Below are 142453 nucleotides of genomic sequence, written 5' to 3'. Positions count from 1 at the left end.
ACAGTTCTGTACATCTTAAAATCAGTTTCAAGTACAAGGCCTGCATTTTCAGCCCTCCGGCCTCTTTGCAACTCACTCACTTCCTCAATCTGTCTCACCACAGACATCTCTCACACTGAGGACTCAATTGAGTTTAAAAGGATAAGGGAGACCACGATCTTCCCTGCCTCTCTCCTCAAAAAGCACCTTCCTCCTCTCTTCCTCAGAAGCGACTGCCTGACACAGAAGAATTCCATTGTGGGAGACTGAGGATGTACAGAGTGACTCTCGAGACGGGACTGTGAGCACCCAGAGATTAGACTCATTTATAGAATTAAGGGCCCTGGGTCTTCTCAGACCCACACTTGAGTCAAAACAGAACCAGTTCCCTGCACAGAGCCCGAGGCCCCATATCCAGAACAAGCTTCTGTGTTCACAGTGGCCTCCTCTTCCTCACTGCTCTCTCTCCCAATCCAGCTAACCCTCTATACATACACACACGAAAAAAAAAAAAAAAACACCTTCCCTTTGAGGTGACAGTACAGCCAACAGCTCCATCTCAACAGCAGGTCATGTCTGATACTTGACCCGATGGTCCAAATGGCAGAGGGATAGTCCATGAGTCTGGGAAATGCACTGGGCATCTGCTATAGATTAAGAGCTAGTCAAAAAAAAAAAAAAAACCTCACTGTGCATCCCACCCCAACTTATCCCCAGCCAGGTGTTGAGGCTGCAGGACTTGTGGGAAAAGAATGTAAAGTTGGAGTGGCAGACTACTTTAAGTTTTATTTATTGTGGAAGACTGTGGCCATGTTTGATAGCACTGAAGAAATAATTCAGCACAGAGCAGTACAAGACGGTCATCGGGAAGGAAGAGAAGTGGATGTGAGTTTTGGATGTGCCAGGTGCGGGGAATCAAATTTGGAAGGAATATTTAGAAGTCAGGGGGGACAGCTGGGAAGAATGAAGAGGTATGTGGAATAGGTGAGGAACATTTGGGGGCAAGGCAAATCCACTGGCTTCACAGGCCCCCTACTCTTGCATAGTAATAACACTTATTACATCCTTCTGAAGTACACCACTCTGCTTTGAGCACTGGCATTTACCTCGGTGGGCAAGCAGGGAGTAGAGAACACTGAGGATTTAAAGGCAGTAGCTAAGTCTACACCAGAGAGTGAAGGCAATACCCTCGGTGTCAATGAGGGAGGGAAACCATGGTTAGTGAGCACAGGAGAGAACAAAGTTGACCACACTCTCAGCTGCCAGGAGATGATCGAGGTGGTCCGAAGTGCCCAGATGGTCCCCAACGGCACGCCGTGGGCACAAGAGCAAGGAGTGGAGATCTAATGGTGGTCCTGGGGGCTGAGAAGGAAAAGGAAACAAATGCAAACGATGCAGTTTCTCTCAAAGACACATTCTTCCACCACCTCCAACTCAACTGATTCCACATTTAAAAAAATCCAACCAAAAAAAAAAAAAAAAAAAAAACCTTAAATGACAAAGAACCCACACAGACATCCTGGCTTTGCCACTTTTTGCCTTCCCCTGACACTGGATCTCCACAAACCCACATCAAGGTAGGGTGGGGTGGGGTGGGGAGGTGAGGAATAGGTGAGGAACATTTAGGGGCAGGGCAAGCATCATCTCCTTGGTTATTAGTAATAGTTGATTAAATATTCTCTCAGAAGACAGCCCTGTTTTGAGCATTGGTAGCTGCCTCAGTGGCAAGGAAGGAGTAGGTAGCACTGGGGATTTAAGGCAGGATTTAAGTCAACCACAGAGGTAAAAGGCTATAGGAATGGGAATTAATGATGCACGGGAATCATTGTTGCTGGTTGCAGGGCACAACAGAGTTGAATTCACTCACCTGTCGAGAGGCATGAAGGGTCCTAGTGCCCACATTGCACCCAACAGCGCTCCAAAGGAAGAGAGCAGGAGTGGAGAACGTCTGATGGGGCTCCTGGGGGCTGAGAAGGAAAGGGGAGGAAAGGAAAGAAAAGAAACAATGCAGTTTCTCTAAAGCACACATTCCTCCACCACCCTAAATCAACTTATTCAAAAGCACAAGAGGACAGCTACAGACACCCAGGCTTCGCCACACTTCCCTCTCCCTGGATCCCCAGACATCCAGGCCAGGCAAGGCCAAGACACACACAACAAGAGATTTCCAGGGCCACTGCTCACCGAACAGGGATGTGGGAAAGCCTGCAGTGCCCAGGACTTTACCTGTTTTCTAAGGTCCCTACCAAGACTCAGGAGGCTACAACACTCCAGAGACAAATAGGGGTAGACTGACATATACACACCATTTTAGTCTTAACATGGACCTCCCTCTCCCCTGAGAACATCCCTTTACAGCTATGGAAAGGTCTTTTCTGTGAGAACTATACAGATGTGTAAGGCATTTGCGATGCCAGAACTGCTCACTATGCTCTACCCTGCTTTTGCATTGGGCCCCTCTCTACCCCTAGAGATCTCTCCCCATGTTGCCCCAGGTATCAGACCTGTACAACTGATTTTTCTGACTTCAAAAGATACCCCACACTTCTGTATAAAGTCAGTTTCTAGACTTTCAGTTCGTACTAGAAACTGATACAATGCCTGCATTTTCAGCCCTCCTGCCTCTTTGCAAGTCACTCACTTTATCACCACACATCTCTCTCACATTGAAGACTTCTTAATTGAGTTTGAAAGGATAAAGGAGACCATGATCTTCCCTGCCCCTCTCCTCAAAAAGCACCTACCTCCTCTCTTCCCCAGAAGCGACTGTCGGACACAGAAGAGTCCCTTCGTGGGAGACCAAGGGTGTACAGAGAGTGACTCTGGTGACAAGACTGTGAGCACCCAGAGATTAGACCTGTCTATAGGATTAAGGGCCCCTGGTCTTCTCAGACCCACAGTCAAAGAGCCAGTTTCCCACACAGAGCCCCAGTCCCCATTTCCAGAAGCAGCTTCTGTGTCCACAGTAGTCTCCTCTTCCTTACTGCTCTCTCCCTGAAGCCAGCTAACCCTAACCCCCTCCACTCAAATCCAGAGATGCACACACCAAAAATTAAAAAAAAACCAACATCATCACCTTCCCTTTTATGTAGCATTAGAGTTCATGGCTCCATCTCAATGACAGGGCAGGTCTGAGATTTGAACTGATGGTCCCAATGGCAGAGGAGTGATCCTCAACACTGTGAAATGCATTGGGCATCCACTGTAGAGTGATTAACATCTAGTTAAAAAAAAAAAAATTATCACCTTGGTCAGCCCACCTCAACCTGTGCACTGCCAGGTGTGGAAACTGCAGAACTTTATGAAGAGAATAAAAGGCTGGGGTGATGGGTCAGTTTGTTTTTGTTTTTTAATTAAGGGAACAGTGGGCATGTTTGAAAGCATTGAGGAAGGAAGTAATTCAAACAGGGAGTAATAGAAGAGGGTCATTGGGAAGGGAAGTGGATGTGAGTGTTTTCAATGTGTGAGCTAAAGGGAATCAAGGTTGATGGAATGACTTGGAAGTCAGACAGGTGTGATGTCTGGAAAGAACAAGGATGGGTGTGGAATAGGTGAGGAAGATTTGGGAATAGGGCACATCCAGTGGCTTCAAGAGCACCACCCACTTAGTAATAATAATACTTGTTAAGTAATTTTTCAGAAGAGAGCTCTATTTTAAGCATTGTCAGTTCCCTCAGGGGCAAGGAGGGAGTAGGGAGCAATGGGGATTTAAGGCAGGAGTTAAGTCTAGAACAGAGGTTAAAGGCAATAGGAATGGGCATCACTGATGGAGAAGAATCATTGTTGCTGATTGCAGGTAACAAAGTTGAATTCACTCACCTCCTGAGGGGGTCGAGAGATCCTAGTGCTCAGAATGCCCCCCAGCAGCTCTCCGTGGCATGCGAGCAGGAGTGGAGAACATCTGATGGTGCTCCTGGAGGCTGAGAAGGAAAGGCAAACAATGCAGTTTCTCTCAAGGATGCATTCCTCCACCACCTCCAAATCAACTTATTAAGATATGAAGACAGCCAGACACCCTGGCTCCTCCACTCTTCCCTCCCCCTGGATCCCCACAAATCCAGGCCAGGAAAGGCCAAGACACAAACAAGAGGTTTCCAGGGCAACTGCTGACTGAACAGGGATGTGAGAAAGCCTGCAGTACCCAGGACCCTGTCTGCTTTCTATGTTCCCTATGAAAAATAAATAAAAAAACACTCAGGAGGCTAAAAGGACTACAGAGAAGAATTGGGGTATTCAGATAGACAGTCTTAGTCTTGACACTGACCTCCCTCTCCCCTGAGAACATCCCTTTACAGCTACAGAAAGGTCCCTTCTGTGGAAGCTACAGTTGTGTAAGGCATATGCAAGGACTGCTCAGCCTTAATCTTGCACTGGACCCCTCTCTACATCTAGAGATTCCTCCACCCAAACCTGTACACCTGGTATTCCTGACTTCAAGGATACCCTACATCTCTGTATATTGTAAAGTCAGTTTCTAGTACAATGCCTTCATTTTCATTCCTCCAGCCTCTATGCAACTCACTTCCTTAATCTCACACACTAAAGAGTCCCCATAATTCAGTTTCTCTGGAGAATATGAAATCGATGTTAACCTTCCCTGCCTCTTTCCTCACAAAACCACCTCCCACTTCTCTTCCTTAGAAGCAACTGCCAGACACAGAAGAGTCTTTTCATGGGAGACTGAGTATGTACAGAGTGACTCTGGAGACAGGACTGTGAGCACCCAGAGATTAGACCCGTCTATAGAATTAAGGGCCCCGGGTCTTCTCAGACCCAGTCAGGTCAAACAGATCCAGTTCCCTGCACAGAGCCCCAACCCCCATTTCCAGAGCAAACTTCTGTGTCCACAGTGGCCTCCTCTTCCTCACTGCTCTCCCCCAACCCAGCTAACCCTAACCCTCTCCATTCAAAAAACAGACACATGGGAAAAAACCCACACACAACACCTTCCCTTTGAGATAATGGTGCAACCAACAGCTCCATCTCAACAGCAGGGCAGGTCTGATATTTGACCCGATGGTCCTAACAGCAGAGGGATGGTCCACGATGCTGGGAAATGCACTGGGCATCTGCTGTAGAGAGAGTAAGAGCCAGTCAAATATCCCTTCGGTCATCCCACCCTAATGTATCCGTGGCCAGGTATTGAGGCTGCAGGACTTGTGGGAAGAGAATTTAAGCTGGGGTGGTGGGCCAGTTTTTTTTTTTTAAAAAAAAGGGAAAACTGTGGCCATGTTTGAAAGCCCAGAGGAAGTAGTTCAGCACAGGAGTGGTAAAAGATGGTCAATAGAAAGGGAAGAAAAATGGATGCAAGTTTTGGATGTGCAAAGCAAAGGGAAATCAAAGTTGGAAGGAATATTGAGAAGTAAGGTGTAACAGCTGGAAAGAATGAGGATGGATACGGAATAGATGGGGAACATTTGGGGACAGGGCAAATCCAGTGGCTTCAGAGGGATTGGACTCAGATATTCACAATGCCATTTAATAGTTCTGAAGTACAGAACCCTGTTTTGAGCACTGGCACTTGTCTCAGTGGGCAAGGAGGGAGTGGGGAAACACTGGGGATTTAAGGCAGGAGTTAAGTTTAGAACAGAGAGTGAAGGCAGTATGCTGAGTTTCAATGAGGGAAGGGAACAACAGTTGCTAAGCACAGGAGAGAACAAAGTTGAATTCACTCTCACCTTCCATAAGAGGATCGAGGTGGTCCGAGTGCCCAGATTGTCCCTAACAGCACTCAGTGGCACAAGAGCAGGAATAGAGAAGATCTGGTGTTGGTCCTGGGGCTGAGAAGTAAAGGGGAGCAAATGCAAACCATGGACTCTCTCAAGGACACATTCCTCCACCACCCCCAAAAGTCAACAGGTTGTATAAAAAAAAAAAACCCACACATGATGAGACCCACACAGACAGCCTGGCTTCTTCACTTCTCCCTTCCCCACTCTCCACACCCATATCAAAGAAGACCTGGACAAAAACACTACAACAGGTCTCCAGGGCAACTACTGACTGAACAGCAGTGGGAAGGCCTGTAGTGCCCAGGACTTTATCTGCTTTCTATGCTCCCCACCAAAAAAAAACTAAGGTAGGAGGCCACAATACTCTGGAGAAGAACGGGGTGGACAGACACACACACACACACACACACACACACACACACACACACACTTTTAATCTAGGCAGACACTCACCTCCCTCACCCCTGGAAACAAATCCTTAAAGATACACACAAGTTCCCTTCTGTGGAAGTTACAGACCATCAGGGCAGTTCCAAAGAGGACTGTTCACTATGTTCTACTCTACTCTTGCACTGTACCTCTCTCTACCCGTAGTATCAGACCTGTAAGGCTGGTATTCCTGATTTAAATATATCCCACACTTCCACCTATGGGAAAGTTGCATTTTCAGCTCTCCAGCCTCTATGCAACTTACTCATTGCACCTCATGCTGTTTTTCACGACTGACATTCAACTCACACTCGATTCCCCATAATTCAGTTTCCCAGAAGAGCAAGTGGACAAAGACCTTCCTTGCCTCTCTAACAAAGCATCTGCCTCCTCTTTACCCCAAAAGCAACTGTCTGATGCAGAAGAGCCCCTTCGTGGGAGACCGAGGATGTAGAGTGACTCTGGAGACAGGACTGTGAGCACCCAGAGATTAGACCCACCTATAGAATTAAGGGCCCTTGGTCTTCTCAGACCCACAGTCAAGTCAAACAGAACCAGTACTCTGCACAGAGCCCCAGCCCCCCATTCCAGAAGCAGCTTCTGTGTCCACAGTGGCCTCTTCTTCCTCACTGCTCTCCACACCAAGCCAGCTAACCCTAAACCCCTCCACTCAGATGCAGAGGTGTGTGTGCGCAAACACACACACACACACACACACACACACACACACACACGCAACACCTTCCCTTTAGAGCATTAGAGCCCACAACTCCAACTCAGTGGCACTGCAGGGCAGGTCTAAGGTTTGAACCAACGGTCCCAGGGGCAGCGGAATGGTCCTCAAGGCTGGAAAATTCATTGGACATCTGCTGTAGAGAGATTAACATCTAGTTTAAAAAAAACAATTATTCTCACCTTGGTCATCCCACCCCAACCTGTACACTGTCAGGTGTGGAGACTGTAGAACTTCATGAAAAGAATATAAAACTGGGGTGGTGTGGCAGCTTGTTGGGTTTTTTTTTTTTAATTAGTGGAACTGTGGGCACGCTTGAAAGCACTGAGGAATTCAACAGGAGGGAATAGTAGAAAATGGTCATTGGAAAGGGAAGACAGGTGGATGTGAGTGTTCAGAATGTGTGACCTAAAGGGGATCACAGTTGATAGATCTGAGAGTCAGGCAGGTGTGATATCTGGAAAGAATGAGGATGGATATAGGATAGGTAAAGAAGATGTGGGGACAGGGCAAATCCGGTGGCATCAGGAGCACCACCCCCTTTTGTTACTAGTACTAATCTTTAATACTTTATAAGAAGAGAGCACTATTTTGAGCATGGGCAGTTGCCTCAGTGGCAAAAAGGCAGTATTGGGGATTTAAGGCAGGAGTTAAGTCTAGAACAGAAGTTAAAGGCAATAGGAGTGGGCATCAATGATGGAGAAGAATCATTGTTGCCAGTCTCAGGCAACAAAGTTGAATTCACTCACCTGCTGAGAGGGTCGAGGGATCCTAGTGCCCACAATGTCCCCAACAGCACTTCATGGCAAAAGAGCAGGAGTGAAGAATATCTGGTGGTGCTCCTGGGAGCTGAGAAGGAAAGGGGAGGAAATACAAACCATGTAAGTTTAAAGGACACATTCCTCCACCACCCCCAAATCAACTTACTTTTCACAATACATGAGGGCAGCTAGAGGCAACCCTGGCTTCTCCACACTTCCCTCCCCCAAGATCCCCATACATCCAGGCCAGGAAAAGCCAGGACACAAACAAGAGGTTTCCTGGGCAACTGCTGATGGAACAGGGATGTGGGAAAGCCTGCAGTACCCAGGACCTTATCTGCTTTCTATGGTCTCTACCAAAACTCAGAAGGCTACAGGACACCAGAGAAGAGCAGGGGTAGGGAGACAGACACACAGTCATAGTCTTGACACTGACCTCCCTCTCCCTTAAGAGCATCTCCTTACAGCTACAGAAAGGCTCCTTCTGTGGAAGCTACAGATATCTAAGACATTTGTGATTCAAGGACTGCTCACTATGTTCGAACCCTACTCTTGCACTAGACCCCTCTTTACCTCTAGAGATCCCTCAGGTATCAGACCTGTACAACCGGTATTCCTAATTTCAAGACACTCCACACTTCTGCATAAAGCCCATTTCTAGTATAATGTCTGCATTTTCAGCCCTCCAGCCTCTATGTAACTCACTCACTTCTTCAATCTCACCAGACATCTCAATGAAAAGTCTCCTCAATTGAGTTTAAGAGGATAAAGGAGACCATGATCTTCCCTGCCTCTCCTCAAAAAGCACCTTCCTCCTCTCTTCCCCAGAAATGATTGCCAGACACAGAACAGTCCCTTGGTGTGAGACTGAGGATGTACAGAGTGACTCTGGAGACAGGACTGTGAGCACCCAGAGATTAGACCTATGTATAGAATTAAGGGCCCTGGGTCTTCTCAGACTCACAGTCAAGTCAAACAGAATCAGTGCCCTGTACAGAGCCCCAGCCCCCATTTCCAGAAGCGGTTTCTGTGTTCAGTGGCCTTTTCTTCCTCACTGCTCGCCCCACTGAGCCAGCTAACCCTAACACCCTCCACCCACACAAAACCCCAACACCTTCCCTTTGATGTAACAGTAGATCTAAACAGCTCCATCTCAATGGCAGGGCAGGTGTGAAATTTGAACCAACGGTCCAAACAGCAGAGGGATGATCCTCAAGGCCGGGAAATGAATTGGCTCTAGAAAGCTTAATATCTAGTTTAAGGAAAAAAAAAAAAAAAAAAAAAACACCTCACCTTGTTCATACCACCCCAACCTGCGCACTGCCAGGTGTGAAGAATATAAAGCTAGAGTGGTGGGCCAGTTTTTTTTTTTTTAAAAAAAAAGGGGGGACTGTGGGTGTGCTTGAAAGGAATGAGGAAGGAAGTAAACAGAGGGAGTAGAAGAGGGTCATTGGGAAGGGAAGATAAGTGGATGCGAATGTTTATGATGTGTGAGCTAAAGGGAATAAAGGTTGACAGAACATTTTGGAAGTCAGGCAGGTATGATGTCTGGAAAGAATTAAGATGGATGTGGAATAGATGAGGAAGATTTGGGGACAGGGCACATCCAGTGGCTTCAAGAGCACCACCGGCTTGGTTATTAATAATAATATTTATTAAATAGTTTCTCAGAAGAGAGCCCTATTTTGAGCATTGGCAGTTGTCTCAGCAGCAAGGAGGGAGTAGGGAGAAATTGGAATTTAAGGCAGGAGTTAAGTCTAGAAGTGATGTTAAAGGCAATAAGAGTAGGCATCAGTGATGGAGTGGTATCATTGTTGTTGATTGCAAGTGACAAGAAAGTTGAATTCACTCACCTGACGAGAGGGTTGAGGGATCCTGGTACCCAGATTGGCCCCAACAGTTCTCCATGGCGTGGGAGCCAAAGTGGAGAAGAGCTGATGGTGCTTCTGGGGGCTGAGAAGGAAAGGGGAGGAAATGCAAACAAACAATGCAGTCTCTCTCAAGGACACATTTCTCCACCACCCCCAAGTCAAGTTATTTTTCAAGACATGAGGACAGCCACAGGCACCCTGGCTTCTCCACACATTCCACCCCCTGGATCCCCATACATCCAGGCCAGGACAAAAAACAAGAGGTTTCATGGGCAACTACTGACTTGAACAGGGATGTGGGAAAGCCCACAGTACCCAGGACCTTTATTTGCTTTCTGTGGTCCATAAAAACAAACAAAAAAACCCACCCTCAGGAGGCTAAAGGACTCTAGAGAGGAATTGGGGTAGGGAGAGACAGGCAGTCTTAGTCTTAACATTGACCTCCCTCGAGAATATCTCCTTACAGCTACAGCAAGCTCCCTTCCGTGGAACCTAAAGACGTCTAAGGCATTTGTGATTCAAGGACTGCTCACTATGCTCTAACCCTACTCTTGTACTAGACCCCTCTCTACTTCTAGAGATCCCTCCTCATGTTGCCTCATGTATCAAACCTGTACAACTGGTATTCCTGACTTAAAGACACCCCACACTTCCATATATTGTAAAGTTAGTTTCTAGCATAAAGCCCGCATTTTCAGCCTTCCAGCCTCTAATTCACTCACTTCATCTGTCTCATCACAGAACTCTCTCAACAAAGACTCCTCAATTGAGTTTAAGAGGATTAAAGGAGACCTTGATCTTCCCTGCCTCTCTCCTCAAGAAGTACCTTCCTCCTCTCTTCCCCAGAGGCGACCGCCAGACACAGAAGAGTCCCTTCATGTGAGACTGAGGATGTGCAGAGTGACTCTGGAGACAGGACTGTGAGCACCCAGAGATTAGACCCATCTATAGAATTAAGGGCCCTGGGTCTGCTCAGACCCACAGCCCAGTCAAACAGAACCAGTTCCCTGCACAGAGCCCCAGCCCCCATTTCCAGAAGCAGCTTCTGTCTCCACAGTAGCCTTCTCTACCTCACTGCTCTCCCTGCTGAGCCAGCTAACCCTAGCCCCTTACACACACACACCCCCAAAAAAAAAACCCTTAACACCTTCCCTTTGATGTAGGAGTAGATCCAACAGCTCCATCTCAATGGCAGGGCAGGAGTGAGACTTGAACTGATGGTCCAAAGAGCAGAGGGATGATCCTCAAGGCCAGGAAATGCATCGAGCATGTGCTGTAGAAAGCTTAATATCTAATTTAAAAAAAAAAAAATTTTCTCACCTTGGTCATCCCTCCCCAACCTGTACACTGCCAGGTATGAAGACTGCAGAACTTTATGAAAAGAATATCAAGCTGAAGTGGTGGGCCAGTTTTTTTTTTTTAATTAGGGGAAACTGTGGGCATGTTTGACAGCATTGAGGAAGGAAGTAATTCAACTCAGAGGGAGTAGTGGAAGAGGGTCATTAAGAAGGGAGGACAAGTGGATGCGATTGTTCGGAATGTGTGAGCTAAAGGGAATCAAGGTTGATGGAATGATTTGGAAGTCAGGCAGGTATGATGTCTGGGAAGAAAGAGGGTGGATGTAAGTAGGTGAAGATTTGGGGAGAGGGCACATCCACTGACTTCAAGAGCACCATCTGCTTAATTATTAATAGTATTTATTAAGTAGTTTCTCAAAAGAGCCCTATTTTGAGTATTGGCAGTTGTCTCAGTGGCAAGGAGGGAGTAGGGAACATTGGGGATTTAAGGCAGGTGTTAAGTCTAGAAAAGATGTTGAAGGCAACAGGAATAGGCATCAGTGATGGAGAGCAATCTTTGTTGATCACAAGTGACAAAGTTGAATTCACTCACCTGCCGAGAGGGTCGAGGGATCCTAGTGCCCAGATTGGCCCCAACAGCTCTCCATGGTGTGGGAGCAGAAGTGGAGAAGAGCTGATGATGCTCCTGGGGGCTGAGAAGGAAAGGGGAGGAAATGCAAACAATGCAGTTTCTCTCAAGGACACATTTCTCCACCACCCCCAAGTCAACTTGTTAGACATGAGGACAGCCAAACACCCTGGCTTCTCCACACATTCCTCCCCCTGGATCCCCACACATCCAGGCCAGAAAAGGCCTGGAGACAAACAAGAGGTTTCATGGGCAACTGCTGAACAGGGATGTGGGAAAGCCTGTAGCACTCAGGACCCTATCTGCATTCTACGGTCCCTACCAGAACTCAGGAGGCTACAGGACTCCAGAGAAGAATTGCAGTAGGCAGAGACAGGCAGATACTCTTAGTCTTCATTTGACCTCCCTCTCCCCTGAACATCCCCTTACAGCTACAGATGTATAAGTCATTTGGGATGAGAGGACTGCTCACTAGATTCTACACCTTACTCTTACACTGGACATCTCTCTACCCCTAGAAACCCCTGCCCGTGTATCAGACCTGTACAAACTGATATTCCTTACTTCAAGTTACTCCCCAGTTCTGTATATTGTAATGTCAGTTTCTAGTGCAATGCCTGCATTTTCAGCCCACCAGCCTCTATGCACTTCACTCACTTCCTCAATCTCTCACCACAGAAGAGACACACTAAAGAGTCCCCAGTATTCTTCAGAGAAACTGAATTATAAGTCGACAGTAACCTTCCCTCTTTCCTCACAAAGCACCTCCCACCTCTCTTCCCCACAAGCGACTGTCAGACACAGAAAAATCCCTTCATGGGACACTGAGGATGTACAGAGTGGTTCTGGAGACAGGACAGTGAGCACCCAGAGATTAGACCCATCTACAGAATTAAGGGCCCTGGGTCTTCTCAGACCCACAGTCAACTCAAGCAGAACCAGTTCCCTGCACAGAACCCCAACCCCCATTTCCAGAAGCAGCTTCTATGTCCACAGTGGCCTCCTCTTCCTCACTGCTCTCTCCCCCCCGAGTTAATCCTACCCCCCCCCCCCCACACACACACACACACACACACGAAAACTCCTTCCCTTTGAGATGATACAGCCATCAGCTCCATCTCAACAGCAGGGCAGGTCTGATATTTGACCCAACAGTCCAAACCGCAGAGGGATGGTCCACGAGGCTGGGAAATGCACTGAGCATCTACTGTTGAGAGAGTAAGAACTAGTCAAAATTCTCCCTTCACTCATCCTATCCCAACCTATCTGTGGGCAGGTGTTAAGGCTGCAGGACTTGTGGAAAAGGAATAAAGCTGGTGGGCCAGTTTTTTTTTTTTTTTAAAAAAAAGGGGGAAAAAAAAAACTGTGGCCATGTTTGAAAGTGCTGAGGAAGTAATTCAGTAGAGAAGGAGTGGTAGAAGATAATCATCAGGAGGAGAAGAAAAAAGTGGATGTGCATTTCAGATGTAGAAAGCAAGGGGGAAATCAAAGTTGGAAGGACTATTTGGAAGTCAGCTGTGAGCTGGGAAGAATGGGGATCGATATGGAATAGGTGAGAAACATTTGAGGACAAGGCAAATGCAGTGGCTTCAGAGTCACTGGTCTCTTGGATACTAACAATAGCATTTATTAATTATTTCTGAAGTACAAACCTTGTTTTCAGCACTGGCACTTGCCTCAGTGGGCAAGGAGGGAGTAGGGAACACTGGGGATTTAAGACAGGAATTTAGTCTAGAGCACAGAATGAAGACAATACCCTGGGTGTCAATGAGGGAGGGGAGCCACGGTTGCTGAGCACAGGAAACAAAGTTGAATTCACTCTCACCTGCCGTGAGATGGTCGAGGTGGTCCTAGTGCCCAGATTGTCCCCAACAGCACGCCATAGCACAAGAACAGGAGGGGAGAAGATCTGATGGATATTCCTGGGGACTGAGAAGGAAATGGGAAGAAATGTAAACAATGCAGTTGCTCTCAAGGACACATTTCACCACTCCCAAATCAGCCTACTGTACAAAAGAAAAAAAAAACCAAAAAAAACCCACCTCCCATAGAAAGCTACAATACTCTAGAGAAGAATGCAGCAGACACATACACACACTTATAATCTAGTCTAGACACTCACCTTCCTCACCCCCAGGAGCCACCTGATATACACAAGGTCCCTTCTGTGGAAGGTGCAGGGCAGTTTCAAAGAGGACTGTTCAGTATGTTCTACCCTACTCTTGCACTGTACCCCTCTACCCTCAGTATCAGACCTGGAAGGCTGGTATTCCTGAATTAATTATACCCCAAACTTTTGTATAATGGAATGTCAGTTTCTAGTACAACGCCTGCATTTTCAGTCTCCTCCCTCTATGCAACTTATTCATTACACCTAATGCTGTCTTTCACCCCTGACATTCATTTCACAAAATTCCCCATAATTCAGTTTCCCGGAAAATAAGCCTGTTGTTGGGTACGGACTGTCTATCTGTAGCTGAATTGTACTTTCCAAGTGCTTAGTACAGTGCTCTACACATAGTAAGAGCTCAATAAGATTGAATGAAGTGAACAAAGACCTTCCCTGCCTCTCTCCTCACAAAGCATATCCCTCCTCTCTTCCCCAAAAGCAACTGATGCAGAAGAGTCCCTTCGTGGGAGACTGAGGATGTATAGAGTGACTCTGGAGACAGGACTGTGAGCACCCAGAGATTAGACCCATCTATAGAATTAAGGGCCCTGGGTCGTCTCAGACCCACAGTCAAGCAGAACCAGTTCCCTGCACAGAGCCCCAGTCCCCATTTCCAGAAGCAGCTTCTGCATCCAGTGGCCTCTCCTTCCTCACTGTTCTCTACACCAAGCCAGCTAACCCTAACCCCTTCCACTCAGATGCAGAGGCACACACACACACACACAAAAAAAAAAAAAAAAAAAAAACACACCCACACCAAACAAAACCTTCCCTTCCCTTTATAGCATTAGATCCCATGGCTCCATCTCAGTGGCAGGGCAGGTCTAAGATTTGAATCGATGGTCCCAATGGCAGAGGGATGATCTTCAAGGTCAGGAAATGCATTGGGCATCCACTGTAGAGATATTAACATCTAGTTTAAAAGAAAAAAAAAAAAGGTTCTCACCTTGATCATCTCACCCCAACCTATGCCCTACCAGCTGTGGAGACTGCAGAACTTTATGAAAAGAATATAAAGTTAGGGTGGTGACCACTTTGGGTTGGTTTCCCCCCCCCCCCCCCCTCAAGTTAGTGGAACTCTGGGCATGTTTGAAAGCACCGAGGAAGGAAGTAATTCAGAAGTAGTAGCAGAGGAGGATCATTGGTAAGGGAAGACAAGTGGATGTGAGTTTAAAGTGTGTGAAAGTGAATCAAGGTTGATGGAATGATTTGGAAGACAGGCAAGTGTGATGTCTCAGAAGAATGAGGATGCATGTGGAATAGGTGAGGAAGATTTGGGGACAGGGCAAATCTAGTGGCTTCAGAAGCACCATCCACTTGGTTATCAGTAATAGTCTAATGCTATTTAAGAAGAGAGCCCTATTTTGAGCATGAGCAGTTGTCAGTGGCAAGGAGGCAATATTGTGGATTTAAGGCAGAAGTCTAGAACAGAGGTTAAAGGCAATAGGAGTGGGCAATTGATGAATGATGGACAGGAATCATTGTTGCTGATCTCAGGTGACAAAGTTGAATTCACTCACCTGCTGAGGGTTGAGGGGTCCTACTGCCCACATAGTTCCCAACAGTGCATCGTGGCAAGAGATCAGGAGTGGAGAATATCTGGTGGTGCTCCTGGGAGCTGAGAAGGAAAGGGGAGGAAATACAAACAAAGTAAGTTCAAAGGACACATTCCTCCCCCACCCTCAAATCAGCTTACTGTTCACATGAGGACAGTCACCAAAACCCTGGCTTTTCCACACTTCTTTCCTCCTGGATCCCCACACATCCAGGCCAGGACACCAACAAAAGATTTCCAGGGCAACTGCTGACTGAACAGGGATTTGAGAAAGCCTGCAGTACCCAGGACCTTATCTGCTTTCTATGGTACCTACCAAAACTCAGGCGGCTACAGAACTCCAGAAAGGAATGCAGGTAGGCAGACAGCCTTAGTCTTGACACACTGACTTCCCTCTCCCCTGAGAACATTCCCTTACAGTGACAGAGAAGTCCCTTCTGTCAAAGCTACAGATGTTTAAGGCACGTGTGATTCAAGGACTGCTCACTATGCCCTAACCCTACTCTTTAACTAGACCCCTCTGTACCTCTAGAGATCCCTCATGTTGCCTCAGGTATCAGACCCGTACAATTGGTATTCCCGACTTCAAAAGACAGCCCACAGTTCTGTATATTGTAAAGTAAGTTTCTAGTATAATGCCTGCATTCTCAGTATTCCAGCCTCTATACAACTCACTCACTTCTACCTCTCACCCCAGGCATCTCACACTAAAGACTCCATAAGTGAGTTTAAGAGGATAAAGGAAACCATGACATCCCCTCATAAAGAATCTCCCTCCTCTCTTCTCCAAAAGCAGCTGTCTGATGCAGAAGAGCCTCTTTGTGGGAGACTGAGGATATACAGAGTGACTGGAGACTGGACTGTGAGCACCCAGAGATTAGACCCATCTATAGAATTAAGGGCCCTGGATCTTCTCACACCCACAGTCAAGCAGAACCAGTTCCCTGTATAGAGCCCCAGTCCCCATTTCCAGAAGCAGCTTCTGCATACACAGTGGCCTCTTCTTCCTCACTGCTCTCTACACCAAGCCAGCTAACCCTAACTCCCTCCACTCAGATGCAGAAGCACACACAAAAAAAAATAAAATAAAATAACAAAGCACCAACACCTTCCCTTTAAGGTAGCAGGACATACCACGATTCCATCACAATGGCAGGACAGGTCTGAAATAAACCCATGATCCAGAATGGCAGATATGGTCCTTGAGGCTGGGAAGTGCATTGGGCATCTGCTGTAGAGAGAGTGTAATAAAGCAGTAAGTTCTCATGGTCATCCCACCCCAACTTGTACACTACCAGGTGTGTTTGCTGTGAGACTTGTAGAAAGAGTTAAAAAAAAAAAAGCCAGAGGCCCTCCTCCCCAGCTGAATATAAAGATTAGGGGAATTTTGGGTGTTTTTTGAAAGCATTGAAGAAATAGTTTGGCACACAGAGAGAGTGGTATTAGATGGTCATCAGGAAGTGAAGGAAAGAATGTGATAGTGAAGCAAGGGGAAGTCGAAGTTTTGGGTGGTGGACTGATTCTGAAATCACAGTTAAAGCAGTTGGAAAGAATGAGGATGATCTGGAGTAGGTGAGGAAGGACAAGCCTAGTGGCTTCAGGGGTCAGTGGACTCTTTGGTGATAGTAATAGTATTTAAACACAAGCCGTCACCTCAGTGAAAAGGAGGGAGTATGGAAGACTGGATTTAGGGCACAAGTATAGAACAGAGAGTGCAGGCAATAGGCACGGGAATCAGTGGAGGGGAACCATTGTTGTTGAGCACAGGAGAGTGCAAAGTTGAGTTCTCTCACCTGCTGTGAGATTGAGGTGGTCCTAGTACTGGAATTCCCCCCACAGCATTCTGTGGTATAAAAGAACAGGAGTGGGGAAGATTTGAGGGTGCTCCTGGGGGCTGAAAAGGAAAGGGGACAAAACAGACAGTTCATTTTCTTCTAAAGGAGGAATTTACCCCACCATCCCCAAGTCAGCCTATATTTTTCAAAACATGAGGGACAGCTACAGACACTCTGGTTTCTCTGATCTCCACCCATTCAGGCCAAGATACAAAGGATAAGGAAGTCTGCAGAGCATCTGCTGATTGAACAGAGAGATGTGGGAAGGCCTGCAATACCCAGGATGCTATCTGCTTTCTATGATCCCTAGCAAAACTCAGGTAGGAGGGTATAGGACTCCAGAGAATAATGATAATCATGGTACTTGTTAAATGCTTACTATGTGTCAAACACTGGGGTAGTTACAAGGTAATCAGGCTGGACACAGTACCGGTCCCATATAGAGTTCAAATAATCCCCATTTTACAGGTGAGATAACTGAGGCCCAGTGAAGAAGTGAAGTGACTTGCCCAAGGACTCAAAGCAGATGCGGCAGAGCCAGGATTAGAACCTATGATGGGTGGCAAAAAAAAAAAAAAAGTCTTGGTCTTGACATTTACCTCCCAGTTCCCCTGTAACCAACCCTTTAAAATGAGATGGAAAGGTTCCCTCTGTGGGAGCTCCAAATGGGCAAGGTAGTTCTAATGAGAGGACTGCTCACTATGGTCTACCCTACTCTTTAACTGGATCCCTCTGGCCCTTATCTCAAACTAAGAGTCACCTTAATTCGGTTTCTCAGAAGAGGATGAGGTAGATCATGAGCTTCCCTGCCTGCCCTCACAAAGCACCTCCCTCCTCTCTTTCCTTGAGGAGAAACACAGAAGAGCCCCTTCTTGGGAGACTGAGGATTTACACAGTGACTTTGGAGACAGGACTGTGGGCATGCAGAGGTTAGACCCAGCTATGGAGTTAAAGGCCCTGGGTCAATTCACCTTCAAACTCAAGTCAAACACAACCAGTTCCCTGTGGGGGGGGGGGGGGGGGGGGGGGGGGGGAAAGAGAGAGAGAGAGAGAGAGAGAGAGAGAGAGAGAGAGATATGTACACACACACACACACACACACACACACACACACTCTGACCTCCTCTTCCTCACTACTTTTCCCCACCCCAGCTAACATTAACCCCCTCTATTCTATACATACACACACAAAAAGTTTAAGGAAAAAAAAAAAAAAAAAACTGGAAAACAGACCAGGACCTTCCCTTTGAGGTAGCAGGATAGCCTACAGCTCCATCCAACAGCAGAGCAGGTTTGAGGATTGACCTGGTAGTCCAGATGGTAGAGAATTGGTCTACAAGGCCAGGAAATGCATCAGGCAGCCTCCATAGAAACAGTAATAGCCTCTGTCATCCCACCCTAACCTGTGCATTACCAGGAGTTGAGTCCTCTGGCATCACAGTCTGATGAAGGTTTGGGTTTCTCACCATGACTTCTGTCCAGAAAAGGACCACATCTCAAGTTGCCAGACACTAAATGTGTTCTAGACAATCACTGGAAAGAAGGTTAGTGGTTTTAGACAACTGCCTTTTTGTGTCACAGTTTTCCCCACATCCCACTGACCCCTACACTATAAGAGAAGAGGGCTATGCAAACAGACATTCATTGTAACAATCAATGCAAAACTATGTTTTACTAATACTTAACAACCCCCTCCAAAATCTGTTAGTCCAGGAGGGACATTTACTCCTGAGAGATCCGACCCCAATTCAACCGAATTCAGTTTGGAGTACAATGCTTGTGTTCTATGCATTGGTGACAACATAATCTTAAAATTCTGCTTTTCAGAGAGAAATAGAGCACACATTGATCGTCTTCCTACTTGATCCCACACACAGACTCCTAGAAGCCACCGCTGGCAGGCCCAGACTGGTTCTTTCTCTGGATGTGGAAGATGTGCAGGGTGATGCTGCAAACAGGACTGTGGGCACAGGGAGGTTAGACCCATCTATAGAATTAAGGGCCCTGGGTCTTCTCAGTCCCCCAGACCAGGCAGAACTAGTTCCCTGCACAAAACCCCAGGCCCAGTTTCCAGAACCAGCCTCCATGGTGGCAAGCCTCCTCCTTCCTAACCTTCCCTAGAAGTTAACCCTATTATTCTCACAAACACACACACAAGAAGTCCTTCCCTTGGTGGTTGCAACATCATCCCCAGTTCAATCTCACTGGTGGGCAAGTCTGAGGATTGACTTGAATGTGCCTACACTGGAAGGGGATGGTCCTCAAGGCCAAGGTGATGTATGGAGCAGCATCTGTTTGGAAATAGATAGCTAGTCAGATTCTTCACTTAGTCATCCTACCCCAAGTTATGCGCAGGACTTTTCTGTGACTGAGCCAGCAAGACATGGAGTTAAAAGGGGTTGTGGTGGAAGGGAAAAACTATTTGGTATTTAATCAGCAGTAAGACCTCCTCCAGGCGTTTGGGACATCACTCTGATGTAGTGTAGTTGTTACTGGAGCTTCTCAACTGGTCCTGGTTCAAATCTGTTTGGGGATGAGGAACCTGGTCTTGATTGACATACCTGGATTTGTGAATTTGAAGGGCTGGTTTCCCCATCCTAACCCCTGAGGTCCTCATCTGTCACTCAACACCTCAGTCTCCAGAACACTCAGTTCTTTCAGCTAGGGGTGAGAAGAAAGGAAGGAAAGAGTTTTCTTCAAAACACTCTCCCCCCACCCCCATCCCAAATGCTGGTCAGTGCAGTTTAGTTAACAAACCCTCAACTCTGTTAGTACTTAGCCACACCCACTTCATACCTCAGCAAAATGGAACCAAGTGTCTGCAGTTTGACTAGCTGAATTCATTCAATCATATTTATTGAGCACTTACTGTGTACAGAGTACTATACTAAGCGCTTAGGAAATATAAGTTGGCAATATATAGAGATGGTCACTACCAAACAACAGGCTAGGTAGAGAAGTAAAGTAGGGTGGAGTTTAGGTCAGTGACAGCAAAGCAAGAGTGTAGAGTAGGGTGGGAAGGGCAGAATTAAAAGTGTGACTATATTCTGACATCTGTAGAAAGGTGAGCAGAAGGGCTGTAATTGAAACAGGTAGAAGGAATCCAGAGATTAGAGTCAGGGTATTGTGATTGGATAGGAATAAGTGGGAAGAAGTGAACATGGTCTGGAAAGGAAATTCAGCTTACCTATACTCACCTGAAAGCAGTTTAGAAAGTTTGGAGGTGAATGGAAGTCAGCTGCAGGAGTGGTATGTAAAGGAAAGGTTCATAAGGATCATTAATAGGATGGCTAGAGATAATTGAGTTGGTTGCAACAAAGAAAGGGGTGGGGAAGGGAAGAAAGGAAAAGAAAGAAAAAAAACGCTTAAATTACTTAACTGCAGAGATTGGCCAGCAACAGCCAAGAGATGCACAGGCTTTGGGTCATTGATAACTCTGAAAGCCAACACAGATAATGAGTCAGGCTAAAACAATATAGCCACACCTTAACAAGTGAGTCACCATAACCTCTTAGCCCCAACCCAAAACATCCCCCTGCCCCTCTGTATACTACATCTCCACACTAGTACCCCAATCCCCCACCCAGGATCAACATTACAAAACCCCCCTAAAGCAACATCACTTCTCCCCCCTTCTCTAGTATAGCCCTCACTTACAAAATCTAAAGAACACAGGGGAGCATTCTGATGTGCAAAGGAGACTGAAAAAACCCACTCTAAAGCAAGTAAAGTCCCTGGAGGCTTATATGGAGCACGGGGGGCGGGGCCCAGGAGCCTCACATCCCCTGAGTCAGAGCACCTGGAGAGATCAGCTGGCTGGGGGAGGGATATCAATGGAGGAGGGGATGATGGTGGTCAAGAAGGGGTCAGAGCCAAGGAATAAGGGTACCTGGGAGTGAGGAGCATCAGGTGTGTGGGGCAGGGGCTAGCAAGCCTCACTGGAGGAGGGCCCAGATGCTTCATCGGGGGAGGGGCGACAATGGGGGGTAAAGTCTAGTAGCTGCCCCAGGATCACCCCAGATGAGTCCATTTTCCTCAAAAACACTCATCACATAGGATCAACTGGCCGACAGTCGATGGTTTTACAAAGGGCTTGAGGAAGCCGGATCCGTGTTCAATCCACTAGGCCATGCTACTTCCCTCAGTTCTGCACTCTATCCACAATGCCACATTGCCTGGCCACACAGATTAGCCCAAACTGGTATCACTCTTTTCATGGCCAACTATCTGCCCAGGACCTCAGAGGGTTAAGTTTTTCCCAACATTCCAAGTCGATGAAAGGCTGGTGACGTTGTGGGGCCCCCTTGGCCATCAGAACCCTTAACTCCTTTCCAGAATGGTAGTGGGAGAAGAAGGAGATCAGGAGAGAAGGCCGGGAGAGTTGGGTTTCCTGCTCCGCTCCATCTTCCCCACAGTACAAAAACCTCATAGTTCCTTTTCTGCCCAAAGCCCAAATAAATCAGATGATTTCATGTTCCAAATTTTGTCAGCTTTACAAGAATACTTGGGAATCTGAAAGATACCACACAGACCTTTTTTATGCATCTATGCATTTATTGCTAGTCAATTTATCTTTTTATTGCCTTATTCTTATGATTGTGTGAGCAGAATAATATTTATTATTTTTACTTCTGCAGCATGTACGTGGGTTAAAAAGAATTAAATATAAAGCCAGAGCTGTCAATTCAGTCTGCCTAAAAACAGTTGGCTTCATTAGAAAATTGATTCTGAAAATGTTCTCACTTTAATGTATTGCTTATTAACCTAAATAGTAATTATTATTATTGGGGTATTCAGTGCTTACTATGGGCCAAGCACTTATTTTGTGCAAAATAACATCTAAACACAGTGTATAAAAATAGAGGTATCCCCCTTTTCCATCTTAAAGTTCCTTCAGACGACCCAACCCCTATTCCTGCTTTACTCTGAAAGGATTTGATGTTCTGTCTTACGTATTTTATTCAGGAGCGCATTGGCTTCTCTGTTGTAAAATTGGAGATGGAGAAAATGAAGCTAAAACCCCAAAACTGAATACTTAGCTTGGGGAAGAAGATATTTTGGCAAAGACATTTCCACTTAAAACCTACCCCCAATCTTTTCTATTTGATTCTAAGCCACGAGACTTTCTCATTAGTTCTCCAATTGCTTAAACCTGGGCATGAACACAGGGCTTTCCATTCTTGTGATTCAGGAAAATGGGAGTTCAAGACAACTCCTTTTGTGAATAAAATATACCCAACTCCTAGGGTGGGGCTTAGAGAAGGAGACATTGTTAGTTTTTGATGCTGGGAAATGATGTTAGTTTTTTTACTGATCTTTTTTAGGATTGTGATGTCTCACATTGTAATGGTTTGTTTTGGTTTTCCCTTCCCCTTACTAATTTTGGAAATCCTTATTTAGATATTATGGATGTGTTTGTGTTCTTGGTAAACACTTAATAAACTAGATTGATCTTTGGCAAGGGCTGTACTATCTATAACAAATAAAACCTGAAATAACTGCTGTTCCAGATCATTTTTCTGAAACTGTAATTGCATTTTTTTTCTCCTGGCTGGTGAAATGGGTTTCCCAATAATGGTTTATTGTTCTGTTTTATTTCCACAGTCTATACATAGCAGGGTTGTTTCCCTTCTCCGGACAGACCTACAGCCTCCAGTAGCAATTCTTTACCAACACTTGTTTGTAATCCTAATAACCATGATATTTAGGAAACAAAGTGGAAACATTTTTCTTTAAATTAGAGTATTCATTCATTCATTCATTCAATCATGTTTCTTGAGGGCTTACTGTGTGCAGAGCACTGTACTGAGCACTTATAATGATGGCATTTGTTAAGCACATACTATGTGCGAAGCACTGTTCTAAGCACTGGGGGGGATACAAGGAGATCAGGTTGTCCCACGTGGGGCTCACAGATGAGGTCACTGAGACTCAGAGAAGTCTAAGTGACTTACCCAAGGTCATGCAGCAGACATGTGGTAGAGTGGGATTAGAACCCATGACCTCTGTCTCTCAAGCCCGGGCTCGTATTAAAACTCCCAACTTTGTATTTTTCCCTAAAATACAAAGGAGACCTTGTGGCAAGGAAAAAAAGGAACAGTTGTATTGCATATTAGAAGTTGTTTCGAGTGGAAGGGAGAAAATGTATTAAATAATATTGAGCAGACCTCTGGCTTCTCTAAGAGGCTACTGTTATTCCTTTTAGAGATGAGAGAACTATTGATTTGATCCAGCCCTCTTCTTTCATGGACATGGCATTTTGACGTACAGATCCAATAGTGGCATTTTTTGACTGTATTCCAGACCTCCTTTCCCTAAGGATACCAGAGCAGTGGGAATATTTTTCAAGAATATTGAGGTAGAGGAGGGCAGGAAAGTCAATTCTACTTCTTTCCTGTCCTTTCCATTGTGAATTCATTTCTAACTGGTCTCTCCTCCTGCACCAGTTCAGGGCCCTGATGTTGTCCATGCCCCATTCAATGTTCAGGTTCTCTAGACTGTAAGCTCATTGTGGACAGGGAATACATCTGTTTATTGTTGTACTGTCCTCTCCCAAGAGCTTAGTACAGTGCCCTGCACACTGTAAGCACTCAAGAAAAATGACTGAGTGACTGACATGAATAAGAGCACCTGGGTGGGGAGGGGGCAGAGATCCGATACCTGGGGAGGGGCCGCTTCATGGGAAAAAGGGATGACCGTGGAGGCAGGGTGTATGAGTAAGTGCTTCGTATGGTGCTTTGCACAGGGTAGGCACTCAATAAATAATAATAATAACAATAATGATGGCATTTATTAAGTGCTTACTATGTGCAAAGCACTGTTCTAAGCGCTGGGGAATTACAAGGTTATCAAGTTGTCCCACAAGGGCTCACAGTCTAAATCCCCATTTTACAGATGAGGGAACTGAGGCACAGAGAAGTGAAGTGGCTTGTGCAAAGTCACACAGCTGACAATTGGCGGAGCTGAGATTTAAACCCATGACCTCTGACTCCAAAGCCCGTGCTCTTTCCACTGAGCCACGCTGCTTCTCATAAATAAATCCGATTGAATGAATAAATTCATTCTAGACTGTAAACTCTCTAGACTGTGAGTTCGTTATTGGCAGGGACTATGTCTGTTTGTTGCACTCTCCTAAGCACTGAATACAGAGCTTTGCACACAGTAAGTGATCAATAAATCTGATTGAATGAATGAATCTCCCTGGGGTGATCCCAGGTGAGCCCAGTTTCTCAAAAACCATTCTCACATGGGGCTAATTGTCTGACATTTGAGCATTTTACGGTGTGGGGGTGGGTGTTACAAAGTGAGTATTCCCTTTCCCAGTCAGTCAAGTGCATTTATTGACAGCGTACTGTGTGCAGAGTACTATACTAAGTGCTTGGGAGAGTACAGTGCAAGAATAAAGAGACACATTCACTGCCCACAACAAACTGACAGTGTAGTGTTCAATCCATCTTGCCTGTATTTGTCCCAGTGTTTAGTGCAGTGCCTGGCACATAGTAAGTTGAAGCAGCATGGCATAGTGGATAGAGCACGGGCCTGGGAGTCAGAAGGTCATGGGTTGTAATCCTGACTCCGCCACTTGTCTGCTGTGTGACCTTGGGCAAGTCACTTAACTTCTCTATGCCTCAGTTACTTCATCTGTAAAATGAAGATTGAGACTGTGAGCCCCATGAGGGACAGGACTGCTTTTGGAAATCTGTGTCCAACCTGATTTGCTTGTATCCACCACAGTGCTTAGTATGGTGTCTGGCACATAGTAAGTGCATAACAAATACCATCATTATTATTATTATTAATAACATATGCCACAATTATTAGAGGGGAGAGAGAGACATTAATAGAAATAAATTTCCACTGACACTTTGCATCTATCTCAACCCTCCAAATGAGCAGGGAGTGGGATGCGGCAAGGGGCGAGCTGGACCAAGAAAAGGGAGCAGGAGGAGTTGGAGGAGAGAAGAGCATTCATTTATTTATTCAGTCATATTTAAGTGCTTACTGTGTGCAGAGCGTTGTACTCAGCACTTGGGAGAGGACAATAAAACAATAAACAGACATATTCCCTGCCCACAAAGAGCTGACAGTTGCTGCACTGTACTTTCCAAGCACATAGTACAGTGCTGTGCACACAGTAAGCACTCACTAAATATGATCGAATTAATTAATTAATTAATTACTAGAGGGAGCAGAGCTTAGTGGGGAGGATGGGGGTCTTGCTCCCCTCTCCGGAGAACCCTCCACCCCTCCTGAAGCCCAAGCTATACCTGGGCTCCAGGCCTGCTCCCCTCCCTACTTCTCCCCCAATAAAGGAAGAAAACTGCATCCCTATCAGATGCCCTGATGTTTCCCAGAGGATCCGCTTCCAGACGGGAAGAAGGGGGAAAACCTGGTGGGTCTCTGTGGCCAATTTCCCCTGGAGGAGGGAAGCCCCCCCTCGGTTCTGGACCCGCTCTCCCTTTTGCGGGGCTGAGAAAGGGGCAGTGGCTCCTGCTGGGGCTGGGGAAAAGACGAAAGTGCTCGGCGTGGTGACAGAGGGATGCAGGGGATACAGGAGAGTTAATCAATCAATCGATCATATTTATTGAGCTCTCACTGTGTGCAGAGCACTGCACTAAGCATTTGGGAGAGCCCATGTTAATTATCTGGAGAAGCACCGTGACTTAGTGGATGGAGCACGGGCCTGGGAGTCAGAAAGTCATGGGTTCTAATGGCAGCTCTGCCACATGTCTGCTTTGTGACCTTGGCCAAGTCACTTCACTTCTCTGTGTCTCAGTTACCTCATCTGTAAAATGGGGATTAAGAGTGTGAGCCCTACAGGGGACTGGACTATATCCAACCTGACCAGTGTTTAGAACAGTGCTTGGCACATAGCAAACACATAACAAGTACTATAATATTAATAATTATGGTATTTGTTAAGCAATTACTATGTGCCAGGCACTGTACTAAACTCTGGGGTGGATACAAGCATATTGGGTTGGACACAACTCCTATCCCATATGGGGCTCACAATCTCAATCCCCATTTTACAGATGATGTAACTGAGGCCCAGAGAAGTGAAGTGACTTGCCCAGGGTCACACAGCAGACAAGTGACAGAGCCGGGACTAGAACCCAAGACTTTCTGACCCCCTGGGCCCGTGCTCTGTCTACTTCACTATGCCACTTCTCAGATAAGCCATCCAATCTCGTGCCTCTCACCCACTCACTTTGGGAGCTCATCAGCTGCCATTTCTATTCATCAATCAATAGTATTTACCAAGCACTTACTATGTACAGAACACCATAACAAGCAGTTGGGAGAGTACACCACAGCAGAGATGGTAGATGTGTTCACTGCCCACAAGGAAAAGCAGTTAGAAGCATTCGTTCAGTCGTATTTATTTAGCACTTACTGTGTGCAGAGCACTGTACTAAGCGCTTGGGAAGTACAAGTTGGCAACATATAGAGATGGTCCCTACCCAACAGAGGGCTCACAGTCCAGAAGGGGGTTATAGTCTAGTTGATAGAGGTCGGACCTGGGAGTACAAAGGACCTGGATTCTAATCCCTGCTGCACCATTTGTCTGCTGGGTGACTGTGGGCAAGTCACTTCACTTGTCTGGGCCTCAGTTACCTCATCCCTAAAATGGGGATTGGTACTGTGAGCCCCATGTGGGACAGGGACTGTGTCTATCCTGATTAGCTTGTATTTCTTCAGAGAAGCAGCAAGGCCTAGTGGCAAGAGCACAGGTTTGGGAATCAGAGGTCATGGGTTCTAATGCCGGCTCTGCCCCTTCTATGCTGTGTGACCCTGGGCAAGTCACTTCACTTCTCTGGGCCTCAGTTACCTCATATGTAAAATGGGAATTTGAGATTGTGAGACTCACTTGGGACAGGGACTGTGTCCAACCCAATTTGCTCGTATCCACCCCAGCGATTAGTACAGTGCCTGGCACATAATAAGTGCTTAATAAATACCATAATTATAATTATTATTAGTCCCCACCCCTGAACTTATTACAGTGCCTGGCACATAGTAAGTGCTTAATAAATATCACAATTATTATTATTATTACAATATCAACAACAAATACCATTTTTTTACAAAATGAGCTTCCAGTCTAAAGGAGACTCTAGACTCATCTCTATGCTGATGATTCCCAAATCTCTCTCTCCAGCCTTGACCTCTCACCCCTGACACTTCTCATTGCCTTCTGCCTCTGAGTCATCTCCACCTGGATGTCCTCCCGTCACCCAAAACGCAACAATCCCAAAACTGAATGCCTCATCGTCCCTTGCAATTTTCTCATCTCCGTTCTCCCGAGCCCACAACCTTGGCATTATCCATTCACCACTCTCCTTTGACCTGCATATTCAGTCAGTCACTTAATCTGGTTGATTCTATCTCTGAGCCACCTCCAGAATTTACTCCTTCTTCTCCATCCAGGCTAAAACCACACTGGGTATTAAGACACTTAAGACTTCCCCCACCAACTACTGCATCATCATTCTCCTCATCATTCTCAGACCTCCCTACCTCTCCCCTCTCCAGTTTATAGTCCACACCGTTGCCCGAATCATTTTTCTAAAACAAGATTTTGTGCACATCTCCCCACTCCTCCATTTGCTCATCCGATGGCTGCCCATCCATCTCCCCATCAAGCAGAAACTCCTCACTGTCAGACTCAGGGCACTCAATCACCTCTTTCCCCCTTTCCACATGACCTAGTGGAGAGAGCACAGGCCAGGGAGGCCCAGAACTTGAGTTCTAATCCCAACTCTGCCATTCACCTGCTCCGTGACCTTGGGCAAATCACACAACTGTGCCTCAGTTTCCTCAGACCTGTTTTTCCACCTACTTAGACTATGAGACCCACGTGAACCGGGACTGTGCCTCATCTGAATTTACCTATCTCTCCCAGCACTTGGCTCGGTGGCCAGCCCATACTACAGCCTTAATCCGGCCATTATCATTTATTATTATTATCTCCCTTTGTTCTTCTAACACTGTCTCTCGTTCTCATCTCTCCTGCCTTCTATCCCTCATTCGCAACCTCCCTCCTGCCTGGAACACTCCCCTTACATAGCCGACAGTCCAGCATTCTCCTCATCTCCAAAGCCCTAGTGAAATCACGTCTCTTCCAGGAAGCCTTCCCTGAGTAAGCCTTCATCCCCATACCCTATTTTCCCTCCCTACCACTTCACCCTTTCACCTAGTCCCTCCCACTAAACACTTTGGAACTTACCCCACCCCCACAGAACTTAGGTAAACAGCCTGACGTGGTGGACAGAACATAAGTATTATTATTATCTCTGTCACGCAGCCTCTGTCTTGTTCTCGGCTTTGCTCTTCTTCTGCCACCCCCTCCCTCTGTCTCTAACACTATCCCTATACAACTGGCACTGAAGCCAACCCGGTTAACTTGTGCTTGGCACCTCATAAGCACTTAATAAATATTACCACTATCATTTCTAGGTTATGCACTTAATAAATATCATGATTACTGTTATTTAATTACTAATAATGTATTTCCAGGTTACGCTTTAATTTGTTACGTTTCAAGTTGTAATTTCAAAAAATGGCCGTAGGATGCCAAGGATTGATGACTGATTAATTGACTGACTGATTGACTGACTGATTGAGAGGCTCCGGCCCCTCGGGGGCAGGGACCGGGCTGACCTGGGAGCTGGGGTCGCCGGGCTCGCGTGCCCTCCGGGGGTCGGGACGAAAGTTGGACAGCTGGCTGCTGGCGGCGGGCACCGGGCGGGAGAAACAGGCTGCGGTTATAAAGGGGGTCGGCCAGCAGAGGGCGCCGCGGGGCGGGCGGAACCTCCTCGATGGCCTCCGAACCGTCCTTGGCCCGGGCCGAAAGCCTTCCCCCCTGAGGGTGACCCCCGCCTCCGCGGCGCTGCCCGGACGGAAGCCCCCCCCCCCCCACCCCGCCGTGGGCGGCCAATCAGTCAATCAATCAACTGCATTTATTGAGCACTTTCTGTGGACAGAGCACTACATCAAGCACTTGAGAGAGTACGATGTAACAGACTTGGAAGATATGTTCCCTGCCCATAAAGCGTTTACAGTCTAGTGGGGGAGAAGCAATATGGCCTAGTGGAAAGAGCACGGGCCTGGGAATCAGAAGACCTGGGTTCTAATTCTGACTCTACCTTGTGTCTGCTGTGTCACCTTGGGTAAAACACTTCTCTGTGCCTCAGTTCCCTCATCTGGAAAATGGGGATTGAGGCTGTGAGCCCTATGTGGGGCAGGAACTGTGTCCAACCCGATTACCTTCTATCTACCCCTGTGCTTAGTACAGTGCCTGGCACGTAGTAAGTGCTTAACAAATACCACAATTATTATTATTATTGAGTAAAAGATGCAAATCCAAATGCAGAGACTGAATCAACATTTTACAGGTGAAGAAACTGAGGCACAGAGAAGTTAAGTGACTCATCCAAGGTCACACAGCAGGCAAGAAGCAGAGCTGGGACGAGAACCCAGGTCCTCTGCCTCCCAGGACTGGACTCTTCCTCCTCGGTCACACTGCCCAAACTAAAGTTTAAGAAATGATATAAATGCACCCTTCCCAAAAATCACACCCCTTCTGATCTGTTCAGGAGGCTCAGAGTCTGAGAGGCTTGGTCCCTCTGTCCACTGGAGGGGGCTGATGGAAAAGATCCAGGAAGAAACTCTTCTAGTGATCATTGCCTGAGCTAACAGGAAGCTCTTCAAACCTGTTGAGTCTCAAGTACGGCCCAGTTTTTCATGACCTAAGGGTAGAGTCAAACTAAGGGGAAAATGAGGAAACCAAAACCATCTTCACTTTTCCCTGAGCCCAGTGCATGTGAGAATCAGGTCCTGAGGTTCATGGCGTGAAGCTTGGACCCCCTTTTTCTGGTACTCCTGTTTTTATTCTTTTGGGGGACTGAGCCATGAAGACCCAAGGGAGCAGATACAAATCCAAGGTTTGTGGCAGGAAGCCAGTCCCACCCCCTTACTGGCAGCTATATTTTCATTTTACTTCCCGGCACCTGGGCCACGAAGACCCAGTGGGGAAGACTCAAATTTGGGGGTTAAGGCTTGAGACCTGCCCCCCCGCCCCACGCTTTGTCAAAGCCCATAGTTTTATTGTTCTTTCCCTATGACTGAGCCATGAAGACCCAAATGCAAAGACTTAAATCAGGGGTCATAGCATGAAGTCAGCTCAACATTTTGCTGGCACACTTATTTTTGTCACTCTCCTGGCACCTGGACCGTGAAGACCCTAAAGGGGAGTCTAATCTGGGGTTCACAGTTTGAAGGCAGTCCCCCATTCGCCAGCACCCATATTTTTGTTGTTCTTTCCAGTGGCTGGGCCATGAGGCTCCAAAAAGGGAGTTTAATCTGGGGTTAGGGTTAGTGTTAGGTCACACAGCAGGCAAGGAACGGAGCTGGGTTTAGAACGCAGGTCCTCTGATTCGCAGTGTTAGGGTTAGAGTTAGGTTTAGGGTTATGGGATACGTAGATAAGTGTTGTGGTGGTGAGAGTGGGGCGAATAAAGGGTGCAAATCCAAGTACAAGGCTTAGGGTTGGAGATAATTCACACAACAGGGAAGGGACAGAACTGGGATCCAAATCCAGCTGGGCCCCGCATCTGGCTGTCCAACATGCACCCAGGCGTGGGTTTTGCGGTCCGCAGGGGTCCGCTTCCAGTCCCGAGGACAAGGTGCAGGTATGCGAGGCCTCCCGCTGGGGCGAGGCCGCCAGATGGCAATAGAGAGACAGATTCAGGCCGTCTTCGCCCCAGGACCCCGATCATCCTCGTCATGACTGAACCCCATAAACCTCACATTGACCAAAATTCCAGACTTAATTCCAATTCGCCCCGGCCCCTAGACCCCAACCTTTGACCCAATCCCCAGCTCAGTTCTCAGACCAAATCCTGCAAGGAGTCAGGCTGTCCGGAGGGTTGATGAAAGGGGGAATCGGGAGGGGGGTTCCCTCTAATAATAATAATTATTATTATTATGGTGTTTGTTAAGCGCTTACTATGTGCCAAACACTGTTCTAAGCGCTACGGTAGATTTCCCCGTGGGGCTCACAGTCTTAATCCCCATTTTACAGGTGGGGTAAGTGAGGCACAGAGAAGTGAAGTTACTTGCCCAAGGTCACAGAGCAGACAAGTGGCGAGGCCAGGATTAGAACCCATGACCTCTGACTCCCAAGCCCGTGCTCCTGCCACTAGGCCATGCTGCTTCTAGACTGTAAGCTCGTTGTGGGCATGAACGTGTCTTTTAGTTGTCATATGGCACTCCCCCAAGCTCTTATTATACTGCTTTGCACACAGTAAGCGCTCAATAAATATGATTGAATGATTGAATGAGTTGGGTGCATCCCCCTGTACGCTTAGTGGAGTTGGATTTCTCCCACCGTTATCTTCCTGGCAAACCGTCCCTCACCCCCCATCTCTGCGGTCGAGTGCCCGTGATGACCCCAGGAGCTGTGATCCGGCCAAATTTCCTAGCTCTCTATCAGCACTATCCCTCCTACTGTTCCACATTTTCCTGCCACTCCCCCGAACTTGCACTGCTCCCTCCTTCCGACCTCACCTTCTCTCTGTATCTCGCGCCTGTCTGCGTCCAGCTGCCGATCTCGTATTTCCCCGCTCTCCCCTGGCCCTTCACATCCTGCAGACCACAGCTCTTTCGGTATTCAAAGCTCTCGTGAGATCACATCTCCTCTCGTCCCTGGTTAATTTCCATCTCCGTCGCTTATCTCCCCCACTGCTGTCTCTCCAGCGCTCTGCACCGCTTCACAACTTCCTGTGGCACTTAACACGCCTTGTACGCCTTGTAAATACTCTTAGGTTAGCACTAACACATGGACCTAATCGTTCCCTTGTTCCTCCGACCGGTTCTCTTAATGTCTTCACACACACACACACACACACACACACACACACACGTAAGCACTAACTAGTTTACTCTCCTAAGAGCTTAGCACAGTGTTCTGCACACAATTAAGTGCTCATTCAATACAACTGGTTGATCAGTTGGTCAGCGGTGGAGGGGTTTCCGGGCCGTAGCAGGCGGAGGACACCAAGTCAGGCACCTAAACGGGCCCCTTCCCCATCGCTTCTGTGTGGGCTGTGGCCCGCCTGGGGGGGGGCGGGGGTGGAATGGGACAGACGCCTCCAAAAACCAGGTGATGAGGGGTCGAAAGGAGACAAGGAGGGACGAAAGGAGAAAGGGCAGAGGGCGAGGAGAGGAAGGGAGAGAAGGAGAGTAGGAAGAGGAGATGGGAGCCGGGGAGAAGGGGCCGGACGGGAGGGAGGAGGGCGTGGGAAGGGCGAAGAAGGGGTCGGGAGGGGCAGGGGAGGGACGACTGAGGAGCAAGATGAGAGGGGGACGGGGAGCAGAGAAAGCGAAGGGCGGGGGGGGGTGGGACGGGGAGGGAGGGGGAAAAGGGCAAAGGTTTGGGAGTGGAGTAAGGGAAAGGGCGGTGAGGAGTACGAGGTGGAAGAAGTCTGGAGCTAGGAGCAAAATCGTAGCGTCCCGGGGCACTGCCTGCCGGGCAGAGCTGGTACCCAGGGCAGCGAAGCAGCCGGACACATGGACAGGTGGCACAGAGGAACCTGTGAGATGTTTAATCAGTGTAAAAAAAGGGTTGTCTGTTTGTTTTCAGTGCAGCGTCCTGCCTGGGAGCGGGGACGCTCCCCCTCCTCCCGCCCCCTCCTTTCCCCCCGAAAAACTAGAAAACCTTGGCGACCCGACCCCCCGACCCTCTCCCCGCGAACAAGGCACCGGGAACGGCGGCCGCCTGCGTGGGAGCCCCGCGGGGCGACGAGGCGGGCGCGGACACGCGGGGGCTGCGGGGGTCACGCGGAGCCCGTAGGGAGGGGGAAGGTCCGTCCGTCTCCCACCGGGGCTCACGTTTCCTCCGGGCCCCGGTACCCCGCGCCCCGCACAGGGTCCCCCGCTTCGCAGGGAGGGGCGGCCCCGCTTGGGGCCGGGGCCGCAGGGAGGGGCGCGGGTGGGTAAGGGCTGCGGGGGCCACAGGGCCCTTCCCCGCCCACCCCGGGGGCCGGGACGGGGGGGGCCTGGGCGGCGGGGGGCGCGAGGCGGGGGCCGGGTCCGTCCTCCTCACGCCCACTGGTCCTCAGCGTCTGCGGGGAGGGCGCAGCGGCAGCGGCGGCCTCGGACCAGGACCCTGGGCCCGGCGGGAGGAGGCCCCGCAGCCCGCGGGCGACCAGAGCGCGCGGCGGCCGCGAGTGCGGGGGCAGGTGGCTATAGACGCTCGGGGGTCCGCGCAGGGCGGCCGGGGGGTCGTGGCAGGCGGCCGGGGGATCGTGGCAGGCGGCCGGGGGATCGTGGCAGGCGGCCGGGAGGTCGTGGAGGGCCGCCGCGGGGTCGTGGAGGGCCGCCATGGGGTCGGGGGTGACAGAGGTCGGGGGTTCCGGGGTCCGGGTGGGGCTCCTGGGTTCGGGCCGTGGAAGCTGAGAAGAGAAACAGACACGTGTGGGATGAGAGCGGGGCGTTGCGTCGAGCCCCGACTCCGTCGAGGGCAGGGCCGACTCCAACCCCCTAAACGGTCCGGCTCCGACCCCACCCCTACAGCCAGCATGTACGTATACTTGCTAACCCCTACCTGCAATCCCCACTAGCCGGGAAGCTCCTTCGGAGCAGAGACGGGGTCCACTAACTCTACAGGGGAAGCAGCGTGGCTCAGTGGAAAGAGCACCGGCTTCGGAGTCAGAGGTCATGGGTTCAAACCCCAGCTCCGGCAAATGTCAGCTGTGTGACTTTGGGCAAGCCACTTAACTTCTCTGGGCCTCAGTTACGTCATCTGTAAAATGGGGATGAAGACTGTGAGCCTCCCCGTGGGACAACCTGATCACCCTGTAACCTCCCCAGCGCTTAGAACAGTGCTCTGCACATAGTAAGCGCTTAATAAATGCTATCATTCTTATGATTATTATTATTGTCCTCTCCCAGGTGCTCCATATATATCACCGATTGATTGAGGGGTAGGGGTCCCGGTCCACCTTCCATGTCCCCAGCTCTGTGTGAGTGTGTGTGTATGTGTGCGCGTCCCGTCTGTCCACGGGGCAGGCAGTCCATCGAGGACAGGAATTGTACCTATCCTGCCCCTCCCGGACCCACCCCACCTGCACTCCAAGCGTTGAGCTCTGCTCGCTACAAACTAACTCGACCCCAGAAACCCCCCGGGGGAGGGGCTGGGCTGGAAAACATTGGAACTCACCGGTGGCAGCGGCCTGAGCCAGCCGGTGCCCGGAGTCCGACCGAGGTGCCAGTGAGGTAGGGGCGTAGGCAAGGGCAGGGCAGACCATCGCTCGACACAGCCGGAGGCTGGGACTGTGGCTCCAGGGTCGAGGAAGCCAGCTCCTCCAGGGCCTGGGGGCTGCTGGGGACAGAGCCCTCCCTGCAGGGGCAGGGGCCCCGGGCTCGCGGGGCTTTGGGGCAGGGGAAGCGTCTGGAGACGTGGCAAAGGGCACCCAGCAGGTGCCTCCCCGGGCTGGGCCTCGCACCGGGGTGGAGGGTGATTTTTGGTGGCGGGTCTTTGAGGGAGCGTGGGCGGGTCCGGTGTCCTCCGTGCCGGGCGGCAGGGACTGGAGCCGCAGTGGGCCGAGGCCGGGGACTCGGACGTCGGGCCCGGCCTGCGGGCGCCCGGGGGCCTGTGAGGGGCCGCAGCTTCACTGCTGCTTCCTTGAGGCGAGAGCACGGCCTGGTGGGGTGGAGTGGGCCTTGGTGGGGAGCCTGAGGGAGGGTAGGGGTGGGGTAATTCTGGGAGCAGAGCAGAAGGTTCCTCTTCCTCCTCTTCTTCCTCCTCCTCGCCCTCTTCCTCTTCCTCCTCCTCATCCTCCGCATCCGGTTCCACGTCCGAGTCCTCCAGATCAGAAACTTGGAGCCCTGGCCTCCCCTCAGCATCCTGGAGTGGGTCCTCGCTGGCTCCTGGGACACAGTCACACCAGGGTCAAAGTTCACAGTTGCACCAGGGTCTAAAGTCCCAGCAAGGCTGATCCAGGCCTGTTCACTCCAACCCCACCCTGGATTTAACCAGAAATCCCTGGGACTCACTGCTGGGTGCCCACCAGCTAACTGCTGTCCACTAGTTCCATGCCAATTGCCGGCTGGGCCGCTCCACCACCAAGCCTGAGTGGGCCAAGCCTCCCCAACATGACTGCTCCTGCCTCCCACCGCCTCGGGCAGGGCAGGTATCTTCTTCAGCTTCGGGCTCCACCAATGCTCTCTGCCCCCAAGGCAGATGTCTGTTAATTGTTATATCGTACTCTCCCAAGCGCATAATGCACTTCTCAGCACTCGGTAAATGCTCGATAAATACGACTGACTGACACCAAAAAACCCCGCCGCCCCCCACAGTACCTCCTTTAGCTTCCACCTCCACTGACAGCCCCCGACCCCCAGACCCCGGCAGGTACCTTCTTCAGCTTCCAGCTCCACCAACACCCCCAGCTCCTGACACTTTTTGCCGTGAGCCTTGGACTTCATGTGCTTAGTCAGATTCCCTGCAAGGAAGCCAGACAGAGGATGGACCCGTGAGGACCGGGGCTTCTCGGGGACGCCAACAGCTTGCGGCCAGGTGGGTCAGCCCCTCGGCCCCTCCGCCCCGGGGGAGGAGACCTCTGTGGAGGCTTCTCGGCCCCTCTGGGATGACTCTTCAGGAGGTGGGGCAGACTTGGGGAAGGGTAAATGAGGGCAGTGGGCACCCAGAATGGCTGACCCCCTGCCCTGCCCATTCAGAGGGATCATCACACAGAAGGGGCCAGCAAAGTCCCCACAGTTGAGCCAGCAGCACTGGGTTCAGGGCCCAGAAGACCTAGGAGACCCTGGCCCCTCTTTCCAGGACTCAGCAACAGAGTCCTCACTCCTCCACCCCCCCTCACCCAAGGGGCAGCCACAGCAGGGAGTCGATCTGAGGCCTCAGCCACCAAGTGCTAGGAAAGTCATTATTGTGGTATTTAACTGCTTCCTATGTGCCAAGCACTGTGCTAAATTCTAGGGTAGATACAGGATAATCAGATCCATCACAGAACCTGTCCCACACACGTCTCACCAGTTTACAGGGAAGAGAGGAGAGGTATGTAATCTTCATTTGACAGGTGAAGAACCTTAGACACAGAGACGTTAAGTGACATCCAAGGGCACCCAGCAGGTGAGTGGTGGATCCAGAATTAGAACCCAGGCCTCCTGACTCCCAGTCCTGTGTTCCTTCTGCTAGTCCATGTTGCTTCTCAACCCTCCTCTCCCCTCCCCTCTCTGCCCCTTCACCACCTTTCTACGGCAACGGGCTCCCACGTCTACCCCATCACCCCTGTCTCCTCACTCTCCTCCCCTTTGATCTCAGGCAGTGTTCTCCAGTCCCCCGCCTGCACACTTCCTAAACACAGCTTGGAGGAGGGTGGAGGTTAGGGCTGGGGCCGGGGTGTACAGGATGCTGGTGTCTGTTTCTGCTGGAGAAGAATCCCCTTGCAGTCCCCTCCTTTTTGGCTTTGTGGGGCTCCCTTCACAAGGAGGACTCCCGGTAGTGCATGGTGCCCGACTCCCATATCTGTCCTCTGCCCCCAGTGGGAGTGGACCACCAGGGCCCCAGTGGCTGGAACAGATCCCCAGGCCCTGGTCAGCTGCCCAACTCTAGCTGCTGCCCGAACCCAGGGTGACCCTCCCCCTGGGGTAGAAGGAAGTGGTGGGGGGGACCCCTCGGAGTGACACTGCTTGGCAAGGCCCAGGACGGGTCACAGAGCCACAGCATTTGGCAAATCCTCGGGCAGGGCCTGACTGAACAGCCCTCCTGACAAGGGGAGGGGGTGGAGTAATGAGCCTGCAGGAGCTGGGGATCAGGGGTCAGAGAGCCAGGTCTGTCCCGAGGGAGGAGGTGGTAACAGAGGGGAGCTGTGTAGAAGACCTGAACGAGAAAGAGAGAAAGAAAGAGAGAGCACAAGGACAAGGACAAGGACAAGGACAAGAGCACAGCACAAGGCCTGGCAAAGGCTTTGGGCAGAGCAGAGCCTGCCTGACTCCAGAGCACAGGGTCCAATAGGGAGGGGGAAGCTGTGCTGCAGGGGTGGAATAAGGACAGTCTGTTCATTCCAACTGGCACTGGTGCCATGTGGACATCCCTGGCCATCCAGACTCTCCAATTCAACCCCGTCCACCTTTACCTCAACCGGCCACCCCATCCGTCCCTGCTAAACCGTTCAGTTCCGACCTTCCCATCTAACTGGCCCACCCTAGCCAGCCACACTGACCATTCCGCTCTAACCTTCCCAACCGACTGCCCCCCACTCCCGACCAGCCACCCTGACCATTCCACTCCACCCTTCCCATTCGACCGGCCCACCCTGACCGACCCTGACCATTCAGCTCCAGCCTTCCCATCTGCCCGGCCCACACTGACAGTCTAGTTCAATCCCGACCATCCCCACCACACACACACACAAACACACACCATTAGTCCCAACCTAATGATCCCACCCCAAGCTTTCAGTCCCGACCGTTCCATCCAGATCCTTCCACCCCGTCCTGACTGCCCCACGCCGGCTCAACCTGCCCCCAACTGCTCCAACCTTACTAACCATCCTTCTCTGACAGCAGGTCTACTTCAACCGTCCTGCCCTGACAGCAGTCATGATTTGATTTCCTACTAGACTCCACCACTAGCCTGAGTATGAGATATTTTGTCTGTTATCCCTGGTGGAGGAGAGCTAGGGGTCTGCATCCCAGCCCCTTGTCCAGGAAGGATCACACACCCGTACCAGGGGAAACCCCACAATGAGCACGACTCCTGGCCCAGTGGGCCCCCGACTGCCTGTCCAGAGGGAGGGCCTGATAGAACTACAGCCACCAGTAGGGGTCCTGTGCCTTCTTCCTTGGGTGATGCTGAGGGAAGCAGCAGGGAGGCAGGGGGAAAAGCGGGTAGGCATGGGGACATGGAGAGTCCTGAGGCTGGACAGGGAGGGCACCTGCCATCAGGAAAAAATGGTGTGTTGGGGGAGGACGGGGCTGTTAGCAGGGTGCTTTTCCAGAAGCGAGACTTCCTCTGGCAGGAAAAAGAATCATCTGAAGTTCCGGGTGGTGGCAGGTGGAGAGATGCAGGCAGAAAGGGACAGATGGGCAGGCCAAGAAAGAGCAAAGGCTGTGAAGGGGGTCTCCTGGATCCTCCCCCAAGCTCCCGGGCCAAGGGGGACTAAACCCCTGGCTGATGACAATGGCACTGTGGCCAGCTGAGATCACTGGAGAACTAACTGACCTGAAGCAGGTTTTTGTTTTTTTAATGTGACAGGTGCATGGAAATCCTTGGGTGGGTGCTAGGAGGGGAGGGAGGGAGGAAGAGGGGAGGAGGATGGGAGAGGCAAGGTTTAGAAAGACGGGGTAAGGTGGCAGGGAGGAAGGATGGAGGAAGAGAGATGGACAGAAAGGATGAGGTGGAGAGTACGGAGAGGGAATGGACCTCGTGTGTGGAAGAAGACAAGACATTGGGGGAGGAGGGGAATGGCACATTGCTGAGGGAGGAGGAGGAGGACAGGGCATTGGGGGAAGAAGCAGATGGGGAATTGGGGGGAAAGGTAGGCAGGGTGGTAGGGGAAGAGAGGGACAGAGCATTAGGGGAGGAGGGGGAGAGAACCCTGGGGAGGAGAAGGACAGGCCATTGGGGTTGGAGGGAAAGGGCAGTGGAGAAAGAGGGAGACAGGGCATTAGGGGGAAGGGGGCGGGATGTTTGGGGTGAAGGGGATGGGGCATTGCGGGGAAAGGGTGTTGTGAGGAAAGGGGACGGAGAGTTGGGAGAAAGGGTTGGAGTGTTGGGGGGAACGGGGGACAGGTGTTGGTGGAGAGGCAGTAGATAAGGCATTGGTGGGATAAGGTGAGGGCCAGGGTGGGAGCCAGGGCCAGTGTTAGGGAGGGATGGGGCGGGGGGTGGGGGGTCATAGCACTGGGAGAGGAAGGAGACATGCAGGAGGAAGTGAGGAGATGAAGAGGAAGTTGAGAAGGAGGGGGGCAGGGGGTTAAGAAGCATCTTCCAGTGGAGCCATGAGCCGGGCCCCTCCGCCTGCCCAACTGGCTCTTACCTTTGGTTTTAAAGGCAAAGTTACAGTGGTCGCAGACAAAGGGCCGGGCATCACTGTGGCTGTGGATGTGTTTCCTCAGCATGCTGGGCTTCTTGCAGCGCACGCCACACTCCTCACACACATACTTCCCTCGGCCGCGCCCGCGGACGTACACATAGTCCTCGTTTGATTTGTACCTACGAGTGACAGCGGTCGGGGTAAAAGAGAGGAAGGATCCACTGCCAAGAATCCCCCATGTCCCCAGTTTCAATCTGCATGTCGGGTCCCCGGGCCACCAGGCTGGTGGCCACCATTTGCAGGTCCAAAGTTGCTGCCAACAGGGGCCCACGGGGGCCAACGGCCCCCAGCCCCTGCGGGGGAGAAAAAAAGCATTAAACTCTCCACGTGGGGGACAGTCGGGCTGGTCCCTGGGGTTGCCAGCTGTGAAGGCCATGGGACTGGTGCCACTGGGTCCAACTGTTGAGCTGGTGGGCCAATCCCTGGGATTGCCAGCTATGGGGGCGGCGGAGGCCAGAGCCCCTGGGATTGGCAGCTGTAGGGGCAGTGGAGGTCAGTGCCTCTGAGTCCACCTGTGAGAATAGTGGTGGCAATTGGGTCCAGCTGTGAGAGCGAAGCCAGGGAAGGTCTGGCAGAAAGGTGACAACGCGGTAGCACAGAAGGCCACCCTGGACTGGGATGTTCTGGGGTCCTGGACCTTCTCCACATGCCCCCCCCCCCCAAATCAAACAGCCCCCTCAGCACTACCACTGTCCCTTCAGCGCCGCCGCCACTCCCTAATTCTACAGTCTCCCTCACTTCAGTCCCCGCCCCCTCTGCCTACACCACCACTCTCCCCAGCACCACACCACAAATACTATCTCCCTCGCACTTAGAACAGTGCTTCACACATAGTAAGCGCTTAACAAATGCCATCGTTATTATTATCATTATTATGGCTCCCCCCTGGCTCTGCCATGGCCTCTTTGGGCACCACTAGTCTTCCCAGCACACTCCTTCCTGCCCACCCCGCCGTGACTGGCAGATCAGACAAAAACCATAGACTAGGTTTCTGTGTCCAGGCTGTTCCCGAGAGACTGTGGGGCTTGGGAGTCAGATGAGATGTGGGGACCACGGAGGGCTGGCCCACATCCTCCGTATGCCTACAGAGTCACCACACCCTCATCACCAATCCCATCATCCACCTCCACCTCTGGGGATGGGTTTAGGTGGGTAGGGATAGAGGCTGGCAACTGGGGCACAGGGGTGGGACTGGAGGCTGGGGGAAGGGGCGGGGAGCTGGTGTCTGTGGGAAGGGGTTGGGAGCTGGTGCCTGGGGAGAAGGGTGTGATGCTAATTCTGTAGTACTCTCCCAAGTGCTTAGTACAGTGCTCTGCCCATAGTAAGCACTCAATAAAGATAACCGATTGAGTGATGGATCGGGAGCTGGTGGCTGAGGGAGCATTTGGGAGCTGGATGGTGCGGGGTGGGGGGTGTTGGGCTGGAGACTGGCAGTTGGGGGAGAACAGGCGCTTGGGCTCCTCTACTCTATGCCCTATTCCTACTGTACTTTCATGTCTGTCTTTCCCTATAAATTATAAACTCCTTGTGGGTAGGAATCACATCTACCAATTCCGTTGCATTGGACTTTCCCAAGCACTTAGCAAGGGGCAGTGGTGAACAAACAGCGGTCCAACCCCACCCCTAGTTCTTGGCCCAGATCCCCCGAGAGGCCAGGGCCCCAGTTCTGGGGCCCGCGCATGGCCACCCACCAACAGGCAAACACCCGCCCGCACACAGCAGCTTTTCCAGGTGGCAGACGCTATCCGTCTCCCCGGGCCTACCCCTCGGTATAATTGACCTGCCCTGTTTCTGTGTGGCTGAACGGGCTGCGGGCTGAGGACGGTGGCTGGCTGGAGGGGCCCGGAGGTGCAGCATCAGGGGATCCCTGGTAAGGAACTTGACAGAACCTAAACAGACCTCACGGTGCCCACCCCGTGCACCCCCGGACCCTCTTTCCCAGGGTACCTTGGTGCCTCGGTGTCTCTCCCTCTACACGCTCCAGGGGGTGGGCCATTTCATACTCTCTTCCCGGCTATTCTTGGCCCCCGGGGCTGGGGCGTTTGGCTTTCCCGCTCCAATCCACTCCACACCCCGACATCCTCTTTGGAGCAGTGCCGAATTCTCCGAGAGACCCCGGTCAGCACTTTGCCCATACTTTCCCTCCCAGAGCCAGGCTGGGTCAGCAGGTGACTGACTGCCCCCTGAGGGACACCAGCCAACAGCCCCCTTAGCTCCCCGTCATGTCCCTCAAGGCTTGGCCACTAGATGCTTGGTCCATTATCACTAACTTCTTTACAAGCCAATCACTCTTCCAGCCCCTTGCCCAGCTCCAGACCAAGGTGCTGCCCACCTTGGGACTGGCCACAGAGCCAGAGATCACGTCCCACCGTTGCCCCAGTCACCCCCAGGGGTTGTCACGGAGTGAGTCCCTCAGTCGCCGGTGTCTCTGCAACCCCTCACGGGGCCGTGGAAATCCCGAGCAAACTGCAACCCAGCTGGAAGTCCAATTTCCCATATAAAAAGATAATAAAGCCCAACAATTACTCCTAGAATTAGGTGCTCAAAATTCCAACCCCTTTACATATGTATGCACACTTAGGGCCGGGCTACACAGAGAGTGCTCTCCTTCATTGTTCGAAGATGCCACTGCTGGCGAAGCTTACCTCGGGGCGTGGGTGTGTAACTCCAGCTGTGACCTGCTGCTTCCCGGCCCCCACCAGAATAGGAAACCGTACAATGGATGGGATAGGGATAGTGAGATTCTCGAGTGATCAGACGGGGAGGTCGGTGACGGACCATACGTGAGGTTGACGACAGACCAGACGTGAGGTCAGCAATGGACCGGGCAGAGGGGTAGGTGGCGGACCAGACTGAGGGCTCAGCGACAGACCGGATAGAGGGGTCAGCGATGGGCCGGGAAGAGAGGCTGATGATAGGCCGGGCAGCTGGGGGATCGGTGATGGATCAGACAGTGGGTTCACCTACGTTCTGGACAGTGGTGTCAGCAATGGACTGAGCCCCTATTTCCGATCTCCACTTCTCCCCACGGGTGGCAGACGGCTGGTTTCAGGGGCAGTGATGGAGGCCCAGGGGTGAAAGCCGAGAAGGCTGGCCCCTTGACACTTGTCACACTCGAACCCAAAGCCGATGGGCTCTCTGCTCACCGACGGCGGCAGGTAGACTGACACGTTTGCCTCGAACTATTTCGGGGTGGGGGTAAAGACAGCGTTCGGGAGAAACTGCCAACGCGGCGGAGACAGACCGATTCCGGGGGAGGCCGAGGCGAGGGGAGGCCGCGGCAGGGGAGGCCGGGACGAGAGAAACCGAGGCGGAGGGAGGCCAGAGAAATTCCCCGGTCCGCTGCCTGGGTGCAGAGACCCCGGCAGGTGCCCGGTCCTCCGGTCGGACCCAGGCACTTGGCGGGGCTGAGCGGGACCCCGAGCCCGGACAGGGCGCCGGGAACCACGGCCCAAAGCGCCCCCTGACGTCCGACCCGATGCCCACCCGCTCCTCGGGAATGAGAACAGCGACGCCGCCTAGCGGGCAACGGGCGTGTCGCAGCCGCCCGAGAAAGCCAGGAGGAAGGGTCAAGGGTCAAGGGTCCAGGGTCCAGGGTCCGGGGTCCGGGACGCCCCGACGCTTCTGGCCCGCGGACGCTCTGCGCTCTCCAGGACGCGTGCCGGGGCAGAGCCGGGGGAGCGCGGTAGTCGGGAGGAGGACACCGAGAAGGGAAACGGAGCACGGGGAGAGACAGCGGGGGATCTGAGGAGGGGTCCGGGAGGAAGGGGCAGGTGGGGCGGAGGGAGCGGGGAGAGAAGCGAAGTGGGAGAGGGAGAAGGGAAGCTAAGGGAAGCGGGGGAAAAGGAGGGCGTAGGAGCCGCTGGAAGGGTTGGGGAGCCACACGGCGCCTAGGTGGGCGGGAGAGAAGACCGGGCTGCTCGGACCCTCAAGGCCGCACCAGCTAAGAACGGCAGGTGATGTCAGCAACCGCCGGAGGGGGCGGTGGCGCGGACACCGTCTGCCCCTTCGCGGGATGGGCCTGGCGGGGGAAATCTGGGGTTCGGTCGAGGGGCAACTGCAGAAAGAGACGCTCTTCCGGTCTGGGGCAAAACGTCATGGATGACGTCATCACATGACGCTAGGTTCCCACAGGGTGGTCTGAGAGCAGTGTAATGTAATGCCCTCATATGGATGGCACATGCAGGGAAGGGTGCCTCTGCAGTCCACAGTGGGCCCACTACTCCACTCTGCCGGGTCAGGACTGCACGCACCCCCTCCCATCCCCCCCCCCCCACCAGCTCCCCCTTCCACCCACACCACGGGCAGCCACCAGAGAGACCGGTCATACCTCCAGACTCAGAAGGATGGTCAGAGACCTATCTGGGCCAGCTCCCGATCTGTGGCCCGCTGCAAGGGAGGGAGCCCAAGACCACAGGGTTCAGCCAGCACAGCTGGGCAGCGGTCCACAGTGAGGGTCGGTGAGAGAAAGCACCAGGGCCAGGCCAGGTCCCGACCCTATGGCCGGCCCCTCTGCCAACACCGGCAAACTCAGGTGGGTTGTCGCGGGCCGCCGCAGCTGACCTTCGGTCCCCATTTTTGGTGGCCGGCGTGTTCGTCTGTTTACATCTGATTCTGAATTGAGCCACTTATCCCACACAGTTGTGCCACAGTCTTGACAGCCACCAAACTTGTTGTACTCTACGCTTTTATGTCATCTTTGATGTTGTTTTGAATTCCTATTATTTCACCTTTCCTAGCCCGTCTGTCGCCAAACCCTTCCCCAGTTTATTTTCAGAATGTGAGCCCCTGGAGGGCGAGGGACCAGGTCTAACTCATCTATGTATTTTTCCTGCTGCTTAACACACTACTTTTTGCACAGTAAGTGCTTAATAAATACCACCACTGCCACTACTACTTCTACTACTACTAGTAGTGTACCCATGATCTCCTTCATGCTCCCTAAATTTTTAGAAAACTTTGGTCTCTGCCTATCTGCACAATTAGAATGGAGGCTCCTGGAGGGCAGGGACCACGTGTCTTGACACCAGAGAATTCTCTCCAGCCTTTAGTATAGTGCTTCATGGGCAGTAGGTACTCATTAGGTGTCCAGCCACTGATCGGCTGACTGATTTGGCTCCAGTGGACAATACCCCTCTCCTGCAGCAAGGGCTGCTGAGCGCCTGCTGTGGGAGGACAGGAACCCTAGGAGCAACGGCTGACCCAGTTGGAGGCGGGGTATCCTCCAGGCCAATGTGTTTTTACTCCCTGCTGAGGACCGGGTTGGCAGGCCCAAGAAAACCTGGCCTTGGCAGGGCCTGGTTGAGCCTGTCTCAGCGTGGAACAAGCTTCAATAGCAGGAACAGAGCCTGCTGGGAAAGGAGGCTCCCAACCACAGTGGAATCAAAAATGGGCACTCCAATTTCCCCCAGACTGCCCCAGACTACCCATTCAGCATCAGCGTGCCACCTAAACCTTTGTGCACTCACAATTTCCCGAAGTGCTTCTGTCTGACCTCCTTACACACCAACTCTCATACCTATCACCTTTTTCTTGTTTCTCCTGACTGTAATCGATCTCAATGTCCATCTCCCACACCAGACACTAAACTCTTTTAGGGCAAGAATTGGGCCTACTAACTCTGTTGTACTCACTCAAGCGCTTCGTTCGGTGCTCTGCACACAGAGGACGCTCGGTATATACTATTGACTGAATGACCTCTGGACCCTACAGGAAGCCAGGGTCAGGAGTGTCTTTCAGTCTGTGGTGGAGTAATAACAATAATAATAAAAAAAAATTGACGTATTCGCGAGCTCTTACTATACACCAATCTGTGTACCAAGCACTGGAGAAGATTCAAGATAATCAAGTCCCACATGGGGCTCACAGTTTAAGTAGGAGGGAGAACAGGCGTTGACTCCCTATTATGCAGATGAGGGAACTGAGGCCCACAGAAGTTAAGTGACTCGTCCAAGGTCACACATCAGGTAAGTGGCGGAGTCAAGATTAGAACCCAGCTTCTCTCTCTGGCCCATGTCCTTTCCGCTAGGCCAAACTGAACCCTCCACCATGGCCGCCGGGGCACCAGGCCTCACCGGCACCTCCCCCAGCTGCCCCGGGCCACCATGGCTGGCCAAGGTGGGCGACAGAGACACTCACCCTCCTTCGAAGATCTTGATCCTCACGGGGTCACCACTCGTGGTGACAGACGCGACGGTGACCTCCGCCTTCCCCCTCTTCTCTTCCTCCTCCTCCTCTGTGACCCCGCCTTGCCGGGGCCCACCAGATGGTAGGTGCACCTACCCGGGGAGAGCAGAGCCACCGTGACTAAGGTAGAGGCCACGAAGCCAGAGTATCAAGGGTGGGGAGGGGTGGGGGTGGGAGAAAGCAGTTTATCAGTCGGGGGGGGGCGGTGGAGGCAGAGGAGCATTCACGGCAGGAGTTAGCCAAGGGATGGGACTCTGGGGGCCCAGGAAGGGGTGGTCCCACTCCCTGGGACCCAGGTCCTTGAAGGTAAAATTGTCCCCTCTCCCAGGGCCTAGGCGAGAAACACAGGGGACTATGCTGCCCGTGACCCTCATATGGAAGCCACACTTTCCCATTTCCGTCTTGGGGCCACAGTCCCATCAAGGAAGACCACTGGCTGGTGCCCAGAGCATGGGACTCGCAGGCCACCTGGAGCTGTGCGTTTGGGGTTCAGCTGGTGATGGGAATGGTGGGGGATGGGAGGGGGCATGGTGGGCTGAGACGAATAATCACACGACACCCTCCAGCCAACCGGGCACCAAGCCCCAGCCACTTCAAGGCTATGAGGTCGAGGCTGGGATTGGCGTCGGGGATGGAGAGGGGCAGAGGGCAGGGTGGGTTGGAGAAGGCAAAATGGGTGAGGTGAACAGGTTAGTGGGGTCAGGGCCAGGCTAAGAGTGAGAGGACCCCAGGCCCAGCTGAGCAGCAGCATGACCTAGTGGAAAGAGCACAGGTCTGGAAATCAGGACATCTGGGTTTGAATCCTGGCTCTGCCACTTGCTGACTCAGTGACCTTTGGCAAGGCCTCAGTTCCCTCATCCGTAAGACGGATACTAAATACTTCTCCCCCCGCCACCCCCTCGAACTCTGAGTCCCATGTGGGACAGAAGGTGTAACCGATCTGACAGCATGGGATCTACCCCAGCGCAGGGCACAGTATTTGGCACATAAAATACACCACAGTTATTATTAGGCCGCCCCTCTGTGTGACAAGAAGCCAGACAGAAACTAGTCTGTCTGTGGGGTGGGTGGGGAAAACCCCAGGCAAGACTGGGTACCGAGAAGTGGGATGGAAGAGGCCAAGAGGAGATTCCCTCTGGCTGGAAGCTGGTCATGATCGACTACTCACTGTACCTTGAGCTCATCTATCCCGCCGTTGACCCCTTGCCTGCGGGCTCCTTCTGGCCTGGAACTCCCTCCCCCTCCATATCTCCATAGAGAAGCAGCATGGCGTAGTGGCTAGAGCATGGGCCTGGGAGTCAGAAGGTAGTGGATTCTAATCCCGGCTCCGCCACTTGTCTGCTGTGTGACCGTGGGCAAGTCACTTCACTTCTCTGTGCCTCAGTTACCTCATCTGTAAAATGGGGATTGAGACAGTGAGCCCCATGTGGAGCAGGGACTGTGTGCAACCTGATAAACTTGTATCCACCCCAGGGCTTAGAACAGAGTTTGGCACATAGTCAGCACTTAACAAGGACCATAATAATTATTATTATTACATCTGATGGACCATCATTCTCCCCACCTTCAAAACCTTACCATATTGCACCTCCTCCAAGACCGGCTCCCTCTCCCTTCTGCGTCATAAATGCACTTGGATCTGTGACCTTCGGGCATTTGATATTCACCCTACCCTCAACCCCACAGCACTTAAGTATTATAAATTATTGATTTCTATTAGTGTCTGCCTCCCCCTCTGGACTGTAAACTCCCTGTGGTCAGGGAACATGTCTGCCTACTCTGCTGGACTGCACTCTCCCAAGCGCCTACTACAGTGCTCTGCACATAATAAGTGCTCAATAAATACCATTGGCCGATTGACTGAGCGAAGCTTTCCCCAACTAAGCCCTCATTTCTCCTGTTCCCTCTCCCTTCTGTGTCGCCTAGGCACGTGGATCTGTAATCACCAGACATCTCTTGATATGCCCCCCCCAACCCTCGGCCCCACGGCATTTATGCCCAATCGGTAATTTACTTTAATATGTCTCCCACTCTTAAACCGTAAGGAGTAGGTGGGTAGGGAACTTGTCTCCCAACTCTGCGGTGCTCTACCGTACTCTCCCAAGCGCTTAGTGTGGTGCTCGGCATATAGTAAGCGCTCAATAAATACCATTGGTTGACTGAGTGACTGATTAGTCCACAGACCAGAGAGCGGAGATAGGAGGGAGAGAGGGTGGACGTTCGCTGAACCTTTTGTTCTCTGTCTCCCCCTTTTAGACTGTGAGCCCACTGTTGGGTAGGGACTGTTTCTATATGTTGCCAACCTGTACTTCCCAAGCGCTTAGTACAGTGCTCTGCACACAGTAAGCGCTCAATAAATACGATTGATTGATTGATTGCCCTTTCCCCAGGGGAAAGGGCTGGGGCTCTGGCTGCGATTAGGGCTGCAGCTGGCCCCAGTAAACAGGGCCCCGAAGGTGGTGGGGGAGGCTGTAGGGGAAAGCGGTAAAGAGCCTTACCTCGGTCACCTTGGGTGTCGGGGAGCTGTCCGGGAGGCGCAGAGGGGCCTCTCCCTGGGGTGTGTTGGCGGTGGTGTAGAGTTCCCGGGTCCGCACCTGGCGGGAGCGCAGGAGGGCCAGCGCCGTCCTTGTGGACACCCCGGGCGGGTTGGGGCTGTACAGGCCGATGCACCAGGCGGCAGAGAGCGAGGCCCGCCGCGAGGCCCGCGGCGAGGGGCTCGGCAGAGCGCGGTCCAAGTAGCACCAGCAGACGCTCGTGGCGGTGTGCAGCCCCGGGGGCCAGGCCCTTTCCTCGGCGCCGGGGCCCGAGGGACCGGGAGGGGCCGGCGAGGCGGGGGCGGGGGCCGGGGCCGGTAGGGAGCCGGCCGGGGGCAGGGAGCCGGGCGGGCTCGGCCGTGGGGGCTCGGCTGTCCCCGAGGACTCTTGTGGGCGGAGCGGCGCCTCCCTCTCGAACGGGCCGGGGTCCGCCGGGTCGGGCGGGGGAAGGGGCGGGGGCCGGTCGGAGGCCCCTCGGCTCGGGTCCCGGCCCTCCTCCAGAGCGGCCGTTCCCGGCCGCGACCCGATGTCGCCGCCGCCGCCGCCCGGCTCGGGAGGCCCCAGCATCGCCTGGGCCCCGACCCCGGCGCCCTCCTCCTTCACTCGCTTCTGCTGCCGGGCCTCGGCGTCCAGCTCCAGGTCCAGCTCCAGGCTGCCGGCCGGCGACAGCAGGCGCTTGCTGCCCCCCACGGAGGCCGGACCGGGCTCCGGACCCAGGACGGCTCCCGGCGGCTGGGTGGCGGGGCATCTCCGCTCGGGCACCCGCAGGAACGAGGCCGGGACCGGATCCAGCCCGGGGCCGGCCACCCTCCCCGGCAGGGCCCCGCCGCCGCCACCACCGCCTGGGCCGAGGCCGGCCGCTGGGAGCCGGAGCCCAGGGCCCGGGCCGCCCAGGACCAGGCCCCGCGGCGCCCGGCTCTGGGACAGAGTGGTGTACACGACGCTCCCGTAGTTCGGCACGCTGGCCTGGGCCCGGACGGGGACGGCCAGGGGCCCCGCGAGGCCCGGGGGGATCAGTCTACCCGGCGGCCCCGGGCCCGACCCCGGGGGGCTGCCAGGCCGGCCTCCGACGTGCTGCCAGCTGGTTGCGGCCCCGGGGGGCAGCGTCCCGGCCCCCACCGGAGAGGGCGGGCTGGGTTTCCTCGGGGGCGGCGGCGGCGGCGGGGGCGGAGGCGGGGGGCTGCCGGCGTCTCCGGGCAGCCGGAGGGTAAAGGGGCCCGGGAGAGGCAGGAAGAACCCCGGAGGGAAGGGCGAGGAGCCGGGGTCGCCGGTTCCGGGCAGTAACGGGTGGGGGGCGGGCGGCGGCGCTTGGAAGGCGGCCCCGGCGTTGGGGGGCAGAAGCTGGGGCACATGGGGCAGCGGGAGGGGCCCGGGGTGCAGAAGCGGGGGCGGGGGCGGGAACAGGGCGGGGCCCAGCGGGGCCAGCGGGTAGGGGGCGGAGAGGAGGTCGGAAGCGGCCGGGGCGGAGAAGAGCCCCACCGGCGGGCCCGGCTGCGGGCCGAGGGGCCGGAAGGAGAAGAGGGGGCCCGGAGGCGGCGGGTAGGGCTCGTCGCGCGGAGGAGGAGGCGGCGGAGGAGGCGGCGGCGGCTTAGGGGCCTCGGCGTCGGGGCGGCCGCGGGGGACGGCGGCTTCGGGCTCGGGCTCGGGCGGCTGGCTCAGGGGCGCCTGGCGCACCAGGAGGCCCCTGCGCCGCTCCGGGGGCCCGGGGCCCCCCCCCGCCCGACCCCGCCGCCGACAGGCTCCCGTAGTCAAACGACTTGCTGCGCGCCTCGGCCACCCGGGACGTGTGGGCGGTGTCGGGGGTCTGCTCGGAGGCCGACCGCCGCATCTCCCGCGCGGGGGCCGGGGGCAGGGACCGCGGGGGCTGCGGGCCGGGCACGGTGAGCATGTGGGAGCCGAAGGGCTTGGGGGCGCCCTCGGGGGGCTCGTCCCGCTCGAAGGAGGCCGAGCGGCTGGAGCCGTGGGACACGCTGCTCTCCTGGCTGGGGCTACGCGGCAGGGAGCCGGACTCGAAGCTGGACTCGCCCGAGGACTGCGCCAGCTCGGCCAGGCGCAGCCGTTTCTTCTTGGGCGGCAGCTTCTCGGCGGGCAGCTGCGCCAGCGTCTGACTCCTCTGGGGCCACTGGAACTCCTCGGCCGGGCGGTCGGGCCGCTCGGGCCGCTCGGGGTCCGGGGCGGGGGGCGGGGGCGGGGGCTCGGGCGCGCGCGCCGGCCGCTCGGGCTCCTCTTCGGTCACCAGGATCTCGGGGACCTGGATGTGCGGCTGCCGGACCAGCCGGGGCTGCGGGCCGAGGCTCGCGGCCGGCCGCTCGGCGCCCTCCCCCGCGGCCGGACGCTCGGGCGCCTCGGCCTTCTCGAAGGAGCGGGTGTGCTGGATGACCGAGATCTCTTTGGCCGCGGGCCGGCGGTCCCGGCCGGGCTCCGGCGGCCCGGGCTCGGCCGGGGCGCGGGCCGGACCGGGGGCGGGGGCCGGGGCCGGGGCGGGGGCCGAGGCGGAGGGCGCGGGCCGGGCGAAGGCGCTGCCGGGCCCGATCCCCGCGGGGTGAAGCTGCGCCAGCTGGAAGCGGGGCGCGACGTGGGGGTCCTCTTCGTCGCCCAGGCTCTTCTCCTTGCGGCGCTTCCGCAGCGGGACGAGCTCCGGGGCGGCGCCCGGCCGTGGCGGTGGCCCCGACGGCCGGCCGACGGGGTCTGGGAAGCCGGGGGCGGCCGGCGGCCGGGGCGGCGGCGGCGGCAGCTCCGGGCAGTAGTATTTCTTATGGGCCTTGAAGTTGTCCTTCTTCTTGTAGCGGGCGCCGCAGACGTGGCACTGGTGGGGCAGCCCCCGCGCGCGCCCGCCCCTGCGGCTTCTGCGGGCTCCCTCGCCTCCGGCCGGCCCGCCACCGTCGCCCCCCGGCTCGCCATCGCCCCCGGGCTCGCCGCCGCCGCCGCTGCCGCCGCTGGTCCCGGGTCCTCCGCCGCTGCTCCCCGGCCCTCCTCCGCCGCCCGTTTCCTCCGGGCCCGACTCCCCGCCCGGGGGCAGCTCGAAGGCGGGCTGCCGCTTGAGCGTGCGCGGGTGGGAGAAGGAGCCGCGGCGCGGAGCGCTCGAGGCCGCGACGCGGTCGTCGAAGGAGTAACTGCCGCGGAAGGCGTGCGGGACGCTGCGGGGGCAGCCGGCCGAGGGCAGCGAGTGGCTGCGGAGGAGCGGGGCGGCCTCGGGGTGGCCGTGCGGGGGAAGCGGCGAGGGCAGCGGCGGGAGCGGCTCGGGCTTCGGGGCGGCTCGGAGGGCGCCGGGCTTCGGGGCCTCCAGGCTGCCGCGCCGGGACAGCGAGCTGCGCCGGGGCTTGACGCTGTCGATGGCGCTCGTGTCCACCACCGCCTCGTTGATGGTGATGAGCTTGGTGATGTGCTCGATCACCTGGGTGCGCGGCACCGAGAGGGGCGGCGGCGGCGGCGGCCCCAAGCCCGGTTTGTCGTCGACGGCCCCGGGGGCGGGGGCCGGACCCCCCGCCAGCCCGGCCGGCCCCCGCTGGCCCATGCGCCCGCACTTGCCAAAGATGATCTCGGCGTAGGACTTGGCGCTGGCGCTGGCGCCGGGCGGGCTGAGCTGCGGCGTCTGCTGCTGCTCGGCGCTCTCGGAGCGGGAGAAGTAGCCCGACTCCGTGCTGCCCTTGCTGCCGGGGCTCAGGAACACCACCTGCTCGTCCACGGCCTTCTTGCGCTCGCTCAGGCGCAACGCCAGCTTCTGCTTGATGGAGTGGGTGTCCTCGGGCCTGGGGGCCGCCGGCGGGGGCTCCGCGGGGACCTCCCCGCCCGGGGCGCCGCCCTCGGGGGGCTGGGCCTCGCGGGCGTGGACCTGGGGCCCGCCTCGCAGGCCCGCGGGCGGGAAGCGGGGTCCGGGCCGCGTGGCGGGGTCGGCCACCCCCGCCGCCGCCGCCGCCTCCTCCTCCGAGTCACTGCTCTCCCCCTCCGAGGGCTCCTCCAGGTCCTCCCCTCCGGCCCGCTCCGCCTCCGCGTCCAGCGGGTGCATCCCGGCGCCCGCGGCCAGCCCCGCCTTGATCCGGTGGGCGTGGGACTTGCGGTGCTTGTAGAGGTTGCTCTTGGTCTTGAAGGAGAAGCCGCAGGGGCCGCAGGGGTAGGGCCGCTCCCCGGTGTGCGAGCGGATGTGCTTCTGCAGGACGCTGGGCTTGGCGCACGGCCGGCTGCAGTACTGGCAGATGTACTTGCCGGGCTTCGGGGGCTTCTTCTCCTTGCGGGGCCCGTCCTCGGGGGCCCGGGGGCCGGCCTGCGCCGGGCGAGGCACGAAGGCCTTCGGCAGGGCCGGCGGGTCCCCGGCGGGCAGGAGCGGCGGGCGAGCAGGGAGCAGCTGGCCGTGCGGAAAGGAGCCCGAGCCCTCCGGCCTCGCCGGGTCCACCAGCGGCCAGGCCGGCCCCGCCGGGGCGCCGGGAGCCATGAACGCGGGGCCGGGCGGGGGCGGGGGCGGGGGCGGGAGCTGGGGGCCGGGCTGCTCCTGAGCCCCCTCCCGGGACAGCGGGGAGGGCCCGGGGAAGGGCCCGGGGGGCGGAGGGTTGGGCAGTGGCTGTCCTGGGGAGGCGGCAGGGCTGCCCTGGGGCAGGGCCGAGGGCGAGCCGCTGGCCGGGGCCTCGTCCCCGCCCCGGGGAAGCCGCTGTCGGGGACGTGGCTCGGACGCGGTGGCTTCGGTGCCCTGGCGGCCGGGTTCCGGCTCCATGACCGGGGCGGGCGAGCGAGCGGCTAGTCCGTGCCGGGTCCAGCCGGCCTCATGGGCGGGCCCGGGGCCGCGGGGGCGGGGGCGGCGGGCCCGGGGCCGCGGGGGCGGGGGCGGCGGGCCCGGGCGCGGGGCTTCCTGGCTGCTCGGGGCCTCACCGGGGCGCGGCGAGGACCGCCACCTCGGGGACGGCGCGGGGGCAGGTTTCCGGGCCTCGGGGTCCCGAGGTGTTCGGGGCCGGGTGGGGGACGGGCTCGGCCCCCGCCATGGCCCCACCCCCGAGAACGGACCCGGGAAAAGCTTCACAGCCACGAGGGCCCCTCAGAGGGCCCCTGGGACGGTCGCCGCTTCTCCTGGCCGGGCCTCGGGGCCATAGCGCCGGGGCCGGGGCCGGGGCCGGGGCCGGGACCGGGACCGGGACCGGGGCGGCCGGCCGTCCGTCCTGCGGGGGGCCGTCCTGGGCCGGGACTCACTGCCTCGCGGGGCCAGGACTGCGTGCGCTCCCGCCTAGGACCGCCACAGCGCACACACGGGACACGCGGGCACACACAGCAGGACACACGGGACAGGGAGAGGGAGGCAGCGTGGTGAAGCGGGGCCTGCCCCGCACTTCCAAAGCTCCCGCCTCCACCTCTGCACTCCGGTTTCTGCGGCGACCCAGGCGCAACCTGGAGGCTTCCGGGCAGGAGGGCCAGGGCGGGGAAGCAGGGAGTTAAGGGTCGGGGGATTGCAGATCAGAAAGCGGGCGGTCCGGGTTAGGTAGAGGGCCCTCCCGCCCCCTCCCCTCCCCCGCCCCAACTCCCGAGCCCGCAGCCCCGTGCGTGTGCCCGAATCGACTTACCCGTATGTCACAGCCGTGTCCTGGCTCCTCCGTGGGGTCTGGCCAGCTCTCTCTGCGGGGTGGGGGGCGGGGGCGGGGGCGGACCGGTCACTAGGGCCTGCCCCCCAGGCAGGGGCTGGGAGGGGGATACGTGCTGCTGGAAATGCCCCTCCTGGGTCCAGGAACGAGTTTGCCGAGAGCCTCCAGGGGCTTCTCCGATTCGGTTGGTGGCCTGTCCTCCCGCCCCTCCCTCACTATCCCATGCTCACACACGTGCCCCACACCCACACACAGAATGGACGTGTGGATGCTCGGAGGACGGGGTGGGGCGGGGGCGGGAAGCCACCCTGACTGACATCACCATTCACCGAGATCTCAAAGCACCTTAGATCTTGCCACTCGACGTGCCCTCTGGCTGCCGGCCTCGATCATCGCCCGCTCGGCCAGGGTAGCGCGTCCTGCAGAAACAACATTCGCATCAGGGCCTGGGGCTGGAGGGCACCGGAGCGAGAAAGGGGCGAGAAGGGGGATGGGGGTGAGAGCTGGGACGGGGAGGGCTAAGTGGCCAGAAAGCCGTCGCTGGGGGCCTTTTGCCAACTCTCGGGTCTCGTCAGCCCTAGGATGAGCTGGGCTGGGAGACTGACTCACAGAGGCGCAGAGCCCTCGCCCCCATCGAGCGGGTGACCACGGCCAGCCGCAGCAGTGGTGTCACCTGCCAGGTACGCCCGCCTACTCCTGCCCCTAAGAGGAGCCTTCCTGGGCCCTATGTCACCCACAGGGGGGGATGTGGGGGGCACTGCGGCTGCCTTCAACCTTCTCCCTCCCAACAGACGCGGGTGCTGGGCGCTGAACAGACGTGTCCGTGGGTCCAGGGTGGGGCCACCCAAGGCTTCTGAGGCCCGCACAGTCAATCAATCAATCAATCAATCAATCGTATTTATTGAGCGCTTACTATGTGCAGAGCACTGTACTAAGCGCTTGGGAAGTACGAATTGGCATCACATAGAGACAGTCCCTACCCAACAGTGGGCTCACAGTCGGGAGGGGGCGGTGGAACTTGCTCTGCTACTTTTCTTCACAGTCCCAAACCTGCGGGCCGGCCACGCGTCACCAGCCCCCTTGCCCGGAGCCGCGGTGGGAGACGACAGTTTTTACCGCAAGGGCAGAAAGGTGGCATGGGGAAAGGGGCACCAGCTGCCCGCCTGTCAGGCCAGGAGGCACAAGGACAGCCCACCGACTCCCGATTGGGTCAAAGCTGCATCCTCCCCACAGAAAAAAGCTGGTGCAGAAGGAAGTGCAAGCCGGTTTCCCCTCTCCCTTTGCTCTCGCGGAACTGTGCCCGCCAGCTGGCTGGCACTGTGCCATGCCATGCGAGCCCCGCAGCTTCCTGGGGCGGGGGGGGGGGGGGTGACAGCATATCAGGGCCACGTCCTCTCCGATACACATACACATACCCGTGTGCAGCAGAAGGGGGCCACCCAGTTCCCGCACCTCTGGTAGTCCCCAGTCCTGAAGCCTCAGATGGTGGAGTGCGCCCAGAGACTTCGCCCTAGAGCGGGGCCCGGGGAGATTTCGGCTCCCCCGCAACTCCCGCCGAAACGTTGAACCGGGTCACCCTGCTTTCCCGTGGACTCGGCCGTTGGATCGATTCCGATTCGTCTTCAACCCTCGATCCCCAATGCCTGCCCCTTCCCCCCAAGGAGTGGGAACCCAGTGAGTCCCTGAGTGCCCTCCTGGGGGTGGGGCCACATAGTGCTTGCACGGCAGACACTGTGGCACTGCCAGACTCTGCACTGGCTTTGGTTTGACACAGTCCCTGTCGCACATAGGACTCACACTCTGTGAAGGAGGAAGAACAGGTATTTGATCCCCGTTTGGCAGATGAGGAAACTGAAGCACAGAGAAGTGAAGTGATTAGCCCAAGGTTACACAGGCAGGCAAGTGGTAGAGTCGGAATTAGCATCGCCTAGTGGATACAGCCCGGGCCTGGGAGTCAGAAGGACCTGGGTTCTAATCCCAGCTCTGCCACTTATCTGCCTTGTGACCTTGGGCCAGTAACTTCACTTCTCTGTGGCTCAATGACCTCACCTGTAAAATGGGAATTAATACTATGAGCCCCATGTGGGACAGGTACTGTGTCCAACCTGATTAGTTTCTAACTACCCCAGCGCTTATTACAGTGCCTGGCACATAGTAAACGCCTAACAAATATTAGAACTCAGCGGTCTTCTGGTTCCCAGGCCCCTCTCTTTCCACTATTCATTCAATCGTATTTATTGAGTGCTTACTCTGTGCGGAGCACGGTACTAAGCGCTTGGAAAGTACAATACGGCAATAAAGAGAGACAATCCCTGCACACAACGGGCTTACAGTCTAAAGGGGGGGAGACAGACATCAAAACAAGTAAACAGGCATCAATATAAATAAATACATACATATACATATAGACATAAGTGCGGAGGGGTTGGGCGGGGGGGGAGAGCAAAGGGAGCCAGTCGAGGTGATGCGGAAGGGAAGGGGAGCTAGGAAAAAGGGGTTTAGTCTGGGGAGGCCTCCTGGAGGAGGTGCGCCTTCAGTAGGGCTTTGAAGGGGGGAAGAGTGATTGGTGGATTTGAGGAGGGAGGGCATTCCAGGTCAGAGGTAGGACGTGGGCTGGGGGTCAGCGGTGAGGTAGGCAAAACGGAGGCACAGTGAGGATAGCACCAGAGGAGCGAAGTGTGCAGGCTGAGATGTAGGAGAGAAGGGAGGTGAGGTAGGAAGGGGCAAGCTTTGAAGTCAACAGTGATGAGGGGTTTTTTTTGAAAAGGAGGTTGATAGGCAACCATTGGAGATTTTTGAGGCAGGGGGTGACATGTCCTGAACGTTTCTGTAGTAAGGTAATCCGGGCAGCGGAGTGAAGTATGGACTGAAGTGGGGAGAGGCAGGAGGTTGTGCTGTCAGAAAGGAGGCTGATACAATAATCCAGTAGGGATAGGATGAGTGACTGTACTAACATGGTAGTGGTTTGGATGGAGAGGAAAGGGCGGATCTTGGCGATGTTGTGAAGGTGAGACCGGCAGGATTTGGTGAGGGCTTGAATATGTGGGGTGAATGAGAGAGTGGAGTCAAGGATGACCCCAAGGCTTGTGAGACGGGAAGGATGATTGTGCCATCCACAGTGGTGGGAAAGTTTGGGAGAGGACAGTGTTTGGGAGGGAAGATGAGGAGCTCTGTCTTGGACATGTTGAGTTTGAGGTGGTGGGAGGACATCCCTGTTAGGCCCTGCTGCGTCTCTATTATATTATATTCTCCCAAGTGCTTAGTACCACTGATTGATGCTAATAAATCCTGTCCATTTTCCCTCAAAAATGACTTATGGCTCTTCCCCTTCCTCATCACTTACACAGCCACTATCCTGGTTCATGCACTTGTCATGCATGAACTACTCTCTGATTTCCCATCCTCCTGTCTCTCCCCAGTTCAGTCTATACTTCACTCTGCTGCCCGGATTATCTTTGTAAAGAAACGCTCTGGGCATGTCGCTCTCCTCCTCAAAAATCTCCAGTGGTTGCCCGTCAACCTTCGAATCAAGCAAAAACTTCTCTCGGCTTCAAGGTTCTACATCACCTTGCCCCCTCCTACCTCACCTCCCTTCTCTCCCTCTACAGCCCAGCCCGCAACCTTCGCTCCTCTTCCGCTAACCTCCTCACTGTGCCTCGTTCTCACCTTTCCCGCCATCAACCCCCAGCCCACGTCCTTCCCCTGGTCTGGAATGCCCTCCTTCCTCACATCCGCCAAACTAGCTCTCTTCCTCCCTTCAAAGCCCTACTGAGAGCTCACCTCCTCCAGGAGGCCTTCCCAGATCGAGCCCCCTTTTTCCTCTCCTCCCCATCCCCCCGCCCTACCTCCTTCCCTTCCCCACAGCACTTGTATATATATATATATATACACATATTTATTACTCTATTTTACTTGTACATATTTACTATTCTATTTATTTTGTTAATGATGTGCATATAGCTTTAATTCTATTTGTTCTGACAACTTTGACACCTGTCTACGTTTTGTTTTGCTGTCTGCCTCCCCCTTCTAGACTGTGAGCCCGTTGTTGGGTAGGGACCGTCTCTATATGTTGCCGACTTGTACTTCCCAACCGCTTAATACAGTGCTCTGCACACAGTAAGTGCTCAATAAATACGATTGAATGAATGAATGAATGTTGGACACAGTCCATATTCTACAAGGAGTTCACAAATTTAATCCCCATTTTACAGATGAGGTAACTGAGGCACAGAGAAGTTAAGTGACTTTCCCATGACCACACTGCAGTTCAGTGGCAGAGCCAGGATTAGAACCCAGGTTCCTGTGACTCCCAAGCCCAAACTCCATCCATTAAGCCACACTGCCACCCTCTGATATGACCCTCCGATACGGCCCTCCTATGTGACCTTCTGAAACGGCTCTCCATTAGGCCCCTTTGATACAACCTTCCAATAGGCCCCTCGGATACGACCCTCAGATAGAGCCTTCCGAGAATACAGCCTACTGTCAGGTCCCTCCAATAAGTTCCTCCTGGAAACGTTCCATTGGGTTCCAGAGATGATGAGGCAGCAGAGATCCCTTGGTCACAATAGGTCCTGCCCCATAATAATAATAATAATAATGACATTTATTAAGCGCTTACTATGTGCAAAGCACTGTTCTAAGCGCTGGGGAGTTTACAAGGTGATCAGGTTGTCCCACGCGGGGCTCACAGTCTTAATCCCCATTTTACAGATGAGGTAACTGAGGCCCAGAGAAGTTAAGTGACTTGCCCAAAGTCACACAGCCAAGTGGCGGAGCCAGGATTTGAACCCATGACCTCTGACTCCAAAGCCTGGGCTCTTTCCACTGAGCCATGCTGCTTCCCCTAGGCCCTGGGTCTTGGCCAGGGTCTCCCCAGGACCAGAACCCCTCGTAACCCAAGCAGCCAAGACCAAAGGGCAGGATCTGGGCGCTGCCTCCACCCATGACAGCAGAGGAGTTGGAGAAACAGACTGGCCGTGCCCAGACTTGCTGCCCCTGCTCTATTCCCAGCCCTGCGTGGAGCCTGCCCACCCAACTGCCCACCGGAAGACACAAACCTGAATAAGTCAATGGACAGTGCTTTATGTGGGTGGGGCTTTATATGGGCAGTGATGCCAGGCAAGTCTGACACGGCACTCGCCTGCCACCCCCATGCAAGGAATGTGGCTACCAACTCTGGTGGACTGTATGCTCCCAAGCACTTAGTACAGTGCTTGGCATACAGAAAGCACTCAATAAACACCATTGATTGACTGATTGATCTAATGACTCTTCTCCATTTTCCCTTGAGAATTGGTGGGAGAGGGAGAAAGTGGCAGGGGGGACCGAGTCACCTGGTGAGAGCCAGATCTCGGGGATCCACAGAAAGAGCAATAACTGGTTTCAGAACAGGTCGGGGATGGAGTGGACTCTGGGCTGTATGGAGCAGGGATTCCACAGGCTACATTTACACAGGGCCTGTGGGACAGGGATGGGAGCCAGATGGCTTGGGAGCTGAAGAGTTTGGATGGGAGTGAGCCTGTTAGGTGTGGTGCCAGGGATGGGGATAGGGTTTGGATTCGGTGTGGCTGTCAGAGAGCTTGGTCTGAGTGACAGCAGCTTCCAGGTCCTGGCCTTGAATGACCGCTGCATCCATACTCTGATCCTGAGTGACTGCAGTGACCACAACTTCTAGATCCTGGCTCTGAGTGGCCACAATGTTCAGTACCTGATCATGAGTGACCGCAACATCCAGCCCCTGGTCCTGAGTGACCACAGCTTCCAGAGCCTGGTTCTGAGGGACTGTAGCTTCCAGACTCTAGTCCTGAGTGGCCACTATGTCCAGTCCCTGGTCTTGACTGACCACAGCATCCCACCCTGGTCCCGAGTACAATTTATAGTCTCTGGTCCCGAGTGACCACAGCATCCAGCCCTGGTCCTAAGTGACCACAGCTTCCAGAACTTGGTGCTGAGTTACTCCAACATCCAGCCCCTGGTCCTGAGTGACTGCAATGTCCATTCATTCATTCATTCATTCAATCGTGTGTTTTGTTTTCTTGTCTGTCTCGCCCCTTCTGGGCTATGAGCCCATTGTTAGGTAGGGAATGTCTCTATCTGTTGCCGAATTGTACTTTCCAAGCGCTTAATACAGTGCTCTGCACAGAGTAAGTGCTCAATAAATATGATTGAATGAATGAATCATATTTATTGAGTGCTTACTGTGTGCAAAACACTGTACTAAGCGCTCAGTCAACAACAGACACATTCCCTGCCCTCGACATGCTCAGTCGAGGTGGGGAGATAGACATTAACATATATAAAGAAATGTGTTTCTTAATTTCCTGTCCTGTGACAGGAATAAATACTTAAATAAAATATTTAATTCATTTCCCACTCCTGTGAGAGTGGAGCTTCCTGACATTCTGGTTGCAGGGATTCAGGAGGATGAGCCTTCGTACCTGACCTACGACCCCACAGCTCTTTCCTGCCCGCCGTGCCCCCTGCTGGCACCTCCAACTTGGGCTTCAAATGGAATGACTCCTCTTTCATTCATTCAATCATTCAATCGTATTTACTGTGCGCTTACTGTGCGCAAAGCACTGTACTAAGCACTTCAGCGAATACAATATAACAACAGTCACATTCCTGCCCATAACGACCAGCCCTCCTCCTTACTTTCCCTTCTTTGTCCCTCATACCACCATTCCCCACCCCGCCCCTATCCCAAAGGCTGGAACCTCGGGATCACCCTCAACTTCCCGCTATGAGTCAGTGCTCACATCCCATCCACCGCTCGACCCTGCCTGCTCTTCCTCCACAACAGCTCCCAGGACAATCCTCTGAATTTGCCCCCACCCCAAGATGGAAAATGGTGACAGAGCTGCCTCTCTGGAGCCAGGAAAGAGGGCTGAGGGGCAGAATGGGGACTGGCACGGTGGGCTCGAAGGGGGTGAGGGAACCTCCACAGTCCCCCTCTCCATTAGTGCCCCACCCCTACTCTCACACTCCTGGAAAAGCAGCCATCGCCAGGCTCCAGCCTCTCCCCTCCTCAGCCCGTCGGTCATACAGGCTGTTGCCCTGGTAGACCAGACGCAACCCAGTCGGCTCTGCTCCTCAGACCCCACCACCCCCAACCCCAATCCCATCGCCCTCATCTGTCCCCGCATCGACAACAACTCTCCCGCCTGCAGGATTCGGCTCGGCTCGGCTCCCCTTCCACAGTTTCCTGTCGGCCTTTCCGTGCTCCCTTCTTCCCATCTCCCACTACTCCCCCACTCACTCACTTTGCTTCTCCCAAGTCACCTTCTAGCTAGGCCTCACTCCTGACTCTCCCACCTCTGACCACTAGCTCACCCTTTCTTTCCTCAACCTGGTGCCCCTCCCACATCATGCCCCAGCTCCCCAAGTCGGCCAAACCTCAGTTCTCCCCCTTCAATTCTGCCAGACCACAGCTCTCCCCCTTCCTCCAATTCCACCAGACCACAGCTCTCCCCGTTCCTCCAATTCCGCCTGAAACCACATCACCTTCTGGGTCTGCCCGGGGTCAAACCACCAGCATGGGGACGAGAGGGAGAAACTGAGGCTGCCTGGGAGAGACTTCCTTAGACTGGGAACCCCAGGCTGGGCAGGGACAGTGTCCACCCTAATTTACATGGCTTTACCCCAGCACTAAGAGCAACAGTGTGTGACACACAGTAAATGCGTAACCACTGCCATAAGAAAGAGGGGGGTCCCTGAATGACGCAGGGGAACTGAGGACAGATGGAATCCACAGGCATTTGTCTCTCAGACTTGCTTGGCCCTTCCAGCCCCCTCCCAGCTGAGTCCATCGACCCCCGTGCCAAGTCCCCTAAGGCCCGAGACTCCAGGTGTTACTTCCTTTCCCACCACTCAGCTCCTCTCCCCAAAACTCTGTTCAGCCCCTGCCCCTTGGCTGGCCACACTGTTCTTCAGGAAAGAGGACACCGGAAATGATACCTGGTCTTTCCAGCTCCCTCATCCCCCACCCCCTCCACTCTTCAAGCTCCCTCGTCCCCCACCCTCTCCAGCTTATTGCCTTCATTCATTCATTCATTCATTCAATTGTATTTACTGAGCGCTTACTGTGTGCAGAGCACCATACTAAGCACTTGGAAAGTACAGTTCAGCAACAGATAGAGACAATCCCTACCCAACAATGGGCTCACAGTCTAGCCTCTTGGGCTCAATCCACCAGCCTCAGATCTGGCCCTGAAGGTAGGTCACAGCCTGTTTTGGGAGATCCAAGAACCTGTGGTCAGAGGTCATCATCCGAGGCCGAGCAGTGGGTGACCCCGCCAGGCCGGGGGCTCCAAATACAGTGGCAGTCCCTTCCCACCTTGGCCAGGGTTTCTCAGACCACAGAGGGACCAGGTCTCGGTCCCCTCACACCTGGGTGGGCAGACCCACCCCATTGCAGGGACCCCCACTACAACCAGCACAGGCCACCATCGAATCCTTGTCTGCAGACCCTGGCCGACCCAAACTGCAGTGTCCTGGCGGGGGTGGTGAGAGGAGAGAGGCCAGTCATACTCACTCGCCAACATTTCCTCGGACTTTGTGCCAGGCTGGGCCCACTCCTCAAGACCAGCACAGCCATGGCTCTGAGGACAGGGGCCTGTCCCTGGCCCCCACAGGCACCTTGTAACTCCCAAAGGCCGCAGCCCCAGCGATACTGGCCTGGGACCTCAGGGCGTCTGGACCTCCGTCTGCATGGGCAATAGGCCTCTGGCCCCTCCTACCCTTACCCCGTCCTGGCTCTCCCCATTCCTGTCTGGTACTTTCCCACCCTGTTCTAACCCAGTTGCCAAGCTTTGCCATCCCAATTAATCAATCGACCTCTCAATCAATCCATCACTCAGCCTGCTTTCAAGGCTGTTCTGGGATCTGAGCAACACCTGCTCTCTGTCCTGAGCACAACTAGCCTGATCCTACCCTCAGGGAGCGTATGGTCTAGCAGGGAAGACAGATGCAAAGACCAAGTATGGGTAGGAGGAGGTAAGAGAGTCGAAAGATGTTTACACAATAACAAGAATAAAAATAATAATGGCATTTGTTAATCAACCCATCATATTTATTGAGCGCTTACTGTGTGCAGAGCACTGTACTAAGCGCTTGGGAAGTACAAGTTGGCAACATATACAGTCCCTACCCAACAGTGGGCTCACAGTCTAAAAGGGGGAGACAGAGAACAAAACCAAACATACTAACAAAATAAAATAAATAGAATAGATATGTACAAGTAAAATAAATAAATAGAGTAATAAATATGTACAAACATATATACATATATACAGGTGCTGTGGGGAAGGGAAGAAGGTAAGATGAGGGGGATGGAGGGGGGACGAGGCGGAGAGGAAGGAAGGGGCTCAGTCTGGGAAGGCCTCCTGGAGGAGGTGAGCTCTCAGTAGGGCCTTGAAGGGAGGAAGAGAGCTAGCTTGGTGGATGGGCAGAGGGAGGGCATTCCAGGCCCGGGGGATGATGTGGGCCGGGGGTCGATGGCGGGACAGGCGAGAACGAGGCACTTAAGCGCTTACTATGTGCAAAGCACTGTTCTAAATGCTAGAAGTACCATGGAGTGGGGATGGGTGGTGGGGGTAGTGCCTAGGTGGCGCATAGGTGCTGAAGTGGCAGTTGGAAAATATAAGGAGAACATATCTTTATACTCTACTGCTTCCTCCCATCTGTAATTTATTTGAATGCCTGGCTCCCCAATTAGAATGTAAACTCCTCGAGGGCAGTAATCGTACCTGAGAACTCTACTGTATGCTCCCTCGCTCTTAGGACAGGAATCTGCATAGGGTAGGCACAGAGTAGACTAATGATTTGATTTACCAAGAAACGTAAAATTGCAGAAGAAACTGAAGGGGGGAGGGAGGGGGCGGGAATGGAGGGGGCTGGCCCCGGTGGTCGGTCGGTCTCTCCCCACCCTCCCCGCGCCGCCCCGATCTCCCATCGAAAAGCCCGGAGCAGTGCCCTCACCCCCGCCCAGGTTTTCGTGCTCAGCAGAAAGGAGACAGCAGCTGCTTGCTTCCCGGACAGCACAAGAACTTCGCTGCCTCAGCCTGAAAATTAGCGGCTGTATTTAAAAGCATTGTTCGGTTGTCACGGCAACCGAGGGTCGAAAAATCCTATAAAAAGAAATGATCCAGCAGGCTGTCATGGGCGCCAGGATTTTAACTTTGTTGGGCGAGGGGCGGGTGAGGGGGGTGGTCGGGAGGGGGACGCGGCTCAAATTTGAACAGGCGTCTCTGCTCCCCCGCGGCGACCTGCCCCCGGCCGGCTGGCACCCCCGGCCGGCTGGCACCCCCGGGACGGAGGGGAGCAGGTGGTCGGGGCAGGCAGTTCAGGAGCCCCAAATGGAAATCAATCAAACAATCAATCAATCAATCGTATTTATTGAGCGCTTACTGTGTGCAGAGCACTGTACTAAGTGCTTGGGAAGTACAAGTTGGCAACACCTAGAGACAGTGCCTACCCAACAGTGAGCTCACAGTCTAGAAGGGGGAGACAGAGAACAAAACCAAACATACTAACAAAATAAAAGAAATAGAATAGATATGTACAAGTAAAATAAATAGAGTAATAAATATGTACAAACATATATACATATATACAGGTGCTATGGGGAAGGGAAGGAGGTAAGATGGGGGGATGGAGAGGGGGACGAGGGGGAGAGGAAGGAAGGGGCTCCAGGCGACCACTGCCCCCGACCCCGAACAGCAGCGGGGGGGGGGGGGGGGGGGCGGACCTGGCGGGCTGGGCAGGGCTTGGCTACGTATGTCCGTAGTATCATCATCATCATCAATCGTATTTATTGAGCGCTTACTATGTGCAGAGCACTGTACTAAGCGCTTGGGAAGTACAAATTAGCAACATATAGAGACAGTCCCTACCCAACAGTGGGCTCACAGTCTAAAAGGGGGAGACAGAGAACAAAACCAAACATGCTAACAAAAGAAAATAAATAGAATAGATATGTACAAGTAAAATAAATAAATAAATAAATAAATCCCGCTGTCCCCTGCCCCTTACCCCCTGCCCCGCGGTGGGGAGGCCGAGAAGCAGCACAGGGTCAGGCCAACCAGGGGAGGGTCCTGTAGAAATAAATCCATAACCCCGCCCTGCTCGAGGCGAGGCGAGGCGAGGCGAGGCCCAGTCCAGCTTGGGACTCGCCGGAGGCCATGTGGCCCAGCCCTCTTGGAAGGGCCGGGTAGACTCCTCCTCCCCCAGGAGAGAAGACAGCGTCCCCGAGGGACCGCAGGAGCGGGACGGGATGGAGGGGGGCAGAAGGAGGAAGGCCTAGTTGACCACAGAGTAGGCGGGGGCAACCGTGGCAGACGGGGCCCCCATCATCAAAGGGCAGCCAGTCTCACTTAACTTCTCTGGGCCTCGGTTCCCTCATCTGTAAAATGGGGACTAAGACTGTGAGCCCCCCGTGGGACAACCTGATCTCCTTGTAATCTCCCCAGCGCTTAGTACAGAGCTTTGCACATAGTAAGTGCTCAATAAATGCCATCATTATTATTACGTGTACACACACACACACACACACACACACACACACACACACACGGCACTGGGCACTTAAGAGAGGGGGCAAATGGAGGAGCAAACACAGGCCCTGTCCTCGAGGAGCCGCCAGGCCTTTGGGGGAGTGAAAACTCACCTCCTCCCAGAAGGCTTCTGGTCTGGAAATTTTGAGAAGAGGAGACAGAAGAGGGCAGGAAACAGTCTGAACAGTGACCCATGTCAGGAGTGGGCAGGCAGTGGGTGTTGGTGGGGGGGGAGGATAGGGTAAACTGGGGCAGAGAATGGAAAATTTATGGGTGGGGAGGGTGGAGAGGCACACCCACAGAAGGGAAAAGTGGATGAGGCCAAGCCATTGGCTGGGGCCTGGACACCTGTGGACAAGCGATAAAGATGCTATGAGAGCAACTGTCCGGGGACAACTCACTCTGGGCTGTAGTGGCCAGGGTCAGATGGGCATACACAGATATGCACTCACACATGTACACCCAGCCCCTCCATCTACCAAATGGAGGTAGAGTCATTGGGGGAAGGGAAGACCATGACAGGCTAAGCCTCTGCCCCAACCCTTAGTCACACACACAAGCTCTCCCTAGCCCCTTGCCCCTTCCCTTCTCCCCTGCAGTCTCAGGATGCAGGACTGCACCCCCTGGGCCATAGACCCAGAGGCCTTTGCCAACCTTGCCCAGCTCTTAGGCACAGCCAGGGACTCAAGGAAGGTCTGGACACCTATGCATCTCCAGGAAGGAATTATGCTCATTCCCATTAAACACACACACACACACACACACACACACACACACAGAGGTGTATGCACGTACACACACACACACACACGCACACATCCTGTTAATCTCTATGATGTCAGCCACTGACTGTGGCTATGTCGGCAGGTCTGACACATAGTTCTCAGGGATTGTCTCCATGATGTCATTCATTGGCATATCATGACAACCAGTCACATGTACATCTCTTTTTACCACAGTTACATCATTCATTACTCCCTGTTTGTTTCCATGACAACTGGCCAGATCCAAACACCTCTGCCTCTGGGATGTCAGTGCCAGGGTGTGATGCTATTCTCCGCCCTCTGCTGCGCCCACTAGAGAGGCCAGGCCATATATGTATATTATATACAACATTATATATGTTATATTGTTATAACAAACTTACGTATTATAAATTATTTATATTAATGTCTGCCTCCCCTTTTAGACTGTAAGCTCGCTGGGGGCAGGAACATGTTCTACCCACTCTGCTGTATTGTGGTCCCCCAAGCACTTCGTACAGTGCTCTGCACACAACAAGCATTCAATCAATACAATGGACGGATTGATATGTCCCTGGAGGGTAGCAGGAGATAAGGTTGTCATCGGTCAGTCAGCATGGACCTCTTTTCCTAGGTGTCCACCACAGAGTGCAGAGTGCTGTGCCAGGTGCTGAAGGTGGGTGATTGTTAAAGGAAGCCAGTCCTTTCGCACTGAGGCCCCTGGACTGGCCACAGGCCACTAGCCAGAGGAGCCTCATGGACATTCCACCAGGCACAATCACTGGCCCCCAGGAAGCTCAGTGCAGGAGAGGGGAAGGCAGCCCCACGGACCTGGAAGGACCAATGGAAGGAAATACTAGGCAGTACCAGGGGAAAAGACAGCCAGCACCAAGTATAATGCTTGCACACAGCTGACACTGAGTACAACACTCTGCACACAGCAGGGGCCCATTACAGCACTGCATACCCAGCTGATGCCCAGTGTGGTGCTCTGCCTACAGATGGGACTCAGTGCAACGTTCTGCCCACAGCCACGGCCCAGTCCCACACTGGCGTGCCAATGGGCAATCTCCAAGAAGCTGAAGCCTGGTCAGCCGGGAGCCTCCCTGGAAAGCATGAATCACAAGGCAGCTGAGCAGCAAGGCAGGAGGGATACACAGCAGCCAGCTTCCAGTGGCACACTTAGTAACGAATCTGTTCTCTGGGCCTGGGCAAAGAAGCGGGGGCCAGAGCCTGGCAGGCTGGATGAACCAACGTCTGACACACCGGGTGGAGTCAGGGTAGTCGGGGAGTGGTGGGACCACCAGGGCGGCCAGGGCCCCAGGTGAGGTATAGCGGGACAGCAGCAAGGAGTCCTGGGCCCCCTCCTCCGGCTTTGGCCCCGCCCAAGCAGCCGGACTCGGGGAAGCGGAGGCTCCTGACGGCTGCTTGCCACCACAGAGTAGCACAGAAAGAGTAGGTACTAATGATTCATTCGGCTCTGGCTTCCTGAGGTGAGCAGTGGGCTGCCAGGAGGTCTGGAGGAGAGTTAGAAAGGATTCACTGCTGGACGCTAATAAGCCTGCAATGCTGGCCAGTCAACCCTCGAGAGTCCCTGCCTGCCTGGCCGATAGGCCTCCCCATCCTCTCACCTGGGCAGAGGCCAGGCATGTACCCACTGAACCAGCTGCTCCAACCAGCCTGGACCCAGGCCGGACTGATGGTCAACTGATCTATTGCACTGGCCTGTCAGGACCCCTGAGGCAGGGGAACGGGCTGGTAGAAGAATCTTCACACAGAAAAGTCACGGGTGAGGGATGGTTAATCTCTGGCCATGAGGGGTTAGGACCTACAGGGCCATGCCGGATCACTGGGGGGAGTCGGGGAGGGCGAGGTGAGAGTCAGGGGGCTAAAAGCTCTGTGCTGGGTCACTGGGGCAAGTCAGGGATGGAGAGGCGAGAGTTCATACTTTCTAACAGCCTATTTATTCTGTCTCCATCTCTTTCCTTTTGAGGATCCTTGCTCACGACCTCCCTCCTGCCTGGGAACCCCCTCCCCCTTCACAGCTAATGGACGGACCACCTCTTTTCCTATCTTCAAGGCCCTACTAAAATCACACCTCCTCCAGGAAACCTGCTCTGACGAATTTATCATCACCCAACCCTATTTCCTCCCCTACCGTGACACCCATGCACTTGAATCCACACCCACTAAATACCCAAGGATAGAGAAGGAAGAAAAATCAATCAATTAATAGTATGTACCGTGTGCTCCCTTTGTGCAATACATCGTACTCTGGACGCATTGAGTAGAGTCCAGTAGTAAGTGCTTATTAAGTGCTGAAAGAGCTAAAAAATTTGATCCCTGACCTCAATGAGTTTACAATCTATCAGGGGACTGTACCTACCTCAGTGCTTAGTACAGCGCTTGGCATGTAGTAAGCACTTAACACCACAATTAGCAGCATAGCCTAGCAGAAACAGCACAGGTCTGGGAGCCATAGGACCTGGGTCCTAAGCCCGGCTCTGCCACTTGTCTGCTGGGTGACCTTGGCAAATTACTTAACTTCTCTGCCTCAGTTTCCTCACCTGTAAAATGCGGATTAAATTCTACTCCCTTTTCCTTAAATTGTGAGCCCCATGTGGGAGAGGGATTATGTCCAACCTGATTAACTTGTATCTACCACTGCGCATAGTACAGTGCTTGACACATAGTAAGCGCTCAATAAATAGCACTGAGTGATTAATAAGTATGATAATTACTTACTATTATTAAGACAACACTAAAATACTTTAGAGATCAAATGAAAAGGAAAAATTGGGTATGTAGATGAGTGAGGGCCAATCTATCAGGATGAATTTGTTGTGAAATAAATATTCAAATAAAATATTTCCAAATATGCATGAATGTGGAGCACAGGTATAAATTCACCAGCGCTTTACAGGTGGCTGCTGGGTTGTCATGGCTGGGGTGTTAAGAATGACTTAGGGAAGGCTTCAAGAAGTGGAGGGCCTTGTAGAAGGGGAAGAGCTGCGGTCTATCCGATGGCGGAGGGCGGGGCGGAGGGAGGGAGTTTCGGGCGAAGGTAACAGCAGGAGCAAGGGGTCAAAGGTGGACGGGTGGGGGTTGATCAAAAGGAGTCTGTGACTCAGGGAGTAGTGGGTCCCCAAGAGAGCCCAGAGGGAAGATGGAGGCTGCTGCGGGACATGGCCCTGAAGCCGGTCAACAGGAGTTTCTGCTTGATGCTGGGAGACATGGGAGGGTTTGAGGAGTAGAAGGGGGGCGTAGGGGTGTGTGGGTGTGTGCACGCGCACACCACCATGCTTCAGGGAGATAATCAGAGCAGGATGTGGAGTTCCGGGGGGAGTGGGCAGAGAGGCTGGAAACGGGGGCCGGGGGCACGGGGCGGGGCCAAGGGGGCAGAGGAAGCGGAGAAACCCAAACTTTCCGCCGGCTGCAGAGCTGCGGACACTCCTCGGGCAGGAGGCCCGAGCTGACGATTCTTGGTTATCCAGATGGGAATCCAATTACCCAAGTCGGGAACACGTTGATGATGCAAAGCCCGTCTCTTCCTCCCCGTCCGCCTCCCTTCCTTAGGCATCCCTCAGCACCTCAACCTCCCATGACTTCAACTACCACCTATGTGGATGATTCCCAAATCTAAGTCTCCAGCCCTGATCTCTCTCCCTCTCCGCAGTCTCGCATTTCCTCCTGCCTTCAAAGACATCTCTACTTGGATGTCCCACCGATACCGCAAATTTAACAGAACTCTTCATCTTCCCACCCAAACCCTGTCCTCCCACTGATTTTCCCATCACTGTAGACAGCACCATCATCCTTCCTGCCTCACAAGCCCATTACCTGGGCGTTATCCTCAACTCATCTCTCTCTCATTCAATTCACATATTCAATCTGTCACCAAATCCTGTCGGTTCAAGCTCCTTGTGAGCAGGGAATGTGTCTGCTTATTGTTATACTGCACTCCTCAAGTGCTTAGTACAGTGCTCTGCACACGGTAAACGCTCAAAAAATACGACTGACTGGCTAAAATCCGCCCTTTCCTCTCCATCCAAACTGTTACCATGTTAATCCAAGCACTTCCCCTATCTCACCTTGATTCCTGCATCAGCCTCCTTGATGCCCTCCCTGCCTCCTGTCTCTTCCTACTCTAGTGATCCTGGTAGTGGTAGCCGGTCCCGGAGAGGAGGTGGGGGGAGGCGGGGAGGGGGATTCGCTCCTGGGTCCAGGGAAGCCCTGGGATAAGGGCCAGCGGGGGGTGGAGGGCAATGGGGCCGGATACCAGAACCCTTCTGGCCCAGGCAGCGGGGACCAACCGACACTTGCAGGTAGCAACGAAGAGGCGTCGAGATCGACACATGCAGGTAGCAAAGAAGAGGCGGCGGGAGGCCTGCGCACTTTGTCGGTCCAGCGTGGCTGGAGGCGGCCCAGCCGGTCTGGGACACGGGCGGGACGGGGCGCGGCCTCCCTCCCGCGTTGGCCGGGCTCTCTGGAGGCCCGGGAGTCCACCGTGCCGGGGCCCCTTTCCGCCGCCAAAAGCAACGCAGTCCACTCACCTGGTCGCCCTGTACCGCCCGCCCTCCCGTCCCGCGCACTCGCTCGGTACGAACGGTCGCCGGGACCGGGGCTCCCCGCAACCCGCGCCCCGGGCCCTGCCGTCCGGCGGCGACTCGGGGCTCGGCGCGGCGATGGAGGTGGAGGTGGCTCTGGGCCTCCCCGTCGCGTAATCTCCCCCACCGGGTGTCCGCTCGGAGAAAGACAAACCAAAAGAATTGTTTTTGCATAATGACGCGTGGCGGGGAGGGCGGGGAGGAGGAAATTGGACCTGCTAAATTTAGCAAGGGCTCACGCCCCCGGGGTTGAGACCCACCCCCGCATTTCACCGGGTCTGGGCTAAGTTTAGCTCGGCCGAGCAGCGCTTCTCTGGAGAGCCGACACAGAAACCCCCGGCAGGATGTGGCGACCGGTGGGGCCCTGACGTCACGGCCACCCCGGCCGAGACGCCACCGCGATGGCTTTTCAGGGGCGCCCGGGGGCCTCGTGAAAGACTCCATCCATTTCTCTCCTCACGAAGCGTCCCCTCGGCCCCCAGCCGAGCCCCTCGTCCCGTAACGACCCCCAGCTTTCTCGTAAGGCCGCACCCAATCCAGGGCGGCCGGGGGTGGGTCCCGAGAGGCCGGGGAGCCCCCCCCATCCCCCGACGAGGGGCCCAGGGGGGCGAGGGAGACCCCGCACCGGACTCAACTCAGCCCCTCCACCCCGCTCCCCACGTCCCCGCCAGCCGGGAAGCGGCTAGGGTCGGCTGGCCGAACCCAGGCAAGCCTCCTCGCTCGGGACGGGGGGCGATGTGTCCGTGACGGGACAGACAATGCTACCCGTGGGTCCGGTGGCCCGCTGGGGTCCGGTGGCCCGCTGGCCCGGGCCGCAGGGAGGGTTCCCTGGACCGTATTGGTGTGAGCCGGTCCTGGTGGTCCGGGTCCCTATCTCCCCACCCACGTTTCGCCCCGAGGGAGGATTTGGGGCAGCCCCGGCCCCTCGGTCCGAGCTCTGGCCCGTCCCGCTGGCGCGGACGCGAACTACAGCAGAGCAGCGGAGGCTGGAGCTGGGCCGCGAAGCCCCGGGCCGAACCGCCTCCGGGACGGAGAACTTGGCAACCGGGAGCAGCTGGGAACCAGCAGGAGAACGGGAGGAAACGCGGCGCCCTCGGGGATGGAAACGGACTCGTCCGGAGTTGGCGGAACTCAATCTCCGGGCAGTACTGCGCGGGACGGGCGGGGGCGGCGCCGGGGGACGAGGGACCGGGCGTTCTCGGAGGCTGGGAGACTCTCGGGTAAACGGCGAGGCGCGGGGGGGGACCCTCGGGGCTGGAGAGCCTAGACGCCTACGGGGAGCCAGAGAGGCTCTGGGTGTGCTCTGCGGGGGCTGCTCTCGAAGGCTCTGGGAACCGGGGAGTTCTGGGTGGGGGGCTCTCAATCAATCAATCAATCGTATTTATTGAACGCTTACTGTGTGCAGAGCACTGTACTAAGCGCTTGGGAAGTCCAAGTTGGCAACACATAGAGACAGTCCCTACCCAACAGTGGGCTCACAGTCTAAAGAGGGAGACAGAGAACAAAACCAAACATACTAACAAAATAAAATAAATAGAATAGATATGTACAAGTAAAATAGAATAATAAATATGTACAAACATATATACAGGTGCTGTGGGGAAGGGAAGGAGGTAAGATGGGGGGATGGAAGGGGGACGAGGGGGAGAGGAAGGAAGGCTCTCGGAAGGCTCTGGCGACCAGGGGGCTCGGAGGGCGGCTCTCCGGATGCTCTGGGGAACCAGGGGGCCGGGGGTTCTCAGGGGGCTCGGGGAGAGCGGGGTAGGCGAGGGGCTCTCAGCCCTGCGGAATCATCCATAGCCCAGGAATCCCGTAAGGGTTCTGCCCCGGACGGCCACTCTCCAGCCGATCCTAAGAGCTGTCAAGCCTAAGCAGGCTGGAGGGCTCCGCGACACCAGGGGCCAGGGCCGGCCGGCCGGCAGTGGGGAAGCTGAGGAGAGCGAGGCAGTGTGGCTCAGTAGAAAGAGCACGGGCTTGGGAGTCAGAGGACGTGGGTTCTAATCCAGGCTCTGCCACTTAGCTGTGTGACTTTGGGCAAGTCACTTAATTTCTCTGTGCCTCAATTATCTCATCTGAAAATGGGGATTAAAACCTTGAGCCCCACGTGGGACAACCTGATTACCCTGTATCTACCCCTGCGCTTAGAACAGTTCTTAGCACATAGTAAATGCTTAACAAATACCATAATTAGTATTATCAGTCCCAGCCTGAAACCGGCGCGCGGCTGGTGGATCCGGAGACCAGCGTTTTGGGGTAGGTGGAGTCGGAAACCTTTCTCTCCCCGCGGCCTCTTTCCACATTCGTTCCGAGTTTAGCCTCGACAGGGGGCTTGCCCCGACTTTAGCCCAAGCCCCTTTTCATCATCATCATCAATCGTATTTATTGAGCGCTTACTGTGTGCAGAGCACTGTACTAAGCGCTTGGGAAGTACAAGTTGGCAACATATAGAGACAGTCCCTACCCAGCAGTGGGCTCACAGTCTAAAACTGTGAGCCCACAGGACGCAGCGCCTGGAAGCCAGGGGAATCATTGGAAAGCGGGGGCGGGAAGAATTGGTCGGGGGGGGGCGCTGGAAGAGGACCCCAGCCGGCCCGACGGCTCTCAAAATAGCAAAAGCGAACAGGAAACCGCAGGGCTCAGTTGGGAGACGACCCGAACTCCGAGGACCGCCCCTCCCCGCCCCCAGTGACCCCCGCCAAAGTCCCGCAAGATGACCGCACCGGATCGTGTCGCTAACAAGCTGAGGCGTCGCCGGGGGAAACCGTGAACCAGTTCTACTTTTACCGCTGGATTCCCGCCCGCGCGCGTGGGCGGTCGGTTTGACCGCCAGTCTGTCTGTCTGTCTGTCTGAGTGCCCCTCTGTCTGTCTGTCCGCCCGCCCGCCCATCCGTCTCTCTGCCGGCCGTCCGCCCGTCGGTCTCTCTGATAGCCACCCGCCCGCCCGGGCCCCTTTCTTTCTGCCCGCCCCCCTCGCTCTCTGCCGGTGCTTCTCTCATTCCCAAGGGGCGCGCGTTGCTCAGGAGAAGCGACTCCGCCCACGCGGAAAGTGATGAGACTTTCCCGCCCGAATCCCGCAGGAAAGGCGGCTCTGCGCGCCGGTTGCCGCCAGAGTGGGGGGGTTGGGGGGGAGCCACGACCCGGTTTCAACGGGCAGGGCCGGGCTGCGCCGCGCGGTCCCTCTCAATCAATCAATCAACCGTATTTACTGAGCGCTTACTGTGTGCACAGCACTGTACTAAGCGCTTGGGAAGTACAAGTTGGCAACATATAGAGACAGTCCCTACCCAACAGTGGGCTCACAGTCTAAAAGGGGGAGACAGAGAACAAAACCAAACATACTAACAAAATAAAATAAATAGAATAGATATGTACAAGTAAAATAAATGAATAGAGTAATAAATACGTACAAACATATAAACATATATACAGGTGCTGTGGGGAAGGGAAGGAGGTAAGATGGGGGGATGAAGAGGGGGAGAGGGGGAGCGCGTCCAGCCGTCGGGCAGCCCAGCCTTCATTGCCCTCGCTCGCCGACCGGGAAACCCCACCGGCTTTTGGGGGCAGCCGGACTCCCTGAGCGCTGACCCCCGCCTCCCGTGGGTCACAGCCCGGAGCCCCCAAGGCCCCCCCACCCCCCGCCGAAAGAGGAGGAAGCACACCAAGACCCGTTGCACTGGCCCCCAAACCCGTGCTCTGCTCGCCGCAGTTCTGCCCAGAGACTGGTCCCGGGCCAGTGAGCTCCACTGTCCTCAGGAACCTAGCCTAACCTCGGCTGCGGTCATCGCCCAAGCTTCCGGGATCACAATTGGGCACTGGACTCTCTCTCCCTCTCCCTCTCTCCTCGTCTGCCGCTCCGGGGGTCGGTTGCAGCCTCCGCCCAGGCGGGGAGGGATTCCGGGGCTGCCACAGTCTCGGGGGCGAGTTTGGGGGCGGCAGCGGGGCGGGCACCTGGCGGAGCCTCGAGGGCTGAGGAATCTGGGGGCTAGGTCTCACGCCCAGTCGGCAGGCACGGTGCCCAGTCCTTGACCAGTCTCCAACGCGGCCACCTTCAGGGCTCTAGGGAGCGTCGAAGGCTACCGTGCTGGACACTGCTGGAGTCCCGCGGCCAAGGCTCTCCGGTAAGAGCCGGCTGCCTCCCCCTGCTCCCTCCCCAGATCCCCAAATGGGCCGCTGCGGACCCTCCCGGAAAAGGAAGAGAACCAGTCCCAGCCCCGTGTCCAAGGCCCAGCGTCAAGCACCGGAGGCCAACTGGAACAGGGAGAGCAGGGCCCGAAATCCTCCCTTGCCCAACTCCGGCCCTCCAGGGCCTGGGCCACGGCTAATCTGGGGTCTGAGGTCCCACCCGCCTGAATCTCTGCTGGCTGCCCGCCCGTACGTCCATCCCCCCATCCCCCTCCCCGCCCACCCGCCTCTCTGCTAGCTGTCCGTCCATCCATGCCGCCACCAGTTCCCCTCCCCATCTGCCCGTCCGTTCTCCCGCCTCTCTGCTACCTGCCCATCCGTCCGTCTGCCTGTTCCCCTCCCCATCTGTCCATCCATCCACTGCCCTGCTAGCTGCCCATCCGTCTGTCCACCCGTTCCCCTCCCACCTGCCCATCCAACTGCCTGTTCCCCTCCCCCGTCTGCCCGTCCGCCTGCCCGCCCCTCTGCTAGCTGCCCATCCATGCGTTTTCCTTATCAAGCGCTTAGTACAGTGCTCTGCACACAGTAAGCACTCAATAAATACGATTGATGATTGATTCCCCTTCCTCGTCTGTCCTCCGGCCGCGTCTCTGCTAGCTGTCCATCCATCCACCGAGCCACCCATTTCCCTCCCCAGCCTGTCTGTCCACCCGCTTGGGGTGGGGGCGGGGGGTGAGCTCCACAGAGAAGACATGCCCCCGTGTGGGCCTTTTCAGTCCTGATTGAAGGGAAACTCTCAGTGGAGGCCAGAGGGCTGGGGTGAGCGATGAAGGAGCCAAGCCCGGCCCAATCCGGCCCCCATGGCTGAATCCCTGGACCCCCATCGCGGGCGGGGACAGGCGAAGCTAAGCACTTTCGAGGGAAGACTGACCCAGGCTGCAAGACCTGTGGCGGTGGCCCTGAGACATCCTCTGTTCTGCGCTGGGATCTGAGCCAAGCCCGTCCTATCCCGAGACTAGGCCGGTACCCGTCCGCCCCCTATCCCCAATTCCACTTGCTCAAACCCCAAGTCAGGGAAGCAGGAGCCCCGCTCCCACCCACTGCTCCTCAGATAGGCTTCTACCAATCAAGCAAGCATGATTTTTGAGCACTTACTGTGTGCAAAGCACTGTACTAAGTGCTTGGGAGAGTACAATATAACAGCACTGGTAGATACATTCCCTGCCCTCAAAGAGCTTACAATCTAGAAAGGCCTCCTCCCTTAGGGTCGACTTCCTTTGGAGTTCCACAGCAGTGTGGTTTCCTAAAGCTTCTACACTAGGCCAGCCACTAGCTCCCCTCTTTGCCTGGCCCACTTGAGCCTGGAAAGTTTGGTGAAAAATGGGGAAGAGGAGCTCCCGTTAGACCGTGAGCTCTTTGAGGGCAGGGATCGTGTCTACTTATTCTATTGTGTTCACCCAAGAGTTCAGGACAGTGCTCTGCGCAGAGTGAGCATCCAATAAAAACTCTACGGATTGATTGAGGACATGGAATAATAATAATAGCAATAATAATAATAATAATAATTGTGGTATTGGTTCAGTGCTTCCTAAATGCCAAGCACTGTTCTGAGCGCTGGGGTGAACAGGAGTTAATCAGGTGGGGCACAGTCCCTGCCCAACATGAGGCTCACAGTCTAAGTAGGCGGTGAAGGCAGCCAGAGGTTCCCCATCCCATCTGGAGACCCCCTTGCTTTGTCCTCCCCAGCTGCTGCTGCCACTACCGCGGTGGGGGGCAGAGGGGTGGAGAGGAAGGGGCTGCTCCTGCTGGCCACCCGGTGGGTGGTGGATGGCACAAGCTGCACCTGCCAATGCAGTATTGTCTGTGGCGTTAATTAACATGCCATTAATTAACATATGCTATTTCCTTCTCCTCCTAGATTCTAATGGAGACGTTAAATAAAATGGTAATTAATTAGTCCTAAGAAATAAAACCTCTTCAGCTCTTTAAAGGAGAAGACTTTAACCCCTTCTCTTCAGACAGATGTTCACTCTCCCCACCTTCAAAGTCCTATTAAAATCACATCTCCTCCAAGAGGCCTTCCTCAACTAAGTCCTCATCTCCTCTTCTCTCACTCTCTTCTGCATCACCCTTGCACTAGGACTGGCACCCTTTATTCATACCTCCCTTAACCCCATGACACTTGTTTACACATCTTCAACTTTTTGTATATTAGTCTGTCTCTCCTCTAGACTGTACACTCATTGTGAGCAGGGAACATGTCTATCAACTCTCTCAAGCACTTAGTGCAGTGCTTTGCACACAGTAAGTGCTCAATAAATGATTGATCGATTGACTGATTCTACACTCAAAGTTATTAGGTATTACCTCCTCTCCTGTTCCTCCTCCCCATCAATCGATCAATCACGTTTCTTGAGCTAAGTGCAGGGCATTGTGGCTGGAGGTTGGGAGACTTCAATAGAGTTAGGTAGATTTGATCCCTATTCTCAAGGCACTTACAGTCTAACAGAGGTGACAGACTAAAATGAATGACAGGTAGGGAAAACAAAAGAGTATTAAGGCATATGCATGCAAGTGTTACCTGGGGGAAGGTGTGAGACCTTAAGTGTTTGGGTGGCACAAAAGTGCTCAGGTGGCAGTAGGAGGGAAATAGGTTGAAGAGATGGGAGATTGATTAATCAGGGAAGTTTTTCCTTGCTGCTGCTTCTCCTCCTCCTCCTCGATGACCTCTGCTACTTCAAACTGCCTCTGTCCTACTCCAGTGCTGCCCTCTTCTGCTCGGCCATTCTTCCACTCCTCCCTCATTGATAATGATATTTGTTAAGCTCTTACTAGGTGCCAAGCACTGTTCTAAAGCACTGGGGTAGATACAAGGTAATCAGGTTGTCCCACACAGGGCTCAAAGACAATCCCCATTTTACAGATGAGGTAACTGAGGCACTGGTTAACTTAACAGAGAAGTTAAGTGACTTGCCCAAAGTCACACGGCTGATAAGAGGCGGATCCGGGATTTGAACCCACGACCTCTGACTCCCAAGCCCATGCTCTTTCCATTAAGCCATTCTGCTTCCTCATTGACACCCCCCCACCACGCCCACAACCCCAACTATTCCAAAGTTATTACAAATCTTTAACTCTGTCCCGGACTCCTCCACTGCCTAACTCTCTAGAGACCTCACTATTGACTTTTGTTGGTAAAATAGAAACCATCAGGCGTGAACTTTCCAAGTCCCTCCACCCATCTCCTCTCCATTCTACTGCCCTCTCCCGATCTGTCTCCTCCTCCCCAGAAGTTTCTCAAGACACTATGGAGAGACTCTAGGAAAATCAATCGTATTTACTGAGGGCTTTCTGCATGCAGAGCACTGTACTACGCACTTGGGAGCATATAACCAAGTTGGTAGACATATTCCCTGCCCACAAGGAGCTTATAGTCTAGAGCGGAAGACAACATTTTAAATAAATTATGGATATGTACACGAGTGCTGTGGGGCTAAGGGTGGGGTGAATAAAGAGGACAAATACAAGTGCAAGGGTGATGCAGAAGGGAGAGGGAGTACGGGAAATGCGGTCTTAGAGGAGAAGCAGCATGGCCTAGTCGAAAGAGCACAGGCCTAGAAGTCAGAGGACCTGGGTTCTAATAATAATAATAATTATTATTATGGTATTTGTTAAGCACTTACTATGTGCCAGGCACTGTTCTAAGCGCTGAGGTAGATACAAGGTAATTGGGTTGGATACAGTCCCTGTGCCACATAGGGCTCAGTCTTAATCCCCAGTTTACAGATGAGGGAACAGAGGCCCACAGAAGTGAAGTGACTTGCTCAAGGATTAGGACCCCAATTCACCACTTGTCTGCTGTGTGACCTTGGGCAAGTCAACTTCTCTGTGCCTCAGTTTCCTCAACCACAAAATCAATCATGTTTATTAAGCACTTACTAAATGGGGATTAATAATAATGATAATAATGATAGCATTTATTAAGTACTTACTACGTGCAAAGCACTGTTCTAAGTGCTGGGGAGGTTACCAGGTGATTAGGTTGTCCCATGGGGGGCTCACAGTCTTAATCCCCATTTTACAGATGAGGTAACTGAGACACAGAGAAGTTAAGTGACTTGCCCAAAGTCACACAGCTGACAATTGGCAGAGCCGGGATTTGAACCCATGACCTCTGACTCCAAAGCCCGTGCTCTTTCCACTGAGCCACGCTGCTTCTCTAGCAGATCGTGAACCCCATGTGGAATATGGACTGTGACTAACCTGATTTTCTTGTATCTATACCAGCATTTAGTACAGTGTCTGGCAACATAGGAAGTGCTTAAATGCCATTAAGAAAAAGAGAGATGTGATTTTAATAAGGCTTTGAAGGTGGGGCGAGTGACGGCATTTTGTACATGAGCAAGGAGGGAGTTCCAGGACACAGGCAAGATGTGGACAAGGGGTCAGCAGTGAGATGGACTAGGCTGAGGTACAATGAGTTGGTTGGCATTTGAGGAGCAAAGTGAACAGTGGGTTGTGGTAGGAAATCAGCGAGGGAAGATAGGAGGGGGCAAAGTGATTCTAAAGCCAATGGTAAGGAGTTTCTATTTGATGGAGAGGTGAATAGGCAACCACTGGAAATTCTGGAGGAGTAGGGAAAAAAGGACTGAAAAGTTTTTTAAGAAGAATGATTCAGGCAGTAGAGTGAATTATGAACTGCAGTAGAACAGGTGCTTGGATTAATGGGGTAGCAGTTTGCATGGAGAGGAAAGGGCGAATTTTAGCGATGTTGTGAAGGTTGAACCGACAGGATTAGATGACAGATTTCCCCATCACTCTAGACAGCACCACCACCCTTCTGTCTCACAGGCCCATAAACTTGGTGTTCTCCTTGACTCACCTCTCTCATTAAACCTACATATTCAATCTATCACTAAATCCTGTCTTTTCAATCTTCACAACATCGATAAAGTCCATCTTTTCCTCTCCCTTCAAACTAAAACCACATTAACCCAAGCACTTATCCTATCTTGCCTTGATCACTGTACCAGCCTCCTCACTGACCTCCCTACCTCCTGTCTCTCCTCACTTCAGTCCATTCTTTACTCCGCTGCCCAGATCAGTTTTCTACAAAATCCTTCAGTCCATGTTTACCCCCTCAAGAACCTTCGGTAGTTGCTCACCTATCTCCGCATCAAACAGAAACTTCTTTCCATCGGCTTAAAGCACTCAATCACCTTGCCCCCTCCTACCTCACCTCACTGCTCTCCTTTTACAACCCAACCCACACACTTCACTCCTGTAATGCCAACCTACTCACAGTACCTCGATCTCTCTATCTCACCGCTGACCCTTCGAGCCCACGTCCTGCCTCTGGCCCAAAACGCCCTCCCTCTTCATATCCGACAATTAGTCTCCCCACCTTCAAAGTCTTATTGAAGGTGCATCTCCGGGAGGCCTTTCCTGACTAAGCCCTCATTTCCTCTTTTCCCACTCCCTTCTGAGTCACCCTGCTTTGCTCCCTTCATTACCCACCCTCATCCCCAGCCGACTCATATACATATCCATAATCTACTTATTTATATTAATGTCTGCTTCCCCCTCTAGACCACAAGATTGCTGTGGGCAGGAAACGTGTCTACCAACTCCGTTGTATTGTACTCTCCCGAGAATTTAGTACAGTGCTCTGCACACCATAAGCACTCAATAAATACGACTGATAAATTGATTGGCAGATTGAATATGTGGATTGAATGAGAGAGTGGGAGAGTAGAGGATAATGCCCAAGTTATGGGCTTGTGATATAGAGAGGGTGGTGGCGCTGTCTTCAGAGATGTCTTCTGTCTTCAGAACTCATCATGGGGCAGGAAGATGAGTTCTGTTTTGACAAGTTAAGTTTGAGGTGTTAGCAGGACATCTGAGTAGAGATGTCCTGAAGGCAGAAAGAAATAGGAGACTGCAGAGGAGGAGAGAGATCAGGGCTTTGGGAATCACCTACAGAGAGGGCAGGGCCCAGGCAGGGAGAAACCCTAAAACAGCTTTGCAGGGGAGAGAGGGAACTGGGGTGGGCACCTCTGTTCCCAAGGAGCATTACAGATGGGTGGGTTATTCATTCATTCAATAGTATTTATTGAGCACTTACTGTGTGCAGAACACTGTAGTAAGTGCTTGGGAAGTACAAATCGGCAACATATAGAGATGGTCCCTACCCAACAACGGACTCACAGTCTAGAAGGGGGGAGGCAGACAAAAAAACCAAAACAAGTAGAAAGGTGTCAATAACATCAGAATAAATAGAATTATAGCTATATACACATCACTAATAAAGTTAATGTAGTAAATATGTACAAATAAAATAAATACAGTAATAAATATGTCCAAATATATACAAGTGCTGTGGGGAGGGGAAAGGGGTAGGGCAGAGGGAGGGAGGGGTGGCGATGGGGAGGGGAGGAGGAGGAGGAGAGGAAAAAAGGGGGGGCTCAGTCAGGGAAGGCCTCCTGAAGGAGGTGAGCTCTCAGTAGGGCTTTGAAGGGAGGAAGAGAGCTAGTTTGGCGGATGTGTGGAGGGAGGGCATTCCAGGCCAGAGAAAGGACGTGGGCCAGGGTTTGACGACGGGACAGGTGAGAATGAGGCACAGTGAGGAGGTTTGCGGCAGTGGAGCCAAGTGTGCAGGCTAGGCTACAGAAGGAGAGAAGGGGGGTGAGGTAGGAAGGGGTAAGGTGAGGCAGAGCCTTGAAGCCCAGAGTGAGGAGTTTTTGCTTGATTCGAAGGTTGACAGGCAACCACTGGAGATTTTTGAGGAGGGGAGTGACATGCCTACAGCATTTCTGTACAAAGATAATCCGGGCAGCAGAGTGAAGGATAGACTGAAGCGAGGGGAGACGGGAGGATGGGAGATCAGAAAGGAGGCTGATTCAGTAATCCAGTCGGGATAGGATGAGAGATTGAACCAGCAAGGTAGCAGTTTGGATGGAGAGGAAAGGGCCGATTTTGGCGATTAGTAACTCAGCCATCCGGAAGTGGGAGTCTGGAAGAGATGACCTCTCAGGATCCCACCCACTCTGAGAATGCAGGACTCTGACTGATCCAATGTGTCTTTTTCCCTCTGGCCCACCACACCCAGGGTTGGCTAGTTGCCTTGACCCATTGGGGCTACAAGCTGCTCTGGATTCTGCCCCAGGCCCCAGCCCCATTCTTGCAGCCACACATTCAGGAAGCCTGGGGCCCAATGAGAGAGGGCCGGCAGCTGGAGTTGCCCAACTCCAGGTCAGTGGTTCACGGGGCAGGAGGTTCGGGTGGCCTTGAATTTTCAGAGTGTTCCCTCCTAGGAATCTGTGCTGGGAGGGAGATGGACAGGTCCGGCCTCAAAGACCCCTAATTTGGCCTCGGTGCCCTTCCCCTAAAACTCTCTCTCACTGCCTCGTCTCATCTGTTTCAGTACCGATAATTTGGTCAGACACCGCCGGGAGCCCACACCAGACCAGACCAGGACCCCAGACAATTCCCCAAATTTGGCAGCATCTGTGCCTTTCCAGACGACTGTCTGAATAAACCCACAACACATTGGGAAAGTGATAATTAGCGATAGACTTGGTATGAATAGTCCACATAAAATTCCTTTTTATCATGATTGGTGTCGACAAAGGGCATCGCAAGAGAACACAGAAATACTGGGGTGGGGCGGTGTGTTCATCTTTAAGAGGGGTACAATGGGGTCATTCCAAGTTACAGCCTATTTCGTCTAAGGGCAGAGGCCTCTCAAAGCCCCAGTTCTGATCTGCGATCCTCTCAGGAGGGCGTTCTGTGGTTTGGGAGCAGAGGGGACTGCTTGGGGAAGGCAATGGGGAAGGCACTTTTGAAAGATGACAGAAGTGTTGGTCCATTGCAAACAGGCTGTCTTCTCCCGCCAAATAGCCAAGACCCCAGCTCCCCACCACGGGTTTGGAGTTTCATGAGTGAACATTGCTCAGCCCTCCTTCCCCTCCCCTCCTTCTGCTCCACAGTTCTATTGGCCCAAAACAAGGACACGTGAGGTCTCTGACGGGGGTTGGGGAAGAGGGTCCTTAGTCTGAAAATAAACTCAGCTCCTACTTCTATAGGAAAAGGCAAAGGAGAAGACCGCACTGGGACAAATACCCAATCAGCAATCCCTTTGCCAGGATGTGACCACAAGAAATTGAACTCATCATTTTCCCTCCTAAACCACCTCTCCTTCCTACTTTTTTTTTATGGTATTTGGTTCAGTGTTCATTATGTGTGAGGCACTGTACTAAGTGCTGGGGTAGATACAAGCTAATCAGGTTGGATATAATCCATGTCCCACATGGGGCTCACAGTCTTAATCCCTACTTTACAGATGAGACAACTGAGGCCCAGAGAATAATAATAATAATAATAGTGATGGCACTTATTAAGCGCTTTACTATGTGCAAAACACTGTTCTAAGCGCTAGGGAGGTTACAAGGTGATCAGGTTGTCCCACAGGGGGCTCACAGTCAATCCCCATTTTACAGATGAGGTAACTGAGGCACAGAGAGGTAAAGCAACTTGCCCAAAGTCACACAACTGATAATTGGCGGAGCCCGGATTTGAACCCATGACTACTGACTCCAAAGCCCGTGCTCTTTCCACTGAGCCACGCTGGTTCTCCTGTTGCTGGGACTACACCATTACCCTTCTCTTCCTTCCACTTGCTAATTCACCCCTCCGTCCGTATTCAATCTCCTTCTGAACCCTGCTGCTTCTCCCTCCAGTCAGTCCAGTCGGTCGGTCGCGCCATCCGAGCATCCGTTGTAGACAAATGCACGGGGCAGGGCAAAGGCCCACTTAATAAAATGCTGTCCAGAACACACACATCCCTCTCCTCCACACAGGCCTCCGATGCCCCAGCCCCATGTCACTCTTCATATAAAATGGGACTGTGAGCCCCACAGGGAACAGGGACTGTGTCCAACCTGATTATCCCAAACCTATCCCAGTGCTTAGTACTTGGCCCACAGTAAGCGCTGAACAAATACCACCCTTATTGATACTATTATCAATCAATAATCAATCATATGTATATATATTGAGCACCTGCTGTGTGCAGAGCACTTATTGTGCACAAGGCACTGGACTTTGTACTTGGGAGAGTACAGCGCAGCAACATAACAGACACATTCCCAGCTCACAACAAGCTTACAGTCTAGAGGGGGAGGCAGACATATAAATACATAAATTACAGATATGTACAAAAGTGCTATGGGGCAAGGGTGGTGAATACAAGGAGCAAATCAGGGTGATGCAGAAGGAAGTGGGAAAAGAGGAAATGAGGGCTTAGTGGGGGAAGGCCTCTAAGAGGAGATGTGCTTTCAATAATGCTTTGAAGGTGGGGAGAGTAATTGTCACATTTGAAGAGGGAAGGCATTCCGGACCAGAGGCAGGAAATGGGTGAGAGGTCGGTGGCGAGATAGACAAGATCGAGGTACAGTGAGTAAGTTGTCATTAGAGGAGTGAAGTGTGTGGGCCGGGCTGTAGTAGGAGAGTAGCAAGGTGAGGTGGGGAAGCAGTGTAGCCTAATAGAACACAGGCCTAAGAGTCAAAGGACCTGGGTTCTAATCCTGGCTCTGCACTTGTCTGCTTTGTGACCCTCGGCAAGTCACTTAACTTCTCTGGGCCTCAGTTACCTCATAGGTAAAATGAGGAGCCCCATATAAGTCCCATGTGGGACATGAACTGAATCCAACTTGATTACTTTGTACTTACCCCAGCACTCAGACAGACTCAAACGATGAGCAGAGCCTGCAGTCTGCACTCACTAGACTGGGTGGAGACAAGGTGAACATCTAACCTTGTTCAGGGAGGGAGTGGACTGAGCCATTCCCCAAGCCCTCTAATTGAGGGGCTCCCGGGGTAGCCCACAGGGGCAACTTTCACACAAAACACAGGAAACACTTCCTGTTATTACAGGGTGCTGTGAAACTGAAAGTAGCAGCAGGTTCCAGAGGGGTTGGGCTAAAGGACGAGGGGTAGAATTGGAAGAGTTGGGGTGCTGAATGGTCCGTGCTGGACCACTGTGAGTCACGGACAGAGAGGGAAATTCGGAAGTGTGGGATAGTCCACACGGGTCATTTGGGGGAGAGTCCAGGATAGAGAGGGGAGAGCCAGGGGTGCAGGATAACTCGTGCTGTCTCCATGAGGGGAGAGGCAGGGATGGAAAGGGTAGCGTTGGGGTGCTGGATGGCCCATCCATAACCATGACAGTAGATATAAAGGAGTACAACCTGCACTGCTGGATGGCCCATCCCTAACCATGACAGTAGATATAAAGGAGTACAACCTGCACCCAGTTGGGGGTTGTGGGGATGGCCAGAAAGCACTGCTCAGGAGTTAATGAAATGACAGATTCTTTTGGGTTTGGGCTGGGTAGGAAGCTTGGCCTCTGGGTTGTTTCACAGCAGGACAGTGAGGGCTGGGGTCTGCACAATGGTCATCAGGCTCCAGGGCCCCTCTCCCTTTGGCCTTGAGCTCAAAGGTCTTTGGGGGATGCTAACTCCCAGAGCAAACGGTTTGTAGCGAGCCTCCTAGGGAACTGAGGGCCTTTTCAGATCCCCTTCCCCAAAACCTCCCATCTTTAAGACAAGGACTTCACAAGCTAGGACAGCAGGGGCTTCTCCCTGACAACCCAGGATTCTGGGGTTGAGGAAAAGAGGAACCTCAGAGCACAGGCCTGCACTGTCTGGGGCTCCCCAAGATTGGGATGGGGAGAAGGATTTAGGGAAGGATGCTCCACTTTTTAAACCTCCCCTGCCAAGATTGAAGAGACTCTCTAGGGAGGGCCCACCTGATGCCAGACTGTCAAAACCCAATCTGTGGGTCCAGGAGAACAAATCAAGACAAACTGGCCATAGAGTAGCAACTGGCTCTGGACAGTGAGCCTCACTGGAGAAGCTCTCACTTGTGGAGCAAGGGGGGTGGGCTGGGAAGGGGTGCAAGAGTCGAGGCAGAGAATGTGAGAGCTCAGATGAAAACTAAGGTCATCCCTGAGGATATCGGAGGTCAGGAACAGGAGGAAATTAAAGATTGGGAAGAGCTGTGGGAGTCAATGAGGGAGGAATGGAAGAGTTGAATCATCAACCTATTGGGCTATAGTATTTACTGAGTTCCTACTGTATGCACAGCATATACTAAGCACCTGAGAAGGTGCGAAAGAGTTGGCACATATGATCCCTGACCTGCCGGGGTGGGGGGAGGGCAGTGGGGGTGTCGAGGGGAGCCAGAGGCCCTGGTGCAGACCAGGACAGAAACCAAATATTAGAGCGGGGTAACGACTGACTTCGAGGGCAAGCCGGAGCTCTGGGGTGAGGGTGGGGGCGAGATCGGCCTTGGTGGTTGGAGAGCAAGTGGGGTGGAAAGTGAACAGCTGAAGCTGACAGAGCCCCAGGTCTGCCTGAAGCCTGGCCTGACTGTCCCCTCCACTGCTTGGTTTGGATAATCAGATAATGAGCCCCTCCAAATAGCTACTTAATCTGAGCTCACGGGGTGGGGGGGTTCAGAGATTACCAGGAGCTCTGAGGCTCCTGCCAATTTCAGCGTTGGCACAGATGACATGGACAAAAAGCGAGGGTTCCCTCGGTAGTGCCTAAAAAGTTAAACCCTTCCCAGCCCAAACAGACTAGCTGCTGGAGTGACTGACCAACAAGAGAGGTAACAGGAGGGGTAACTAGTGGGGGACACGCCTGCTGCTTCCCTAAAGAGGTCTGCCCTGGCCCTCATGGGCACTCTGTATTACACTATAACCACTCCTGCTCCTCCTCCTCCTCTTACTCTTCCCTCATGCCACCTTCCTACTCCTCTTCCGATTCCTCTTCGTCCTCCGACTCGTACTCTTCCTTCCTATTTCTCCTTCTTACTCCTCCTCCAGTTCCTCTTCACCCTCCTCCGTATCACCCCAGGCCCTTTCCCCTGCCACCATTTCCTCCTTAGTGATCTCTGAGTGCCAATGGCCTCCAGCTCCAAGGAGGGCCCACCCCAACCCCACTTTCCCAATCTGTGTGTCCAGGAAAAGCTTGTCGGGACAAACTGATCATACGGCTGTGCCCAGCTGTGGATGGCAAGCCTCCCTGGAAAAGCCTTCACGCAGCATCTCTATCCCCCTCCACAAACAAGATGGGTCAAAGGCCCTTGGCCTTTTCAGTCCATCAGACCACTCTGGTGGCTGTTCCCACCTGACTGGCACACCACAGCCCTGCCTTACCCTGGGCCCTGAGGCAGCAGGCATTCACTGCAGGATGATGTCTCCAGGGTGGGTGGGTGGGCGGGCGGATAGACGGATGCCTGCCATTTGCTCTTTGCGGGCCCCTCGGGATCAGGCCTGGTCAGTCAGCTCCCTGTCCCGCTCCTTCTCCTGCTCCATCCAGGCACAGAGATGCTCAGTGACCTGCCCAAGGATACACAGTGGGGCCCAGGCAGAGGTGGAGCTGTAACCCAGACCTCCTGGCCACCAGGCCAGGTGCCGCAACCGCCTGCCTCACAGTCGGGCCCGGGAACACTGTCACCTGCATCATCTCAAGGGCGAGGCAAAATCCAGCCTAGTCCCAGCCTCAGCCCAACCGGGCCTTCACCGACAGGCAGACAAACCTGCAGTAGGGCAGCAGAACAGCAGGACCGCAGGGCATTGCTCAGAGAAGCAACGTGGCTCAGTGAAAAGAGCCCGGGCTTTGGAGTCGGAGGTCATGGGTTCAAATCCCGGCTCCGCCAACTGTCAGCTGTGTGACTTTGGGCAAGTCATTTAACTTCTCTGTGCCTCAGTTACCTCATCTGTAAAATGGGGATTAAAACTGTGAGCCCCCCGTGGGTCAACCTGATCACCTTGTAACTTCCCCAGCGCTTAGAACAGTGCTTTGCACATAGTAAGCGCTTAACAAATACCATTATTATTATTATTAGAAGATCCTGCAGCCTCTAGCCCCCATCTCCATCCTTGCACAGCCACGAGCATATCCTGCTTTGTGGGGCAAGGGGGTGGGGCAGGGGTATAGGAACACATTGCCAGTTCCCTTGAAACTATCTGAACTTCCAGGAAAGGGCTCCCCTGGGCTTGGCATCCAACAGAGAAGGCTGAGGTAACCTACCCCTAGACATTGCTATATGCTCCGAATAGTCCCTGGGAGTCACGGGCAGAGTCAAACTGCCTCAAACTGGCCTGGGAAAGGGCATAGCTGGGGAGGACAGTGTGCAGGGCTGGGGAGAGCATGGCTGGGGAGGACGGTGAGCGGGGCCAGAGGAGAGCACAGCTGGGGAGGGTGGCGAGCAGGGCTGGGGGGAAGCACAGCTGGAACAGGCTCCCAGAGACGTACCTGGTTGGAAGCCAGGCTGTGGGCTAAACACTTCCAGTAGCCAATGCCCAGGTGGGCCCAGGGAGGACTGGCAGCCCACACCTGTTTCGGGGGCCTCTGCTCAGGCTGCACTGGGGAAGAGGGGTCTCCTTTCTCACAAGTCGTGGGGGCACATAACTGGGGACCAGTGAAAGCAGTGTTTCTAAATCTCCAACTGCCTAACTGTAACTGAGCATTTCTGCCCCCCAGTGGGTTGGGTTTTTTCTTTTTTTATGTCATGTGTTAGGTGATTACTATGTTGTCACACCCTGTACTAAGCATAGTCCATAATCCACATGGGGCTCATGGTCTTAATTCCCATTTTACAGATGAGGTAAGTGAGACACAGAGAAGTTAAGTGACTTGCCCAAGATCATACAGCATTCATTCATTCAATCGTATTTATTAAACACTTACTGTGTGCAGGACATGCAAATTCGTGAGGCATTCCATATTTTTCCAATCTGTCACCAAAACCGGCCAGTCTCACCTCCACAATATTGTCTCTCTCCACTTCAGTCCATACTTCATGCTGCTGCCCGGATTATCTTTGTCCAGAAACGCTCTGGGCATATTACTCCCCTCCTCAAAAATCTCCAGTGGCTACCAATCAATCTGCGCATCAGGCAGAAACTCCTCACCCTGGGCTTCAAGGCTGTCCATCACCTCGCCCCCTCCTACCTCACCTCCCTTCTCTCCTTCTACTGCCCAGCCCGCAACCTCCGCTCCTCCACCGCTAATCTCCTCACTGTGCCTCGTTCTCGCCTGTCCCGCCGTCGACCCCCGGCCCACATCATCCCCCGGGCCTGGAATGCCCTCCCTCTGCCCCTCCGCCAAGCTAGCTCTCTTCCTCCCTTCAAGGCCCTGCTGAGAGCTCACCTCCTCCAGGAGGCCTTCCCAGACTGAGCCCCTTCCTTCCTCTCCCCCTCGTCCCCCTCTCCATCCCCCCATCTTACCTCCTTCCCTTCCCCACAGCACCTGTATATATGTATATATGGTTGTACATATTTATTACTCTATTTATTTATTTATTTATTTATTTTACTTGTACATTTCTATCCTATTTATTTTATTTTGTTGGTATGTTTGGTTCTGTTCTCTGTCTCCCCCTTTTAGACTGTGAGCCCACTGTTGGGTAGGGACTGTCTCTATGTGTTGCCAATTTGTACTTCCCAAGCGCTTAGTACAGTGCTCTGCACATAGTAAGCGCTCAATAAATACGATTGATTGATTGATTGATTGACAAGATCTGCCCTTTTCTCTCCATTCAAACTGCTACCTTTCTGGTTCAATCTCTCATCCTATCCCGACTGGACTACTGCATCAGCCTCCTCTCTGATCTCCCATCCTCCTGTATCTCCCCACTTCAGTCTATACTTCACTCTGCTGCCCGGATTATCTTTGTGCAGAAACGCTCTGGGCATGTTACTCCCCTCTTCAAAAATCTCCAGTGGCTGCCTGTCAACCCATGAGTCAAGCAGAAACTCCTCACTCTCAGCTTCAAGGCTCTCCATCCCCTCGCCCCCTCCTACCTCACCTCCCTTCTCTCCTTCTACAGCCCAGCCCGCACCCTCCGCTCCTCTGATCAATCAATCAATCAATCGTATTTATTGAGTGCTTACTATGTGCAGAACACTGTACTAAGCGCTTGGGAAGTACAAATTGGCATCACATAGAGACAGTCTCTGATGCTAACCTCCTCACTGTACCTCACTCTCGCCTGTCCCGTCGCCGACCCCCGGCCCACGTCCTTCCCCTGGCCTGGAATGCCCTCCCTCCCCACATCCACCAAGCTAGCTCTCTTCTTCCCTTCAAAGCCCTACTGAGAGCTCACCTCCTCCAGGAGGCCTTTCCAGATTGAGCCCCCTTTTTCCTCTCCTCCTCCCCATCCCCCCGTCCTACCTCCTTCCCCTCCCCACAGTACTTGTATATATTTGTACAGATTCATTACTCTATTTATTTTACTTGTACATATTTACTATTCTATTTATTTTGTTAATGATGTGCATATAGCTTTAATTCTATTTGTTCTGACGATTTTGACACCTGTCTATATGTTTTGTTTTGTTGTCTGTCTCCCCCTTCTAGCCTGTGAGCACGCTGTTGGGTAGGGACCATCTCTATATATTGCCGACCTGTACTTCCCAAGAGCTTAGTACAGTGTTCTGCACATAGTAAACACTCAATAAATACGATTGACTGAATGAATGAATGAACACTGTACTTAGGGCTTGGGAAAGAACAATGCAACAATAAACTGTGACAGCAGACACGTGATGGAGCTGGATTAAGAATTTAGGTCCTTCTGACTCCTAGGCCTGTGCACTAGGCCATACTGCTTCTCAGAGATCCCTTGGCTGTATGATTGTGAGTGCACGCGAATACACACACATACACACACACCAGACCACCACTTTCCCCATCTTCAAAGCCTTACTAAAAATCACATTTCCTCCAAGATGCCTTCCCCAGCTAAGCCCTCATCTCCCCCATTTGCCCTCCCTTCAATGTTGCCTATGCACTTGGATCTGTACCATTTAAACACTTGATACTCACCCCAACCTCATCCCCACAGCACTTACATACATATCAGTAATTACTTTTAACTCCTGGCTCTCCCTCTAGACTCTAAGCTCCTTGTGGGCAGCGAACTCTGTTGTATTATGCCCTCTCAAATGCTTAGTTCAGTATTCTGCACATGGGAAGAGCTCAATAAATACAACTGATGGAATGATACTCAGAGCAGTCTCAGCAGGGCTGCAGTTCATAATAATCATGGTATTTGTAAAGTGCTTACTACACGCCAAGCACTGTTCTAAGCGCTGGGGTGGATACAAGGTAATCAGGTTGTCCCACAAAGAGCTCACAGTCTTAATCCCCATTGTACAGATGAGGTAACTGAGGCACAGAGAAGTTAGGCCGCTTACCCAAGATCACACAGCAGACAAGTGGCGGAGCCAGAATTGGAACCCACATCTTCTGACTCCCAAGCCCGTGTGTTTTCCACTAAGCCACACTGAGGCCTGCAGCCCTGAAGGCCAGAAGGTGATCAGTCTGAGTGCACCGAGGATATCCTGCTGGCCAGAGCGGCCAAGCAAATCCTCCAGCCTAGAACTGGCCAGTCCCGAGGGCCCAGCCTGGCCTGCCGAGGCCACACCGTACGTTAGCTGCTGCCCAGGTGGTCAGACCCAGGGTGCTTGGACTTGAGTCCAAGGTGCTCAGGCTCCAGGGTCCTCGGTCCTGACCAACCCCCTCGGCACAACAAAGCCAACCACTTCCGCATCCCTTGAACTTTTGGGGGCAGCGTTATTTGCTACTCACAGATGTGCCCACAGGAGGGAGAGACCCCAGAGGTCAGGCAGCTGGTCTGCCTGGGAGCAGGCCTGTCTGTCTGGCCACACTAAAGATTCCTGGAAGGTGGAATGCGAGGAAGAGGGAGGGAGGACGAGAAGGAGGGAGGATACTCGATCATTTGATTGTATTTATTGAGCGCTTACTGCATACAGGACACTGTACTGAGCACTTGGGAGAATTCAACAACAATACAACAGAATTGGGAGACACTTTCCCTGCCCACAAGGAGGTTACGGGAAGGAAAGGGGAGGGGAAAGGGGGAGAGGAAAGGAGGAAGCAAATAAGGGAGGGGAAACAGATCGCCAGCAGTGGAAATCTCACTCCTAATCGCCAGCACCCCTGGACCGGGCCGGGCGGGGAGAGGAATTCTGGTGCTGCCGTGGGGCGGGGTGGGAGGTGGGGGGAAGAGAGATGGGGGCGGCAGGGGAAGAGTCAGTCACCCACCATGGGAGGCGGCGAGGCGGGCGTCCGAAGCCGGAGACTCGGCAAGCGCTGGGTGCGGCGTGGCGCTCCGGTCCCGGCCCGGCTCCCCGGCGTCCCCGGTTCCCAGTCCAGCCCTGCCCAGGGCCGTGCCAGGAAGGCACACGCGCGCGGAAACGTCAGTCTCTGCAACCCGACACCCATAGCAAACAACAAAATAGATTTTCCGCTCGCCTTTGCGCCTTCCCCTGGCGGCGGCGGCGCGGCAGGGATGCGCAAAGCGCTGCGGCCGGCGGGCCCTACCTTGCTCGGGCCTCGGGGGACCCCGGGATCCCCGTCCTCCGTTAGAGACCAATCTGGTCCGCCAGGAGCGCCATCGCCAGCGGGGCCGCTCGGGTGGCCACACGGTCACACCTGTTTCCGGAAGGAAAACCCGCATTTCTGGCCCCAGACCCAGGCGTGCGAGGGCGCCCGAATGCACAAAGCTCTCGGCGCCCAGCTCAGCCCCAAGCTGGGCATCTGCCGGGGGCGGGGGTCCGGCCCCCGGGGCGGCGAGGGAGACCCTCACTCTCTCCATCCTCTTCCTCCTCCATCCTCCTCCACCTGGTCCCTCGCGCACGGAGGTCCCTCCACCTGGTCCTTCGCCCAAGGAGGCCCGGAGGCTTCCCCGCGGAATCCTCGCTACGGGGAAAGTCCGGGGGGGAAGGAAGGGATGCGCCGGGTGTCCGGTGGCCCGGGCCCCGCCGGGAGAGGCTGTCTTTTCTCCCCCTAAAGGCTCAGGCCTCCCGGGGCGCCTAACAGCGCTCAGCCGGCGGCCACTGGGCCCAGGCAGGGCCCGGGCCTTGGTCGCATTCGCCCAGCCAGAGCCGTGTGTGGCCCGCACGGCGGGGCTCGTCCCCCTCTCCATCCCCCCATCTTACCTCCTTCCCTTCCCCACAGCACCTGCATATATGTATATACGTTTGTACATATTTATTACTTATTGATTTGTTTATTTTACTCGTACATATCTATTCTATTTATTTTATTTTGTTAGTATGTTTGGTTTTGTTCTCTGTCTCCCCCTTCTAGACTGCGAGCCCACTGTTGGGTAGGGACTGTCTCTAGACAGTTGCCAACTTGGACTTCCCAAGCGCTTAGTCCAGTGCTCTGCACACAGTAAGCGCTCAATAAATACGATCGATTGATTGATTGATTGATTGAGTTGGGCTCCCGCCTCCTTCCCGGGGCGGCGCCCAATGAGGGCCCGGGAAAGGGCTCCCAAAGGGTCCTGGCGGCCCTCCTCGACGCGCACGGGCGGGGAGCCGCGGGACAGCGCCCCGCACCCCGCGCCCCGCGCCCCGCATCCCGGCCGGCCTTGACCCCGATCGACACGGCGGCTGGAAGGGGAGGGAGCCGTAGGCCGGAGCTCCCTGCCTCCAGGCCCGGCGGCCCCTCGCTCACCGCCCCCCGGCCCTCCCCAACCCGTCACTCACCCTCGGGCTAAGACGGTTCCCGCACGCGATACATTTCCGTCTGAAGCAGGATTTGAAACCACCGTTCTTCCCACACGGATGGGGAATAAAACACCTGGCACATCGGTCGGTGTTCTTGACGACTACATCCTAGCTAGGCTGTTCTTCACGGCTCGGGTGAGGGTGGGGAGAGAGGACGGGGGGAGTGGGGGTGGGGGCGCGGACCTGAGGCCAGACAGACGGAAAAAGACCCTCGCCCGGGGAGACGTTACCACCTCCCCCTCCTCTTCCGTCGCCTCCTCCTCCTCCTCCTGCTCGCTCGCTCGCTCACTGGGAGAACAGCATCCCGGGCTTTGCCGGACGGGGTGAAGCCAAACCTTCCAAACCCAAAACGCTTCTCATGTCTGAGATCCCAACGGCCCCTTCAGCTCTCTAAAAACGCCAACCACTGGCTGCAGGTGCAGCCTCCCGAACAGGTCATCTGTGCGGCCGTCTCCTCCTCCCTCCTCCTCCTCCTCCTCCTTCTCCTCTCCGCGACTCCCATCCATCACCTCAGTGCTTACCTCAGGGGCAGCGCTGGGTCCATCCTTCCTGCCTTTCCGGGGGTGGCTGGGGGTGGGGTGTTACTGGCACCTAGGGTTCTGCTCACTGCAGAGCCCCCCCCCCCCGCCCTGTGGGCAAACCTTTGCAATCAGCCTCCTGCCTTTCCTCCCTTCTCTCCGCCTCCCGTCCCTGCCTCACGGCGCGCGCAGGCACGCAACACTCACACACGCACCCGCGCGCGCGCGCGCACTCGCCTCCCCCTCACGCGCGCGCGCGCGCGGCCAGGCAGGCAGACAGGCCGGGCCCCCCGGGCGGCGGGCACGCGCGCGCGCTCCCTGCCTCCCTCCCTCCCTCCCTCCCTCCGCCGCGTCCAGCCCCCGAGGCGGCCGTTCCCGTATTGGCCGAGCGGCCCCCGGTCCGGCGCGCCCATTGGCTGAGTTCCGGCAACCGGAAATGTCAGCGGCACCGGCGCTGGCTCTCGGGGACCGGCGCCCGAGCCGCCCGGGCCGGTCCGGTCCGGTCCGCCCCGGCCCGCCCCGCCCGGGGCCCCCTGGCTGTCCTACTCTCAAGTTCGGTCATGTCCCTTTAGCTACGCCTAATGGGGATATTTTGATTCGCGATCTGAATTTGGAGGTAAGTCTTGTCATCAGAAAATAAAACCACTTTGAAAAAGGTGAGCAGAATGTATGTTCCTGGGTTATTAACCCCATCACCCTGGGCTTCAAGGTTGTCCATCACCTCACGCCCTCCTACCTCACCTCCCTTCTCTCCTTCTCCAGCCCAGCCCGCACCCTCCGCTCATCTCCTCACCGTTAGGCCTCGTTCTCTCCTGTCCCGCCGTCGACCCCCAGCCCACGTCATCCCCTTGGCCTGGAATGCCCTCCCTCCCCACATAATAATAATAATAATAATAATAATAATAATAGCATTTATTAAGCGCTCACTATGTGCAAAGCACTGTTCTAAGCGCTGGGGAGGTTACAGGGTGATCAGGTTGTCCCACAGGGGGCTCACAGTCCCCATTTTCCAGATGAGGTAACTGTTTTTTTTTTCTCATATGTTGTATTTTTTTCTGAAGCATCCTGAATGGTTACTTTTGCAAAAAATAATAATATAATAATTATAATTATATATAATAATAATGATGTCCGCCAAGCTAGCTCTCTTCCTCCCTTCAAAGCCCTACTGAGAGCTCACCTCCTCCAGAAGGCCTTCCCAGACTGAGCCATCTCCTTCCCCTCCCCACAGCACCTGTGTATATGTATATATGTTTGTACGTATTTATTACTCTATTTGTACATATTTATTCTATTTATTTTATTTTGTTAATATGTTTTGTTTTGTTCTCTGTCTCCCCTTCTAGACTGTGAGCCCACTATTGGGTAGGGACCATCTCTATATGTTGCCAACTTGGACTTCCCAAGTGCTTAGTACAGTGCTCTGCACACAGTAAGCGCTCAATAAATATGATTGAATGAATGAATGAGTGAGTTTAAATCCCAAGTCTGAAGGTTGAAGTGTTTTAAAACCTTAATTCCACTTAATTCCTCTGATCTCTACTTCAGCTGCTGATCGTGTTGCATAATATCAATCAATCAATCAACCAATCAATCGTATTTATTAAGCGCTTACTGTGTGCAGAGCATTGTACTAAGCGCTTGGGAAGTACAAGTTGGCAACATATAGTGACGGTCCCTACCCAACAGTGGGCTCACAGTCTAGAAGGGGAAGACAGAAAACAAAACAAAACATATTAACAAAATAAAATAAATAGGATATGTACAAGTAAAATAAAGAAATAGAGAAATAAATACGTACAAACATATATACAGGTGCTGTGGGGAAGGGGAGGAGGTAAGGCGGGGGGATGGAGAGGGGGACGAGGGGGAGAGGAAGGAGGGGGCCCAATATGCTAACATAACTATTCCTTTAAAAGACCAAGCAGATTAATTCCTTCTAGACTGTGACTTCTAGATTGTGAGCCCACTGTTGGGTAGGGACCGTCTCCATATGTTTCCAACTTGGACTTCCCAAGCGCTTAGTACAGTACCCTGCAGATAGAAAGCGCTCAATAAATACTATTGAATGAATGAATGAGAACCGCACTTGGCTCCAGCGGCAGAAAGGGAAGGCGCGTTGTGTCTGACCGCCTCTTCCCAGGGGCCGGGAGACGCCGCGGCCTCTAGCCGGGGTGTAGGCAAGGACCCGTTCCCCGGAACACAATGGGCTCCTCTCCCCCTCCCTTCTCCCCCGTTCTCCTCCCTCCTCCACTCTAAAAAGAAAATGATGGCATTTTTTGAGCGCTTACTATGTGCAAAGCACTGTTCTAAGCGCTGGGGAAGTTACAAGGTGATCAGGTTGTCCCACAGAGGGCTCACAGTCTTAAGTCCCATTTTACGGATGAGGTAACTGAGGCACGGAGAAGTTAAGTGGCTTGCCCACAGTCACACAGCTGACAATTGGTGGAGGCAGGATTTGAACCCATGACCTCTGGCTCCAAAGCCCGTACTCTTTCCACTGAGCCACGCTGCTTCTCTAATTGTATTTTGTTTGTAATTACTAGCGAGATGGCAGTTCCCACCCCACGGGGAATTCGTTCTTCGCTGTTTATTCCCTGACGGGAGTCCCAAGCCAACTCTTCAGGTTGAAAGGGCTCGTTTCTAGCCGGCAATGCTCTCAAACAGCAGCAGCAGCAGCAGCAACAGCGGCAAGCATTGGCCGTCTGACAGCTCCCTCCAGACGACTCCCAATTTGCTAGACCACAGGTGTCCCCATCTTCAAAGCCCACTTCCTCCAGGAAGCCTTCCCTGATTAATTCGCAAAACCCTAGTCGTGCCGTCCCAACCCTCATCCTGAGAATCTAGTTACCTGATTCCCAAGCTTCGCGTATGGGTAGAAGTAGATAAGTGTTTTGATTTGGACATTCAATTATTGATTCAGCTACCTCACCCTGACCCTGTTGAATTACTTCCCACTACATCCACCCTCCTCCTCTTGCTCCACTATTTAAAAATGGTTTATGTCTGCCCAACTCCTGTTTCAGATTGTGAGCTCCTTGAGGGCAGGGTATTTGTACCTCGTTTCTATTGTACTCTCCCATAAACTGGGCATGGTACTTCGCCTCAGTTAAAACCGCGATCGGTCGATTGATTACGGGTCGCTAGGTTTTTCTTTCAAGTTACGATAGAACTGGGCATGAATGCTGATGCTTCTTACATCTGCTCTGAGTGTTTCGCCGACCTTCCCCCTCCACAGGGCCCAGGGTTCTGGCAAACAAAGACAAAGTTTTGCTTCTCAATCGGTCAATCGATCATAATAATAATAATAATAATAGTAATGGCGTTTATTAAGCGCTGACTATGGGCAGAGCACTGTCCTAGGCGCTGGGGAGGTTACAAGGCAATCAGGTTGTCCCACGGGAGGCTCACAGTCTTAATCCCCATTTTACAGATGAGGTAACTGAGGCCCAGAGAAATCAATCAATCAATCGTATTTATTGAGTGCTGTGTGCTGAGCACTGTACTAAGTGCTTGGGAAGTACAAGTTGGCAACATATAGAGACAGTCCCTACCCAACAGTGGGCTCACAGTCTAAAAAATAATAATGGCATTTATTAAGCGCTTACTATGTGCAAAGCACTGTTCTAAGCGCTGGGGAGGTTACAAGGTGATCAGGTTGTCCCACGGGGGGTTCACAATCCTAATCCCCATTTTACAGATGAGGTAACTGAGGCACAGAGAAGCTAAGTGATTTGCCCAAAGTCACACAGCTGACAAGTGGTGGAGGTGGGACTTGAACCCATGACCTCTGACTCCAAAGCCCAGATCTGTGAGGAAAAGGATTCCTGTACCTGGAGGCGGGATTTGAACCCATGACCTCTGACTCCAAAGCCCGGGCTTCTTCCACTGAGCCACGCTGCTTCTCTGGTACTCTGGTACTGCAGAAGATGCTCGGCTGCCGCTGCCATCTACAAACTGAGCTGCTTCTTCACTCACTCGTCATCCACTTGTGCTCGTCATTTATGTCTGCTCTAAACTACTGGACATTTTTCCATTTACATCCTGGTCCGGTCACTGGAGGCAGCCTCCTCCGGGGTGGAGTCTGGGCCACATCCTTCTTCTGTGCCGGCCACGAGCATGCAGTGCCAGGCTGTACCTGGAGGAGGTTTGGGGCACACGCTTGGTACCCAGATATGGTCATTCATTCATTCATTCATTCAATCGTATTTATTGAGCGCTTACTGTGTGCAGAGCACTATACTAAGCGCTTGGGAAGTCCAAGTTGGCAACATATAGAGACGGTCCCTACCAACAGTGGGCTCACAGTCTAGAAGGGGGAGACAGACAACAAAACATATTAACAGAATAAAATAAACAGAATAAATATGTACAAATAAAATAGAGGAATAAATACATACATACATATACACAGGTGCTGTGGGGAGGGGAAGGAGGTAAGGGGGAATGGGGAGGAGGGGGAGAGGAAGGAGGGGGCGCAGTCTGGGAAGGCCTCCTGGAGGAGGTGAGCTCTCAGTAGGGAAAATGGGGGAGGATCCCCCCAGGCCCAAGGCCCACAGTTCTCTGCACGCAGTAAGGGCTCAAGAAACACGATTAATTGAGCAGGGCCAATGACGGAAAATAATCCTGGTGACCAAAAAGCTACAAACAGAGGTTGGTAAGAGGTTGATTTCCCCTATCCCAGAATCCCTAACCCCTGTCCTTCTCCCACTGCGACAGGAAATTCCCTCCTCTGGAGACTGCAGCTAATTTGGTACACACACCTCGTCTGGAATATAGAAACTGTGCCTTTCTCCCTGCCTCCCTCACAGGGACAGCAGCTGTCACCAAGGCAGGCTGCGGAGGGAACTGGGGAGCCCCAGGGGCAAACCTGAAAGCCATGACCAGGCTCAACGGACAAGTACCAACCAGTGAGGCCAAGAGCACGGTGTGGCCTCACTGCATGACGGGAAACACAAACGGTGCCTGGAGGCCCAGGCCTCAAGGGAGGCACGGGAGCCACTCCAAAATGAATCCCTCGACCTCAAAGAGGTTTGTGAAAAAAGCCAGGAAATCTGGAAAAAGAGATGGAGATTTCCTGGGAGGGGAAGTTACAGTCTGGGCCTGTTAGAGTTGTCCGTTGAGAGCACAAATAGCAAGAGAGGCCCGGGGTAGGCTTTCAGGGAGGCAAGGGGACCTCCGTGAAATGGGAGAGTTGGGAGCGGTGGGGGACTGTGTAAGTGTAAAGTAGAGGGCTAGGAAATTTGCCCTATGTGCTAACTGTCCAGATTTACATCTGCTGTGTGCCCTGGACACATTCTATTAAACATGGCTGCACTCACCAGGGCTGGTGGGGGAAGGGGAGCCTTCAGTAAGGTGAAAGGCCTCAGGGCACTGGACAGATTCATTCATTCACTCATATTTCTTGAGCGCTTACTGTGTGCAGAGCACTGTACTAGGCGGTTAGCACTGTACTATGACAGATGCCAACACAGGGTGAGGGAAGACAGAAAAGTGTCTCCCCAAACAGTCAGCAGCCAACCTGCCTGCTAGATCTAGGAAGTGGCTGGTTGAACCCTCAAAAGATCCAGCTGCCACCCTGGACCAACCTACTTAGCCTGGACCAAATTCCCAGCCTGGGCCAAGCTCCTAGCCTGGACCAAACTCCTTAGCCTGGACCTTGAGGGTTGGAATCATGTGTACCAAGTTGGATTGTTCTCTCCCAGATGCCTAGTAGTGTTTTGCACAAAGTAAGCGCTCAAAAAATATTATTGATTGAATGATTAACCATACACCCTGTCTGGACCAATCTCCCAGCATGGGACAAAGTCCCAGGCTAAACCAAACGCGTAACTTAAATTAGATTTCTTGACTGTGAGCCCACTGTTGGGTAGGGACCGTCTCCATATGTTGCCAACTTGTACTTCCCAACCGCTTAGTACAGTGCTCTGCACACAGTAAGCGCTCAATAAATACGATTGAATGAATGAATGAATTCTCAGCCTGGATCAAGCTCCATTCCTGGGCCAAGCTCTCAACCTGGACCAAGCTCCCGGCCTAGACCAAGCTCCCTGCCTCAGCCAAAGTCCCAACCTAAATCAAACTCCCAGCCTGGGCCAGAGCCCCATCCTCAAATAAAATCCCAGCCAAGCTCCCTGCCTGGGCCAAGTTCCCAGCCTAGACCAAGCTCCCTGCCTGGGCCAAAGTCCCAACCTAAACCAAACTCCCAGTCTGGGCCAAGCTCCCAGCCTGGGCCAAACCAGCAGCTTGGGCCAAGCTCCCAGACTGAGCCAAACTCGCAGCCTGGGCCAAATCCAATTACAAACAGGAAAACCCTCGATGCCCGTCACTCAGAATTCAAAACCAAGCTCAACCCAGTCCCAGCCACTGGCAGCTCACTGCGTTCTCCCTCTGGTGGTTCTGTCCTTGTAGCAGCTGCACCGGTCATTGGGGATCTCCAAGGGTCCCAGAGCACCCGGTGGTTGAGCAGCTACATGCCCACAGGTCTCTGGTTCGGTTGCCCCTGTGCTCATATTGCAGTGAGTGTGTGCTATATCAGGCTGCACACAGGGCTCCAGATTCTTGCCTGGAGTTCAGACTACTGCCTGGATCATTTTCCAGAAACATCACTCAGCACCCATCCACTCCCGTCCCCTCGCCCCCCAAAACCGCTGCAGTGAGCCAAAACTCCCCACCGGCGGCTTTAAGATTCTCCTCCCTGAGCAATCTCCACCTTACATGTGGGCAAGGTGAGGTGCAGGAGGCTTTGAGGAAGGGGAGAGCTCTAGCCTGGTGGATTTGGCCTGAACCTGGAAGAGCAAAATAACCCAAACAAAAAGAGCTGCAGTTTAGGTAGTTTGACTATGATAGGAGTCAGGGGAAGAGAGAGAAGAAGGGAGAGCAAGGGAGATGGGGACCATGGGTCGGGGCTCATTACGGACCCAACTTCCATCATTCATTCAATCGTATTTATTGAGCGCTTACTGTGTGCAGAGCCCTTGGGAAGTACAAGTCGGCAACATATAGAGACGGTCCCTACCCAACAATGGGCTCACAGTCTAGAAGGGGGAGACAGCCCAAGACCCCCCCACAGGCGAAGGGGCTCCCTGCGGGCTCTCACAGGCTGCCGCCTTCTAGCCACCACTTCCACCCGGACCCAATCCCCAGCAATGGTCCGTGTGCATTCCGTCCTCCCAAGAGACCGGGCTGTGGCCAGATGGGTCGAGGCTAAGGGGCCAGGGCCCAAGTTCCACACCTCTGGACTGAGGTAATGCACCCAGAGCCTCCCCCAGGGCCCAGCTTTCCCTCTCTCTCCCAGTCGTTTCCGCATTTTTATTGATGAGCATGTGACTCAGACATGTGGTGGGTTCCGGGAAGGGGGGGGGTGGGGGGAGGTGTTCCCTGAGCTCAGGGAGGCAGCTCATAATTGAAACTCTGAACAGAGAGAAGATACAGCTAAGGTGGGGCAGGCCAGGACAGGGAACGAGGCGGGGGTGGGAAAGCTGTCTCGGAATTGGGAGGATTTGGCAGGGAACCATGTGTGCAGGAAGTGGGCAGCTGTGCCCAATGGCCACATGCTGACCCCAGAGGGATCGCACTCCTCCCCATCCCCCACGGCTCCCTGCCACCCAAAAGCCCCTAGCAGTACAGCGAGTGAGCCCAAGTCCAACTCCATCCACAGAGCCACGAGGCCCCTAGGGCACCCCTCCCCCCTCCAGCACCTCATGCCAGCCCCCGGTACACCGATCCATCGATCTGTCCGGCGGCCGATCAAGTGATGATGGGCAGGAGCGGGAAGCAGACAAGAACCAGCACAAGGCAGCCTTGTGGGTGACCAAGGATCTTCTGGAGTTGAGGCAGACAAACTGCATGGCCTCGCCTCCCGCCTCCGTCCTTCCTCCTCCCTGCCCCCAAGCACCAGGATCTTACTGGAGATTGGTCCCTGAAACAATCCGGCAACACTGGCCTGAGGGCTTCTCAAATCAATCAATCGATCAATCAGTCGTATTTATTGAGCACTTACTGTGTGCACAGCACTGTATTAAGTGCTTGCGAGAGTACAGTATAACACGGTAGATACTTTCCCCCAATATCCTTATGCATCTGGAGATTTCATGTAAAATAATAATGATAATAATAATGGCATTTCTTAAGTGCCCACTAGGTGCCAAGCACTGAACTATACACTAGGATAGATACAAATTGATCAGATCAAGCACAGTCCCTGTCCCATGTGAGGCTCACACTCTAAGGGAGAAACAGAATGGGTATTGAATCCCCATTTCACAAATGGGGAAACTGAAGCACGGAGAAGGTAATTCCCCCAGGTCACCCAACAGGCAAGGGGTGGAGCCAGGACTAGAACCCAGGTCAATCAATCAATGGTAATTATTCATTCATTCAATCGTATTTATTGTGTCCTTATTGTGTGCAGAGCACTGTACTAGGGGCTTGGTCGAATACAAAGCAATGGATTTGGTAGGCATGTTCCCTGCCTACAAGGTGCTTACAGTCTAGAAGGGGAGACATTAAAACAAATTACAGGTCCCCTTAATCCCAGGCCTGTGCTTTTTCCATAGGTCCTGTTGCTGATTTATTTGGTTCAAAGCTAAAAACTTTCTGCAAAGACACACTGTCAGGTTAGCACTTTGATTAGCTCCCTTTATTCACCCCTCCCTCAGGCCCAACAGCACTTAAGTCCAAATCCATTATTTATTTATTTATTTATATCAATGTCTGTCTCTCCCTCTAGGCTGTAAGCTTGTGGGCAGGGAATATGTTTACCAACTCTGTTCTGTTGTTGTGTCCCAAGTGCTTAGAACAGTATTTTGCACAGTAAGCGCTCAATAAATACAAACTGATGGATTAGCTCCACATTTGCTGATTAGAAGCGGTGCTGAAGGAAGAGTGGACTTAGAGAAAAGATATTTGATTATAAAAATGACTCCACAAGAAGGCATTCTATCTTACAACTCTACTCTCCCAAGCTCTTAGCACAATGCTCTGTACACAATAAGCACTCAATGAATCGTACTGATTGATAGCAAAGTAGGTGACATTTCCTACTCATCATAAATAAAGTCAAACTCTGCTCTTGGCTAACTCTGGAAATGGTGTTTGTGAATTCCCCTAGAGTTCTTCTTGAAAATAAAATCAGTCAATCACTGCTCTATACTGAGTGTCCGCAGGGTACAATATACCCTTCTGAGCACCAACAGGGTATAATGCACTGTAGTAGTAGTAGTAATAGTACTAGTAATAGTAGTATTAATAGCAGCATTTATTCATCACCCACTTCATGCTTACAGTGTAGGTGCACTATGTTAGACACCTGAGAAGTACAGAATAACAAACTGACATGTTCCTTACCCATAAGTAACACACACTCTAACCAGGGAGTCAAACAAAAATATTTACAACTAGACTGGTGAAAACTGAGCAAACCTAAGTCCATGTACACATGAATACATGGTGTAAATAAGTTCATACACAAGAGTTGGCTGAAGGGATGACAGAGTTCAGGGTGCTAGGAAATTCACTGGGGGAAGCTTGTTAAGGAAGGAGGAATTTCATGAGGCCACTGACTATGAGAAGAGCTGGGTTCCAGCTGATGTGGGGACAGAGAGGAGTTCTGCATGCAGGGGGTGGGGAAGGGAACAGAGGGAAAACGGTCATGGAGAGGACAGAAGCAGGAGAATCAACAACAAAGTCTAGCTAAGGAGGTTGGCTTGGGAGCAACAAAGACAGTAAGTTGGAGAATAGTGGATGAAGAGAGCAGATAGGCAACGTGGGACCAGATGGCAGAGAGCCTTGAAGCTGATTGTGAGGAGTTTCGCTTTCTTTCATTCATTCATTCAATCATATTTATTGAGCACTTACTGTGTGCAGAGCACTGTACTAAGCGCTTGGGAAGTACAAGTTGGCAACATATAGAGACGGTCCCTACCCAACAGTGGGCTCACAGTCTAGAGGGGGGAGACAGAGAACAAAACAAATTAACAAAATAAAATAATTAGAATAAATATGTACAAATAAAATAGAGTAATAAATACATACAAACATATATACAGGTGCTGTGGGGAGGGGAAGGAGGGGGAGAGGAAAGAGGGGGCTCAGTCTGGGAAGGCCTCCTGCAAAGAGGTCTCTGATGCAAAGAGACAGAGGAAACAAGTGGAGGGTTTTGAGGAGAGGAGACATGTGGGCCAAGGGATACTTCGGGAAGACATTCTATGCAGGAACATGTAGTATATAGGTCGGTCTGGGGAGTTGGAGGGGTGGGGGTGGGAGGGAAGAGGGTGAAGTCTGGAAAGCAAGCAAGGACGCTAATGCTACATATACTTTTCCTTAGTATTTGAATAATAATAATAGTAATTATGGCATTTGTTAAGTGCTTACTATGTGCCGAGCACTGTTCTAAACACTGGGGTAGATACAAGGTAATCAGATTGTCCCACGGGGGGGCTCACAGTTTTAATCTCCATTGTACAGGTGAGGTAACAGACACAGAGACGTTAACCATCTCGCTCAAGGTCACACAGCAGACAAGTGGCGGAGCCGGGATTAGAACCCATGTCTTCTGACTCCCAAGCCCGTGCTCTTTCCGCTAAGTCATGCACTGCTGATGGCGAAAGTCACCTATGAAAAGAACAATATGGGACCCACAATCCTGGCCTCCCTGTACACAAAAGTTTGTCCTTGTTGTACTGTCAAGTTGAATGTTTGCAGTGCCTGGTGCTGTTTTCTTTTTTTATCTCTTTGTCTCTTTGTTCCTCATGAAGCTCCTGCTCCAAAAGAGTCGCTCCTTTCTTGATAGCAGGACTCGATCCTCAACAACTGACTCCCAGTCTTCAGCCAGGATGCAGCATCATCTGAGATTTTGTTGTCTCAGGTCCTTAAAACATTTCCTCTGCCCTTCTTGTTTTTGACTTCCTAAATCCAGCTGTCAATGCAGCAATTGTCTGGGCAACCTGCTCTGTTCATTCTCCTCCTGTACCCGTCCCAGCACTGCTGTGTTGAGGTGAATAGAGTTTTGATGCTGAGAGACTAAGATCCAGAACTTTACAGTTCACGATTTCATCTTACCATTTACCGTCAAGAACAGCCATAAATGACACCAAAGGAACTACTTGAGGAGCTGGCTGCGGTGCCCGTGAAGGATCCGGGTCTCCCTGCTGTCAGGAGACCTCTGTGGATTTCGAGTTTGGTCTGGAGCCTGATTCCATACTGCTGCCATACTCTGTCAGACCTCCCAGAAGATGGACTGCACTCTGTGCTTTGGTTTTCTACTTCCTTATCTGTCATCGTGTCAGTGGTCATTATGCTGCCTAGGTAACAGATATTCTGGGACTGTTCAACTCTACATTGCCATTTACATTTTTGGTTGTCCGCATGGCTTCCCTGGGGAGGGTAGCTACAATACTTTGGTTTCTTTCCGGCTTGTCGTCAGTCAGTAGCACCTGGATGACTCAGGGAAGCTCTTTATAATTATGTGCAAGTCTTCTTAGATGTGGACCTCTAACTCACCTGCATTCAGCAGTTCTTGAATAGCTGTTTCTAAGGATGAGCTACTTTTAGCCTTTCCTTCTAGTTCCAGAGGGCTTCCCCGACTAAGCCCTCATTTCCCCTGCTCCTTCTCGCTCCTGTATTCATTCATATTTATTGAGCGCTTACTGTGTGCAGAGCATCACCCTTGCACCTGGATTCGTGTTCTTTGTTCACCCCACCCTCAGTCTCGCAACAGTTATGTACATATCCTTAATTTATTTTAATGTCTGCCTCCCCTCTGGGCTGTAAGCTCCTTGTGGGCAGGGAATGTGTCTACCAATTCTGTTATAGTGTACTCTCCCAAGTGCTTAGTGTAGTGTTCTGCACACAGTAAGTGCTCGATACTATGTCTGGTTGATTGATTGATTGATTGATTGTGTAGGACCCAGGTCACCTGACTCCAAGGTCTGGGCTCCTTCCAGTAAGCAGCGCTTACTATGTGCCAAGCACTGTTCTATGTGCTGGGGTTAACACAAGTTAATCAGGTTGGACACAGTCCCTCTCCCACAAGGGGCTCACAGTCTTAATTCCTAGTTTACAGATGAGGTAACTGAGGCCCAGAGAAGTTAAGTGACTTGCCCAAGGTCACACAGCAGAAAAGTGGCAGAGCTGGAATTAGCTCCCAGGTCCATGCTCTTTCCACTAGGCCATCCTGTTTCCCCGGTCCTACATGAGGCTCACAGTCTAAGCAGAAAGGAGACCAGGTAATGAATCCCCATTTTGCAGATGAGGGACCTGAGGCCCAGAGAAGTTAAGTGACTTGCCCAAGGCCACACAGCAGAAAAGTGGCAGAGCTGGGATTAGAACCCAGGTCCTTCTGACTCCCAGGTCCACGCTCTTTCCACTAGGCCATGCTGTTTCTCAGGTCCCACATGCGGCTCACAGTCTAAGCAGAAGGGAGAACAGAATCCCCATTTTGCAGATGACAGAACTGAGGCCCAAAGAAGTTAGTGACTTGCCCAAGGTCCCAAAGCAGACGAGTTGTGGAACCAGGTCCAGAGTTAGGCCATGCTGCTTCTTCGAGAGATGCTTAGTAAACACTACTTCGGGAGAAGCAGTGTGGCTCAGTGGAAAGAGCCCGGGCTTTGGAGTCAGAGGTCATGGGTTCAAATCCCAGCTCCGGCCATTGTCAGCTGTGTGACTTTGGGCAAGTCACTTCACTTCTCTGTGCCTCAGTTACCTCATCTGTCAAATGGGGATTAAGACCGTGAGCACCCCCGTGGGACAACCTCATCACTTTGTAACCTCCCCAGCGATTGGAACAGTGCTTTGCACATAGTAAGTGCTTAATTAATGCCATCATTATTATTATTATTACTGCTATAACCAAAGAAAGAAAGGAGGGTGTGGTTTGGGTGTAAACAAAAGGGCCCTATGGGGCATAGTCACGGAAGCCACATTCTAGGAAAGAAATTCTGGCAATGTGTGGGGATCCACTGGCACCTCCCTCCCCTCCACCGGCCCTCCTTCCCTACCATCCTTTCTCCCTCCCTCCCTCCTTCCTGTGCTCACTCGCTCCATCCTTCCCATCCTCCCTCCCTGCTGTCCTCTTTTGCTCCCGTCCTCCCTCCTGTCCTTGCCTGCTCCCTTCCTCCCTCCCTCCTTCCCTCCCTCCCTCCCTCCCTACCATCCTCATCTGCTCCGTCCCTCCAGTCCTCCCTAGCCAGCCCCCTCCCTCCCTCCCTCCCTCTTTCCCCACTCCCCTGTCAGGGGATCCCTCAGGGAGGAAGGATTGTTGAGCTCTGCTGTCCAGCTTCAAGCGCAGAACACCCAGGCTCTCTGGGCTGAGCCGCCTGGGCGGCTGCTGGTTCCCGCCCCAGACACTCTCTCTGGCAGGGTCCCAGGCCAAATAACAAAGAGACAAACAGAAACGAATGTGTTCTAAATGTGTGGTAGCTGGATGCCTGAAATAGCCTGGGTGGCAGTGAGCGGTGAGCGCCCACTTCACGCCCCCAGAAAACGGCTTCCCTGGAGCCGGCCTAGGGTTGGGCTCTCAGCCGGCAGGCCCAGCCCGGCCTGCGGATGGGGAGGGGCCGTCCGGGCAGAGGGGAGACCTCCCGGTTTGGGGGTGGACCGCTGGCTGGCTTGGGCCCGGGCAATGGGGGTCCCTCAGAGTGGGCGGTGGGTGGTCAGCAGAGCCCTCCCACGTGGAGGTTGTGGTGCCTCCATTCTGCCAGGACCCCCAGAGGGCTCCACTCTCCAAACCCCACCCCCACCCCCACCGGGCCTCTCCAAAGCCAGATAGGGCACTGCCCAGCCCGGCCAGGGACGGGATGGGGCTGCAGGTAGGACACTCTAGGGGCGAGGCTGTGGCTTAGAGTGCTCACTCAGAGCTTGTTGGGAGTTCAGGTCCCAACAACCCTGAGGTGGCATGGGAAGGACACTCTAGGGGCGAGGCTGTGGCTTAGAGTGCTGACTCAGAGCTTGTTGGGAGTTCAGGTCCCAACAACCCTGAGGTGGCATGGGATGGGAGCAGGGGTGAGGGCACGACTCAGCAGGAAACGGAGGTGCTGAGAGGGTCCCAGAACTGATCATCCCCAAGGTCAGGGAACCAACTCTGTTTCCAGGAGGGCAATCTGCTCCTCTGCTCCAGGTAGCAGCAGCAGCAGCAGCAGGAGTCATGGTCTGCACTAAGTCTCCCCCGCCACCGAGTGCCATGCACTGCACTGAGCCCACCCCGGGTTCCACGCACTGTACTGAACCCCACCCCGACCCCCACCCCCCAGGGAGCCATGCACTATCCTAAGGCTACCCTGAGTGCTGCACACTGTACTGAGAGCCCCCCTGGGTGCCGCACACTGTACCGAGTGCCCCCCGTAACTATCATGCACTGTACTGACTACCCCCCGAGGTGCTGTGCACTGAGCTGACCCCATCACGGGTGACACAAACTGTCCTGAGCACCAATCTGGGTGCTGTACACTGTCCTGAGCACCCAGCCTGGGTTCCACGCACCGTACTGCGTGCCTCCCCCGTGGGTGCCACACACTGTGCTGACCCCCCCGCAGCCAGGTGCTGTGCACTGTACTGATCCCCCATCTCAGGTGCTGTGCGCTGTACTGAGCACCGCACCGCCCTGAGTGCCACGCACTGTCCTGAGCACAGCCCCAGGGGCCGCGCACTGTCCTGAGCCCTCGGAAGTACAACAGAAGCCCGAGTCACATTCTCTCACACGAGGATGAACACGAGTTAGTTGGGCCCCTCCAAGCATCTGCTGTGCTGGACGTACCCAGCGAGAATCCTGAAAACGGTGGTGAGAAGGGGTTGCCAAGACCAGAGTGATTATGGAGGCGGCTGCCGCGGCAAAAAAACCGAACGGGTCCTGGCACCACCGTGGCCCGGTGGCGGCTCGTGCTGCAGTACCTGTGACCTCCAGGGGGTCCCAGACCCCCTGGAGAATCCCAGAGGGCAGGCACGCACACCTCACTGGGGACTGCCCCTCTACTCACATCAATCAATCATCCAATCAATAGTATTTCTTGAGCACTTACTTTGTGCCTTGAGCAATCAATCAATCGTATTTATTGAGCGCTTACTGTGTGCAGAGCACTATACTAGGTGCTTGGGAAGTACAAGTTGACAACATATAGAGACGGTCCCTACTAAGCGCTTGGGAGACCGCAATACGGCTGGTAGGCATGATCCCTGCCCTCATGGGGCTTATGATCTAACAGGGGGAGACAAATCCTGAGATCCATTACGGGCAAGAGAAGCAAGCAACTGAGGATAAGGATAAGTACATAAATGACGTGGTGAGGGCTGGGGGTGGGGGGTGAGTACCTGAGTGTTTAGGGGATGGGGCACGCTGCTGCAGGGAGCCCAGAGGGAAGGAAAATAGGGTTGGGGGATGATAGCTGAGTCAGGAATTTTAGTAGGGCTCTGAAGATGTGGAGAGTAATGGCCTGTTGGAGATGAAATAGGAGGGAAGGACAGCACAAGCGTGGGGTGGAAGGTGACAACGAGGGACAATCGGTAGGTTGGTATCAGAAAAGCAAAGTCTCTAGTGGGAGATGAGTGAGGAGAACACTGAGGACAGTGCTCTGCACACAGCAAGTGCTCAGTCAATACCACTGATTGTTTGGCAGATTCAGAGGTAGCAGAGAGAGTTGATGGTGAAGAGTTTCTGTTTGATGCAGAGATGGATGGACGACCATTGGAGGGTTCTGGGTAGTGGGGTGAAGTGTGCAGAACAATGTTTTAGAAAAATGATCCGGGCAGCAGAATTCTGTAAGCACTGGAGAGAGGAGAGGCTGGTGGCAGGAGGTTGACGAGGAGGCTGATCCAGTAGTCAAGATGAGATATGACAAGTGCTTGAACCAGTGCGGTAGAAGTCTGGATGGAGAGGAAGAAGCAAATTCAGGAGATGTCGTGGAGATCGAATCAACAAGGTTTAGTGACCGCCTGAATGCGCAGGTTGAAGGAAAGCAGTCAAGGATCAATTCAAGGTCGTGAGCTTGTGAGACAGGAAGAATAGTGGTTCTGTCAACAGCAACAGGAAAGTTGGAAGACGAGAGTGTTTGGGAGGGAAGAAAAGTTCAGTTTTGGATATGTTGAGTTTGAGGTGATGGCAGGTCATCTGGGGAGAAGTGTCAGTGCCTGGCACATAGTAAGCGTTTAACAAATACCATTTAAAAAGTGTCCTGAAGACAGGAGGCAATTCAAGACTGCAGAAAGAGAAAGCGATCTTGGGGCAACCAAGGGGACACGTGTGCTGCCCGGGCAATCAGAGCCAAGCGAGAACATGGGTGATGGGGACAAAGCTCTTCCTGAGGCACAAAGAACTAACAGAGGGCACTCAGAACAGATGGGTGGGAGGGCACTCAGGAGGGCACTACAGGGGCAAGCGAGGCAGGGGGACATCAGAGATGCTAGGCTGAATGCACACACACACACACACACACACACACACACACAGAGAGCCTTCCCCCCCCCCCCCCGCCCCCCTCCACTGCCAATCTGGACTCCAGAGTGCAAGCTGCCGGCTACAATCAATTAATGGTATTCATTGAGTGCTTACTTTATGCAGAGCACTGAACTAAGCCTTAATGCTAATCAATGCTATAATGCCATCACAGCGTCTTAGCATGTAGCATCACTGAAACGGCAGGGACTCCCCTGGCTATTCCCTTGCAGAGGTGTGAGATTTCCCAGACTGAGCCCCCTCCTTCCTCTCCCCCTCCTCCCCATCCCCCGCCTTACCTCCTTCCCCTCCCCACAGCACCTGTATATATGTATATATGTTTGTACATATTTATTACTCTATTTATTTATTTATTTATTTATTTATTTTACTTGTATATATTTATTCTATTTATTTTATTTATATGTTTTGTTTTGTTATCTGTCTCCCCCTTCTAGACTGTGAGTCCACTGTTGGGTAGGGACCGTCTCTATATGTTGCCAACTTGTACTTCCCAAGCGCTTAGTACAGTGCTCTGCACACAGTAAGCGCTCAATAAATACGACTGAATGAATGCATGAATGAATTTCTAACCAAGGTTTTGGGTTCAACGCCCTTTCCATCTTCTATGTTGGCTTTCTTCACCCACTCCTCCCCAGCTCACTCTCTTACCTCCTTCCAGGCAGGCTCCCTTCCTAGCTGTCCCTCGCTCTCGCCTCCTCCCATCGCTCACCCTGTGCCCCCAGACTGGAACTGCCGCCCCTAAAATCTGCCCGCCCACAGCTCTCCCCATCTGCAGAGCTCGGGAACCTTTCCCCGCCTCCCACCCAAGTTGCCCTGACCAATTTCCCTATGGCTCCCATGTGCCCGCCTGTGCCCCGCACCCCACGGCCCAGCCAAGGCCCACTGTCACTGCCCACAGCCAGGGCCACACAGGAGGCTGTGGCTGGAATGCTGAAACTGACATGTGGTTGCCTGACTGGACCAAGAGGGACATTCAGAAACGTCACAGGGTACCTTGACATGACTCAAAAAGCCTGAAATGGAAAATTGCCCGTACCCTCTTTTTAAAATCGGTCAATCATTCATTCATTCATTCATATTTATTGAGCACTTACTGTGTACAGAGTACTGTACTAAGCACTTGGGAAGTACAAGTCGGCCACATATAATCAATCAGTCGTAGTTATTGAGCGCTTACTGTGTGCAGAGCACTGTACTAAGCGCTTGGGAAGTACAAGTTGGCAACATATAGAGACAGTCCCTACCCAACAGTGGGCTCACAGTCTAGAAGGGGGAGACAGACGACAAAACGAAACATGTGGACAGGTGTCAAAACCGTCAGAATAAATAGAATTATAGCTGTGAATGAATGGCATTTATTGAGCACTTACTGTGTGCAACGCGCTGGACTACGCTTTCGGAAGAGTATAGTACAATTGAATTGTTAGATGCAATCCGTGCTCAAAAGGAGCTTACAGTTTTTAGAAGGGGAGACAAATATTTGATAGAGCATGGGCCTGGAAGTCAGGAGGTCATGGGTTCTAATCCCGGCCCTGCCACTTGCCTGCTGTGTGACCTTGGGAAAGTCACTTCACTTCTCTGGGCTTCAGTTCCCTCATCTGTAAAATGGGGATTGAGACTGTGAGCCCCATGTGGGACAGGGATTGGGTCCAACCTGATTACCTTGTATCTACCCCTGTGCTTAGAACAATGCTTTGCACATAGTAAGTGCTTAAAAGATATCATTATTATTATTATTATTGGATAGGGGAAATGGCAGAGTGTAAAGCAGTCAATCCATTAGTGGTATTTATTGAGCATTTACTGTGTGCAGAGCACGGTACTAAGTGCTAGGGAGAGTACAGTTCAACCAAGTAGATAGACACATTCCCTGCCCACAAGGAGTTTACAGTCTGAGAAGAGTCCAGGCTGTCAGTCATCTTGTGTCCATTTCCCCCAAACGACTGAAAGCTCCTTGAAGGCAGGGATCTATTCTCTTCTCTTCCAAATGCCCAAGGCGGACCGTGGCCCCCAGCCGTTGGTCCCCAGCAGGCCCCAGCCCTTGGCACCGGTCGTAGAGAGGAAGACCCGGCTCAAGCATCACAGTAAGCACCGCCACGGCTCGGCCGCCGCAGAGAGCAAAGTGTTGTGCAGAGCGCTGAGTCGAGCATGGGCAGAGCTCTGGGCGGAGCGGAGCCAGAGCAGCAGGCAGAGCGCTGGGCAGCGGAAGCAGGCACCCTCCCCGGGGTTGCCAGTGCTCGGAACACATCCCCCTCAGCCGGCTGAGCGCTGAGGCAGGGCAGTCAGCGTCGGGCACCTCCTGACCAGAGACCCCAGCAGAGCTGAAGCGGAGTGGGGCACAGTGAGGTATGGCTCCTCCATTCTGCCAGGAAGGATACAGGCAAGGGCCAGTCCCAACTCCTCTGGGACCACCCTGAGGCCCCACATCCCCACAGGGAATGAATCCTCTGAAGTGGCTGGCCCAATTAGGGGTCACCCCGCTGCCCATTTCCCCCCGACTTCCCAAACATTTACAGTCCAGGGTGGTTCCCCCGAGTTTGTCCATGACCCTTCAGGGTCAGGGGCACCGAGAGGCAGCACTGGGGAAGAGCCTGACAACGTGCCAATGCAGCGTTTCCCCTGCGGCCGCTGAAAGGTTCCCCCAGATTTGGGGGCCAAAGGAGCCACTAACCACTTCCTCTTGGTGCATCCGCCTTGGGCTGACAAACAACTGAGCCCGTGTTCTCAGCCCCAACAGACACACATGTTGCCGAACCCCTTCAGTTCACCTCGCATGGAGAGAAGCGATGCCTGGCCCCCAGTGGGCACTGAGGTCAGGAAGAGAGAGCCCATCTCTAAGATCTGCCCCCCCAGCCCCCTCAGGCCGGTGAGGATCCCTCTCCATCAGAGCCCAGGTCACACTGGGCCTCTAAGAGCTCCTCCAGGATGGTCACATCTGACCACTCACAGCAGGCTAGGTCAACATTCATTTATTTATTTATTTGTATTAATGTAGGTCTCCCCCTCTAGACTTTGAGCTCATTGTGGGCAGGGAATATTCCTGTTTGTTGCTGTATTGTACTCTCCCAAGCGCCTAGTACGGTGCTTTGCACACAGTAAGCTCTCAATAAATATGACTGAATGAATGAACATCTGCACATGAGTCTGGATGTTACCCAGAGTGTTGTTACTTTGTATCCCAGAGGCACCGGGTCCTTCAGAAACCTTTCAGGCTCAGTCACCTGCCTTGTTTCCTTATGGTTCTCTCTAAGAATCAATCCCAAGCACTGCCATTGCTGAAAGGGATGGGCATAATCACCAGCGGGCAGACCCTGAATGGGCTGATCCTGGTGGGCCCCTCAGCAGACCCTGAACAGACCATTGTGGAGCCCTGGGCAGACATTGGGTGAATCCTGGATAGACACAGGACAGATCCTGGATGGACAATGGACTGACCATGGCAGAATTCAGGGCAGACACTGGACAGACCTTGAATGTGCCCTTAGGTGGGCAATGGGTAGACCTCTCAGCAGACCCTGAACAGACCATGGGGAAACCCTGGGTGGACACTGGACAGACAGTGGCAGACTGGGCAAACCCCTGGACAGACCACGTTGGAGTCTGGGCAGATCCCCGACCAGACCGTGGCAGGCGCCGGACGGACCCACGGACAGACCGTGGCGGACCCCCAACCCTAAGATTTTCAGCAGCCTGCTGCATAAACCCTCCCCTGACCCCCTCCTGACCCCCACCCCGGCTCTGCAGCTGAGGGTTCAAGGTTTCAGACACCAGTCCAGGACCTCGGCACAAGTTTTGTGAGCAGAGCCCAAAGTAGCAAGGTACAGTGCGGGCTCCCATGACAGAGCTCAAACCGTCTCACTTGGAAAAATCTGGTCTCCGACTAAAGACCAGCAGCCCTAGTCATAGCGACCCAATCACCGCCTCTAGCACTCACGTATTTATTTACCCCCGACCATTTCAGAACACAGCAGCAGAGGGGCAGTGTTCACTGCTCATTGCTCCCCTAGGTCTCTTCACCCCCAAGCAAGGAGCTTGGTCACCCTAGACCCTGCCCTCCCCTTTGCTCCATGCATCTGTCCCCCCAACCTCATCTCCTGCCTCGGTCAATCTGGTTGGAATTTAGAATTTTTACAACTTTTTCCCTGCCATGAATGAGCCGAAATGTTTCCATGTTCAGCGCTGGCATCTTCTGGTGGTGAGGCTGTTGAGGAGTCAACCGAAGACGGAACTGAGGTCAACAGCCCAAAGGGGAAGTAGGCGGCTTTTCTGGCAGCACCTGGTGCCTGGGAACTACAATTCCCAGAATCATATGGGAGTGAGATCCAAATAGCAAGCTTGGTGGAATCAATCATTTGCATAAATTGAGCACTTATATTGTGCAGCGCACTGTTCTAGACCCTCGGTACAGTACAATACAAAAGAATCGGATGATACATTCCCTGACCTCAAGAAGCTTACAGCCTAGAGTGGGAGACAGACATTAAAATAAATTACAGATATGGACATAAGTGCCAGGGAGAAGAGGGTGGGGTGAATAGCAAGTGCTTAAAGGGTACAGAGCCAAGTGCATAAGTGACGCGCACAGGGAGAAGGAGTAGGGAAGATGAGGGCTTAGTTGAGGAAGGCCTTTAGGAGGAGATGTGCTTTTAATAAGGCTTTGAAGGTGAGGAGAGTGGTGGTCTGTCATATATGAAGGGGGTTGGAGTGCCAAGTCAGAGGGAGGATGTGGGCAAGAGATCGGTGATGAGATAGAGGAGATCAAGGTACAGTGAATAGGTTAGCATTAGAGGAGTGAAGTGTATGGGCTGGGTTGTCGTCGGAGATTGGTGAAGTAAGGTAGTAGGGGGCGAGGTAAATGAGTGTTTTAAAGGCGATGATAAAGAATTTCTGTTTGATGCAAAGGTGGATGGGCAACCACTTGGAGGTTCTTGAAGAGTGGGCAGAGGTGGAGTGAATGGTTTTTCAGAAAAATGATCCAGGCAGCAGAGTGAAGTGTGGACTGGAGTGGGGAGAGACAAAAGGCAGGAAGGTCAGCAAAGACCCTGATGCAGTAGTCAGGGTGGGATAAGATAAGTGCTTGGATCAGCACAGCAGCAGTTTGGATGGAGAGGAAATGGCAGATTTTAGCAATGTTATGAAAAAAAAAACAGGCAGGCTTTAGTGACATAATGAATATGTGGGTTGAATGAGAGATGAGTCAAGGATAATGCCAAGGTTATGGGCTTGTGAGACAGGGAGGATGATGGTGTTGTCTACAGTGATGGAAAAGATCGGGAGGATGGGGTTTGGGTGGAAAGATGAGGAGTTCTGTTTCCAACATGTTAAGTTTGAGGCGTCAGCAGGACATCCTAGTAGAGAGGTCCTGAAGGCAAGAAGAAATGTGAGACCACAGAGGAGAGTAGTCAGTCCTGGAGATGGAGATTTGAGAATCACCTGTGTAGAGATGGTAGTTGACACCGTGGGAGCGAATAAATTCTCCAAGGGAGTGGGGATAGATGGAGAACAGAAGGGGGCCCAGAGGTGAGTCTTGAGGGGCCCCCACAATTATGGAGTGGGAGGCAATGGATAAGCCTGCAAAAGAGGTAGTGAAGGAGCAGTCAGAGAGATAGGAGGAGAACCACGAGAGAAAAGTGTCAGTGAAGCCAAGATTTGATCAGGTTTCCAGGAGGTGGTACATAATAATGACAAAAATAATAATAATAATAATGGTATTTGTTAAGTGTTTAGTATGTTCCAGGCACTGTACTAAGCACTGGGGTGAATACAAGTAAATTGGGATGGATACAGTCCCTGTCCCAAGTGGGGCTCACAGTCTCAATCCCCGTTTTACAGATGAGGTAACTGAGGCACAGAGAAGTGAAGTGACTTGCTCAATTAGACAGAAGGATTAGAACCCATGACCTTCTGTCTCCCAGGTCCTTGCTCTATCCACTATGCCACAGAGTTAAAGGCAGCTGAGAGGTCGAGGAGGATTAGGACGGAGTAGAGGCCATTGGATTTGGTAAGAAGCAGTTCCTTGTTGACCTTAGAGAGGGCCTCTTCTGTGGAGTGAAGCGCGCGGAAGCCAGATTGAAAGGGGTCAAGGGGAGAATTGGAGGAGAGGAAGTAGAGGCAGAGATAATTCACTCAAGGAGATTGGAGAGGAATGGCATGAGAGAGATGGGGAGATAACTGACGGGAGCTGAGGGGGTCAAGGGAAGGTTTTTTTCTAGGACAGGGGAGACATGAGCATGGTTGAAAGTTGTGGGGAACCCTTTGAATCCAAGAGATGGAACCCTCCAAATCCAGGAGCTGACTAGCTCTTCCTGCGGGACCTACCTGGAGAGACTTGCTTAACACCCTACCCCGGATGTCCAACCTTGGTAGGACAGTAGTGGAGCAAGGGAAATCTGCTTGTCTATTTACAATAGTTGGTGGATAACCCAACCTGTATGCCAAGGAGGGTGCCAACATTTCCATCTGCTTCAGCTTTCTTCTCTTCCCTACTTCTACACTGAATTCAGGGCGTTTAAGAAATGTCTGGCTATCACTCTCATGTTCCTCCCCCCCTCCCACTCCCACCCGCCACCGCTCACTGCTCCTGACAGCCAAACCTCCACAGAGTGGCTCCAGGACAGTAACAGTCAGTGTGGGGCTGGGAGCCCCATGGATGGGACCAGAGGTCTGGGAGCAGAAGCCCTGGGCTTGTGGCTGGGAGACTCAGGGCTGGGATTGGAGGTCTGGGAGCAGAGGCCCGGGGAGCGGTGATCCGGGCCTGTGCCACTGGTCCTAGCCAGAGGCAGAGTGAGGGGCCAGGCCTGACCAGAAAGGGGCCACACTGCTCTGGGGGTCTTGGCTGGCAGGAATCAGTCTGACAAACACAAACCACAAATGAGGGATGACTTTTCAGATCCGCAGGGTGGAGTGCCCATGGGATTCAAGCCACCACCTCAGCAGTCAGAATACCCGCCACGCACCCTACCCTCTCTAGCGTGCCCAAGACTTCACCTCTCCCTGTAGTGCCTGACACAGCCTCTTCTCTGGTTCTCCCTGTCCATCCTCATCCCGTCCATCTGTCACCCGACTGGGCACAACGACAGTGACAGTTTGGAGGACAGCTCCCATTCTCCGATACCAGCCCTCCCCGTGCTCTCACCAGCCCCGTCCTGCTCACGGCTTCAACCTAAACCCCGAGCTTTGACCTGGCAGTCCAAAGCCTAGCCTCCAAGTCCAGTCCCAAGGCCGGGCCCCAGCTGCAGTCCCACCCACCCACCCCTCACATCGAGGGCTCAGTCCCTCGCCCAGCCCTACCCCAAGCTCAGCTCTGGAAGCAGGAGTGCTGGTTGGTGCCATCTTTGCCAATGCGCCGTCCCAGACGCCGAGCATGTCCCGGGAGTGAACTTCAGCGCGTAACTAGGCTGGGAGGACACCGCTGGTGAAGCATCGCGTGCGGAGCAACAGTTTAACAGGGAAGACCAACCACCCAGAAATCAAACTTCTCCCGGGGACGGACAGAACCCGGCTAGGGGTCTGGGGCATCTGATGGACAGTGGGCCGAGGGTTGGGTGGTTGGGGAGGGGTCACGAGGACACTGGATTTGGAGGAAGCAGAGGCCTGTGGCTTTGAAGAGAAGCGAGGAGGGTGCTACTGGAGGAAAGGGGCCCGGGAGTCCCGTGTCCCGTCCGCCCCACCCCAGGTCAGACGGAGCGGCACCCCCAGCCCCGGATGGTTCCATGCTCCACTTCTCCCTCCGGAGGGCACGGAGCATCCTGGGTTCAAAGAGAGCAAGAGGACTGGAGTCAGTATCTTTTCCTGGGCACCTCCGCTTTTCCTCAATTGGCCCGACCAAACCCAGGGCCGCAGAGCTCTGCGCAAACACAAAGGGCCAGGTAAACGTGGCTATGCCATTCTCCTTGCCTGGCCTAGATGTTGACGTCCAATTCCGAACTATTTCATCTGACGCCGGGGGTGGGGGAACCTGCGGGCCAAGGCCCCCAGGCGGGGCAAACACTCGGGCAGGAGGGGAGTCGACTCCGGGGACCCGCCCCGCCCCGGCCGCGCATCTTCGCGCTCAAACCGTAGGCTGGGATGATGACAGAACTCAACTTTCCACCCCGCGGTCAAGCAGTGACTTTGCAAAGGCGGCAGCTCGCTCGCTCGCTCGCTCTGCCGCCCGCTCCCGCCCACCCTCCGCCCGCCCGCCCGCTCGCCCGCCGGCTCCCGGGGGCCGCCCTGGCAGGAAAAAAGCAGAGGAGGCCCGGGGGAAGGGTGGGAGGGAGGAGGGAGGAGCTCAGACACCGACGGACGGGCAAGGCCCGAGGCACCGGGGCTGAGGACGACAGAGGATGGGGAGAGGCCAAAGCCCGGGGGACAGGAACCCCGGGGGGCAGGAACCCCGGGGAGCGGAGGGGAGGGGAGGGGTGATGGGGCTGGGCCACACTGGAAAGGGGTGATCCGGCGGCGGGGGACGGGATTTCCCCAGGGTCATGGGTCATCTAAGGACAGCTTGGAACGACGGTGGGGGGGGGGGGGGAGGCGGGAGGGGAGAAGGGTCTGTCGTGGGATGATTCGGGGGGCGGCGGAACCCGACTGGGAGGGGGAAATGGGCGGAGGGTCCCGGGGGGGCGGGAAGGAGACGAGGATCCCGAGCGGGCGGGGAGGGGAGAAGGGCACCGGCGTCGGAGAGAGGTCCCGGGAGGGAGGGAGGGAGGATCCCGAGGGGGCGGGGAAGAGGTAAACCGGGCCGGGGCGAGAGCCGGCCTCGGGGAACCGGCGGCCTTACCTCAGGCGGGGACGGAGACGGAGCGGGCCGCCGGGCAGCACCATGTGAGGACCGTTGGCGGCGGCGGCGGCGGCGGCCCGAGACTGACACCCCGCGCGCGGCCCGGACCCCGCCCCCGCCCCCGCCCCCGGCGGCTCCGCCCCCTCCTCCTCCTCCGGCCGGACGGGAGGGAGGGAGGGAGGAGGGAGAGAGGGAGCGAGGCAAAGAGGGAGGGCCAACGGGCGAGCGGCGGCTGGTGGAGAAGCCCGGCCCCGCCCCGCCCCGCCCCGCCCCGCCCTGGTCCCGCCTCCCGGGGGTCACGCCCGGTCCGCGAGACCAAGGCGGGAGCTCTGCGGGCCGGGGCCGCCCATTGGTCACGGCGACCTACCGTTGGCCGCCCCCGCGCTCCGGCGCCTGCGCACAGCGCTTCCCAGTCAAGGCGGCGGCCGCTTCTCTTCGTTGCCTCCGTGGAGCGGCCTGCCTGCCTGCCTGCCTGCCTGCCACGGTGCCCCCCTCCCTCCCTCCCTCCGTCCGTCCCTCCGTCCGTCCCCAAGTCCCGGCCTCCCGGGGCTGCGGTTGTCCCGCCCTTCCCTCGGCGGCCCAGGTGGCTCCCACGGCCGGCCCGGCACCGTCTTCCCCAGCCTGGGCCTGCCCTGGCCCCAACGGTCCTTCCCCTCGGCCCCGCCCCAACCTCAATCAATCAATCGTATTTATTGAGCGCTTACTGTGTGCAGAGCACTGGACTAAGCGCTTGGGAAGTACAAGATGGCAACATATAGAGACGGTCCCTACCCAACAGCGGGCTCATAGTCTAGAAGGGGAAGACAGAGAACAAAACCAAACATACTGACAAAATAAAATAAATAGAATAGATAGGTACAAGTAAAATAAATAGAGTAATAAATATGTACAGACATATATACATATATACAGGTGCTGTGGGGAAGGGAAGGAGGTAAGATGGGGGATCAATCAATCAACCAATCGTATTTATTGAGCGGTTACTGTGTGCACAGCACTGGACTAAGCGCTTGGGAAGTACAAGATGGCAACATAGAGAGACAGTCCCTACCCAACAGCGGGCTCACAGTCTGAAAGGGAGAGACAGAACAAAACCAAACATACTAACAAAATAAAATAGAATAGATATGTACAAGTAAAATAAATAAATAGAGTAATAAATATGTACAGACATATATACATATATACAGGTGCTGTGGGGAAGGGAAGGAGGTAAGATGGGGGGATGACGAGGGGGAGAGGAAGGCAGGACCTCGCCAGTCCTGGCCTGACTGAGCCCGACACTGTCCCCGACACTGTCTCCGTCGGTCCTGCCGCGGCCCCGTCCAGGTCCCGCCGGTCCTGATCTGACTGGGCCCGCCTCAGTCCCAACGGTCTTTATTCATTCATTCATTCAATCAATCGTATTTATTGAGTGCTTACTGTGTGCAGAGCACTGGACTAAGCGCTTGGGAAGTACAAGTCGGCAACATATAGAGACGGTCCCTACCCAACAGTGGGCTCACAGTCTAGAAGGGGGAGACAGAGAGCAAAACAAAACATATTAACAAAATAAAATAAATAGAATAGATATGTACAAGTAAAATAAATAGAGTAATAAATATGTACAGACATATATACATATATACAGTTGCTGTGGGGAAGGGAAAGCGGTAAGGCGGGGGGGATGGAAAAGGGGACGAGGGGGAGGGGAAGGAGGGGGCTCAGTGTGGGAAGGCCTCCTGGAGGAGGTGAGCTCTCAGTAGGGCCTTGAAGGGAGGAAGAGAGCTAGCTTGGCGGATGGGCAGAGGGAGGGCATTCCAGGCCAGGGGGATGACGTGGGCCGGGGGTCGACGGCGGGACAGGTGAGAATGAGGCCTAACGGTGAGCAGATTAGCGGCAGAGGAGCGGAGGGTGCGGGCTGGGCTGCAGAAGGAGAGAAGGGAGGTGAGGTAGGAGGGGGCGAGGTGATGGACAGCCTGGAAGCCCAGGGTGAGGAGTTTCTGCCTGATTGAGCGCTTACTGTGTGCAGAACACTCTACTAAAGCGCTTGGGAACTACGAGTCGGCAACATATAGGGACTGTCCCTACCCAACAGCGGGCTCACAGTCTAGAAGGGGGAGACAGACAACAAAACAAAACATATTAACAAAATAAAATAAATAGAATAGTAAATATGTACAAGTAACATAAATAGAGTAATAAATCTGTACAAACATATCTACAGGTGCTGTGGGGAGGGGAAGGAGGTAGGACGGGGGGAGGGGGACGAGAGGAAGGAGGGGGCTCAGCCTGGGAAGGCCTCCAGACCACCACTCTCCCCATACTTGAAAAGTCTTATTAAAATAACATCTCCTCCATAGGTCTTCCCTGTTTTCCCCTCCTCCCTCTCCCTTCCATGTCACCTAAGCCCTTAGATCTCTACCTGTTAAAGCACTTGGTATTTACCCCACCTTGATCCCCACAATCCTTATGTACGTATATACATATATATACACACACACATCAATCAAGCAGTGTGGCTTGAGACGCAGCATGGCTTAGTGAATAGAGCTGAGGCCTGGGAGTCAGGAGGACATGGGTTCTAATCCCTACTCTGCCACGTGTCTGCTGTGTGACCTTGGGCAAATCACTTCACTTCTCTATGCCTCAGTTCCTTCAGCTGTAAAATGGGCATTGAGACTGTGAGCCCCATTTGGGACAGGGACTCTGTCCAACCCTATTTGCTGAATTTACCCCAGCACTTCTTGCAATGCCTGGCATGTGGTTAGCGCTTAACAAATACCATCATTATTATTATCATTATTATTATTATTATTCACTGAGCACTTACTCCATGCAGAGCGCTATACTAAGCTCTTGGGAGAGTACAATATAACAGAGTTTGTACACATGTTCCCTGCCCACAATGAGCTTACGTTCTAGAGGGGGAGATGGACATTAATATAAATAAATAACAGATATGTACATAAGTGCCAAAGGGGCTGGGGGTGGTGAATAAAGAGAGCAACTCCAAGTGCAAGAATGATGCAGAAGAGAGTGGGAAAAGACAAAATGAGGGCTTAGTGGGGGAAGGCCTCTTGGAGGAGATGAAATTTTAATAAGACTTTCAAAGGTGGAGACGGTGGTCTTTCAGATATTAAGAGAAAGGGCGTTCCAGGCCAGAGGTAGGACTTTGATGAGAGGACAGAGGTGGGATAGATGGGATCGAGTAGGTTCATTCATTCGTTCACTCAATCATATTTATTGAGCTCTTACTGTGTGCAGAGTTTGTACATATTTATTACTCTATTTTACTTGTACATATCTATTCTATTTATTTTATTTTGTTAATATGTTTGGTTTTGTTCTCTGTCTCCCCCTTCTAGACTGTGAGCCCACTGTTGGGTAGGGACTGTCTCTATATGTTGCCAATTTGTACTTCCCAAGCGCTTAGTACAGTGCTCTGCACACAGTAAGCGCTCAATAAATATGATTGATTGATTGATATTGTACTAAGCGCTTGGGAAGTACAAGTTGGCAACATACAGGTTGGCATTAGAGGAGCGAAATGTACGGGCTGGGTTGTAGTGGGAGAGCAGTGAGGTAAGGAAGAGGCAGGTAACGTGATAGAGAGCTCCAAAGCTTAGGGTAAGGCTTTATACAGGCTTAACCTGTATATATGTATATTATGTTTGTACATATTTATTATTCTATTTATTTATTTATTTTACTTGTACATATCTATTCTATTTATTTTATTTTGTTTGTATGTTTGGTTTTGTTCTCTGTCTCCCCCTTTTAGACTGTGAGCCCACTGTTGGATAGGGACTGTCTCTATATGTTGCCGACTTGTACTTCCCAAGCGCTTAGTACAGTGCTCTGCACACAGTAAGCGCTCAATAAATACGATTGATTGATTGATTGATATCGTACTAAGTGCTTGGGAAGTACAAGTAGGCAACATACAGGTTGGCATTAGAGGAGCAAAATATACGGGCTGGGTTGTAGTGGGAGAGCAGTGAGGTAAGGAAGAGGCAGGCAACGTGATCGAGAGCTCCAAAGCTTAGGGTAAGGCTTTATACAGGCTTAACCTGTATATATGTATATTATGTTTGTACATATTTATTATTCTATTTATTTATTTATTTTACTTGTACATATCTATTCTATTTATTTTATTTTGTTTGTATGTTTGGTTTTGTTCTCTGTCTCCTCCTTTTAGACTGTGAGCCCACTGTTGGGTAGGGACTGTCTCTCTATGTTGCCGACTTGGACTTCCCAAGCGCTTAGTACAGTGCTCTGCACACAGTAAGCGCTCAATAAATATGATTGATTGATATTGTACTAAGCGCTTGGGAAGTACAAGTTGGCAACATACAGGTTGGCATTAGAGGAGCGAAACGTACGGGCTGGGTTGTAGTGGGAGAGCAGTGAGGTAAGGAAGAGGCAGGCGAAATGTACGGGCTGGGTTGTAGTGGGAGAGCAGTGAGGTAAGGAAGAGGCAGGCAACGTGATCGAGAGCTCCAAAGCTCAGGGTAAGGCTTTATGTAACTTATACCACGGATTGGATGGCGACGGCCAAGGCGCTCCGGCTGGAGTTCACGGGTTCGTGCACCAGGTGGCGCCAAAACGCAGCCTTTCATGGAGTCTTCGGGAAGCGCTTCCGGCGCCTTCAGGCTTCCTGCCGGCTTCCTGCCTGGAGAGGGGGCAATCAGTCAATCAATCAATCAATCAATCAATCGTATTTATTGAGCGCTTACTGTGTGCAGAGCACTGTACTAAGCGCTTGGGAAGTACAAGTTGGCAACATCTAGAGACGGTCCCTAACCAACAGTGGGCTCACAGTCTAAAAGGGGGAGACAGAGAACAAAACCAAACATACTAACAAAATAAAATAAATAGAATAGATATGTACAAGTAAAATAAATAAATAAATAAATAGAGTAATAAATATGTACATATATACATACATACAGGTGCTGTGGGGAAGGGAAGGAGGTAAGATGGGGGGATGGAGACGGGGACGAGGGGGAGAGGAAGGAGGGGGCTCAGTCTGGGAAGGCCTCCTGGAGGAGGTGAGCTCTCAGTAGGGCCTTGAAGGGAGGAAGAGAGCTAGCTTGGCGGATGTTGGGAGGGAGGGCATTCCAGGCCCGGGGGATGACGTGGGCTGGGGGTCGACGGCGGGACAGGCGAGAACGAGGCACGGTGAGGAGATTAGCAGCGGAGGAGCGGAGGGTGCGGGGTGGGCTGTAGAAGGAGAGAAGGGAGGTGAGGTAGGAGGGGGCGAGGGGATGGACAGCCTTGAAGCCGAGGGTGAGGAGTTTCTACCTGATGCGCAGATTGATTGGTAGCCACTGGAGATTTCTGAGGGGGGGGAGTAATATGCCCAAGGAGTCAGGGGGAGGTGGGATGCCTGATGGACCCCCTCTGCACCCTCCCGCCAGCCCTAGGCTCTGTATGAAAGCCTGCACGAGCCAGATTGCTCCCTTTGGATTTCTAGTCCAAAGCCGCTATTATTATTAGGGGTAACACCATTTATCCAGTAGTTTTTATTTGGGGTATTTGTTAAGGGCCTACTATACAGAGTGCTGGGGTAGATACAAGGTTGGACACAGTCCATGTCTCACATGGGGCTCACAGACTCAATCTCCATTTTACAGATGAAGTAACTGAGGCACAGAGAAGTGAAGTGCCTCCTCGCTTAATGTCACACAACAGACAAGTGGCAGAGCAGGGATTAGCACCCAGGTCCTCCTGACTCCTAGGCCCGTCCTCTATCCACCAGACTATGCTGCTACTCACTGCACTTACTATGTGCATTGCACTGTAGTAATTTCTGGGAAAGAAGATATTGACCATTTGTCCCTGGCTCTTGCGGGGGGTGGGGGGGGGTGGGGGGGGGTGGCACAATCTAAAAAAATTAAAAAGGTGGTGAGGGGACTAGTGAAAGACATGAGGAGAGATGAAACAAGACAGTAAGTCTTCACAAAGGTCAGTAGGGTGCAGTGTCTAGACCAGGGGAATTTCTGAGTCCTCACCCCGCACTCCGATTCCACTGTCATAATCGCTGCCCCAGGGATGGCTCCAGCAGCAGCTGGCTGGACTTTCCGCAGGTCTGTGAGGCAGCCCAAGGTTGCGGCTCCTTTCTTGATGCCACCAGAATGGGGCAAGGTAGATCGGGCTTGAGCCTCCTCAGTGATGCAGAGGAGGTAACAAGGGCTGACACAGCCCTTAGAGCCACAGTGGAGGGGTATCAAGTCATTCATTCATGCATCATATTTATTGAGTGCTTACTGTGTGGCGTGAGGCTCCTGGCCCCTTTGAAGCTGAGAGCACTCACTCAGAAAACCCTCATACTCCCCATCCGCCAGGAGTGAGCAATGACTCTATACAGCACTGAACTAATCACTTGGGGGAATAAAACAGAGTTGGTAAACACAGTCCCAGCCCTCAAGGAACATACAATATAGTGGGAAAGGCAGGCATTAACATAAGTTACAGGTAGGAAAGGAAATCCAGTGCTGATCATGTGCTGGCAGAGGGTAAAAAGCAAGTGCTTAAGTGTTTAAGGGGTAAAGGAGTCAAGAACCTGGGGAATGATAGAGAGGGAAAAGAAGGTGGGAGATAAGAGATCAGTCAGAGAAGACTTCCCTGAGGAGATGGGATTTTAGTAGGATTATAAAGTTGGGAAGAGTAGTGCCTATTGTAAGAAGTAGGAGGGTTCCAGGCAGCATAGAAGGTTTGAACAGGTCAATGGTGAGAAACTAGAGTGTGGCAAGTGAGTAGGTGAGTAGGTAAGTGAGTATTCAAGGAGCAAAGTGTGGGGGCTCCCTTGTAGTGGGAGAGAAGCCAGGATAGGTAGGAGAGGGAGAGGTGATTGCATGGCTTAAAGCCAATGATGAGGATTGGTAAAAATAATGATAATAACAGTAATAATAATTGTGGTATTTGTTAAGAGCTTATTATGGGCCAGGTACTGTACTAAGTTCTGGGGTGGATACAGGCAAATCAGGTTGGACACAAAACCTGCCCTACATGGGGCTCACAGTCTTAATCCCCAAGGCCCAGAAAACTGAAGTGACTTACCCAAGGTCACACAGCAGACAAGCAGCAGATCCAGGATTAGAACCTAGGTCCTATTGACTCCCAGGCCCGTGCTCTATCCACTAGGCCACACTGCTGATCAATACGGAGATGGTTGGGCAACCACAACAGTTCGAGTGAGGCACAGAATGAATTTTTAGAAAAGTGAACCAGGTAGCAGGAAGGGGAGAAGCTAATGCAGTAGTTGAGTGAAGATCTTTGACTTCCATTCAACTACATATCTGTCAGATATGAACAGGGAGGGATTAGAACCCAGGTCCTTCTGACTCCCGAGCCCATGCTCTATCCACTAGGCTACACTGCTTCTTGGTCATTAATAATTATGTTATACTGTGCTCTCCCAAGTGCTTAGTACAGTGCTCTGCCCACAGTAAGCATTCAGTAAATACCAACGAATCATTGCTTGACCTTGGAAATAGCAGGGTGGTGGGTCAAGGATAGAGTTGGAGAGGAAGTGAGTGGGAGCTTGCTTGGGGTGGGAGGATAGGGTGGTAGCTTGAGGGTGGTGTGGGGCCAAGAGAATACATGGGTATATTTGAAAGGCAAGAAGGAACACTTGGAGACTGAGAGGTTGAAGATAGTGAGGAAGGAAAATGGGCAGGCTGGGCTGGGGGGGGCACGAGTGGATTTTAACAGGAGGTAGGACGTCCTTGTGACAGCTGGGAAGAATGGTCGAGAGGTCAGACCTTCATGTAGAAGTTGGGTGGGAGAAGGCTGTAACTAGCACAACCTTGGAAACTTTGCACTTTTTCATGTTCTGCCTCCTCACCAGCTCCCAGCATGCAGAAGCACAGGCAGTGATGCAGGTAGTCACAGAGCAAACAGTGTTGATAGCTTTATTACCACCTGCAGTCAGAGCTACTACAAAGCAGGTCAAGTACCTACCAAAGTTCCAGGGTGTGTGTGTGGGGGGGGGGGGGGGGGGGGGGGGGGTGGGTGCACAGGGGAGGGGGACACCTCTGCTTGCTGGATAGGCAGCCCTTCTCCCACCTAAGTCTGAGACTCAGGCAGCCAAAACCAGGACTGAAGTAGAGTCCAGGCACTCCACTTGCCTACTGGAGGTCAGCTCTGGATGGGGGTGGGGAACAAGAGGGTAGACACTGTTGCCTCTATCATCACAGAATGGATATGGTCTGGGGGTTGCCTGCTAGAGTCTCTTCCCTATCCCCTCTCCTCTAGGTGGGATTGTGCGGTTTCAGACCAGTCACACCCCATCAGAATCAATGGTAGAAGTGGAGGAAGCAGTTTCACACACTGCAGTGGGCCCTAGGCTGGCTCACCCAAAAATCTCTGCATCAACATCCCCCCTGCAGAGTCCCACAGCCCTTTCAGTGCACCATCAATATAAGGGACACCAGCTAACTCAGCCCCCAGAAGACAAGAGACCACTGCTGCACACACCCCACACCCTCCCAACCCCAGATCTACTCACCAGATCTTGTCTCCTTTCAAAAACAGATTAGAGAAGGATCGTGTCCAGGAGCCTTATATAGCGCAGGAAGAGACCTGAAGCCTTTGGGACCTTAAAGGGGCAGTGCTTTGGGAGGGCAAACACTCCATCAAGATTGGAAACACCTGAGGCACAAATCTGTCTGTTCATTAACTCAAGGCCCTGTATAGAGCCTGCCTCCTGGGAGCTGCTGGGGATTAATGGGTAGGAAGTTGATGATGATCAGAGCTTAGTACCGTGCCTGGCACATAGTAAGAGCTTAACAAATACCATCATCATCATCACGGCAATGAAGGGCTCCTGTTTCTCCAGCCACTCTCACTGACTCTGACCAGATCTCAGGGAGGGCTCTCCCTCCTCTCCCAATACCAATTAATTCTACTGTACTCTCCCAAATATTTGTGCAGTGCTCTACACAAAGAAGGTGTTCCATAAATGTTATTTATTACTTATTTGAGGGGGGAGTGGAGCCCCAGACACTCCATGGGACTCCATGCCCAGGATCACAGGGTCCGCAAAGAGTGACAGGCTCCCCGGTGCCTCCTGCCCCCACCCACCCCTCACTCCCCAACCCCTTCTGCCCAAGCAGTCTCAGAGAGACCCACTTGCGCCTGTCCCTCATGGCACAGCACATTCTGCTGGGAGCCAGCCTCCTCCCCACCTGGCACTCACAAAGTTGGGCCAGGCTGGGCTGAGACCTCTCAGGGCCAAAGGGTTAGGAGCAGTCAGGTTAGAGTTCGAGTTCCAGTTGGTGGTGGGACTAGGGATGAAGGTTAGGGGTCTGGCTGGGGTTGGGGTTAGGGTTAGGGTAGGGATTGAGATAGGGGCTAGGGTTGAGGGTTCAGGCTAAGGTTAGGGTTGATGTTGGGATTGGGGCTAGGATTGGGGGTTCGGGCTAGGGTCAGGGTGGAGTTTGGAGCTAGGTTTGGGGCCTTTGGCTAGGATTGGGGTATGCATTGGGGCTAGGGTTGAGGTATGCTTTGGGCTATGTTTGGAGGTTCAGGCTAGTGTTGGGGTGTGGTTTGGGCTAGGGTTGGAGGCTTGGTCTAGGGTTGGGGTCAGGGTGGGGTTTGGAGGTCCATTTGAATTTGAGCCTGGAATGTTGATAAGTCATGGGTTGGGGTTGGGGCTCTGCCTGCTCCTGGAGCTGCGTGGGTTTGTGCCGGGGCTGGGTGGGCCTGTGGCGGGGCTGCGCAGACCTGTAACAGGGCTGGATGAGCCAGCACCAGGCTGAATGGACCTGTGCCAGGGCCGGGTGGGTCTGCACTGGGACTAGGTGGGCCTGTGCTGGTGCTGGGTGGGCCTGGAATGGGACTAGGTAGGGTCTGCACAAGGGCTGCGAGGGCCTGCTCCTGGACCTGCATGGGCCTGTGTATGCAGGGGCTGGCTGTACCTGCAGCGGGGCTGGCTGGGCCTGGGCCGGGGCTGGTTGGGCCTGCGTAGGCCTGGGCTGCAAGGGCCTGCACCGGGGCTGGGTGGGCCTGAGCCGGGACAGGGTGGGCCTGCTCCGGGGCCGCGAAGAACGGGTCTGAACACTCAACCCCTTCCAACGCTTTCCTGCCCTGGCCTCGCGCCGACCTCCTCCACCCTAGGTGCCCGCTGCGGCGGCAGGGCCACCCCTCCCGGCACGTTTCCCTGCGATTCTCCGCGTCGCATTCCCCACCGCAGCCGCCCGTGGCCGAGCCCGTGTTTGTCTCCCGTCTCCTGCCTGGCCCGTCCGACGGGCTGTTCCCTTATAGGGGAAGGAAAGTGTCGCGCGCTCAGCCCCGATCGCTCACGCCCCAGCTCCCCTGCTCAATGGGCCAGATCTGGTTACGGAGCGGGGACGGCGGGGCATAGCCGGGCCGTGACTCACCCTTCGCCAACCGTGCTGGCGCCCGGCCCCCTCGGCACCATACAAGGCCGCGTCCCACAGCCCGCCGCCCTGCGACGTGGTCCGGGCCGCGCCACCACCACCGCCCCGTGGCTCTGCCCCAAGGCCCGGCCCCGCCCACCTTCACAACCCCAGCTCCGGGAGTCCCCCGATCTGGTCTGGGTTTGCCCGTGGGAACCAGCCGGCCACGCCTACCACCGCCGCTGCCCGCTTTTCTCTGCAGCCCATGTAAGGAGGGCACGTGGCCGGCCCAGGCCCCGGGCAGGGAGAGGGAGAGTATGGTCAACCCCTCAACCCCGCCCCTCCCCCTGCTGTCCTACCACTCAACCGTGCCTGGGGAGCAGGATGGGCCGGGCCCACGTGGGGGCACCAGGCGAGGCTCAGCGGCCGGGTGGGAGTCTCCTGGTGCAGGAGAGGGGGGCTTCTGGGCTTCAAGTGACCGTAGAGGGACGGAATGTGCCCTAGCCCTGCCTGCCCAGGCCTAGGGGCTCCCCCTTACCACCTTGACTTCTTGCTTAGGGAGGTTGTGGGGAGGACCCCAGCCCACTCCCAGACAGCCCACCCCTTCCTCAATCCACACTTATTCCCGACCCTGCCTCTGCCACACCCCCAGCCTCATCCCAGTCCCAGACCTACTGTTGCCCCACCTCCAGCCCTACCTCAAGACCCAGGCCCAGCCCCAGCCCCAGCCCTAGCCCCACCACCAGTCCCACTGTAAGATCCAGACTGTGAGCCATTTGTTGGGTAGAGACTGTTTCTGTATGTTGCCGACTTGTACTTCTCAAGCACGTAGTACAGTGCTCTGCACACAGTTAGCCCAATAAATATGATTGAATGAATGAATGAATGAATCCAGCCCCATCCTCTGGCACGGAGCCCCACACGTAGACCCAGCCTCATCCCGAGGATCCACCCCAAGACCCAACCCCAACCCCACCACCAGCCTCACCCCAGGACCCAGCCCCACCCACCTTGCTTGGGCCCAAACTCATTTCTTTCTGCACAAGTCTGGAAAACTTGTACGAAGAGAGGCTCAACCAGATGAAGCTATGGAGGCACCATAAGTGGTCACTTTGTTTCAACACTCAAGCCTTCCCTGTGCTCATATCATGAGCCCTCCTCAATCGATCAATCAGTAGTGTTCACTAGGCACCTATTGATTGCAAAGCACTGAACCTAGTAGACAGAGCAGAAGCCCGGGAGTCAGAAGGACCTGGATTCTAATCCCATTTGTCTCCTGTGTGACCTTGGGCGAGTCACTTAATTTCTCTGGGCTTCAATTCCCTCATCTGTAAAATGGGGATTAAGGCTGTGGGACCCATGTGGGACAGGGACCGTATCCAACCTGCTTAGCTTGTATCTACCCCGGTACTTAGTACAGTGCTCAGCATATAGTAAGAGCTGAATGAATTCCGTTAAAAACAAACAAGCAAAGAAAAAAAAACTAAGCGTTTGGGAAAGGATAGTGGAGTGAGTAGACCCGAACCCTGCACCCTGACCAAAACACTACCCTTCACTGCCAGCTGGTTCCCACGGGTTCTCAGCACCAGGGAGGACATAGGGGACCCCTCCAGTGAGACTGTCCCACCAGGCAGCTTGGACTTCCGACCCAGGAACATGAGTTGGAGTTCCCTCCAAAGAAGCTGGCATGGGGCAGTGGCCTGGCAGGGACAGAGCTGGCACACCCAGCTGTTCCACAGGCTGGCACATCCCTCAGAAGCCCCACCCTGCCTGCCCCACCAAGTGAGCAGCTGGCATCACAGTGGAGTCCAATCCAGCCAAGGGCAGTGGGCCATTTAAGATGCAGACACCCACTGCAGGCACAGCAGGACCGCTATCCCAACCCCAAAAATTCCTTCTTCTTCCCATCCCCACCCAACCCGGTCTACATGACCAGGCCACGATCCTGGCCCCTAGACACCACCCTCAGGAGGCCACAGAGGTCACTGAGGAACATAATAATAATAATAATAATGGCATTTTTAAGCGCTTCCTATGTGCAAAGCCCTGTTCTAAGCACTGGGAAGGATACAAGGTGATCAGATTGTCCCACGTGGGGCTCACAGTCTTCATCCCCATTTTACAGATGAGGTAAGCGAGGCCCAGAGAAGTTAAATGACTTGCCCAAAGTCACACAGCTGACAATTGGTGGAGCTGGGATTTGAACCCATGACCTCTGACTCCCAAGCCCGTGCTCTTTCCATTGAGCCACGCTGCTTCTCATGGCACAAGGGTGGGCCCTGAAGAGACTTGAGCCCCTTTTGACCCAACCAGTAGCCCTTGCTCTAGGTATCTGACCGGATGCTACTTGGCAGGGGGCATGGCCAGTCCCTCCCCCCTACCAGGCACATGCCTGCCTGCAGAGCTCCCAAAACCCCTTAATACAGCCCACTAAGACATACCAACAGGAAGTGGGAAAGCGCTGGTTATGCATGTGCACACGCACGCGCGTGAGCACACACACACACACACACACACACACACACACACACACACTTTCTCTCTCTCTCTCTCCCTATCTGGCACACACACACTCATGCTCACTTACAATTTGTGCTAAGTGCTGCAGTAGATACAAGGTTATCAGAAGGGATATAGTCCCTGTCTCTTGAGGAGCTCACAAACTATCTTATTGTCATTTTACAGATGAGGTAAGCGAGGCCCAGAGAAGTTAAGTGACTCGCCCAAAGTCACACAGCTGGCAATTGGTGGAGCTGGGATTTGAACCCATGACCTCTGACTCCCAAGCCCGTGCTCTTTCCATTGAGCCACGCTGCTTCTCATGGCACAAGGGTGGGCCCTGAAGAGACATGAGCACCTTTTGACCCAACCAGTAGCCCCTGCTCTAGGTATCTGGCCGGATGCTACTTGGTAGGGGGCATGGCCAGTCCCTCCCCCCGACCAGGCACATGCCTGCCCGCAGAGCTCCCAAAACCCCTTAATACAGCCCATGAAGACATACCAACAGGAAGTGGGAAAGCGCTGGTTATGCATGTGCACACGCGCGCGCGCGCGCACACACACACACACACACACACTCTCTTTCTCTCTCTCTCTCTCTCCCTATCTGGCACACCCACACTCATGCTCACTTACAATTTGGGCTAAGTGCTGAAGTAGATACAAGGTTATCAGAAGGGATATATTCTCTGTCTCTTGAGGAGCTCACAAACTATCTTATTGTCATTTTACAGATGAGCAACCTGAGACCCAGAGATGAAGTGACTTCACCCAAATCAAACAGCAGGGCAGTAGACCCCCAGCTCTTGACTCCCAGTCCTGTGCTCATTTGCACTAACAGTAGGAGCTCCTCTCTCCCTCCCCACAATTTACCTCATCCTAAATAAATTGTGGCATCTGTTAAGTGCTTACTACATGCCATGCACTGTTCTAAATTTTGGGGTAGACACTGGATAATTAGGTGCCACATGGGACTCACAGAGTAATGATAATAATAATAAATGGCATTTATTAAGCGCTTACTATGTGCAAAGCACCATTCTAAGCACTGGGGAGGTTACAAGGTGATCAAGTTGTCCCACGGGGGGCTCACAGTTTTCATCCCCATTTTACAGATGAGGTAACTGAGGCACAGAGAAGTTAAGTGGCTTGCCCAACGTCATACAGCTGACAATGTGCGGAACTGGGATTTAAAACCATGACCTCTGACTCCAAACCCTGTGCTCTTTCCACTGAGCCACGCTGCTTCTCTAAGTAAGTAGGAGGGAGAACAGATATCGAATCCCCATTTTGCAGATGAGGGAACTGAGGCCCAGAGAAGTTAAGTGATTTACCCGAGATCACACAAAACAGACAACTGGCAGAGGTGGGATTGGAACCCAGGTCCTCTAACTCCCAGGCCTGTGCATTTTCCATTAAACCACACTGCTTCCCAGGGCCCCATCCAGAGTCACTGCCCATCCTTGGACAAGCAGTGTGGCTCAGTGGAAAGAGCCCAGGCTTTGGAGTCAGAAGTCCTGGGTTCAAATCCTGGCTCCACCAACTGGGCAAGTCACTTAACTTCTCTGTGCCTCAGTTACCTCATCTGTAAAATGGGGATGAAGACTGTGAGCCCTCCGTGGGACAGCCTGATTACCTTGTAACCTCCCCAGCGCTTGGAACAGTGCTTTGCACATAGTAAGCGCTTAATAAATGCCATTATCAATCAATCAATCAATCGTATTTATTGAGCGCTTACTATGTGCAGAGCACTGTACTAAGCGCTTGGGAAGTACAAATTGGCAACATATAGAGACAGTCCCTACCCAACAGTGGGCTCGCAGTCTAAAAGACTGGGCTGTGATAAATGCTATCATTAGCATTATCCCTAGCTCCTGATGGGCGCTGTCTGAACCCTCTGGCAACTTGCTCTGTTCCTCGCCTGGCCGGCAAGGGGAGACTGCGTACACACCCCCACCCTCAGTGGGGCGGGGGCAGCTCTCCTGAGCGAGGGGGCAGTGGGCATGGAGACAGAGATAATAATAATAATAATAACAATAATAATAATAATAATAATAATAATAATAACATTTGTTAAGCGCTTTCTATGTGCAAAGCACTGTTCTAAGTGCTGGGGAGGATACAAGGTGATCAGATTGTCCCACGTGGGGCTTATAGCCTTAACCCCCATTTTACAGATGAGGGAACTGAGGCACAGAGAAGCTAAGTGACTTGCCAAAGGTCACACAGCTGACACTTGGCGGAGCTGGGATTTGAACCCATGACCTCTGACTCCATAGCCCATGTTCTTTCCATTGAGCCACGTTGCTTCTTCTTCACATGAAGCTGCACGGCGCACAGGGAGAGGGAATTCCTGGTTTTGGAAAAGGAAGAGTTGGGGGGAAAGAAAGGAGACTGCTGAGGAAGCTGAACACCAAATCCAGATGTGGGTTGGGTTCGAGCCCTCTCACGACTGTAAGCTCGTTGTCGGCAGGGAATGTCCACGGGGTCTGCTCCCCACACACCCCGCTCGCCCGACACCCCCCGCCCCCCCCCCCCGGTGTTGTACTGGACGAGGCGAGCCTTGAGAAGGGGCGAGAAGGGGCGAGCAGGGAGGGCAGGGCAGGCCAGGGGAGGAGAAGGGGGTAGCAGACAGAGAAGCAGCGTGGCTCAGTGGAAAGAGCACGAGCTTTGGAGTCAGAGGTCATGGGTTCAAATCCCGGCTCCACCAATTGTCAGCTGTGTGACTTTGGGCAAGTCACTTCACTTCTCTGGGCCTCAGTTTCCTCATCTGTAAAATGGGGATCAAGACTGTGAGCCCCAGGTGGGACAACCTGATCTCCTTGTATCCCCCCAGTGCTTAGAACAGTGCTTTGCACATAGTAAGCACTTAACAAATACCATCATCATGGAGCCTAGGAGCTCGGCTCCTCCAGCCTCTTCGCCTAGGGCTCTAGCTCTGGCCTGCTTTACTCGATGCGGCCAGCAGAGGGCGGACCTGCGCGCCCGCCCCCGGCCCTCCGGCCCCCGGCCCCCGACCCCCGGCCCCCCCGACCCCCGGCCCTCCGACCCCCGGCCCCCCGACCCCCGGCCCTCCGACCCCCGGTCCGCCCGAAGGTCTCCCGCAGCTCCCGGCCGCAAGGGCTCGCTGGCTCTTTCCTCCCTTCGTTTACCCAGGGCTCGTTCGAGGCCGAAAAGCTGAGAAATTCCCCGGGCCCTGCCAACTTGTACTTCCCAAGCGCTTAGTACAGTGCTCTGCACACAGTAAGTACTCAATAAATACGATTGATGATGATGATGCCCTCCCCCAGCGCACCCTTCCCGCCCCGCGGGCTCTTCTAGACTGTGAGCCCACTGTTGGGTAGGGACTGTCTCTATATGTTGCCAACTTGTACTTCCCAAGCGCTTAGTACAGTGCTCTGCACACAGTAAGCGCTCAATAAATACGACTGATTGATTGATTGATTCTCCTTTCCCTGAGCCCTTCCCTGCATTCCCCTGTCCCCCGGCGAGGACCAGGAAAAGAGCCCCTCGCCAGGGCCAGTGCCAGGGTCAGGGCTAGGGCCAGGCCAGCTTCAGACCGGGGAAGGGGTGCTCTCCCCCATACACACAGCCCGCTCCGTGTGACATCACTGCATTGCGCTGGGTGGGGGGCAGAGAGCGAGCGGGAACAGTAGCCCTGGGCACGCTGACCCTAGGAGGGATTGGGTAATTCCTGGGGTGAAAGTTAAAAGGACAAGGCCTGCAGCCCCATAGCACTTATGTACATCGTCCGTAAGCTCCCTGTGGGCAAGGGTCGTCTATGCCTGCTCTGTTGTACCCTCCCAAGCCCTTAGTACAGTGCTCTGCGCACAGTAAATGCTCAATAAATGCTACTGATTGATTGCTGAGAGTCGCTCCGCCGGACACTGGTCAGACCTGGAGGAGGGTCCCCGAGGAGGTCAGGGGATGGTGTGGGGACACCTCAGGCCTGGGCAGTCTCCACCCATCCTGAGCCTTGCTCCCAAGAGGCTCAGAGAAGGTTGGGAAGCAGTGTGGGTCAGTGGAAAGAGCCCGGGCTTGGGTGTCACAGGTCATGGGTTCTAATTCCGACTCTGCCACTTGTCAGCTGCGTGACTTTGGGCAAGTCACTTAACTTCTCTGTGCCTCGGTTACCTCCTCTGTAAAATGGAGATTAAGACTGTGAGCCCCATGTGGGACAGCCTGATCACCTTGTATCCTCCCCAGCGCTTAGAACAGTGCTTTGCACATAGTAAGCGCTTAACAGATGCCATCATTATTATATAGCTTTCCTATTGCCACACAGGAAACAAATCACACAAAGGGCCTGGGTGGCCAGACTCTCTCCCTTGACCTCTTGGTCTCCCCGACGTGTCTACTCTGCTCTGGCTCTGAGACCCCTCCTCCACCTGCTTGGGGTCCCACGGGGCTGGAAGAGGGCGGAGGGGACGCCTGGGACTCGCTCTCTCTCCTTCTGTTTTCATCCTCCAGGTTCTTGGGCCTTCAGGTGATTATGTCACTGCGGGCTCCCGCTCGGCGCCCGGCCCGCCCCCTGCCCCGCCCCGCCCCCGCCCCGCTCCCGCTCTTCGAGCCGTGCCGATCCTGCACGTTTGGCTTCCGCCCGAACAAAGCGCCGTGCCAATTCCACGCGGGTTAGTCATCCACGTCACGTAGCCCCAAGGAGCGAAAGGGCTGGGGGGCCCGGAGGGAATGGGGATCGGGAGGTTTGTTCTCTGTCTCCCCCTTTTAGACTGTGAGCCCACTGTTGGGTAGGGACTGTCTCTATATGTTGCCAATTTGTACTTCCCAAGCGCTTTAGTACAGTGCTCTGCACACAGTAAGCGCTCAATAAATACGATTGATTGATTGATTGATTGATTGAACAGGGCGTGAATGAGGGAGGACTGGGGGGCGGTGGGGGGAGGGGGGGATTTGTCCGGACAGTTCATCCTCCATCCCTGCCTTCCCTCATCAGCATGGAGTCGGGTGTCCTATCCCAGGGCTAAATGCATGAAGAGAGCGCGCTGGAGATGCTTGGTGGAGAGGGGAAGGGGACCATGATGGGATTGGGGAAGAAGGAAGCATTCCCCCAACCCCACCCCTACCCGTCCAGCCGTGGAGGAGAGGGTCACTAGACCCCCGAGGCTGGAGGTCACACCCATTACCACCGAACCTGTGAGGGCTGAGGCTGGTGCGGGGAGAGGGAGGGGATCCCTGGAACTCAGCTGTAGGGTGACACCCCCCCCCCCCACAACTCAATCTTTCAGGGATGAGGTCAGCGCAGCTGCGTCCGGAGCCCGCTCCTGTCCAGTCTCGCGTGCGTGACTCAGGCTGGGGACTCCCGCTAACACCTCTGCCCCCCGGGGTCCTGCCCACCCCTCCCTCGCCCCGGCCCCCCTCCGGGGTCCCCTGAGTCACTGAGCCCCTGGGATCCACCTCGTCTTGAAAGTGGCTGCCCTCCTCTCTCTGTTCCTCCTCGACCCCCAAACCCCACCCCAGCAGCACGCCAATGGGGCAAGGGACCTGGGCGAGGGAGGGAGGGTCTGGGCGCGGGGTCTTGAAGGCCTTTAAACCGATCCCCACCTAGTTAGGTCCATCAATCAATCCATCAATCGATTGCCTTTGTCGAGCACCTACCTGGTGCAGAGCACCATATCGAGCACTGGGGAAGATATGGTACTTTGACACGAACCCTGCCCTCGAGGAGCCTGCAACCTAGTGGGGAAGTAAGACCTTAAAAAAAAAAAGTACAAGCAGAAGGAAGGCAGAAAAGGGGCTGTCTCGAGTTAGTGCTTAAGTAATGGGGTTTCCAGGGACCCGAGGGCTGGTGGGCCTGAGTACCCAGGGCTCAGGCAGCCCACAAGGGCCATGGTGGTAGATGGGACATAAGATCTGGGAGATAAAACTCCTTGAGCAAATTGTCTTACATCCTCTGTCTCCACTTCCTCTCCTCCAATTCTCTCCTTGGCACCCTCCAATCTGGCTTGCGTCCCTTTCATTCCCCAGAAACCGCCCCATCAAAGGTCACAAATGGTCTCCTTCTTGCCAAATCCAATGGCCTCTACTCTATTCTAATCCTCCTCGACCTCCCATTTGCCTTTGACACTGTCAACATCCCCTTTTCCACCCAACCTCAGCTTCACTGACACCGGGGAGAACTCTCCCGTTTCTCCTCCATTCTCTCTGGCTGCTCATTCTCAGTCTCTTTCACGGGCTCCTCCTCTGCCTCCCACCCCCTAACTGTGGGAGTTCCTCAAGGTTCAGCTCTGGGTCCCCCTCTACTTTCCATCTATACCCACTCCCTTGGAGAACTCATTCACTCCCAAAGCTTCAACTACCATCTCTATGCAGAGGATTCCCAAATCTTCATCTTGCTGCTTTCCTACCACAACCCAGCCCGCACTCTTTGCTCCACTAATGCCAACCTACTCACTGTACCTCGATCTCATCTGTCTCACTGCCGACCTCTTGCCCAAATCCTGCCTCTGACCTGGAACTCCCTCCCTCCCTCTTCATAGCCTTATTGAAGCCACATCTCTTCCAAGAGGTCTTCCCTAAGCCCTCATTTCCTCTTCTTGCACTCCCCTCTGTGTCGCCCTTGCACTTGGATTTGCTCCCATTATTCACCTCTCCCTCAGCTTCACAGCACCTATGTACTGTACGCATCTGTAATTTATATTGATGTATATTTTATTATAAATATTTATTTGTGATTTTATATTTATTTATATAGTATATTATAAATATTTATTTCTGAATGTCTGTCTCCCCCTCTAAACTATAAGCTTGTTGTGGGCAGGGAATGTGTCTACCAACTTTGTTCCACTGTACTCTTCCAAGTGTTTAGTACAGTTCTTTGCACACAGTAAGCGCTCAATAAATATGATTCAGTCATTCACTCATTCACTCATTCATTCATTTCAGAAGGGCTCTGGCCTTTGAAGTCAGGTCTCAGGTCTCCTGTCCACCCAGCCAGAGCCTGAGCCCAGCCCCTTAAGGGAGAGGGTGGTGTCGAATTCCCAATTATATTCTCTTTCCCACCCTTTAGTTCAGTGTCCTGCACACAGTAAGCATTTAGTATGCACTTGGTCTTACCACTTCTATGAGCCCAGCCTCCCTCCCTACGTGGGTTACCCCAGAACGCTCTAGCACCAGAAGACTAACCAACCAAGGCCGAGGCTGTAGATCTGTTTCGACCTTTACCCTTTGTTCACCAAAGGCTAGGCAGGGGGGCCCAACCCTCCCCACTTTGCATGCTCTGCCCCTCCCTCATGTCCCAAACGGACTAGAGAACAGGAATCAAGTTGCAGGCTGAGCAGGTGGGGAGGGTGGGCAGCGGTGGGTGAGCAGGCGTGTGGATGGACTCTTTGGGGGGCTCAGGACCCTCTTGCTTTCCCAGCCAAGGGATTGTGTGGACTGTCCAGCCCTCCAGGGCCCCAAGCCCAGCTATGCTTTACTTCTCAACATTAATAATAATATTTGTAGAATTTGCTAAGTGCTTACTCTATGCCAAACACTGTATTAAGCTCTGGGGTAGACCTAAGATTATCAGGACCCAAGTGCCAACTATATTATATTACACCAAGTGGGGCATTCAAAAAACGAGAAGCCCTGCAGCCTCATGAAAAAATCATTAGAGTCAGAGGACCTGAGTTCTAATTCCAGCACTGCTATGAGACCCTGGAAAAGTCACTGAACTTCTCTGGGCATTAGGTTCCTCATCTGTAAAATCGGGATTCAATACCTACTACATCTGATAACTATGTCTGACCTAATTACCTCATATCTTCTCTAGAGTTTAGTGCAGTGCTCAACACACAGTATCTAACAAATACCACACTTATTATTAATAAAAAGGTGCCACTACTCTTATTGCTACTACTACAATCCCCTCATCAATCAATTAATAAATCAATGGTATTTATTGAGAGCTTGCTGGGTGCAGAACACTACAGTAAGAGCTTGAGAGAGTACAATACAACAGAGTGGGTAGACCCATTCCTTGTCCATAAATTGCTTCCAGTCTAAAGGGAAGTTCCCAGACATCATCCCTGTTCTTCCCCACCTCCTACTTGTCCTTCTCTTGATCATCTAAGCCACCTCCGGTGAGGGGAGATGTGGGAGTCTGGGGATCTGGGCTGATGCCAACCCCACCCCTGGCCCAGAACCAAACTGAACTAAGAACTTGGGACCCTCAGGGGTAGGTTATGATCTCAGCCGAGATCTGGGAAAGGGTAGGATTGGGGCTGAGATGAGGGACTGAGTCTCTCCCGGCCCTAAGAAGACTCACAGTTTTCTCGAGGAGAGTGAAATCCGTGGGCTTCAGCTGCCCAGGCCCAGGGAGCTGGAGGAAGATGAAAACAGGGAGAAGGTGGAAAACAAGGAAAAGGAGGAGGAGGAGGAGAACAAGGGAGCAGAGGGGCAAAAAAAGAGGAAGAAGAGAAGGGACAGTGTGGGGCAACTAAAGCTCCTGCTGCTGGGACATTCCCACTATGGGCACCCTGCAGCCTCTCTTGTGAAAGCTGGACTCTGATGGAAAATGGCTTGGGCCCTTAAAGAGAATTGGACAGGGAGATTAGCCCTGCTAACGTGAGTCTTCTGGTCAACTTAATCTTACCTCCCTGCCAGACCTATAGTTGCCTGAGGACAGGACTGTGTCCATCCTCTCTCCCCCTGGATCCATGCCTGTCCATCCCATCTCTCCCCAGACCCGTGGCCGACAGCGACTGATCCATGTCCATCCCATCCCCTTGCCGGACCCTCAGCTCCCCAAGGACAGGGCCATGTCCGGACCCGTGGCTGCCCAAGGACACGACCATGTCTGTCACATCTCCCCAGAACCATGGCTTCCCAAGGACAGGACCATGTCCATCCCTTCTCCCACCAAACACATGGCTGACTGAGCAGGACTGCATCCATTCTGTGTCACTCTAGTCAGGGCCAGATTCACTGCCTTTGGTCATCAAGCATGTCTGTATATTTCGTACCTGTGTCTGTGTGTCCCTGTCTGTAGCCGTGTCCTGCTTCTTTGTGTCCACATCCATGTGTTGGGGGACAAACAGCATGGCCTAGTGGCAGGAGCACGGGTTTGGGAGTCAGAGGTCGTGTGTTCTAATTCCAGTTTTGCCACTTGTCTGCTGTGTGACCTTGGGCACGTCCCTTAACTTCTCTGTGCCTCAGTTACCTCATCAGTAAAATAGGGATTGAGACTGTAAGCCCCACGCGGGACAACCTGATTACCTTGTATCTACCCCAGTGCTTCGAACAGTGCTTGGCATACAGTAAGCGCTTAACAAACACCACAGTTATTATCATTATGTCATATTCACACACGTTCTTGCAAACCACACACACACACACACACACACACACACACACACACACACATTTCTCCCAAGAAGAGGGATCAGGAAAGGGAAGAAAGGCAAACAGCCTGGCCTCCTGCCCAACCTGAGCTCAATCCCCCTGCCCAGCCTGAGGCGGGCCCCCTCACCTGCGGCAGCCACACCGACCTTCCGCGCCCTCTCCGTGCCCGCTCCCCGGTGGGGCACCGGACAGGGTGCCAAGACCTGGGCCCGGCGGGGTGGGCGGGGAGTTGGCAGGGCGCTGGGGCGGGGCGGGGCTGGGACTCCCTGTCTGGCCCGGCACGGCGGGGGCGGAGCCCCGATCCTCGGCCTTAAGAGGAGGCCGGCGGCCCCACCACCGGCACACAGCTTCCCTGCCGCCGCCCGGGACCGGCGGCCACCATGGTCCGCCTGCGGCTGCTCCGGGCCAGCTGCTCCGCCGCCCTCGCGCTGCTCTTGGTCCTGCAAGAAGGTGAGGGCCGGTCCCGGGCCCCCGGACCCCGGCTCCCAGCCCCGACCCCCGGATCCGGGGACGGCCCCTTCTTCAGTCCCCCGAGCCCCAAGCCGAGCTACCTCCCTGCCCCCTTGCTCTGGGACGGAGCGGGGCCGATGGGGCGATGGGGCGGCGGGTCAGACCCCTCCCCTTCCCCATCCCCCGCCGCTGCAGCCGTGCCCTCGGGACCTGGCACCGCACGGCTGGTTGACAGCCCTGGTGGGCGGGACGCAGCAGTGTCGGGGAGGCGGTGGCGCTGACGGCGACTGCGGGCTCCTCCCTCCCCCGGAGCCCCCCGCCGGGCTGGGGAAAGTTGGCGGGGGGAGCTAACCCCCATTTCCCAGTTCCCGCGGGGAGGCGGCGGCGGCGGCGGCCCCTGCGGCGTGGACTTTCAGGCTCCGACGGGTGCCAGAGCCGACAGTGCGGGGCGTGGGGTGGCTGCGGGCGGAGTGGGCTCTGATGGTGGGTCCGCCTGTCCCGCACAGCGAGGACCCTCCCCTCCCCCAAGCCTGGCCTGGCGGCGGCGGGCGACCAACACGTGAGGACCAGGAGATGCTCCTGCCACAGCTTCCTGGACAAGGAGTGCGTCTACTTCTGCCACCTGGACATCATCTGGGTCAACACGCCGGGGTGAGGAGCCGGGGCCGGCGGGCCGGAGGGCTCGGCCGGGCTGGCGGGGCGCTTGGCCGGGCCGCGGGGAGGGTCGCCCCTACCCCGGCGCGCAGGGCGATCCTCACGGCTCCCTGTCTCCCGCTCTCCTCCCGCTCTCCTCCCGCTCTCCTCCCGCTCCTGGACCCCATTAGGCTGATTCCGCCCTACGGCCTGGGAAACCGGCCAAAGCGCAGCCGCAGATCGCCGGCCAGGTGCGCGTGCGCCGCCTCCCGGGATCGCACCTGCACCATCTTCTGCCGGGCCTCGCCGCGGTACGACCCACCGACATCCCCCTGGGTCCAGGAGCCCCCTCCCCCCCGCCCCCCTTACCCTAACTCTCCCCTGAGGGGGATCGGAGCTGGGGATTTACGGGGAGG

At 53.9% G+C, this 142453-nt stretch overlaps 2 protein-coding genes and 1 long non-coding RNA gene across 4 annotated transcripts in view; 1 reads left to right on the top strand and 2 right to left on the bottom strand.

Annotated features, from left to right (window-relative positions):
• Positions 1-20846: 20846 nt before the first annotated feature.
• On the bottom strand, positions 20847-52539 carry HIVEP3 (HIVEP zinc finger 3). Its single transcript, XM_038758663.1, has 12 exons — positions 49571-52539; positions 47799-49518; positions 45253-45392; positions 39058-39233; positions 35413-35499; positions 34215-34924; positions 33319-33447; positions 32885-33276; positions 32712-32820; positions 31562-31639; positions 28656-28884; positions 20847-20929 (listed from the first exon to the last, which is right to left on the bottom strand). The coding sequence occupies exons 1-12, from the start codon at positions 52537-52539 to the stop codon at positions 20847-20849; spliced, it is 6822 nt and encodes a 2273-aa protein (XP_038614591.1).
• Positions 52540-52665: 126 nt separating this feature from the next.
• LOC119938336 lies at positions 52666-91945 on the bottom strand. 2 transcript variants are annotated; one of them, XR_005454403.1, is made up of 4 exons: positions 91843-91945; positions 53741-53814; positions 53378-53429; positions 52666-53043 (listed from the first exon to the last, which is right to left on the bottom strand). It is a non-coding gene; the product is annotated as an uncharacterized LOC119938336 (long non-coding RNA). The 2 variants fall into 2 exon arrangements; XR_005454401.1 differs by lacking the exon at positions 52666-53043 and having other exon boundaries at positions 53349-53429.
• A 49389-nt stretch (positions 91946-141334) lies between these two features.
• The window catches only part of EDN2 (endothelin 2), a 2853-nt gene continuing 1734 nt past the window's right edge, over positions 141335-142453 (top strand). The window contains exons 1-3 of the mRNA XM_038758445.1: positions 141335-141404; positions 141911-142055; positions 142229-142348. Of these exons, the coding sequence (XP_038614373.1) occupies positions 141335-141404; positions 141911-142055; positions 142229-142348 (335 nt within the window). The remainder of the gene's footprint in view (positions 141405-141910; positions 142056-142228; positions 142349-142453) is intronic.

The sequence above is a fragment of the Tachyglossus aculeatus genome, chromosome 16 (assembly GCF_015852505.1).
Source record: "Tachyglossus aculeatus isolate mTacAcu1 chromosome 16, mTacAcu1.pri, whole genome shotgun sequence".
NCBI lineage: Eukaryota > Metazoa > Chordata > Mammalia > Monotremata > Tachyglossidae > Tachyglossus > Tachyglossus aculeatus.
The sequence above is the reverse complement of the archived record's forward strand: the minus strand, read 5'-3'. Positions and strand labels throughout refer to the sequence as shown.

What these genes read in the sequence shown, in the direction of transcription:
- HIVEP3 (XM_038758663.1), bottom strand. Translation starts at nt 52,539, where the DNA reads ATGGAGCCGGAACCCGGCCGCCAGGGCACCGAAGCCACCGCGTCCGAG. An exon ending in TACCGGGGCCCGGAGGAAAC is followed by an intron (nt 32,821 to 32,884) that starts GTGAGCCCCGGT and finishes TGACCCCCGCAG; the next exon opens with CCCCCGCGTGTCCGCGCCCG. An exon ending in CGGGGGGTCGGGTCGCCAAG is followed by an intron (nt 31,640 to 32,711) that starts GTTTTCTAGTTT and finishes TGTGGTCTGCAG; the next exon opens with GATGTGAAGGGCCAGGGGAG.